At 42.2% G+C, this 132,482-nt stretch overlaps 2 protein-coding genes and 1 pseudogene across 12 annotated transcripts; 2 read left to right on the top strand and 1 right to left on the bottom strand.

Annotated features, from left to right (window-relative positions):
• Positions 1-54,877: 54,877 nt before the first annotated feature.
• On the top strand, positions 54,878-116,043 carry AMN1 (antagonist of mitotic exit network 1 homolog). 7 transcript variants are annotated; one of them, XR_007717931.1, is made up of 8 exons: positions 54,878-56,578; positions 76,233-76,365; positions 83,650-83,794; positions 87,964-88,181; positions 88,504-88,560; positions 97,141-97,252; positions 113,423-113,615; positions 114,799-114,847. XR_007717931.1 is itself a non-coding variant. In XM_050750319.1 (8 exons), the coding sequence occupies exons 3-8, from the start codon at positions 76,249-76,251 to the stop codon at positions 114,870-114,872; spliced, it is 723 nt and encodes a 240-aa protein (XP_050606276.1). In that variant the 5' UTR covers positions 66,101-66,307; positions 71,136-71,202; positions 76,233-76,248; the 3' UTR covers positions 114,873-116,043. The 7 variants fall into 7 exon arrangements, 6 of the variants coding, with proteins under 6 accessions (XP_050606273.1, XP_050606275.1, XP_050606274.1 ...); XM_050750319.1 differs by lacking the exons at positions 54,878-56,578; positions 113,423-113,615 and adding exons at positions 66,101-66,307; positions 71,136-71,202 and having other exon boundaries at positions 114,799-116,043; XM_050750316.1 differs by lacking the exon at positions 113,423-113,615 and having other exon boundaries at positions 114,799-116,043.
• On the top strand, positions 67,010-71,116 carry LOC126931808 (stathmin-like; annotated as a pseudogene).
• Positions 114,075-131,577, bottom strand: ETFBKMT (electron transfer flavoprotein subunit beta lysine methyltransferase). Of its 5 annotated transcripts, none has more exons than XM_050750334.1 (4): positions 130,993-131,577; positions 128,485-128,913; positions 120,621-120,751; positions 114,075-119,518 (listed from the first exon to the last, which is right to left on the bottom strand). In XM_050750334.1, the coding sequence occupies exons 2-4, from the start codon at positions 128,796-128,798 to the stop codon at positions 119,175-119,177; spliced, it is 789 nt and encodes a 262-aa protein (XP_050606291.1). In that variant the 5' UTR covers positions 128,799-128,913; positions 130,993-131,577; the 3' UTR covers positions 114,075-119,174. The 5 variants fall into 5 exon arrangements, with proteins under 5 accessions (XP_050606291.1, XP_050606290.1, XP_050606292.1 ...); XM_050750333.1 differs by having other exon boundaries at positions 131,423-131,577; XM_050750335.1 differs by having other exon boundaries at positions 131,479-131,577.
• Between the last annotated feature and the right edge of the window lie 905 nt (positions 131,578-132,482).

Below are 132,482 nucleotides of genomic sequence, written 5' to 3'. Positions count from 1 at the left end.
CCTTGGAAAAATATGTGGAAACAAGAGGGACAAAACAAAAGGGGAGGTTAATGAACCAGTATGTAAAAAACAAAACCAAAGCATTTCAAAGGCCTTAGTAGTAGAAATGAATAGATTGATTATTTAGGACATAGCTGCCTGTGTATTGCTTAATACCTTTGGATCACTCCACCCCAGAGTCCAATTCCAGAGAGAGGAGATGGTGCGGAGACACTGTCTGCCTTAGTCAGAGTCATATTCTTATTTGAGGAGCTGCCTGCAGGACTGGAATACAGCATTGTGCACATTAAGATGGTTTTGCCAAAGAAAGGAGGCTGGATAATAGTGAGCAAAAGTCCACTGCAGATCAAATAGCAGAATCTATATTTGTCAGATGTGAAACCTAACGTTATATGCGTTTAGCTAGGTCTGTTGTCGTCTGGATGATTATAGCACAAGTGAAACAGAAGAATAAGAGATTTGAAGGCGTTAATGCCGGAAATAGTGATGGATAATCACTATGCTTCTGAGCTAGGGAAGAAAATGAAGCCTGAAGATAATTTGGAAACCAGGAGAACTGAGACAAGGTGGGTTTAAATCAAGTTTAGCCTAAAGCTGCCTTCTCACATATTTAAGTTTGGCCTAAAGGTTTTTCTGTACGTCATGAACCGTAAAAAGTGGAGGTGTAAACCGACCCTAGCCCACACCTGTGCCAGTCACTGAGTTTTGGCCAATCAGACTTAGGCAAATGTTCAAACCGTGTTCAAATAAGGCAAGTGCCAAGCTGTAACCAATCCAGTTGTTTCTGTACTTCACTTCTGTTTTCTGTATATCACTTTCATTTTGCTGTCCATAAATCTTCCACCACGTAGCTGAGCTGGATTTGCTATGAATCTGCTGTGATTCTAGGGGTTGCCCTGTTCACAAATTGTTCATTGCTCAGTTAAGCTCCTTTACATTTAATTCTACTGAAGTTTTTTATTTTATTTTATTTTAACAGTGGTAAGAAATTTCTAAGAATCTTCTGAGATTTTCTTTTCTTTTCTTTTTCTTTTTTTCTTTTTTTTTTTGATACAGAGTCTCCCTCTTTTTGAGACATCATTTCACCATGTTGGCCAGGCTGGACTAGAACTCCTGACCTCAAGTGATTTGCCTGCCTTGGCCTCCCAAAGTGCTGGGATTACAGGAGTGAGCCATTACAGCCAGCCAAATCTTCTGAGATTATGCCAGAAATTATTATTATTTTTTGAGATGGAGTTTCACCCTTTTGCCTAGGCTGGAGTAAAGTGGTGCAATCTCGGCTCACTGCAACCTCCGGGCCTGGGTTCAAGCAATTCTCCTGCCTCAGCTTCCCAAGTAGCTGGGCTTACAGGTGCCCACCACCATGCCTGGCTAATTTTTGTATTTTAGTAGAGTTGGGGTTTCACCATATTGGCCAGGCTGGTCTCGAACTCCTGACCTCAGGTGATCCACCCACCTCAGCCTCCCAAAATGCTAGGATTACAGGTGTGAGCCACCATGCCTGGCCTATTATGCCAGAAATTCTATGATGTAAACCAAGCAAGAGGCATGCCATGAGAAACTGAGGTGCTATGAAAGGTCATCAAAGAGCAAATAAAGTTCCAATTGTATTTTCATTTCATTTATTTATTTATTTAAAATAGAGCCAGACACAGTGGCTCACTCCTATAATCCCAGCACTTTGGGAAGCTAAGGCTTGAGCCCAGGAGTTTGAGACCAGCCTGGGAAATATAGCGAGACCCTGTCTCTATAAAAAATTTTTTAAATTAAATTAGCCAGACATGGTGGCACATGCCTATAGTTCCAGCTAGTCTAGAGGCTGAGATAGGAGGATCACTTGCACCCATGAGATTGAGGCTGCAGTGAGCTATGTTCACGCCACTGCACTCCAATCTGGGCAACAGAGCAAGACCCTGTCTCAAATGAATAGAATAGAATAGAATAGAATAGAATAGAATAGAATAGAATAGAATAGAATAGAATAGAATAGAATAGAATAGAATAGAATAGAATAGAATAGAATAGAATAATCATACTGTCATTTATTTCCATTTACTAGGGGAAAAGAGGGAGAAGCAGAATCATCACTATCCAGCTCCCCAAGTAATATGAGATCCAAAGCTGGCTGCTGTGGTGTATGCCTATAATCCCAGCTACTCAGGAGACTGAGTTGGAAGGATCTCTTGAGCCCAGGAATTTAAGACCAGCCTGGGCAACATAGCAAGACCCTGTCTCAAACAAACAAATAATATGAGATCCTTTGAGGTAAGCTTTACAGTAAACATACATTTCTAACATTCTATTCTTACCCAGTGAAAATCTACAAAATAAATCTAAAATTACCCACAAACCTGTTGTTTTCTTTAGTTTTTTTGTTTGTTTTATTATATATGTGTGTGTGTATGTGTGTGTGTATTTTTTAAATACAGATGGGAGCATGGTGGCTCATGCCTGTAATCCCAACACTTTGGAAAGCCAAGGCAGAAAGGTCCCCTGAGGTCAGGAGTTCAAGACCAGCCTGGCCAACATGGTGATACACCATCTTTACTAAAAATACAAAAATTAGCTGGGAGTGGTGGTATACACCTGTAGTCCCAGCCCCTCGGGAGGCTGAGGCAGGAGAATCACTTGAACTTACGAGTCAAAGATTGCAGTGAGCCGAGATCCCATCACTGCACTCCAGCCTGGGTGACAAGGCAAGATTCTGTCTCCAAAACAAACAAACAGACAGACAGACGGAGTCTCACTATGTTAGCCACGCAGGTCTCTAACTACTGGCCTTAAGCAATCCTCTTGCCTTAGTCTCTCAAAGTGCTAGGATTACAGGCATAAGCCACTATGCCCACCCATTTTTATGAGACAGGGTCTGACTTTGTTGGCCTGGCTAGAGTGCAGTGACAAAATCTAAGCTCACTGTAATGTCTGCCTTTTGGGCTCAAACCATCCTTCCACCTCAGCCTCCTGAATAGCTGGGACTACAGCTGTGCACCACCACGCCCAGCTAATTTTTTTTGTGTGTGTATTTTTGGTAGAGATGGGGTTTTGCCATGTTGCCCAGGCTGGTCTCAAACTCCTGGCCTTAAGTGATCCTCTCGCCTTGGCCTCCCATAGGCCAAGGATTACAGGCACGCCTGGGATTACACTGTCCAACCACTGGCTCAAGAGAAGCAGAAAGTCTTCTCAATGGTTCAAAATTCATTTTATGTTCAAACACAGGCCTTCTGCAAATTTAGACTCTGAGTTCTTTAGGGTAGTGACTATAATTCTTCCTAGACACACAAGGCCAACAAGGTGATTGTCACAACAGCACTGAGCAAAAGCCATTACATATTAGTAGCCATTAAGAAACAAGATTCAGGACCCTATAGAGGAGAGCACTCTCATATGTGGCAAGCAGAGTGGTGGAAGGGGCGTTTGGGTGCATGCTCATCCATTACAGCCAGTCGGCGGCTCTGAAGTCTAAATAAGATGAACACACACTGCTGTACTGGTAGGCACCTAGGCAGTAAGTAACAATTCACCAGATAAAATTTTAGGTGGAACTACAGATTTGAAAAGTTCCAGGATGCAATACAATGTCTATAGGAGCATGACTATTAACATGAGAAGTCAGTATCTTGGAAACAAGTAGGGTCCCTTTCCCTGGAATATTGAAGAGATCTGAAGACCACATCTTCAAGTACCTGAGGGGAGACCTAATACAATGAGTTCTGTGGCTTTTTGCCAGACCCAGTGCAGGGAATCCATGAACTCATCAGGCCTTCTGCTCTGCTTGGGGACTCATGGCCAGAAAATGTGTTTTAGGTTCTAATACAGTCAGAAGTACATTAATTATTTGGTTTACTGAAAACTCAGGCCAGGTGCAGTGGCTTACATCTGTAATCCCAACGCTTTGGGAAGCTGAGGCTGGAGGATTGCTTGAGCCCAGGAGTTGAAGACTAGCCTGGGCAACATAGTGAGACTTCGTCTCTATAAAAAGTAAAAAATTAGCCAGGCATGGTGGTGTGCACCTGTAATTCCAGCTACTCGGGAAGCTGAGGTGGGAGCATCCCTTGAGCCCAGGAGGTTGAGGCTGCAGTCAGCTGTAATCACACCACTGCACTCCAACCTGGGTTGGAGACTCTGGGAAAAAAATAATAAAAAGAGAGAGAGAAAGAAAGAAAGAGGAAAGAAAGATAGTTTAAAAAAAGAAAGAAAGAAAACTTAAGCAAGAGAGAGACAGCTCATTACCATAGCCTTTTTTTTTTTTTTTTTTTTTTTTTTTTTTTTTTTTTTTTTTTTTTTGAGGCAGAGTCTCCCTCTGTTGCCCAGGCTGGAGTGCAGTGCCTCAATCTTGGCTCACTGCAAGCTCCCTCTCCTGGATTCAGCAATTCTCCTGCCTCAGCCTCCTGAGTAGCTGGGACTACAGGCGCCCTCCACCATGACCGGCTTATTTTTTTGTATTTTTAATAGAGACGAGGTTTCATTGTGTTGGCCAGGATGGTCTCGATCTCCTGACCTCGTGATCCGCCCGCCTCGGCCTCCCAAACTTCTGGGATTACAGGCATGAACCACCGTGCCTGGCCAATTTATTTTACTTGAAGTAAGAACAAACATAGTGTTTAATTATAACCATTATTATTTTTACTATTAATTTATTTGGATTCCAGTAGATCAATGCCAAGTGGCTATTTAAACCGGAAGAACTATGTATTTTCTCTCTTTTTTTTTCTTGAGACGGAGTCTCGCTCTGTCGCCCAGGCTGGAGTGCAGTGGTGCGATCTCAGCTCACTGCAAGCTCCGCCTCCCAGGTTCACGCCATTCTAACACCTCAGCCTCCCAAGTAAGTGGGACTACAGATGCCTGCCATAACGTTCATTTAATTTTGTTTTTGTAGTTTTAGTAGAGACGGGGTTTCACCGTGTTAGCCAGGATGGTCTCGATCTTCTGACCTTGTGATCTGCCCGCTTTGGCCTCCCAAAGTGCTGGGATTACAGGCGTGAGCCACGGCACCAGGCCTTTTTTTTTTTTTTTTTTTTTTTTTTTTTAAAATCTGGGACAGAGTATCACTCCGACTCCCAGGCTGGAGTGCAGTGACATGATCTCAGCTCACTGCAACCTTTGCCTCCCGGGTTCAAGCAATTCTCCTGCCACAGACTCCCAAGTAGCTGTGATGTCTTGCTCTGTCGCCCAGGCTGGAGTGCAAAGGCAAGATCTCAGTTCATTGCAACCTCCGCCTTCCGAGTTCAAGCAGTTCTCCTGCCTCAGCTTCCCAAGTAGTTGGGATGACAGGCATGCAACACCAAACCTGGCTAATTTTTGTATTTTTAGTAGAGACACGGTTTCACCATGTTGGCCAGGCTGGTCTCGAACTCCTGACCTCAGGCGATCCACCCACCTCAGCCTCCCAAAGTGCTGGGATTATAGGCGTCAGCCACTGTGCGTGGCCTCTGCCATAACTATTTTTTTTAAAAAAAAAACAGCCACTAAAGATACATGATAGGTTTTTGTTGAGCAAAGAAAAAATGAAAACTCTATGGATTATGGCAATTATAAATAAGAATGTCTGAAGATTATTTTACGAACTGACATTATTTTTTCTACCCATCCCTTTCTTCCCAAGGAACTGCCCTTCACGACTCCAGGGAATGCTCTCAAACAACAGCGCTAGCAAGAACCTAGAGGCAAACTCTCTAAGAGAGTTCCAAAAGATAGCCTGACTGCTAAAAGAAATTGAAAACAGGTGTTTTCATTTGCTTTGTATTAAAAGAATTCAAAGGCCGGGCGCCATAGCTCATGCCTGTAATCCCAGCACTTTGGGAGGTTGAGGTGGGCAGATCACAAGTTCAGGAGATCAAGACCATCCTGGCTAACACGGTGAAACCCCTTCTCTACTAAAAATACAAAAAATTAGCCAGGCCTAGTGGCGGGCACCTGTAGTCCCAGCTACTTGGGAGGCTGAGGCAGGAGACTGCTTGAACCCAGGAGGCGGAGGTTGCAGTGAGCCGAGATCCTGCCATTGCACTCCAGCCTGGGCGACAGAATGAGACTCCATCTCAAAAAAAAGTAAAATAAAAATAAAAAAAGGAAAGTATCTCAGAGGAAATCTGCCATTTATGAGAAAAGCAGAGCATAGTTAAAATGAATAGTCCAAGTTATGGGGAAGAACAGTATCTCCATCCCTTATGTTTCCAGATGCAGCAACTTCAGGTAGGTGAGTGGCTTTCTACCTCACTACACATTGATTCCCTGGGTGGCTTTGAACTGTGAGATTGGCTGAGAATCACTGAGTATCTCCCTGATCCTCATTCACCCCTCCCCAGGGAAATAGGAGTGAGCAGTGAGACATGTGAGTTGGGAAGAATAGACTGAGCTCAGCCCTTCCTCCACCTTTCTAGACCTGTATGTTACAGGGAGTGGATCTGCTTCCTATGACCCTGCCTTTGCTGAGAAGCCTGTGTTGTTCAGCTGTGCCAGCAACCAGGTGGGGAAGTCTGGGGAAAGTGTGAGCCTGCACACTTGGCCACATCTTCCAGTTGACTTCATAAAGCTGATATTTTGATGCTCACCTATCTGACTCCTGTATTTCTCTCAATTGATTCTGAATTCAAGAGGAAGAAAGATACTGTTAGCCCACCAAGGAAGGAATTTTTGGCTGGTATAAACTCTTGCCCTAGACCCAGGGACCCTGGCGATATGACCTTAGATTTACCTTCAAGCCACTCTGCTCACCAGAATGTATTGATACAAGATAAACTTGGAATGTTAGCAGGTCAGACTGCCCCTGGCTTACAGAAGCATTCATTGTGAAACCCCTGATTGATGAGTTGCAGCTGCCCTGTTAGGCATGTGATTTAGCACTTTCTCCCAGAGGCTATGCAACAAGCATGGACTACGCATAAGTAGAGGATAGAAAGGGTGGCTGCCCAGAGGTCAAATCTTCTGCACGTGCTTCAGCCTCACCTCTTGCAACTGAGCATGCTGTGTGGTGGAGGGGCATGGAAGCTGCACCCAGCATTGCCAGACATCAGAAGGTCTCTGCTGTTTAGCGGTGTGCATTATTTACAGTGTACCTTTTAAGGCTAAGTAAACTGGTATAGGGAACATACTGTGACTTGTGAGACTTTTTTAAAAAATCAATTTTGATCTTAGGACCAACAGATATTGAGTAACACATGTAGCAAATAGTCCACTAAATTCCTACACCTGAAAGAAATCAGGCATATTCCTCCATATATCTCTCTCAACTTCCTGAGCCCAGCACAAACACATTCCTCCATATATCTCTCTCACCTTCCTGAGCCCAGCACAAACACATTCCTCCATATACCTCCCAACTTCCTGAGCCCAGCACAAACACATTCCTCCATATACCTCCCAACTTCCTGAGCCCAGCACAAACACATTCCTCCATATACCTCCCAACTTCCTTAGCCCAGCACAAACACAACCCACCATATATCTCTCTCAACTTCCTGAGCCCAGCACAAACACATTCCTCCATATTTCTCTCGACTTTAGAAAAACACCACCTGGGAAATCTCCGATAAGGACACAGCGGGAACCAATAAAAAAATGCTAAATGTATAATGTTAACCAATTGTAATGCTGTAACCAAAAGAATTCCCTTGTTCCCCTGTAACTTTACGTATCCTATTTACATCGGGCTATAAAAGGCAAGCATTCGCATTGTTCGGGGCCCTCTTGTATGCTGTGGAATGGAGGGACCAAGTTCGAACTTGCAGTAAAAGATCCTTGCCGCTTGGCTTTGACTCTGGACTCTGGTGGTCTTCTTTGGGGAACAAACGGTCTGGGCATTACACACCTGAGTCCTGCCCTTCAATAATTGGATTATTAAAGTTGTTTGCTCAGTCACTTACTTGTAGTCAATTCTGTAGGTTAGCTCACCTATCACTCATTCAAACTCTTATTTCAATTTTCCTTTCTTCTTTAGAGAAGGAGGAAAGCCAAAAACTTCCCTTCTCAGATTTCCTTGTAGCTAGGGGTGGTCCCATGACTCAATTCTGGCTAACAAAATGTCAGCTGAATTTTGCTGGTACTGCCGCTTCCATTTCTTTTTTCCTGCCTGGAACCTGTGAGGATGCTTGAGGCTCAGTAGTCATTGCTAAGCATGGTAGTGAGCAGGACACTAGGGGTCAGTTTCCTTGATGGCATTGTTGAGGCCATCACAATCAGCCTTGGGCTTCCCATTCCCAGATATCCTGCTATAGGAGACAAAGAGATCCCTTACTTGTTTAAGCAGTCAAGTGCAATTCTAACGGATATATTTATAAATTCAATTTCCACGTGTGGTAGGCAGAATAAAGTTCCCCTAAAGATGTTCGTGTCCTAATCCTTGTGACCTGCAAATATGTTACCTTACATGGCAAGAGGGACTTTGCAGGTGTGACTAAATTAAGTCCCTCAAGGTAGGGAGAGTATCCTTGATCCTCCAGGCAGGCTCAAGGTAATTGTAAAGGTCCTTAACAACTGAAAGAGGGAGGACGAAGGGGTTGTCAGAGAAAGAGATGTGACAACAGAAGTAGGGTCAGAGAAACATATGTTGTTCGCTTTGAAGAAGGAGAAAAGGGGCTGCGAGCCAAGGAATGTGGGTAACCTCTGGAAGCTGGAAAAAGAAAGGAAACGGATTCTTCCCTAGAGCCTCAAGAAGGAATTCAGCTCTTCCAGTGTCTTGGTTTTTAGCTTAGTGAGACCTGTGTCAGATTTCTAATCTACTGAACCATAAGATGATAAATTTGTATTGTGTTAAATGACTAAATTTGTGGTAATATGTTATAGCAGGAAGAGAAAATTAATACACTATATTATAACCTTTTAATATAAAATTATGATAGGTCAAAAGAAATTACATTTTTTCAGTGCCAGATTCCTCTAGTTTTTAAAATCAAGACCAAGCAAAAAAGGACATAACTCTTTTTTAGAATAAAAAACAAATCCCCACAAACTTAGAAAAAGACTGATTTTTTTTTTTTTTTTTTTTTTTTTTTTTAAGACGGAGTCTCATTCTGTCACCCAGGCTGGAGTATATTGGCATGATCTGGGCTCACTAAAACGTCCGCCCCTTGGGTTCAAGCGATTCTCCTGCTTCAGCCTCCCAAGTAGCTGGGACTACAGGCATGCACCACCATGCCCAGGTAATTTTTGTATTTTTGGTAGAGACGAGGTTTCACCATGTTGGCCGGGCTGGTTTTGAACTCCTGTCCTCAGGTGATCCACCCGCCATGGCCTCCCAAAGTACTGGGATTACAGGCGTGAGCCACTGTGCCCAGCCGAGACTGAAATTTTTATAGCATAGTAACAACTAAACACCAGTGCTGGTTTTAAACCTATTATAATTGATCAGTGATAGCGCCTTCAGCAAACACATCAAGGTAACAGAAAATGAATTTCTGTAACCCATGCTTTTGTGACTGATTTTCCAAACTACTCCTACCTCAATAACCAATACTTCCCAAAAACAAACCCTTCCCATAAAGCCTGTATTATTATTTTTTTTTTTTTAGATGGAGTCTCACTTTGTCACCTAGGCTGAAATGCAGTGGTGCAATCTCGGCTCACTGCAAGCTCCGCCTCCTGGGTTCACGCCATTCTCCTGCCTCAGTCTCCACAGCAGTTGGGACTACAGGCACCCGCCACCATGCCCAGTTAATTTTTTTTTGTATTTTTAGTAGAGACGGGGTTTCACCATGTTACCCAGGATGGTCTCAATCTCCTGACCTCGTGATCTGTCAGCCTCAGCCTCCCAAAGTGCTGGGATTACAGGCGTGAGCCACCGCGCCTGGCCAAAGTGTATATTTTCTGTTTTTTTTTTGTTTTTTTTTTTTTTTTTTTTTTTTTTGAGGCGGAGTCTCGCTCTGTCGCCCAGGCTGGAGTGCAATGGCCAGATCTCAGCTCACTGCAAGCTCCGCCTCCTGGGTTTACGCCATTCTCCTGCCTCAGCCTCCCGAGTAGCTGGGACTACAGGCGCCCGCCACCTCGCCCGGCTAGTTTTTTGTATTTTTAGTAGAGACGGGGTTTCACCGTGTTAGCCAGGATGGTCTTGATCTCCTGACCTCGTGATCCGCCCGTCTCGGCCTCCCAAAGTGCTGGGATTACAGGCTTGAGCCACCGCGCCCGGCCCATATTTTCTGTTTTCAACAAGACTGATCAGCATAGCTTTGGGGTGGTGATCTCATCCTTTGATATACTGTACATTTTTCCTAAACAAAGGGAGACTTCATTTAACAAGGGTCAAGTCTAATACAGAATATCTAGTAGATAAAAGCAGAGTGTACCAAGTTTTGTACTATTCAATGAAGGGAGGTAGGAAAGTGGTATATGATAATTTGTTTTGATTATGTGAAGAAATAACTTTATGTATTGTTTTGAAACTCTTGATTTTTTCCTATGTTTTTATTTGAAAAAAATGCTAAAAATGAATAAAATCCTTCATGATCCCACCATCTTCATATTTGAAATATTTAAAAAAGTAAAAGTCTTCCCCTTGTCTCCTTTCTGGCAATCCCATCCAACAGATGTAATTGCTATTAACAATTCTAGCCAGCTGTAGTGGCGCACACCTGTAGTCCCAGCTACTCAGGAGGCTGAGGCAGGAGAACTGCTTAAACCCAGAAGGTGGAGGCTGCAGGGAGCTGAGATTGCACCACTGCACTCCAGTCTGGTCGACAGAGTGAGACCCTGTCTCACCTCTCTTTCTCTTTCTCATCTAGGACTTTCTTTCTTTCTTTTTCTTTCTTTCTTTCTTTCTTTTTTTCTTTCTTTCTTTCTTTCTTTCTTTCTTTCTTTCTTTCTTTCTTTCTTTCTTTCTTTCTTTCTTTCTTTCTTTCTTCCTTCCTTCCTTCCTTCCTTCCTTCCTTCCTCCCTCCCTCCCTCCCTCCCTTCCTTCCTTCCTTCCTCCCTTCCTTCCTTCCTTCTTCCTCCTTCCCTCCCTCCCTTCCTCCCTTCCTCCCTCTCTCCCTCCCTCCCTCCTTCCTTCCTTCCCTCTCAAAAAATTTTTTTAAAAACTTGTGTATCCTTTCAGATGTATACTTAGGCACAGGATGGTATAATAAACCTATTTTAACCAACTGCCATAGTGTTGCTGGAGCCTTTAGAATCTATTTTATATAATTGGATATAGTTTAGTAACCAGCATGCTTGTGAGCATCTCGAGAACAGCAGCCAGGATACATTAATCTCTGTATAACAGATAATATTAAATAATAGGTTTCCAGCAAATACTAACTAATTGAATTAAGAATTAGGAGTTTCTCTAATAAGATCCCACTTAATCTCTGGTATAAGAATATAATTTGTGGTCCTAAAGAGATGTGAATTCAGATACTGGATCCAACTGTAGTAGCCTCTCTGGCATCTGAATGTTTAAAGTTCTGGGACAGCCTTGCTCAAAGAATAGTCAGCTGGTGGTCTATCAAGTAGTCAAGAGAGTTGGGCCATTTCAGAGGAAAAGAATAAATTTAAGTATAATAATTTTGTTCAAATACATTTTACAATGTATTTGTGAGATTAAGATTAAGAATTATTTTTGGCTGGGCGTGGTGGCTCACGCCTGTAATCCCAGCACTTTTGGAGGCTGAGGCGGGCAGATCACGAGGTCAAGAGATCGAGACCATCCTGGCTAACATGGTGAAACCCTGTCTCTACTAAAAATACAAAAAATTAGCCAGGCGTGGTGAAGGGCACCTGTAGTCCCAGCTACTTGGGAGACTGAGGCAGGAGAATGCCATGAACCCGGGAGGCGGAGCTTGCAGTGAGCTAAGGTCATGCCACTGCACTCCAGCCTGGGTGACAGAGTGAGACTCCATTTCAAAAAAAAAAAAAAATTATTTTTACAGAAATTCTGCTATATTGTCAGTGTATTATTTATTTTTATTTTTTTGAGACAGCTCTCACTCTTGTCCAGGCTGGAGTACAGTGGTGAGATCATGGTTCACTGCAGCCTTGACCTCCCAGGTTCACTCAATCCTCCCACCTCAGCCTCCTGAGTACCTGGAACCTCAGGAGTGTGCCACCATGCCCCGCTAATTTTAAAATTATTTGTAGAGATAGGATCTCACCATGTTGTCCAGGGTTGCCTTGAACTCCTGGGCTAGAGCAATCCTCCCCTCTTGGCCTCCCAAAGTGTGGGATTACAAGCATGAGCCACTGCACCCGATCCATTATTTATTTTTAAATCAGATATGACTTTCATAAGACTCAAAACTCTAACCACATCCCCTAAGCCAGTATTGATCAGCATGTGTATCCCCTTATAGAGATATTTTACAATATACAAGAAAACACACACACATACACAAATACACATTTTGCCCCTTTTTACACAAGCAATATAAGCTATACACTTTTCTGCACCTTACTTGTTCCATGAAACAGTATATCCAGGACAATGGTCTCCTACCTTTTTGACACTAGGGACTGGTTTTGTGGAAGACAACTTTTCCATGGACCAGGGTGGAGAGGGATGGTTTCAGGATGATTTAAATGCATTACATTTATTGTGTACTTTATTTCTATCACCATTATATTGTAATATATAATGAAACAATTATACAACTCGCCATAATGTGGAATCAGTGGGAGCCCTGAGCTTGTTTTCCTGCAACAAGATGGTTCCATCTGGGGGTGATAGGAGACAGTGACAGATCATCAGGCATTAGATTCTCATAAGGACACACAACCTAGATCCCTGAATGCTCTGGTCATGATAGGGTCCATGCTCCTACGACAATCTAGTGCCACCGCTGATCTGACAGAAGGTGGAGCTCAGGTGGTAATGTGAGTGATGGGGAGCAGCTGTAAATACAGATGAAGCTCTGCTTGCTTGCTCACTGCTCACCATCTGCTGTGGGGCCCACTGCCTGACAAGCCATGGACCAGTAGGGTTGGGGACCCCTGGTCTAGGACTCTCCTCCCTCCCTCCATTCCGTCCCTTCTCTCTTCCTCTCTCTCGCTCATCGAGGACCCTTTCCTTTCCTTTCCTTTTTCTCACTTTCGCTGTCTCTCATCTAGGAATCTTTCTTTCCTTTCTTTTTAATTTTCTTCCTTCCTTCCTCCCTCCCTCCCTTCTCCCTTCTCCCTTCCTGCTTCCTCCTTCCTCCTCCCTCCTCCTTCCTTCCTTCCTTCTTTCCTTCCTTCCTTCCCTCTCTCTCTTTCTTTTTCTCTCTTTCTCTTTCTTATCTAGGACTCTCTCTCTCTCCCCCCCCCCCCTTTTTTTTTCATTAAGACAGAGTCTTGCTGTTGCTCAGCCTGGAGTGCAATGGTGTGATCTCAGCTCACTGCAACCTCCGCCTCCTGGGTTCAAGTGATTCTCCAGCCTCAGCCTCCCAAGTAGCTGGGATTACAGGCAAGCACCAGCACGCCTGGCTAATTTATTTTTTAATTTTTAAATTTTTTTATCTTTAGTAGAGATGGAGTTTCACCATGTTGGCCAGGCTGGTCTCAAATTCCTGACCTCAAGTGATCTGCCCGCCTTGGCCTCCTAAAGTGCTGGGATTACAGGTATAAGCCACTGCACCTGGCCTCTTTCTCTCCCTCCCCTCCCTTTTCTTTTAATTTTTAGTAGAGGTGGGGTTTTACCATGTTGGCCAAGCTTATCTTGAATTTCCGGACTCCCAAAGTGCTGGGATTACAGGCATGAACCACCACGCCTGGCCTAGGACAATTTCTATATCAGTAGACAAAGACCAGCTTCAATCTTTTTCATAGGTGCAGAGAATTCTTGAATGGATACAAAGATTGTTTTCTTAATTACGAAGAAGATTTTAGTAAATAACTTTGGGCCAGGCACGGCTCAAAGACTTGCATTTTTGCTTTGGCACCACAAGAGATACTTTGATTCCTAGAACTCTACTGATTTTTGGATAATTTTGCTCCTAGTGACTTTTGTTTATTAAATAGTATAAATATTTTACATATGCAGCAGGTTTTTGGAATCCCACAGTATAATCCCTAGCTACTTTAAACAAATACAACTGATTTTTGTGTATTGATCTTGCATCCTTGCATCATTCTGAGCTTGTTTATTAGCCCTAATGGATTTTTTTGTGGATTGTTTAGGGATTTTTATCTCATCTGCAAAAAGAGATAGTTGTCCTTCCTCTTTTCCAATCTAGATGCCTTTTATTTTATTTTCTTGCCTGACTGCATTGGCTAGAACTTCCAGTTCAATTTTGAATGCAAGTGGTGACAGCAGGCATTGTTGTCTTGTTTCCAATAACTTTTAACTTCTAATTTTCCCCAAAATATAAAGACAACTACATTAGAAAAATATTACTGATAATGGTAGTCATCATTATTTAAAATCTTTTGCTAATGGGAATGCTTCTAACATTTTCCTTTGAACATAAGCTGTCTTGAGGTTAAAATGGATTCATATTAAAGAAATGTCTTCTATTCTTATTCTTTTTTATTTTTCAAATTTAATTTTAAAATGTATTTTTTATTTACTCATTCTTGCTGTCATCTTATATTCTTATTCTTTTATGATCATTTTTGATTGAAAAGTAGATGGGCCAGCCTTGGTGGCTCACATCTGTAATCCCAGCATTTTGGGAGGCCAAGGCAGATGGATCATTTGAGGTCAGGAGTTTGAGGCCAGCCTGGCCAATATGGTGAAACCCCATCTCCATTAAAAACACAAAAATTAGCCAGGAATAGTGATGCACACCTGTAATCCCAGATACTTGGGAGGCTGAGGCAGGAGGATCACTTGAACCCAGGAGGCGGAGGTTGCAGTGAGCTGAGATTGCACCACTGCACTCTAGCCTGGGTAACAAAGCGAGACTCTGTCTCAAAAAAACGAAAAAAAAAAAAAAAGTAGATGTTAAAAGCTTTTAATCAAATTATTTTTCAAAGTCTGTTGAGTTGATTGTCCTTGGGTCTATTTATAAAACAGATTTCCTAATACTTTATTATCTTTGTATTTCTGAAATAATCCCATTTTTGTCCTTTTATTTTTTTAGGGTTTTACAGGATTCTTTTTCCTAGTACCTAGTATTATTTCATCAATATGTATAAATGAGATTAGTGCTCACGTTTTTTCCTACACTTCTTGTTAGAGTTAGTGTCAAACTATTCTTGCTTCATAGAAGTATTTTAGATGGTTTCTTTCTTTTTTATGTATTAGAAAAGTTCAAGTAGCTTTGGAATTGTTTCCTTAAAGGTGGAATATAACCACCTATGAAAATATCTAGACCTGATACTCCTTTTCTGGAATAGCTCTTTGTACTTCTTTTATGGTAATTATTCAGATTTTCTGGTTTTTTTTTTTTTTGAGATCCGTTTTAGAAATCATACTTTCTTTAAAAAAATTCATTTTATCTAGGATTTCCAAATTATTACATCAAGTATATTTTAGCTGTTTTTTGTAATTAACTTAGCTGAAAGCCTATCTTTTTTATTTTTCAAGCAACGAGCTCTTGGATTATATATTTAATTCTACTTTTTTCTAATTAAGTAGTTTCTATTTTTAGTTTTTCAATCTCTTTGCTTTCTTAGCTTTGTTTTGCTTATCTTTAACTTCATTCATTTGGATGCCTTGTTTCTTTCCTTTCTTTTCTTTCTTTCTTGATGGAGTCTCGCTCTGCAGTGCAGTGGTATGATCTCGCCTCACAGCAATCTCCCTCTCCCAGGTTCAAGCGATTTTCCTGCCTCAGACTTGTAACTGGGATTACAGGCACCCGCCACGTGACCAGCTTTTTTTGTTGCTGTTGTTTTTGAGACGGAGTCTCGCTCTGTTGCCCAGGCTGGAGTGCAGTGGCACGATCTCAGCTCACTGCAAGCTCCGCCTCCCGGGTTCAAGCGATTCTCCTGCCTCAGCCTCCCGAGTAGCTGGGATTACAGGCATGTGCCATCATGCCCAGCTAATTTTTTTTTTTCTTCTTATTTTGAGATGGAAGTCTCGCTCTTTTGCCCAGGCCGGACTGCAGTGGCTCTATCTCGGCTCACTGCAAGCTCCGCCTCCCAGGTTCATGCCATTCTCCTGCCTCAGCCTCCCGAGTAGCTGGGAGTACAGGTGCCCACCACCGGGCCTGGCTAATTTTTTGTATTTTTAGTAGAGACAGGGTTTCACCGTGTGAGCCAGGATGGTCTCCATCTCCTGACCTCGTGATCCGCCCACCTCAGCCTCCCAAAGTGCTGGGATACGTGAGCCACCATACCCGGCCCCCACTATTTTTTTTAGTAGAAACAAGATTTCACCATGTTGGCCAGGCTGATATTGAGCTCCTGACCTCAAGTGATCCACCCATCTTGGCCTCCCAAAGTGCCGGGATTATAGGAGTGAGCCACCGTACCTGGCCTATTCTCTTATTAACTAATACAGTGAAGTTTCCAGCTGCCTTATGATTTGTTCACCTGTGGATGTGACCTACTTTGAATATTTGTAGAGCCAAATTCTAAGATGTTTGTGTCAACATGACTTGGAATATATGCAATTTATATCTGCTTAAAAACCAAAATCATTTAGGTGTGCACTGATAGCCCTTAACAAGGATAGTTAAACTTAGTGCTTCATGTCAACTTCAGTCTGCTTTGACAAGGACAGCTAGGCCCTAAACTTTTCTCTTTCCACAGCTGCCTTTGCCACAGTTTCCGCTCACATACCCTTTCCCTGGGATGTTTCTAGCTTAGTCTTTGAGTGTCTTCCTATTGTCATAGCCTCCTTTGATAAAGTCTTGCCTTGCTAAGGTCTAGACTTGCATTTTTGCTTTGGCACCACAAGAGATACTTTGATTCCTAGAACTCTACTGATGTTTGGATAATTTTGCTCCTAGTGACTTTTGCTTATTAAATAGTATAAATATTTTACATATGCGGCAGGTTTTTGGAATCCCACAGTACAATCCCTAGTGAAGGGGTGGCTTGCCCCTCCACACCTGTGGGTGTTTCTCGTTAGGTGGAACGAGAGACTTGAGAAAAGAAATAAGACACAGAGACAAAGTATAGAGAAAGAAAAGCGGGGGCCCAGAGGACCGGTGCTCAGCCTACAGAGGACCCACGCCGGCACGTCTCTGAGTTCCCTTAGTATTTATAGATAATTATCTTTATCATCTTAAAGATAAGGGAGTGGCAGGACAATAGGATCATTTTTAGGGAGGAAATTAGCAGTAAGACATAAGAACAAGGATCTCTGTGACATGAATAAGTTTAAAGGAAAATCCTGTGCCTAGAGATAAACCTTTTAGTGGCATTGTTTCATCCTATCACATGGGGATAAACCTTGGACAATACCTAGCTTTTCTAGGAACAAAGACACACCCTGCACAACCAAAATCCATTAAACCTTGAGTTACCACAGCACATGTCTCTTGCAAGTGAAAGGAGCTGGGCACATTCCTCAGCCCCGGGCTAAAAACTCCCTGAGCCCAGTACAAACACATCCCATCCTCCCATCCCACCACATATCACCATATATCTCTCAAACTCCCTGAGCCCAGTACAAACACCACCTGGAAAGTCTCCGATAAGGAGACGGCCGTTCAAGGTTTTACTGAAAGCGCGGGAACCAAAAGAATTCCTTTGTTCCCCTGTAACTCTCGGGCTATAAAAAGCAAACGCTCGCATTGTTCGGGGCCCTCTTGTATACTGTGGAATGGAGGGACCAGGTTCGAACTTGTAGTAAAGATCCTTGCCACTTGGCTTTGACACTGGACTCTGGTGGTCTTCTTTGGGGAACGAACGGTCTGGGCATAACACAAGGACAAGGTTGGGGGTAGGGTCACAGATTAACAGCATCTCAAATACAGAACAAAATGGAGTCTCTTATATCTACTTCTTTCTATATAGACACAGTAACAGGCTGATCTCTTTCTTTTCCCCACACCTAGCTACTTTAAACAAATCCAGGTCAACATACCTGTCATTATGGCATATTATTAAAGTATTTATTGTTAAATTTTTTGTTTTGTTTCTTCCTTTTTTTTGGAGACAGGGTCTTGCTCTGTCACCTAAACTGGAGTGCGGTAGTGCAATCATGGCTCACTGCAGCCTCGACTTCCCAGGCTTATGTGATTCTCCCACTTTAGCTTTCTCAGTAGCTGGTTCTACCTGCGGTCACCACCATGCCAGGCTAATTTTTTTTATTTTTTTTTGTAGAGATAGAGTTTCACCATGTTGCCCAGGTTGCTCTCAAACTCCTGGGCTCAAGCAATTTACCACCCTCAGCTTCCCAAAATGCTGGAATTATAGGCATGCGCCACCATGCCCAGCCAAATTTTTTGCTTTGTTTCTTAATATTATTATATATAAAGTTTCAGTGCCGCAAAAGAAATACCACTCAAATATAAAATTTTCTTTTTAATTCTCAACAAGGCAAGGTACTTCTATAGAAGGGTGTGCCCTTACAGATGGAGCAATGGTGAGTGCACACTTGGACAAGGGAGGGAAAGGGGTTCTCAGCCCTGAGGCACGTGGCCCCCTGCTTCTGTGTCGTTCCCCTATTGGCTAGGGTTAGACTGCACAGGCTAAACTAATTCCTATTGACTAATTTAAACAGAGTGATGGGGTGAGTGGTTTGGTGGGAAAAACGGTTATGACAGAGCAGGTAATCGGAATGAGTCAGGGTGGAGCAAGTGATTGAAATGAGTCAGGGTGGAGCAGGTAATCGAAAAAAGGTTGCTTTATGAGGAAGTTACGTTTAAAAATAGAAGGTAAAGAATTAGACATACTGACATAATGATTCTTGAAAAGAAATTTAGAACTCATGTCTAACAACCCCTCCCCTTGTATTTCCTTATAGCTTTCTTTTCAAACTTTTTTTTAACATGTCTTGGCTTAGTTGTTTTGCTTGATTTTCTAAAAGAAGAAACTTCTCTGGATAAGGTGGAGGATAGTTAAGGGCAGTTTTAGTAAGTGCCATGTTTATGAGCTTCTGCATCAACCTATGGATGCATGATATGACACAGCACCTGACAAGAATAAGTACGCCCATTATAGCTGCAAGAAAAGTAATAACTGAGGCTATTATTCCTTCCCATTTACCAAATCACTTTTCTAGTCAACCTGTAAAGGGGTCATTTACCTCTGAGTTGCTGGCTAACTCATTGGACAGAGCAGTCAGACCTTGCAGTGCCTTTGTTATACTTCCATTAGGGGTGGTGTTGTTTGGGATGAAGGTGCAACGTTGAGTTTTAATCATGATGTAAACCTCTCCTCTTTCTGCTAATTATCATGTGTAAGGCTATCCTATTTTCCCAACCCATCTGGTTAGTAGCCCCTAATTGTTCAGCTATTCCTTTAACAGTATCTCTAGTGTAGTTAATAAATCACTGTTGGTTGTAGTAGATGTAGTTTATCCAATCTACATTTTTATTAATTGTCACCTACCAAAATATTGACTTAAATTCTGCAGCTATTTGATTTTGGGTTTGGTATTTCCTATGGGACTCCAGTTGCATCTAAATAGATGTGAGAGTCAAAAGACTCATAAGGGGATTCTCTCACTTTACAATGTCTTATTTTTCCTTCCTCTGGTTGATGAAATGCCAGGGTGAAATGGATAGCCAATTGGACTAAAGTACAAGTGCCACTCCAGTTATTCAGCAGAGTGTCCAGTAAAGGTGTACCACAATACCACCACATATCCACTCAGGGATGAACAAGGGCTGACTGATTGATAAGCTCTTGAAAATTCTTAAGCTCACTGCATCCCTTCAGGTCTCCAAGGAATGCTAAGTTTCCTACCTGTCGTGAGAGATATGAAGTGAACTTAGGGTTGGGAGACAGAAGCTGGATGGCCCTCGGGGGCTGACCCGCAGGGTGCTGGACTTTGAGATATAACACAGAGAGAGTTTGGCATGACTTATTACTCCAGGCTGTAGAATCCTGGAAAAGAGCTACCATGCACCCCATGCCTGGTTGACTGGAGAATCACCTTAGCGGAAAGGGGACAATCTGGGTCTCTGACCTGCTGTGTGCACAAGTATAACAATTGCTTTTAATGTGCAGATGGAATATTTGATCCATTCCAACCAGGCATTTGCATCTTGATATCCTGTTTTAATTGCCAAAGCTTAAGTCTTTAACTTCTACAACCCTCTAGTAAAATGAATTTATGGTTTTAGGAAATTACAAAAACTGGGACAGTCCATCCTTGCTCTTTAGTGGTCCACAGAACATTGGACCAACTATGGCATAAAAGCTCTACATCAGGGGGCAAGACTCCTGGTTGACACTGGGGTCTTTATCGAAATCTCCTCAGGTTAAATGGTCCCAATTAACTGAGGCCCAGTCTGAGGAGAGTCAGGAGGGACAGAGGTACTTTTCTGAAGTAGAGAGCTGTCTTTGACTTGGCAAGTCCCCACAGGGTGTAACAAGGCAAGCATCAAATGCAATAGTTTGAGGAAGATTGACTTGGTTATGTTATCACTAGATGGTCAGCAATAGAGTGAGGAAAGAAGAAAGAATAATAGAATGGATGAAAGAGAGTTAAATTTTTCTTAGCTTTAGTTTGGTAGGGTTTTCTCTCGGGACCATGGTCCATAACTCTGGAGGGGACCGCGCTTTCTTGTCTCAGGTGTGATAAGTCCACTCCCTTTCTGCTGTACGAACATCAGTCTCAGTGGTTAGCAGCACAGGTAGGGTCCTTCCCAGGCTAGCTCAAGTTTTCTTTCTTTCCACCCTTTGATGAGAATGTAATCCTCAGGCTAGTGCTGGTTTACCGGAAGTTCTAGGAGTGGTACCTGTGCTAAAAGACTTTTAGTTTTGAGGGAAAGGAAAGTGGAAGATAAACCAAGTATATAGTTTCTAAGAAATTGATCTTTTGTTTTAAATGTGGGGACATCAGCAGTGGACTTTATCATCCTTGGTGTCTTCCTACTGAGAAATTTCCTTTAGCAACTATTTTTATTAGTTTTTTTGTTTTGTTTTGTTTTTTGTTTGTTTATTTTTTGAGACGAAGTCTCGCTCTTGTCTCCCAGGCTGGAGTGCAATGGTGCGATCTCGGCTTACTGCAACCCCCGTCTCCTGAGTTCAAGCGATTCTCCTGCCTCAGCCTCCCCAGTAGCTGGGATTTCAGGTGCCTGCCACCATGCCCAGCTAATTTTTATATTTTTAGCAGAGATATTTTTATTAGTTTTTAGACCAAAGAAAGCCAAACACTATTTTGTATTTGACAGTCCTTCCTGTATGATTTTTATATCAGATAATATACTACACTTTTATATTAGTGTGTTATTAATGTTAAACTCAATTTTAATAAAACCTTGTAAACATATTTATCTAATTTTAACATCTGACCATAAGGTAAGATTTTTATTGACTCTTTTTAACCTTTTATAATTTTTGTTAAAGAGCAGGTTAGTGCTTTAAGAAAAACCCATTGTGCTTTTATTTTAATATCCAGTTCACAGAAAAACTGGATGATACCCTTTTAACTTTAGCCAATATGTTTACACACATAATTTCCTTTACAATTAACGTTTTAAAACTTGCTTAAACCTTCAAAACAAAATTTTTTTAACCTTTTAATGTAGGTAAAAATCCACATTCTTATGCCTCCTTATAGTTACTTTTAAATTATACAACATTTCTTGCATAAATTCCATTTTATAACACACATTTTGTTTTTCATGGCTTTCGCAGATAATTCTTCAACATGCCTCAACTTTCTGACTTGTTGTAAACATCCCTTTCTTTGAACAACCAGTTAATTTATTTTAGGACAAGAATTTACCATATAACATTCTTTTTACATAAATTCTCCCCCTCCTTTTTTTTTTCGAAGATGATAACCATTCTTTTCCAAAGTGAACTTCCTTCAAGTCTGTGGACTAGACTGCCTAACGCCACAAGATTAGAAGTTAGGATAATACATGTTACACTGTTAACTTTTAGCAAACATTACTTTTGTTGAAAACCTTTCAAGTTTGGGATTTCAATTATCCTTTGCTATTAATAAGACCTTGTTCAGTCCAAATTAACTTAGAATTGGTATAGATGGTTCCTTCCTGGTTCTGTAAGTACTTTAAGGCTTGGATGAGTGCAAACAGCTCCACGTTTGAGCAGACCAATTATTAGGCAATTTTCCTAACTCTGCTTTTACAAGAGTTTCCTTATCAATTACTGAATACCCATTGTGTCTTTTTCTCTCAATCACCCAGGAGGAACTATCTATTGTCCTGTCCTGAAGGAAGTTCCTCCTAGATCTGGTCAGACCTTTGTATGGTAATTAATTAAGATTTAGATCCTCTGTTAGGAAACCTGCTGAGTTAAGGGAATTATCAGTGGTTAATGCTAAATCATCTTTTTCTAACGGAATAGCCCCATATTATAAGATTTTTCAGTTAGTAAGCTACCGTTTCGCTTTTTTTTCTTTTTGACTTAGGATAGTTCTGAACTGGTGAGGTGTGCTCACAATGAGGATTCCTTTAAAAGTTATTTTTCTATTTTCTTTTGCTAGCAAAGCAGTTGCTGCTACAGATTCAATGCATTTGGGCAATCTGTGGGTTATTGGATTAAGGATTTTTGATAGGAAGACTACAGATTGTCAGTGGCCTCAGTGCTTTTGGCCTACGCCCTTGTTTACACTGACAACAAGGTGGTATTTGAGTGTTATAGTGTCACAGAGAAGAGCTTCAATTATCGATTATAGGTTTTAAATTTACCCTGGCTTTTAAAGGAATAGGGTACATTGTTTTCTCTTTACTACTTCTGTCTCTTTGTCTCTCTCTTTGACTCCCTCTTTGTCTCTCTGTCTCTTCCTCTGTCTCTCTGTCTTTTTCTCTTTTTCCTCTCTCTCTTTCCCCTCTTTCTTCCCCACCTTCTCTTCCCCCTGCTTTCTCCTCTAACACTCTTTCCTCTCTGCTGGTCTTTCCCTGCCTCTGCCAGCCGGATACGCTGCTGTTCTCCCCTCTCCTTCCCCTTTTACCCCGGAGACTAAAAGTTCCTCTGAGGAGGAGACAACATTAGATGGGGGGAAACAAACAGAGGAGTGAGCAGACTCTGAATCAACTAAAAAGGTGACAAGCTCATGTTTAGGTCCCACTGTAGCAGGATGAGCCGCAGACAAAACTCCTCAGACACCAAGTTAAAGAAGGAAGGGGTTTATTTGTCCGGGGGCATCAGCAAGACTTCTGTCTCAAGAGCCAAGCCCCCGAGTGAGCAATTCCTATTCCTTTTAAGGGCTCACAACTCTAAGGGGGTGTGTGTGAGAGGGTCATGATTGGTTGAGCAAGTAGGGGGTATGTGACTGGGGGCTGCATGTGCCGTTAATTAGATTGGAACAAAACAAGATAGGGATTTTCATGGTGCATTTCTATACAATGTCTGTAATCTATAGATAACATAACTGATTAGGTCAGGGGTTGATCTTTAACTACCAGGCCTAGGTTATGGCGCTGGGCTCTCTGCTTGTGGATTTCATTTCTGCTTTTTAGTTTTTACTTCTTCTTTCTTTGGAGGCATAAGTTGGGCATAAGACGATATGAGGGGTGGTTTCCTTCCTTACCACCTCCAAATTTATCAAGGGTTCCTGGTGGGACCCAAGATAAAAGAGACAGAGCCCCTGATCCCCCTATTCTTCCTCGAAAGTCATGAATGGAAGGGCTTCTTTCTCCTTTCTTGGTTCAGGACATCCTCTCTTGAAGTGGCCTGTTCTTCCAAATCTATATTACCTATCTTGTCTTTCTTCCCTCTTAGTTCTGGGATTCTTTAACCCTGCTCCCCCATACTCTTTAGGGGGCCTGGTAGACAAGGACCTTGGTCCTCCAGATGGAGGCTGGATCCTTTAAAAGAGGGTTTGGACCCTTTATAGTTTCTAGCTCTTTGGAAACTCTGTCTAGAAGTACCTGGGTTTGGAGCCATCGGTTGGAAGGTGGAAAACATAAGTTTTGTCTTTTGTTTCTGTTTTTCTTCATCCCTTTTCATGTATACTTTCTGAGCTTCCCTGAGAAGCTCACTTAGGGGGTGGTCATCCTAATTGTCTATCTTTTGTAACTTTTTGAAATGTCTGGCCAACTTTTAGTGACAAATTGGAGTTTCAACATTCCTTGCCCAGGGGGATCATCTAAATCGAGGCCTGCATATTGCCTCATTTGCTCCCTCAGTGTGTCTATGAATCTCATAGGCCCTTCATCCTTTTCCTATTGTATATCAAATGCTTTAGAAAGATTTCTGGTTCACGGTATTGATTCCCAAATTCCTTTTACTATCTCCCTTAGTGTGTCCCATCTGGGTCGCCAAAATGTGTCCAGAATTAGTTCCTTCTGGTGGGTTCTTGGTCTTGTTGACTTCAAGAATGAAGCCGCGGACCCTCACAGTGAGTGTTACAGTTCTTAAAGATGGTGTGTCCAGAGTTTTTTCCTTCAGATGTTCAGATGTGTCCAGAGTTTCTTCCTTCCAGTGGGTTCATGGTCTCACTGACTTCAGGAGTGAAGCCACAGACCTTCACAGTGAGTGTTACAGCTTATAAAGATGGTGCATCTGGAGTTGTTTGTTCCTCCCGGTGGGTTCATGGTCTCGCTGACTTCAGGAGTGAAGCTGCAGATCTTCGCAGTCAGTGTTACAGCTCTTAAAGGTGGTGTGGACCCAAAGAGTGAGCAGCAGCAAGATTTATTTTGAAGAGTGAAAGAACAAAGCTTCCACAGCATGGAAGGGGACCCGAGTGGGTTGCCACCGCTGGCTTGGGTGGCCAGCTTTTATTCCCTTATTTGGCACCCCCCTACATCCTGCTGATTGGTTCATTTTACAGAGTGCTGATTGGTCTGTTTTTACAGAGTGCTGATTGGTGATTTACAAACCTTTAGCTAGACACAGACCGCTGATTGGTGCATTTTCACAGAGTGCTGACTGGTGCATTTACAAACCTTTAGCTAGACACAGAAAAGTTCTCTAAGTCCCCACTTGACCCAGGAAATCCAGCTGGCTTCACCTCTCAATCCCCCCTCTAAACAGGACACTCCAACTGCTGTTCAGAATTGGGCGATGACTGCTCTGGCTACTTCCTGCTGGATGGGGTGAAGAATGGGCCCTGCAGTTGAAGTGTCCTCCGGAGGGGAACTCTTTAGGGCAGTGAAAGGGCCAGTGGGTTGGTCCAGATGTCCTTGGTAGAAGTTGTTAGTTGACTTCATTTGGGGTTCCATTTTGTAAGACCATCTGTAACTTTATGGCCTCAATCTTAGAGGAAACAAATTTGACAAGGAAGTTAAAAATACAGGGCCCAAAGGCGAGTAATAGTAAGATGGCTGTCACAGGACCTAGAAAGGGGAGAAGCCATGTTGCCCAACTCAGAGGTTGGTATAAGAGTTTGAAAGGTGTTGTCTGCTTTCAAAAGCCTTTCCCTGTAAATGCTGGGCAGTGTCTTGCACTATCCCTAACTGGTTAGTGTAAAAGCAACATTAGGTCCTGCATATTTTCCTCATGATCTGTGGTGTTATTGACCCACCAGGGGGTCTTGGGCAGGAAATTTCTGGTCCATAGTAGGAATGTTTTCACTGGGAGGGTGCTCACATTCCCAAACTACCATAGCAGCCCTATGAATCATACTCCTTTCTTTCCCTGAAAAGAGGTTGCCGAAGATGGACATTAACTTGACCCAAGTGTATAACTGAGGTCCTAAGAATTGTTCAGTTTGGTCTGCCACTCTGTAAGGGTTATCTAGTAGCGATTTAAGCTCCTTTTTAAGATTCCAGACTTCTGAACTGGTTAAGGGAGCATTAACAAAGCCAACGCCCCCTCCCCACCTTGTGGTACCTCTTTCAAAGGGAACAGGGTCAGGGCTGACCTCTTAGGTATGGAAGGAAATGGGAAATTTTGAATATCTTTTTTACATTGTTCTACCTCACACTGGAGTCCTTTTAGAGAGGGGTCTCTAGGTTGGGAGGGAACAGGCTGGTGGCACGGTAATTCCCAAGAGTCAGGGTTATAAGGAGGAGGGATAGCATGAGTAGAGGGGGAATTTGGAATGGGATCTGAGGTGGCAGTGGTTGTCTGAGGGGAATGATTGGGGACACTGAATGGGGGAAGATAGTCTAGGGGATCCCATGCACTGGAGTCTTTAGGCATGAGAGCTGGCTCCTCTGACTTTTCATTTTGAGGTGCTATATTGGGTTCTTCCCTATTTGTTTTTAAGGGAAAAAGGAGGGAAGATCCTTGCCTCCAACAAAGGGCATACCCTAGTTCTTCTTGAGACACTGGACTTTTATCATTAACATATCAGATTAGAAGCCAACACATTAAATCCTCATTTGACCCAAACTTTGGCCAGAAGATTGAGGTTTTGAGGATGGATCCCTGAGTCCAAATAAAACAGCAATATTTTATCATTTGTTGCTTTTTCCTATGTTTAGTCCTTTCATTATCCTGCTAGTGTTTTAGCATGAGACCTAAGGGGCTATCTGGGGGAATATCTTTGTTACCATCTTTATCCCCTTTGCTTCCTGTCTTGCTTGGGGTATTTCCCATCTTGATGGTTTTAGGGTAAGTTTCAAGGTTAAATTTCCCTTACTGGAAATTTCTCACCTTTTGGGGTAAGGCTCAATATCCCCCACTGGAAATTTCTTGCCTTTTGGGATAAGGCTCAATTTCCTCACTGGAAATTTCTTGCCTTTTGGGGTGAGGCTCAATTTTGCCCACTGGCAATTTCTTGCCTTTTGGGGTGAGACTCAGTTTCCCCACTGGAAATTTCTTGCCTTTTGGGGTGAGGCTCAGTTTCCTCGCTGGAAATTTCTTGCTTTTTGGGGTGAGCCTCAATTTCCCCACTGGAAATTTCTTGCCTTTTGGGGTGAGACTCAATTTCCCCCACTGGAAATTTCTCACCTTTTCTACTACTGGAGGTTTGTGTGAGGTTCAATCGACCCAAGTGGGGATGTCTCACCTCTTTTTAACCTCTATGCCACCCCATCCAAGGAGTACGTCATTGCCCTGCCCCCCGTGGCTTTCTTACCTTGGTCCTGACCACGAAGGAAATACTTTACCAGCTCCCACGGCTTCTCCTTGCTTGGTCTGAGCACAGAGTCATTGCCACAGTATGTGAGAATGCTTTAAGCTACGTTGCTGGCCAGTTTTTTTTTTTTTTTTTTTTTTTTTTTTTTTTTTTTTTTTTTTTTTTTTTGCTTGCATTGCTGAAAGCTCGGGTTATTCCTTGCACTGGGTGGGTTCTGATTTCTCACCCCTGAGGCTGCCACAAGGGGCAGGGGCACATGCCTCCTCACAAGAGAAAACCAGAGACCATCCCTGGAGGGGCATGTAATCACGAATGAGCCCCCAAATTGTTATATATAAAGTTTCGGTGCCACAAAAGAAATAGCACTTGAATATAAAATTTTCTTCTTAATTCTCAGCAAGGCAAGGTACTTCTATAGAAGGGTGCACCCTTACAGATGGAGCAATGGTGAGCACACACTTGGACAAAGGAGGGGAAGGGGTTCTTATCTCTGGTGCACGTGGCCCTGCTGCTGTGTCATTCCCCTATTGGCTAGGGTTACACCACACAGGCTAAACTAATTCTGATTGGCTAATTTAAAGACAGTGATGGGGTGAGTGGTTTGGCAGGAAAAATGGTTATGACAGAGCAGGTAATCAGAATGAGTCAGGGTGGAGCAGGTAATTGAAAAAAGTTGCTTTATGAGGAAGTTAAGTTTAAAAGTAGAAGGTAAAGAATTGAACATACTGACATACTGATTCTTTGAAAAGAAATTTAGAACTCATATCTAACAATATGACTTTTTTTTTTTTTTTGAGATGGAGTCTTGCTCTGTCGCCCAGGCTGGAGTGCAGTGGCGTGATCTCGTCTCACTGCAAGCTCCACCTCCTGGGTTCACGCCATTCTCCTGCCTCAGCCTCCTGAGTAGCTGGGACCACAGGCACCCACCACCATGCCCGGCTAATTTTTTTGTACTTTTAGTAGAGATGGGGTTTCACCATGTTAGCCAGGATGGTCTCGATCTCCTGACCTTGTGATCCATCCACCTCAGCCTCCCAAAGTGCTGGGATTACAGGCGTGAGCCACCACACCCAGCCCCCAATATGACTTTTAGTATTACTAAGTTCTGCTTTGTAATGAAGCTGCCCCTGCAAAATTATGACAGTAAAAGAAATTTGATGTAGTTAACCATCCTGCTTCTTACCTCCAAGCTGTTCTTGGTCATACCTGGGCACAGACCAAGCTAACTTTGGGAGAAATATAGTTGTCAGTAGTTTAACTTCGGGCCAGGTGTGGTGGCTCATGCCTGTAATCCCAGCACTTTGGGAGGCCGAGACAGGCGGATCACCTGAGGTCAGAAGTTTGAGACCAGCCTGACCAAGATGGTGAAACCCAATCTCTACAAAAAATACAAAAAATGAGCCAGGTACAGTGGTGCAAACCTGTAATCCCAGCTACTTGGGAGGCTGAGGCAGGAGAATTGCTTGAACTCGGGAGGCAGAGGTTGCAGTGAGCCAAGATTGCACAACTGCACTCCAGGTAGGGGGAAACAGAGCGAGACTGTCTCAAAAAAAAAAAAAAAAAAAAAGTAGTTTAGCTTTGAAGCAAAGATGATAATAATCCTTCCCTAAAATGAATTCCCTCCCTGTTCAGGGGCTGAAACTGCCTTTGTAAAATTAATGAAAGGCCATAAGATTAGGGTTATGGGAGGGGCCTGAGTTCTGCTAAAATGTAGGCACAGTTTGTATAATCCCTTATTGCTCAAGAGTCCTGTGGTCAGAGGTTACAAGATTTGTGACTTCCCCAATTGCTCCTATAGATAACACCACTATTGTAGAACCTGAGATTTCATTTTTTTGAGATTTTTTCAGACTGACTCCACCTGGACTCATGACTCATGACTCAGCTGGTCCTGTGGCTCCACCAGAAGTGGACTAAGCACACAAGGACTGTTTCCCACACCCCTGTGATTTCATCCCTGACCACTCAACAGCACGTATTCCCTAGCTCCCTGCCCACCAAATTGTCCATTAAAAACCCTAACCTCCGAGCCTTCAAGGAAACTGACTTGAGGAGTAACGCCATCTTCTGTATGCCTGGCCTTGTGTCAAACTTTTTCTCTACTGCAATGCTGAGGTCTCAGGACATTGATTTTTGTCTGTGCAATGGGCTGGAAGAAACCGACAGGTGATTACAGTAATTTGATATAATATTCTTTAAGATAAGTTTAGAAAAGAATTTCAGAAATTTATTTCATTGTTCATAATTTGTAATAAAGTTATTTAACATACAATGTTTTCTCTGAATACTGCTTCAGCAGTATTATACGGAGTCTAATATGCAATACTTTTATTATCAATACTTTTTTGATAGTCTGCAATTTCATTTGGATTTTCCTCTTGGGTCCGAGAGCTATTTAAACCAAGCTATTTTATTTCCAAATATGTAGGGGATTTGGTTTCCTCCTTATATTATTGTCTTCTAATTTTATTGCCTTGGTACCGGATCAGGTTGTCTGTACTGTTTTATCTTTTTTTTTCTCTCTCTCTTTTTGAGATGGAGTCTGTCTCTGTCACCCGGACTGGAGTGCAGTGGCGCTATCTCGGCTCCCTGCAACCTCCACCTCCCAGGTTCAAACGATTCTCCTGCCTTAGCCTCCTGAGTAGCTGGGATTACAGGCACCTCCTTGCCTGGCTAATTTTTGTATTCTTAGTAGAGACAGGTTTTCATCATGTTGGCCAGGCTGGTCTTGAATTGCTGACCTCAGGTGATCCACCTGCCTTGGCCTCCAAAAGTGCTGGGATTACAGGCTTGAGCCACTGTGCCCGGCTGTACTGTTTTATCTTTTTGAAATTTACTGACATTTCTTTTTTTCTTGGAAATATAAAAATGTGTATTTTCCATTTTCAGAAGCACAGAATTTGACATACATCTGCTTTATTAATAATAAGTTCACTACACTCTTGTTTGGCATTTTACATACGTTTGAGAAGAGTTAAAGTATCCCACCACTAATATATTTCTCTGTACTTTTCTGTTGTAGACCTTGAAGGAAATTAAACTATTTTATCCCCAAATATATTTCTTTGACATATTTTGAAATGGCTGCCCCTTGGTCAGAAAACAGAAGTGGCCTAGCAAAGTTGTCCTTTATGGGGAAAATTTGCATCTGTAGAGAATCTCTACTAATGCAGCCATGCCTTCTTTTTCTATAGATCCAGGAGAGATTGAGAGTCTGGTACCTTTAAAATTGTGGAAATAAACATTTACCACGTATTCCCTCTGAGGGAGCCCTCTCTATAAAACAAGGCCACCTTTGCTAGCAAAGCCTCTTCCTTTCTTACTCCCATAACCTGCCTTGCCACTAAAACCTGTTTTTGAACATACTCTGAGTCCGCATTGTTTCAGAAATTTCAATATGGTATATAAACTTCTGTTACTTATTGGGAAACTGGGTCCACATTCTGAAGCCTCCAGTGTATACATGTTAAATAAATTTGTACGCTTTTTCTTCTACTCATCAATCTGCTTCATGTCGGTGATTTTTTAGCAAACCTTTAGGGGGTCAACAGCCCATGGCCTCCACCACCTTAACTTTTGCTTTAAGGGCTATGCTTATATCAATGCCATGTTATTTGTAAATAGACATTCATAACTGTTATTTTTGTGAATTTCAACCTTTAGCGTATAAAGTGTCCTTGTCTCATTTAGCGCTTTTTTCCCCCAAACTCAGTTATATTTGAAATTAAGATAACAATTACTTTTGTTTGCATTAGCCTAATACAGGTTTGCCCATTTATCTTTTTTTCTCTTCAGTTCCTATCCTTCTGAAACCATTAGTTTTAGATTTGTCTTTGTTTTTACGATATTGAATTTTTTTTTTTTTTTTTTTTTTTTTTTTTTTGAGACTGAGTCTTGCTCTGTTGCCCAGGCTGGAGTGCAGTGGTAATCCAGGCTCACTGCAAGCTCTGCCTCCCAGGTTCACGCCATTCTCCTCCTCAGCCTCCCGAGTAGCTGGGACTACAGGCACCCGCCACCATGCCTGGCTAATTTTTTTGTATTTTTAGTAGAGACAGGGTTTCACCGTGTTATCCAGGATGGTCTGGATCTCCTGACCTCGTGATCCACCCACCTCGGCCTCCCAAAGTGCTGGGATTACAGGCGTGAGCCACCGTGCACTGCCGTTATTGAATTATTTTTGATTTGTGGTTCTATCTGACTTTCTCCCCTTTTACTAGATGAATTAAACTCATTTACAATTATTACAATTTTTAAAAATTTTTGATATGAAAGATATGTTTGGGCATGATTATATCACGTTATTTCATGTTATGATTCATGGTTTCAAGGTTAAAAATATTTTCGTTGTAATCCCAGCACTTTGGGAGGCCGAGGCGGGTGGATCACGAGGTCAAGAGATCGAGACCATACTGGCTAACAGGGTGAAACCCCGTCTCTACTAAAAATACAAAAAAATTAGCCAGGCGTGGTGGTGGGCACCTGTAGTCCCAGTTACTCAGGAGCTGAGGCAGGAGAATGGCCTGAACCTGGGAGACGGAGCTTGCAGTGAGCCGAGATCGTGCCACTGCACTCCAGCCTGGGTGACAGAGCAAGACTCTGTCTCAAAAAACAAAACAAAACAGAAAAAAAACAACACATTTTTGTATGTGAGATGTTTTTGTTGTATGTCCATTTCTTCTGATAATTATGAATGTTTGTATTTTATCAAATGTCTGATCTTCTTTCTTTTTTTTGTTTTTTTCTTTTGAGATGGAATCTCGCTCTGTCACCCAGGCTGGAGTGCAGTGCACTTGGCTCACTGCAAGCTCCGCCTCCCGGGTTCAAGCGATTCTCCTGCCTCACGCTCCTGAGTAGCTGGGATTACAGGCGCCCGCCACCACGCCCAGCTAATTTTTGTATTTTTAATAGAGATGGGGTTTCACCATGTTGGCCAGAATGGTCTCCATCTCCTAACGTTGTGATCTGCCCGCCTCAGCATCCCAAAGTGCTGGGATTACAGGCGTGAGCCACTGTGCCCGGCCCTGATCTTCTTTCTTTAACCACTGTTATCAATGCCCTATTCTGATAATTGCTAATAATTAAATAAGTAGTCCCAGTTACTCGGGAGGGACTTTTACCTCTTGTACCTCCTTTTTCTCTCTACAACTTCTCAATTTTTGTTAATTATATTATGTTTCTTAATGTTTATATTTGTTCTGTTTAATAACAACAATCCCACATTTGTTTTAGTTTTAAGCCAACTTACCAGCAGTGCTTATGCTATCTACTCAGTGCTTTCTAGTTATCTCTGGTTTAACATTTGTCCATTGGTGGATTCTTCATGTGAGTTAATAGAAACAATACCCTTAAGATGTTGTGTTTTCAAAACTCTTTGGTTTTATATACATACATACACACAAATACATGTGTGTGTGTGTGCTTTATTTTGTTTGGAGACAGGGTCTCACTCCCACCCAGGCTGGAGTGCAGTGGTGCAACCACAGCTCACTACAGCCTCAATCTCCTGCACTCAAGTGATCCTCCCGCCTCAGCCTCCCAGGTAGTTGAAACTATAGGCATGCATCATCATGCCTGGCTAAATTTTTTTTAATTTTATTTTTAGTAGGGACAAGGTCTCACCATGTTGCCCAGGATGGTCTTGAACTCCTGGGATCAAGGAATCCTCCTGCCTCAGCCTCCCAAAGTGCTAGAATTACAGACGTGAGTCACCACACCACCTACCTTTATATTTAAGCAACAGTTTGACTGCATGCAAAATTCCTGGGTCATAGCTCTTTGCTGGAGGATTTTATTGGTATGTATATATGTCTTCTAAGAACAAATGCTGTGGAGAAATCTGAAATTGGCCTGTCTTTCTCACCATAAGTGATTTATTCTCTGGCTTTTAAATAATTCTTTATTTTTGAAATCTAATAATTTTACCAGGACATAGATTGTTCTTGACTACTTGGAATCTTTTTCAGTAATATGCCATTTTACATTTTTAGACTCAAGTTTCCTTTTTCTCTGCAATTTTTAAAAAATTATATTTTAAATTTGTTTCCCTGTTTCCTTATTTTTTTTCTTCTTTGCCTTCAAGATCTGTGGGTATATGCTTTTCACCAGTTCTGGGAAATTCACAGCCATTATCTCTTTATATATTGCCTCTCCTCTTTTCTCAGTATCTTTCTAAGTGAAACTAAGTGTATGTTAAATCTTCCTGATGCAGAACTGCTGGGCTCCAGGCTAAACTTCACCCTCAAACCTGGAACCTCAGTCCTAAGTGAAAGCAGCTAACCCCATTTTTCCACCCAAATAATTGCTTTTTTGGCCCGCCTGCCCCATCCCCCTGTTCTATGCCTATAAATACCAGACCAGCTAGCAGAAAAAAAGGAAGAAATAGAGCAATCCCAGCAGCTGATGCAAGTGGTCGGGGATATAAGCTGCTGAGCATCAGGAATATATGCAGCTGAGCATTGGAAACTACAGCTAGACACAGTGGTGCAGCTTCAGAGAAAGATCACTTTCCTCCCATGCCATCCGCTTTCCCATTCCCCATCCTGCTGAGAGCCATTTTTATCACCCAATCAAATCCTCCATATATACTACCCTTCAAAAAGTTCATGTGAACTGATTCTTCCCAGACACTGAACAAGAATTCAGGTGTCAAGAAGGGCAGGTGCAGAAGGCTGTTAGCCTGGGCTCTTAACACTTAGCCATCCACGAACTGCAGGCTGAGTGAAATGAGCTACTCCAGTTCCTGCCCATGAAGGGGGTCAAGGTCAAGGGAACTATCCTGTTTCATTCTCATCCTATCTTACATATCTTTTAACCTTTTTTTCATATTTTCCATTTCCTTGTTTCTCCTTGTGCATTCTGGATCAGTTATTTAGATATATTTTCTGGTTCACAAATTCTCACTTGGGTTATCTAATCTGCTAGTTCATCCCCCCACTGAGTTCTTACCACTACTTTCCCGTCCTCCCCAACCTCATTTTTTTTTTGAGACGAAGTCTTTGCTCTGTGGCCCAGGCTGGAGTGCAGTGGTGTGATCTCAGCTTACTGCAACCTCCGCCTTTTGGGTTCAAGTGATTCTCCTGCCTCAGCCTCCCGAGCGGCTGGGATTATAAGGTGCACACTGCCATACCTGACTAATTTTTGTCTTTTTGGTAGAGATGGGGTTTCACCATGTTGGCGAGGCTGGTCTTGAACTCCAGACCTCAAATGATCCACCCTTCGGACTCCCGAAGTGGTGGGATTACAGGCATGTGCCATCATGCCTGGCTAATTTTTATATTTTTAGTAGAGATGGGGTTTCGCCATATTGACTGGGCTGGTCTCAAACTCCTGACTTCAAAGGATCCACACGCCTTGGCCTCCGAAAGTGCTGGGATTACAGGTGTGAGTCACCCCATTATACTTTCAATTCCTGGTTCTTTTTGGATTGCTTCCAAAATGTTTCTGTTCATTCCTGTTTCTAGTTGAAGGCTCACTTTTTAAATTATATACTTCTTTAAACACTTCATACATAGCTGTTTTATGTCTTATATATGTAATTATAATTCTAATACTTGAAATATTTGAGAAATCTAAATCAGATGTTTCTGCTGACTTTTACAGTGATTGCCTTCTTGTGTGTTTGTTAATCCTGTTTGTGAGTTGATGGCTTCATCATAATCTGTGGGAGTCCTCTGTACCAAACTTGAAAAATTCTCTTCCAGACAAAGTTGACTTTCATTCATGTCTGTAATGTTGAGGCTCAGAAACCAATACCCCAAAATATGGCATTTTTACATCCTGAACTAAGAAGCCTCAAGGTCTCTCTGATCTACCCACCCCTCACCAGCTCTCCCAAAGAAGCTCAAGTTCTTTTACCTGCCTAAGATCCAGACCCTCCAAGAAGAACAATTGTTTTCTTCCCTTCCCTGGGCAACCTGCCCAATTGTCCTGTAGAACTGATATTTAGGGTTCCTTTGAATAAACATAGAAATTTATCCTCCTGGTCTTAAAACTTGAGAAAATTACATGTCTTATCTGAGTTGCTTTCTCAGGAAAGAAACCATCAGTGCTTCCAGACACTATCAAGGAGCTGAAACTTACCAGATCATCACATCTGGACAAGGAGAGCCAGACTCCTCACCAATCGTGACTGCCTGCTTCCTGTTGACCACTTTCTCTTCCTTACCTCTCCCTAAAATTCCCGTTTTTTCACACATAGTTACATTTCTTCCCTGCTATATAAATCCCAAAATTTAGTCACTCAGGGGGATGGATTTGGGACTGATCTCCCATCTCCTCTGCTGCAGCCCTGGATTAAAGCCTTCTTCCCTGGCGATACCCGTTGTCTTAATGATTGGCTTTCTGTGAGGGGAGCAACAGGACCTAGATTGAATCCCGAGTGTTTTTGGTAACATCTGTAAGATCAAAAATGTAACCACACCTGAACAGACCCTTTTTCAAGATAATGACTGACTCTCTCCAAGGATCATTTAAATTCCAAAGAGTTTCTACAACTCTTTGTAATTCCTACAGGTTAATTTCTGTTCCCTGATCCAGTCATTCTCCCTAATAATCATTTATTGCCCCCTCATCTAATCTAATCCCAAACCCTAAATCTAATAAAATATTTCTAAAATCTGCACCCCAATGCCCTCCCACACTCAACCATTCCACTTACTTTGTAATTTAGAGAGGGCTAATTTTGTTAAAATAGAGGCACAGCTAATCATAAGATGTTCGTTACAGTTACTTTCTTTCCCTTTGACATTTTCATCTACCAGGCATGATGACTTGCACGTAGTCTTTTTTTTTTTTTTTTTTTTTTTTTTTTTTTTTTTTTTTGCAATGAAGTCTTGCTCTGTCGCCAGGCTGGAGTACAGTGGCGCGATCTCGGCTTGCTGCAGCCTCTGCCTCCCGGGTTCAAGCAATTCTTCTGCTTCAGCCTCCCAAGTAGCTGGGATTGCAGGCACGTGCCACCATGCCTGGCCAATTTTTTGTATAGTAGAGGCGCAGTTTCACCGTGTTGGCCAGGCTGGTCTCGAACTCCTGACCTCAGGTGATCTGCCAGTGTCGGCCTCCCAAAGTGCTGGGATTACAGGTGTGAGCCACCACCTGGCCAACACAGTGAAACCCCACCTCTACTAAAAATACAAAACTTAGCCAGGTGTGGTGGCACACGCCTGTAATCCCAGCTACTTGGGAGGCTGAGGCAGGAGAATCACTTGAACCCGGGAGACAGAGGTTGCAGTGAGCCGAGATTGTGCCATTGCACTCCAGCCTGGGCGACAGAGCGAGACTCCATCTCAAAAAAAAAAAAAAGAAAAATAAACAATGATCCTTAAGTCATGCAGACCACCTTTGTATTTTCCAGAAGTTGGATCAACTGAGGAGTGCAAGCAGTTTCAATCACTGGGGAGCTCACCTCTCACATTCTTTTCTGTTAAGCTGTAGGTGTAGTTGAATGATAGCCCATCATTGTTCTCTAGTTTGCTTTTCTATGATTGCTTATTGTTCAGGAGTTATGTAACGGGCAGTCACAAACACTATTGTGAAACCTGAGACTGATCTCTGAGGTATTTTTCAGACTTTGCCTTCACGTGAATCAACTGACAGCAGCTTGAACAGTGACCTGTGACTGCAACAAAGGAACTGACTCAACCGGTCCTCTGACCACTCCCCTGCAGGAAATGACTCAGCACATGAAGACAGTTTCAAGACTCCTATGATTTCATCCCCTAACCAATCCACAACATCCGTTTCCTAATGCCCTGCCTGCCAAATCATCCTTAAAAACCTTAGCCTCTGAATTCTCGGTGAGGTGGATCTGGGAAGTATATCCCGTCCTCCTCACTCTATTGCCTTGCAATAATTAAACTCTTTCTCTGCTGCAGCTCCTGCTGGCTCAGTGTTTTGGTTTTATCTGTGCAGTGGGCAAGAACCAGTCAGGTGGTAACAATTCTGCTTGTTACTTTTGGGTGATTTCCGCACAAAAAAGAAAAATACTAACTTTGAACTACCATATTCAACTCTTAAGGCCTTCAATATTCTTAGTGATAATGTCGTTTTTGAAGATAACATATTTCAAAGTACAGTAGCTTTGAAGTGTATTTGTATTTTGAAGATACATGTACTTGAAAAATTGAGTTTGGCAATGTGTTTCCACTAACATTAATTTACCAGGTAAGGCCAGGCATGGTGGTTCATGCCTGTAATCCTAGTACTTTGGGAGGCTCAGGAGGGCGGATCACAAGGTCTAGGAGTTAGAAACCAGCCTGGCCAATATGGTGATACCCTGTCTCTACTAAAAATACAAAAATTAGCTGGGCATGGTGGCTCACGCCTGTAGTCCCAGCTACTCGGGAGGCTGAGGCAGAAGAATCGCTTGAACCTGGAAGGGGGAGGTTGCAGTGAGCTGAGATGGTGCCACCGCACTCCAGCCTGGGTGACCGAGCAAGACTCAGTCTCAAAAAAAAAAAAAAAAAAAAAAAAAAAAAAAATTACCAGTTAAAAGTCATCTTGGTTTAAAATATTTTCGCAACATTTAATTTTTCATGTTATTACCAGTGTGGCCTTATATCTCCAATGTTTAAAAAAATGTTATCAAGGACTTTGAAAGTGTTTCACTAAACCAAAACATAGTGATGAAAATAGTAATGTGAATATTATAAAGTTCAGAATGTCACAGATACCAAAAATTAACAAGAGCCCCATTTTAGTTGAGGAAATAGGTGAATGTGATAATTTTATAGAAACAAGAAAAGAAAAATATGAATAACAGCATGAAAGTGGATATCTGAAAATGAGCAATCCAGCTACTCTTTTTTTCACACCATGTTTATCTTTTAAGTAAGTCTGTCAAGTTTTGGCATGAAGTTAATGACGCTTTCGTTTTGATTTCTAACAAAACACTGAGCTCTGGTAAACCAATTATATTTTTCATTTCTAAAACAAAACAGCTTAGTAAAAAATTAAATAATTCTCTTGCTAACGTCAGAAAGAGGCCAAAACTACAGATATCCATTCAGATTTGCACTTCCTATATCCTAAAACAGACAGTTCTCACTGCTGTCAAAAGGTTTGTAAAAACCTGATGTGAAATTATTGAAAATGTGCTCAGAGAGAAAGCAAAACACACTGCTACTGGCAAATTACATTGTCGAGTGACTCATCTGGCATTGTGTAACATTAATAGCATTCATTATGAAAGAGGAATGACTGTCTTGTGTGCATGCTAGCAAGTATCCTGTTCAGAATTGGATGAAGCCACCCGCACTTGCCATCTGCCACAAAACATCCCCTATCAAGCTTGCCAACCATCTTTATCTTGCCAAATCTAATGATTTGTTCTCTGCCCAAATCACAGTTAATTTCTCAGTAGTAGTTGACCATTATTTTCTTTCTGAACACTTTCTTCTTGAAGTTTTCCTGAAGCCACACTGTTTCCCCTCTTTATCACTGGCTGCTCCTTCTCAATCTCCTTGCTAGTACCTGCCTCTTTTTTCTACTCATCTTCTAAATATTGGGACTCTCTAGAGCTGGGTTCTTGATGCTCTTCTGTTTTTTGTGTACATTCTTTCCCTATTTAATCTCAGTCAGTCCCATAGCTTTATGACAGGCATGTTACAGATTCCCAAATGAATACCTAGAGTCCTGTTTTCTTCCCTGAACTCCGAATTCATATATCATTTGCTTTATTATTATTAGTATTATTATTATTACTATTATAGATGAGGTCTCACTACATTGTCCAGGTTGGAGTGCAGTGGCTATTCACAGGTGTGATTGTAGCACACTGCAGCCTGGAACTCCTGGACTCCAGTGATCCTCCTGCCTCAGCCTCCTAAGAATAGCTGTGACTACAGGTGCATGCCACCACATCTGGCTAACTTTTAAATTTTTGTTGAGATGGGGTCTCACTATTTTGCCCAGGCTGGTCTAGAACTCCTGAGCTCAAGCAATCCTCCTACCTCAGCCTGAGTAACTGGGACTACGTCCATGTTCCACCACACTAGGCTCCAATTGCATTTTGACTTCTCCACTTGGATGTTTAAAATGCTTCTCAAATTTAACATATCCTAAAGATAATTTGTGTCTCCCCACAAAACTTGCTCTTTTTGCATTCATTGCCGTCTTAGTTAATGGCACCACCATCCATACTGTTACTTTAGACAGAAACCTTTGGAACATCCCAATTGGTCTTTCTGATTTTCTCTTTGTTTCACAACTTATTCTCCACAGACAGGATAATCCAAACAGTACCCAAAGCCATCGTCTCTTATACTTTTCAATCTATAAAATATATGTACATAAGAGTATATAAAATATATTGTAAATATCCATGTATCCAAACACACACGTTTAGAACTGGAACACAATATGCAAAAGAATAATGTTGGACCCCCTACCTCATGCCATCTACAAAAGTTAACTCAAAATATACCAAAGATATAAATGTAAGAGCTGAAACTATGAAACACTTCAAAGAAATCATAGGTATAAATCTTTGTGTCCATGGATTTAGCAAGGATTTCTTAAATATGACATCCAAAGCACAAGCAATCAAAGAAAAAAAAATAGGTTGGACTTCAACAAAATTAAAAATTTTCATGCTTCATAGAAACAGAACACTTTCAGGACATCATAAGACCTCTTCCTGCTCACATTTCCTCCCTTTCTGCAAAGATAGATGCAGTTATTTGTGTGTATGTATTTGTGTGTGTGTGATGATCATTCTCTTGCTTTAGTTTTATCTCGTACTTACATCCATAAGCAATATCACAACCTAAACAATATAGTTTAGGTTTTACCCATCTTTAAGTTATATAAATGGAATCTCACTGTATTTTTTTTTCTGTGACTTGCTTCTTTTTGGCTCAATATAATGTTTGTGAGCTTTATCTGTCCTTATGCATATGGCTGTAGCTCTGTGTAGAATTTCATATATCGTAATTAATATCATAATTTATTATACTCTTTAATGGACTTTTGGGTGTTTTCAGTTATTATTAGTGCTACAATAAATACTTTAATACATGCTTCCAGGCACTTACATGCAAGAGTTTCTCTAAGATATATATCTAGGAGAATGTAGATATCAGACTGTTGAATAAACTTGAAGATGCACATCCTTTCTTTTCCAAAATGGTGATAACCAGTTTAACACTCTACCAAAGGGTGAGTTTCCATTCGTATTGTCAAAGTTCCTTGAGAGTGTCAGATTGTTTTTCCTACTTTTACCATAACTAGTGGCTTGTACAGTTTTTTGGGGGGACTTTTTTGGAGATGGAGTCTTGCTATGTTCCCCAAGCTGCAGTGCAGTGGCTATTCACAGGCACAATCATATTGCACCACAGCCTTGTTAGATATGAGTTCTAAATGCCTTTTCAAAGAATTAATATGTCACTATGTTCAATTATTTGCCTTCTACTTTTAAACTTAACTTCCTCATAAAGCAACCTTTTTCGATTGCCTGCTCCACCCTGACTCATTCCAATTACCTGCTCCACCCTGACTCATTCTGATCACTTGCTATACCCTAACTAATTCCGATTACCTGCTACCTGCTCTGCCCTGACTCCCGCCAAAGCACTCACTCTGTCATTCTCTTTAAATTAGCCAATCGGAATTAGTTTAGCCGGTGCGGTCTAACCCTAGCCAACAGGGGAACAACACAGCAGCAGGGGCCACGTGCGCCACCGATAAGAACCCCTTCCCCTCCCTTGTCCAAGGGTGCACTTGCCATTGCTCCATCTGTAAGGGTGCACCCTTCTATTGAAGTACCTTGCCTTGCTGAGAATTAAAAAGAAAATTTTATATCGGAGTGCTATTTCTTTTGTGGCATGGAAACTTTATATATAACAGCCTCAAACTTCTGGGCTTAAGAGATCCTCCTGCCTCAGCCTCTAGGTAGTTGGGACTACAGGTGCCTGTTACTGCCCCTGGTTTTTGTACAAGTTTTTGTTGCTGTTGTTGTTTGTTTGTTTTAGACAGAGTCTTGCTCTGTCGCCAGGCTGGACTACAGTGGCGCAATCTTGGCTCACTGCAAGCTCCGCCTCCCGGGTTCAAGCAATTCCCCTGCCTCAGCCTCCTGAGTAGCCGGTACTGCAGGTGCGCGCCACCACTCCCAGCTAATATTTTGTATTTTAGTAGAGATGGGATTTCACCATGTTGGCCAGGATGATCTCAATCTTCTGACCTCGTGATGTGTCATTCTAGGCCTTCCAAAGTGCTGGGATTACTGGCGTGAGCCACTGCGCCCGGCCTTGTACAAGTTTTAACATGTGGAAGTTCGTTTTTTGTTTCATTTTTTTTGAGGCAGTCTCGCTCTGTTGCCAGGCTGGAGTGCAGTGGCGCGATCTGGGCTCACTGCAACCTCCACCTCCCAAGTTAAAGTGATTCTCCTGCCTCAGTCTCCCAAGTGGCTGGGACTACAGGCACGTGTCACCATGCCTGGCTAATTTTTGTACTTTTAGTAGAGACGGGTTTCACCATGTTGGCCAAGATGGTCTCAATCTCAACCTCATGACCCTCTCACCTGGGCCTCCCAAAGTGCTGGGATTACAGGCATGAGCCACTGCACCTGGCCAACATGTGGAAGTTCAAACATATATTTCCCTGGTTGATTAACAAGACAGAACATTTTTCATATGTCTAATGACCATTTAGATTTCCTCTGTGGGGATGTGCCTGCTTAAGTATTTTGCTGATTTTCCAATTATGTTGTGTGTCTGTGTGTGTTTTATCATATTGATTTCTAGTACCTTTTAAAATCTAGATATACATCCTCTTCAGTTACTTGTGTTACATATATTTTCCCCAAAATTAATCTATTAAAAATGCATATCAGATCCTGTCATGTCCTTGTTCAGAGCAACCCTCCGACATACTCCCAACTGCACTTAGCTGTAACTAAATCTCTATGATTCTCAAGGCCCTATGTGATCTACTCCCTGCCTACCTCTCTGTCTTTATCTCCTTCCCTAAGCTTCAGCAACACTGGCCTTCTTTTCCTTCCTCAATTATGTGTGTGAGACAGACTTGCACTCCCTCTTTCGCACAGCTTTGGACAAGTGTCGGTTCTTAGTGAACGCTCAGTTGCACCTCTGCACTTCTGCAGGAAGTTGAAAGGCCCACCTGCAATGTGCATAACCTAGCTCTGATAAAATGTTTTCTTGCAGTTGTGCAAAACCAGGAAAAAGAAAAAAACCACAACAAAAATAACCTCACCCATAAAAGGGGAAGAAAAAATTAGGTAATATCTATCACTAAGGCTTATATCCAATGGAAAATCACCAGTGTAAGTAGTAGACCAGATATCACACATTAGAAGAATTATTAAGTATAGAAGAAGTTCTATAAGGTGGATGTGGTGGCTCACACTTGCAATCCCAACACTTTGGGAGGCTGAGGCAGGAGAATCACTTGAAGCCAGGATTTCAAGACCAACCAGGGCAATATAGTGAGATCCTATCTCTACAAAAAATTACAACAAATAAAATAAGAAGAAGCCCTTCAGATGAGGCAAAGTCCCATCTAATCCTGGCGGCAGGTCTATTGAAGGCCACATATTCTGAGCAGCTTGAAGCCTAGGAAAACTGCATTCCGTGGAAAGAAACACCAATAGGAAATATCCCATCTGAAAATATAGGGTATTTCTCTATCTCCCATTAGAAGTTCAGTACTTAAATTCCATACCCTTTGTTAACAGATTAACAATAATTAAAAGTCTACTATGAAAAATTTTCACTGAATCTGACCTAGAGAAACCATTCTTTTTGTTTTTGTTTTTGAGTCAGAGTCTTGCTCTGTCGCCCAGGCTAGAGTGCAGTGGCGCAATGTGCAAGCTCCGCCTCCCAGGTTCAGGCCATTCTCCTGCCTCAGCCTACTGAGTAGCTGGGACTACAGGCGCCCGCCACCACGCCTGACTAATTTTTTATATTTTTAGTAGAGATGGAGTTTCACTGTGTTAGCCAGGATGGTCTCGATCTCCTGACCTCGTGATCTGCCCACCTCGGCCTCCCAAAGTGCTGGGATTACAGGCGTGAGCCACTGTGCCCGGCCCAAACCATTCTTATAATTCATATCAAGCTTGTCTTGTCTCAAGGTATTGCATTACTATTCTTTTTTTAAATAGCAGCTTTATTGAGATATGATTCATATACCATACAATTCACCCATTTAAAGTATATATTTTTAGTATATTCACAGAATTCTGCAATTATCACTACGATCAATTTTAGAACATTTCCATCACCCCAGAAAGAAACTTTGTATCCCTAAGCAGCATATTTGCTCTTCTTTAACCCCCTGGAATGCTAGTCTGCAGATTTCACAAGTCTGACAACTTCTAGGCAAATCTCAAGTAAAACATTGCCTCTCTAGAGAGGCCATCTTACTACCCCTTTTAAATTCTTCCCTGACTCTGTGGAGGACGGTGCTTGTTGTTTACAGTTATTCCTTTTCCTTTCCTCTTCTTTTTTAACAGAACCATGATTTTGTTCGGGTATCAGATGGTCATGTGCTATAGGGGTATTTAGGCCCATGCCCATCCTGAGGGATTAATTATGATTTATCTAAGTCATATCTCATTTCCCTTGGTAATGATTGGTTTAATTAGCAAGTGCCATAATACTGAGGATGCTGCTGTGAGTTCTTCTAGGCAAAGATTTTGTGTTCTTACCAAGAGAGATGTGAGAAAAATACAAGTACATGTTACCGGCCTCCAGAAACTTTAGTGTTATCCCACCCTACCCTACAGTGTTACATTTCATTCAACAAATAACTGAGTGCTTAGTATGTGACAATGCATTGTTTATTTTTTAAACAGTGGCAACAACAAATGCTTGAGAATCAGAAATATACTCAATTTTACTTTCTGTCTAACATATCTAATGCCAGTTCCAGCTGTCACATGCGTATCTCACACGTAAAATGGAGTAAGTCAAATAACAGGCTCAAAGTGAAGCAACAAACTTGAATTTTCCTAACTTGCATCCTTAGTGCAAGGATGTATTGCTTGGACCTGTAGAGCCATCTTGAAAGCATGAGAGAAAAACTCAAGGGAATCACAGAGGTTCTGAGCGGGAATTATAACGTCATTAAGCCACTGAACAACCAACCCTGGAACTAGCCTATTCTGACCTCCCTCCCTCCCTCCCTTCCTCCCTTCCTTCTCCTTCTTTCCTTCCTTCTCTCTCTCTCTCTTTTTTTAAGACAGTGTCTCACTCTGTTGTCCACTGGAGTGCAGTGGCACAATCTTGGCTCACTGGAGCTTTGACCCCCACCAGGCTCAAGTGATCCTCTTGAGAGGTGAAGCTGGCTGGCCTCCTGGGTCGGGTGGAGACTTGGAGAACTTTTCTGTCTAGCTAAAGGATTGTAAATGCACCAATCAGCTCTCTGTGTCTAGCTAATGGGGTAGGGGACAAGGAGAACTTTTCTGTTTAGCAAAAGGATTTAAATGCACCAATCAGTGCTTTGGGTTTAGCTAAATGCACCAATCAGCACTCTGTAAAAACAGACCAATCAGCACTCTGTAAAGCGGACCAATCAGCTCTCTGTAAAATGGACCAATCAGCAGGATGTGGGTGGGGCCAAATAAGGGAATAAAAGCAGGCCTCCTGTGCCCCCAGCGGCCACCCAGTGGGGTCTCTTGTCCGACAGTGGTCGTCTTGTTCTTTCTCTCTTCCAATAAATCTTGGTGCTGCTGTCTCTTTGCATCTGTACGGCCTTTATGAGCTGTAACACTCACTGCGAAAATCTGCGGCTTCACTTCTGAAGTCAGCAAGACCACGAACCTACTGGGAGGAACAAACAACTCTGGGCACGTTGCCTTTAAGAACGGTAATGCTCACCATGAAGGTCTGCAGCTTCACTCCTGAAGTCAGCGAGACCACAAATCCACCGGGAGCAATGAACAATTCTGGACGCGCTGCTTTTAGGAACTGTGACACTCACTGTGAAGGTCTGCAGCTTCACTCCTGAAGTCAGCGAGACCAGGAACCCACCGGGAGGAATGAACAACTCCGGATGCGCCGCCCTTAAAACTGTAACACTCGCTGCGAAGGTCTGTGGCTTCCCTCCTGAAGTCAACAAGACCACGAACCCACCAGATGGAAGAAACTCCGGACACATCCAAACATCTGAAGCAACAAACTCCGGACACGCCATCTTTAAGAACTGTAACACTCAACTGTGAGGGTTCACGGTGTCGTTCTTCAAGTCAGTGAGACTAAGAACCCACTGGAAGGAACCAATTCCGGACACACTCTCACCTCAGCCTCCTAAGTAGCTGGGACCACAGGCATGTACCACCACAGCTGAATAATTTTGGGGGGGGGAGAGATGGGGTTTTCCCATATTGCCCAGGCTGGCATTCTGAGTTTTCATGTGAGATAAAAACGTTATTTTTTTTCTAGGACATAATCGAACACAATATTTCTGCAGTGGAAGGCTTTGTGGCTTGTGGTGGAAAGACTCTTAGTTGCCTCCCCTCCTCCCCTTATGTGATCCTTTCCCCTTAGTGTGGGCAGGATCTGTGGCTTGCTTCTAACTGAAAAAAAACAGTAAAGACAATGGGATGTATGTGATTTTGTGTACATGATTGGGGTCATGTTACATAAGATGGTAGCACCCGCCTTTGTCCCCCTCCCCCAGTTTAGCTTTGAGGGTGCAGATGGCCATGTTAGAGGACACTGCATGGCAAGAAATATGGGCAACCTCTCAGAGCTGAGGGCAGCCTCCAGCCAACAGCCAATAAAACCTGAAGCTCTTAGTCCTACAACCTCAAGGAACTGAATTCTGCCATTAACATGAGTGAACTTGGAAGTGAGCCCTTCCCCATCTGAACTCAGGGGACACTGCAGTCCTTGGTGACAGCTTGATTGTAGCCTCATGAGACTGTTAGCAGAGGACTCAGTCAAGCTAGACTTGACTCAGACTCCTGCCCCATGGTAAATGTGTATTGTCACAAAACGATAAAATGCTAATAAAGGTATGGCTATTCACGTCTTTTCCCCCTACTTTTTAAAACTTATCAATAAAAAATTATTATTAAAAAATGTAAATAGGCTGGGTGTGGTGGCTCACGCCTGTAATCCCTGCACTTTGGGAGGCCAGGGCCGGCGGATCACCTGAGATCACGAATTCGAGACCAGCCTGGCCAACATGGTGAAACCCCGTCTCTACTAAAAATACAGAAATTACCTGGGCATGGGGTGGGTGCCTGTAATCCCAGCTAATGAGGAGGCTGAGGCAGGAGAATCACCTGAACCCGGGAGGTGGAGGTTGCAGTGAGCCAAGATTGCACCATTGCACTACCACCTGGGTGACAGAACAAGACTCCATCTCAAAAGAAAAACCAACAAACCAACCAAAAAATACATAATTTAAATAGCTTCACTCTCCTGTTCACCTGTTAAACTCCTCACTCCTCTTCCAATTCATTAATTGATTCCACATTTATCCACTCTTCACAGAGAAGAGTCTGGGCAGCAAATAACAGGAAAAGTCTTTTGGCTTCAAGAGTTTTTTGGGCTTCAAATTGCAGATAAGGGATTGTGGGCTTTCAGTATACAGCCATAGAGAGTCGCTGGAGGATGGAACAAGACAGTATCTGTAAAGGCTTGGAACAAGATTCAGCACACAGGAAGGGCTCAATAAATAATAGCTGTCATGGTTATTAGAATTAGAACTCCTGGGGCAGATCTCTCTGACTACTCTGTTATTCCTCTGTTATTCCTTGCAAGTCACTTCCTTTCTCTGGGCCTCAGTTTCCCCATTTTTAATAGGAGGGCCCCTCAGAGAAGCTCTCAAAAAGAGGGTTGAGCTCCTGTTCCAGAGGTGGCTCTGGACTGGGTGCTCAGTGAGCTACAATACGAATTGCTTCTGAGTGAGTGGGGCACCGTCTGTTTGCGGCCTTAGTCCTGAAGAGGTGCGCAACGCTGGGGAAATGGCTTCTCCTTGCCTAATCTCAGGTTCTCCACTGTCAAATGGGGCCAGAAGGTCACTCCCACCTAAACACATGAGAAAAGAGGAAGGACAAGGTGCACTCACTCTGGAATGGGCTTGTTTGTTTTTTAAAAAATCATTTGAGGGGAGTGACTCCTTGTCTCCAGCCTAGTCTTCTGTGCAATTGAAGTGAGGGCCGCAGGTCTTCACCTGTCCAGACCACCACACCCACCTCTGCATTCCCCATTTCTTTTTTTTTCCTTTTTATTTATTTATTTATTTATTTTTGAGACATGGTCTCATTCTATCTCCCAGGCTGGAGTGCAATGGCATGATCTCGGCTCACTGCAACCTCCACCTCCAGGATTCCAGCAATTCTCCTGCCTCAGCCTCCCAAGTAGCTGGGATTACAGGTGCACACCACCACACCCGGCTAATTTTTGTATTTTTAGTAGAGATGGGGTTTCTCCATGTTGGCCAGGCTGGTCTGGAACTTCTGACCTCAAATGATTTGCTCCCCCTAGGCCTCCCAAAGTGCTGGGATTACAGTGAGTCACTGCTTCCCCATATCTTATGCAGTAATGATCTCTATCAGTGTTCCTGTCCCACCTCCCCCACCAGACTGTGAGTTCACTCCTAGCACCCTGCGTGCACATCTTTAAATGTGGAATCAATTAACAAATGGGAAGAGGAGTGAGGAGTTTACCCAGGTGAACAGGAGGGTTAGACAACACTTTCAGCCTGGGCATACTCTCAGTTGATAGCCCCAGACATGTTCAGCAGTGGTCAAATTTGAGTACATTTTGAAGACTGAGACCAGAAACTCATTGAAAGATTAGAAGCAAGGAGGTAGAGATTGGAAAGAGACACATCAGAGCTTTGTTCATTCATTCATTCTCAATTAGTAATTATTGGTTACTGACTAGGTATCAGGTACTGTTTAAAGTGTTTCAGGCACAGTAGCAAGCAAAAGAAAGATCCCTGATTTCAAGGAACTTACATTCTAATTGATGGAGACAAGCAACAAACAAACAAGATATTAATGAGTGTTACCTGCTAAGAGAAAGGTAAAAGAGGGTTATGTAATAGAGTTTTAGATAGAATACATGTGACTGAAAACCCAACTCAAAATGGGGTGTCTCATAATATCTGGTCATATGTACCATGATAGCTTTCTAAAATCTTGAACATTTTTAATTCTGAGAATTGCCTGTCCTCATGTGCTTTGGATAAGGCATTGTATTACTATCCCCATATTACAGGTGAAAAAATACAATTACTAAGGAGTCAAGTGACTCATTTTAGGCCAAAATAAGGATTCAGAAGCTGTAGTCAGAGACCAAGCTCTTAGTGACATGCAGGCTCCATGGTTCAAGAGCCTGTGATACTAAGACATCAAGTGCTATCACTGTCATCACAGCAACGCAAGATTGAAGGCAACAGGACCAGGCCCAAAGGTCCTGCAGATGCAATGCTGTTTGCCACCACCATCACCTCCTTCTCGGTCCCTGAAGGGCTTCCCACCTTGTGAGGAAGCTAAAGATTCTAGAGGGGGCTAAGGAGAGGCATAGCCTTCGGGGAAGCCACCAACAGGCTCTAACCTGTTCAAAACATGCTGTGATTCGCTCCCCAAAGCCCCCTCCATTCTTCACACTGCAGCCCAAATGGTATTGAGGTAGGAAGCAGGACTCAACTCCGAACAGATTGAAAGACTGGCTGAAACAGAGAAGCATGGAAAGCACTTCTTCATAAGACATTCCTACCAGTGACACAACAGTTTACCATTGCTGTGGCAACCCCTAGAAGTTAGCACCACTTTCCATGGCAGTGACCTGGAAATTACCACCCCTTTTCTAGAAATTTCTGAATTACCTGCCCCTTGATTTGCATGTAATTAGGAGTGGGTATAAATATGATTAGAAAACTGCCTCTGAGTTGCTGCTCTCAATACACTGCCTATGGGTAGCTCCGCTCTGCAGGAGCAGCCACAGAGCTGTCACACTGCCACATCAGAAAAGCTGTTTTCTGGCTGGGCACGGTGGCTCACACCTGTAATCCCAGCACTTTGGGAGGCCAAGATGGGCAGATCACCTGAGGTCAGGAGTTCGAGAACAGCCTGGACAACATGGTGAAACCCAGTCTCTACTAAAAATACAAAAAATAGATGGGCGTGGTGGTGGGTGCCTGTAATCCCAGCTACCTGGGAGGCTGAGGCACAAGAATTTCTTGAACCCGGGAGGTGGAGGCTGCAGTGAGCTGAGATTGCGCTACTGTACTCCAGCCTCGGTGACAGAGCGAGACCATGTCTCAAAAAAAAAAAAAAAAAAAACCTGTTTTCTACTATCAGCTCACCCTTGAATTCTTTCCTGGGCAAAGCTAAGGACTTCCCCAGGCTATGCCCCAATTTTGGGGCTCACCTGTCCTGCACAGGTATCATTCCCCTTTTTTAAACCTTCAATGCTGTCATTTCATTTTGAATAAGATTCAAAGTCAGGTGTACGTGTGTGTCTATGTGTGTGTATGTGTGTGTGTTGCTTCTTTACAGCCCTCATGCATCAAAGTCAGTTTGGTTTTTTGTTGATGTTAATTTTTTTAGAGATAAGGTCTTTCTCTGCTCTGCCAAAGGCTTCAGGAAGATAAAAAGAAAAAGAGGGTCTCACTCACTCTCTTGCCTAGGCTACAGTGCAGTGGCATGATCATAGTTCACAGCAGCCTCAAACTCCTGGGCTCCAGGGATCCTCCCACCTCAGCTATGACTACAAGCATGAGCCACCATGCCTGAATCAAACACAGTTTGTTTGGGTTTTATTTATTTATTTATTTTTGAGACAAAGTCTCACTCTGTTGCCCAGGCTAGAGTACAGTGGCATGATCTTGGCTCACTGTAACCTCCGCATCCCAGGTTCAAGCAATTCTCCTGCCTCAGTCTCCCAAGTAGCAGGGACTACAGGCACGCCCCCCTACACCCGGCTAAGTTTTGTATTTTTAGTAGAGATGGGGTTTCACCCTGTTGGTCAGGCTGGTCTCGAACTCCTGACCTCAAGTGATCTGCCTCGGCCTCCCAAAGTGCTGGGATTACAGGCATGAGCCACCAGGCCTGGCCCAAAGACAGTTTTTTGATCTTCAAGATTTTACCTGATTTGGCCCCAGGCTCAGCCAATCCCATTTCCTCCTACTCCCTGCTCCATTCAGCCACACTGACCTCCTTCTGTCCTTCAAATGATATCAAGCACATTTTTACTTCAGTGTCTTTCTTTTCTCTCTGTCTCTAAATCTCTGCATAGCTGCCTCCTTTTTAATCCTCAGATCTCAGCAAAAGTGTCACAGCCTCAGAGAAGCCTTCCCTGACCACCTGAGCAAAAGTAAATCTCTCTCTCTCTCTCTCAATCCATCCTTCCTATCTTGTTCTTTATAGTTCATATCTCCGTATACTGTTTTGTTTGTGTGCTTTTCTCTCTCTCGCACTAGAATGTAAGCTCCTAGAGGACATATTCATGTACTGATACATTCCACCTGGTACATAACAGGTATTAAATATTTGTTTGAATGAATGTAAGTAATGGGGTTTGAAAGTCTGATTATCTGATAGAAATACCAGGCATTTGATTCCATTGCAATGACCAGTAATTGTGAGTTAGAAATTATATAACTTTCTAAAAATAAAAATATCGAGTGAAGTTAATCAAAAAAAGACAGTGGTTTAAGCTGTCATTGCACTGGCTCCCAGCATCTGAGTGAAAGACCACAATTGTCATCCCTCTCACTGTTACGAAACTGTAATAGGCTAGGCACGGTGGCTCACGCCTGTAATCCCAGCACTTTGGGAGGCTGAGACAGGAGAATCACCTGAGATCAGGAGTTTGAGACCAGCCTGGCCAACGTGGTGAAACCCCATCTCTACTAAAAATAAAAAAAAAATTAACTGGGTATGGTGATGGGCTCCTGTAATCCCAGCTACTTGGGAGGTTGAGGCAGGAGAATCACTTGAACCCAGGAGGCGGAGATTGCAGTAAGCCAAGATTGCACCACTGCACTCCAGCCTGGACAACAGTGTGAGACTCTGTCTCAAAAAAATAAAAAAAGAAAAGAAACTATAATAATTACTATTTTGGCTCAGATGAAGCTATTCTTATTAATTTTCAAAATGTTTTTGATATTTAATTGCTTTATCAAAAAAATCAGTAATCTGTTGATGAGTTACATATTTTCCAATTTCTCTTCTTCTCTACACTGGGCTCTGAGAAGCTGACTTTTATCAACCGTATAAACGGGGATGCTTGAGCTCTAACTTCTGGTTGGCTGAAGCAATGACAGCCAACAGCAAGACATCAAAAAGGGGATGAAGAATGGAGCTTGAAGAGTATTCCTGTAGCCCCTCCCTGGCTGGATCACAACAGGCTGGCTAGGTTGCCTTATCAAACTGAAACTGCCTTTGCAAAATTATCACTGAGACAGTGAAAGAGATTTGACTTAACCGACTCCATCTTGCTTCTAACCTCCTTGTTCATTCCTGGGCACAGGCTGAACTAACTTTGGGAGAAACTTACAGTTTAAAACAAAGATGATAACAGCCCTTTCCCAAAGCAGACCTCCTTCTTGCCTGGGAACTAGATTCTCTTTGTAGGACTAACATTAGCTAGAAGATTAGAAATTATGGTTTAAGAGTCATGCAACTGGAGGCTTCAAGATTTTCTTCAGATATCTCAGTGCTCGAGATATTTTGCAGACCCTGCACTTGCCGGATCAGCTGGCACTCAGATCGATTAACTGGCTAATATGATCTTGTGGCTTCCACCCAAGAACTGACTCAGCACAAGAATACAGCTTCAACTCCCTATGATTTCATTTCTGACCTGACCAATCAGCACTCCCGGGTCACTGGCTTCCCCTAACCCACTAATTTGTCCTTAAAAATTCTGCTCCTGGCCGGGTGCAGTGGCTCACGCCTATAATCCCAGCACTTTGGGAAGCTGACGTGGATCACCCGAGGTCAGGAGTTTAAGACCAGCCTGACCAACATAGTGAAACCCTGTCTCTATTAAAAATACAAAATTAGCCAGGCATGGTGGCACATGCCTGTAATCTCAGCTACTTGGGAGGCTGAGGCAGGAGAATCACTTGAACCCAGGGGGCAGAGGTTGCAGTGAGCCAAGATAGCATAACTGCACTCCAGCCTGGGTGACAGAGCAAGACTGAAAACAAACACAAACAAAAAAATCTCTGCTCCCCAAATGGTTGGGGAGACTGGTGTGAGTGATAATAAAACTGTCTCCCACACAGCTGGCCCTGTGTGAATTACTCTTTCTCTATTGCAGTTCCCCTGTGTTGATGAATCAGTTCTTTCTAGGCAGGGGGCAAGGTGAACCCCTTGGGCGGTTACAAATTCAAAGGCCACAGTTCCTTTCAGGTGGCTTCACCTGTGGTCACTCTCGCAAGGTTTTGGTTTTGCCCTCCAGGACTAGAAGAGGTAAGGGCTTCCTGCTATTGTAGCGCTACAGTGTTGAACTACCCTTACCCTTGCTCTGCCCTAACTCTGTCCACATCTTTGGGAACAGCTCCTTTATTAACTTCTCCTTGCTTCTCCTGTTTGAACTTGCCCAACTCTTAACCTGCTTGGATCCTGAGTCATGCATTGTATGCCTCAGACTCCTGAGAATTTGAAAGTCACAGGTCTATAACCTAGAAACAAATTAAAGCAAGTGTTTCTAGCCAATGGGAAATTTTAACAATGTATAACAATCCATGAGTATGGGCACTGTTATTTCCAATTTGGAGTGTGATATTATAAAACAAGCTATGAAAAGAAACTAAATAAAAAGAGCACGTGTTATTTTCTCAAAGAACACGTTGACAGTTAAGAGCAATCCTATTTGAAAATAACCTACACATGATAGGATAATAAAGTAGGGGCTCACCTGGCTTAGCTCCGTTCTGTTCCTGCGAAAGCCACACATTCATATAAATAAGATATACTTGTTTTATATATATTTATTATATTTTAAAACATGGGTCTACATACAGCTCATATGTTACATTATGAATTAACAGCATGATTTAAGAAAAGTAATTTTGTTAATTATTTTTATAAAACCAACCCAGAGCAACAATCTATGATAACTTTTACTTTGTATGGTAGCTATGGCAGGAAGTGGAGGAGATTCTGAGCTAGAGGAAACTATATTAAAGTGGGCACAGCAAACAGAGAGGAGAGAGGGAAAAATATCTTGCCCTTAGCCTAGCCCTGCCTACAAATCACTTAAAAAAGACTTTCATTCCCAATAACCTTGCATTCAAAGATAAACCATGAATAGCGGGAACCTCCTAAAAGCCTTGACTAAGGGGAAATCCTGAAAGCTGCCTCCAGAGATAAGCCACAAAAACAAGAACATCCTGTTTTCCTTACCAAAAAAACAGGAACATCTTGTTCTTATCCAATCGGAATGAACTGCCATATCTGAGCTATAAATATCTGCAATTTCATCTGAGCTATAAATTCCTCTCATTCTATTTAGCGAGCCACTCTCTAAAGGTCTGATTTTCTTGAACTGCAAGTAAAAATGTCTCTCTGTGCTCCTATTTATCTTTGAATTTTATTTTGACAAAGGGTTCCTGAACTGATTTTTGCCGGGGAGTCCTGAAGTTGGATGCACCCAGTGCTGGCTTCATGGGTGGGTAAAACGTGCAGTCACACGGGCCCCACCCTGGGTTTAGTGCTCTGCTATCACCATCTTAAAATTCGTAATTTTTTTTTTTTTTTTTTTTTTTTTTTTTGAGGCAGAGTCTCACTCTTGTTGCCCAGGCTTGAGTACAGTGGTGCGATCTCGGTTCACTGCAACCTCCGCCTCCTGGGTTCAAGCAATTCTCCTGCCTCAGCCTCCTGAGTAGCTGGGATTACAGGCACCTGCCACCACGCCCAGCTAATTTGTTTGTACTTTTAGTAGAGACGGAGTTCCGCCATGTTGCCCAGGCTGGTCTGGAACTCCTAACCTCAGGTAATCCGCCCACCTCGGCCTCCCAGAGTGCTGGGATTACAGAGGTGAGACATGTGCATTTTAGCTTTCTAGATCAGGTGAGGACACAGGGGCAAATGGCTCAAGGGTCAAATCCAGTCCAATGCCTGTTTCTGAACAGCTTGCAACTTAAGGATGGCTTTTACATTTTTTAATGGCTGAAAAAGATCAAAAGATGAGTATTTCATGACAGTTGAAAATTACATAAAATTCAAACTTCAGTGTTTAGGATAAGGTTTTATTGGAACACAGCCCCACCCATTCATACTGTCTATAGCTAATTTTAAGCTACAAGTTGAATAGCTGTGACCAAGCCAGCATGGCCCACAAAACCTAAATAGTTCTTGTTTGGCTCTGGGAAGCTAAAAGACAACAGAGAAAGATTTCTCCAAAGATACTGAGTTTCTCTGGGAATGAGCAAAAACAATTATAATCCAAGATGTACAGCTATGGCAAGCCACAGGTCTGGAGAAGGGAAGAGCAGGGGGAAGATTTTACTGGTAAAGTAGAGAAGTTCACATAAACGTCTTGGAAACAAAGTTGATTGGTTCCTGAGACTCAAATCAAGAAGTGTAGTTCGTTCATTATTGGAGGTGCTGCTGCTGGGCCAAACATCCTTTCGACAGTATCTTATCTGAACTGCTGCAGTTTTAAAAAATGTTTAGCAGGCCGGGCGCGGTGGCTCAAGCCTGTAATCCCAGCACTTTGGGAGGCCGAGACGGGCGGATCACGAGGTCAGGAGATCGAGACCATCCTGGCTAACACGGTGAAACCCCGTCTCTACTAAAAAATACAAAAAAATAGCCGGGCGAGGTGGCGGGCGCCTGTAGTCCCAGCTACTCGGGAGGCTGAGGCAGGAGAATGGCGCAAACCCGGGAGGCGGAGCTTGCAGTGAGCTGAGATCCAGCCACTGCACTCCAGCCTGGGCGACAGAGCCAGACTCCGTCTCAAAAAAAAAAAAAAAAAAAAAAAAATGTTTAGCAATAAATCTTGTCATAGAAATGTGTGCATATTTGCAAAACGAGCAAGTTGTGCAAAACATTAAATGCATGAAAGATGTGAAGAAATTGTGGGTTTTTTCGTTTATTTTTTAAAGTCCTTGCAGTTCTTCCTCTTTTTTTTTTTTTGAGACGGAGTCTTGCTGTCGCCCAGGCTGGAGTGCAGTGGCGCAATCTCGGTTCACTACAACCTCCGCCCCCCGGGTTCAAGCGATTCTCCTGCCTCAGCCTCCTCAGTAGCTGGGATTACAGGCGCCTGCCACCACATCCGGCTTTTTGTTTTTCTGTATTTTTAGGTAGAGGCGGGGGTTTCACCACATTGGCCAGGCTGGTCTCAAAACTCCCGACCTCGTGATCTGCTCACCTCGGCCTCCGAAAGTACTGAGATTACAGGTGTGAGCCACCGCGTCCGGCCTTGAGACAGTTCTTATCTGAGACATACGAGCATGAGTTCCCTTCCTTTATGGTCTCTGGACTCCAATTTGTCTGGGTCTGACAGTAGTTACTTCTCCTGGAATCTGCAACTTTCACAGCACTTTATTGAAAAAGTCGGCCAACCCCTGCCCTACACTCACTCTTGATCACTCTCCAGTGTTGCCATCCCAAACTATTTGCAGACCACCCTTTTCTCTCTGATCTGTATCCCACCCCCCCCCAACCATGGGTGCTTCCATAGAACTAACCCCATCTAAGCATTTAACAGTTATTCTAATTACCCTTTTACTTGTCTGACCCAAGTGTTCACCACTCAATGCTTAGCACCCAGCACGATCCCTGGCCCTCGTTCAGCGCTTAATAAATACATGTTGATAGAATGTGCAGCATCCTGAACAGGCGAACAGCAGTGGGTTCCAACTTTCAAGGAGCTTAAAAAAGGAACCCGGCATATAAACAACAGATTAATCTACAAGGAAGAATGGCGGGGCGGGTGCGGGAAGCACTAAAAAGCAGCACATACTCTGCAGCAGAACCAAAGAGAAAATTCCACCTACAGGTGCCCTTTCTTCAGGAACCTTCCTAATGTGAATACAGGTTCCCTTCTCCTCCATGACGAAATTCTTAGTGCGGTTACTTGTTGGTACGCAGTGTCCTCATCTGTAAAATAAGACTAATGACGATTTCACAGGATTATAATGAATACAGTTAAGTATTGAACTAAGGCATAGAAAGCACGTAGCTCAGTGCACGCTTCCTAAAAGTGCTCAGTAAACTCCGATCCTCTAAAACGCTCCGTTTGATGTTAATGGAGTCCGTATCCGAGCGGGTCTCCAGTGTGCATCGCCAAGGCTATGGCCCAGCATGCAACGTATCCTTTTAGTAAGAGCAGCGACTTCTCAGCTCTCCCTTCGCCACAGGAGAGTTCTCGGCTCGCGGCGTCGCAGCGGGGCTGAGCGCTGGGCTGAACTCCCGAGAAACCTCCTGCAGCTGCACTGGAGCAGACGCCGGACAGGTGAAAGAACTACAACTCCCGTCAGATTGCACCTGAACTTAGGGCCTCTTTATATTTTGTCACACCCAGCCTCCTCCGCGCAGCCCTCAGTGGCTCCGCCCCAAGGGGAGATCTCTTCTTTCCTTGTGGAGTCCGAAGCGTGGCCACGCCCCGGTCACCGGAAAAATCCGTGTGACGTCACAAAAACCTACGCGTCGCGCGGTGGGCGGGAGTTGGCGGACGGTCCCTGGCTGCGTTCTGGAGGCCCTGGGACCGCGGAAGAGGCTTCAGACGCTGCAGCGATGCCTCGCCCACGGCGGGTCAGTCAGCTCCTGGATCTGTGAGTCTACCCTGTTCCGGCTCCCTTCGCGCCGCCCCAGCACCTCCTCCAAACGGCCAGGCCCTGCCCTGATCTTCCTCCCCGCCCCTTTCCCACCCCCCCGACCTCTGAAGAGGCCCCGCGTGTGTTTCTGTCCCTGGGTTCCTGATCTATCGTTTCCTGGCTGAGGACAGTTGTGCAAAGTGGGTCTCTTGGCGGGCTTGCCCCTCCGAGACTCCGCTGCGCGTTCAGTGTCCATTCCTCAGTCAGCCTTGACAGCTCGGCGTCCCGGCTCTTCTGGCAGTGGCCTCTCTCTTAGCAGCTAAAAACCTTGGTAGAAAAAAACACAACACTAGATGAGGTTCTCAAAAGCTTCTAGCAGAATTCCACCCCTGTAACTGGAATAAACATTGATACACCCTGGGATAAACGTAGCACAGTGATTAAGAGCACAGATCCCTGGCTGAGATTGCTGGGTTCAGCCCCCGGCTCTGCCATTCACCAGCCACGTGACCATGGACGGGTAACGTAACCTCTCCCTGTGCCTAAGTTCTTTATCTATAAAATTTTTGTGATAATAGCACCCTTCTGACGGAGTTGTTCTGAGGGATAAATTTAACACATGTAAAACCCTTATAAGGATGCCCAGCAAATAATAAACACCATTAAATGTTATTATTATTTCCTGCCAGAAATTGTACAGAAATTACAAGGGCAATTGCGTCTCTCCAGGAGCTTTCAGTCCTGTTAATATTGCCATGTAAAAAATAGACATCTTAAGGATAAGGAAAACAAGCTCCTTAATCTACTGAAGGCTTTCTAAAACAATGGCATCTGAGATTTTACATTAAACTCAGGAGGCCGAGGTAGGATAATTGCTCGAGCTCAGGAGTTCGAGACCAGCTTGGGCAATGTGGCAAAACCCCGCCTCTACTGAAGATAAAAAAACCTATCTGGGCACGGTGGTTCACGACTGTAATCCCAGCACTTTGGGAGGCCGAGGCACTTGAAATCAGGAGAGTTGGAGACCAGCCTAGCCAACATGGCAAAACCGCGGCGTCTACTAAAAATACAAAAATTAGCCAGGAGTAGTGGTGGCGCCGGTAGTCCCAGCTATTCCGGAGGCTGAGGCAGGAGAATTGCCTGAACCCGGGAGGCAGAGGTTGCAGTGAGCTGAGATCGCGCCATTGCACTGCAGCCTGGGCGACAGAGCAAGACTGTCTCAAAAAAATAAAATAAGTAACTATCATATATGTAGAATAATATCACAAGCGGGAGAGTAACAAACTTGATATTTCTAATAAGGAAAAGAATAGAAGAAAGCTTTGTAAAGAGGGTTATTATTTTGAAGATCTGACAGTTGCAAAACAAATAGGAGGAAGTGCATCTAAGAGAGTGAAATAAAGAGTAAAGGTTTGACAGGCAGGAAAGGAAGAAATATGAGAGAAGACCAGAAAGTAGCGCTCCAATGTTAATGGAAGATACAATATGAATAGCATAGCAGTGAGACATAAAGCCAAGTCATTGGGAATAGAATCTTAGGGACCAGGATGAAATAAAAGCATTTCCTGTTTTAGTCATGGGGAGCTATCAAAGGTTTTAGAACTGTGCTGTGAGCAGAGATTTGAATTAGGCAGAAGTTGGAAACAGGGAGACACTTAGGAGACTTACAAAATCTTAAGAAGTGGAGAGCCCAAACCAGGAGACGTGAAGATGTTCTTTGCAGAATTGTTTCTGGTGGCATGGAGGTGGAATGGGAGAGGTACCACGGAATATTATGCAGCTGTTAGAAAAGCAGAGGGTAGGCCAGGCATGGTGGCTCACACCTGTAATCCCAACACTTTGGGAGGCTGAGGAGGGTGGATTGCTTGAGACCAGGAGATCGAGACCAGCCTAGGTAACATGGCAAAACCATGTCTCTACCAAAAGTAAAAAGCCAATCTCATAACCTGGTCTCAAAATAAATAAATAAAAATTAAATTTAAAAAATGAAAGAAAAGCAAAGGGTAGATTCACATGGATGGTACTTTAAAACACAGTGCTTAGTGAAAAAAGAGGAAACAGACTAACAATGTTAATAAAAATTCTTCGGAACTTGGAGGTAAGACAAAGGATGAGCACGTGATCTTCATTGTCATGTTAGAGTGTGGTCCCTGTGTAAAGGTCCACATTTGCCCCTAGAACCTAATTTTGTACCCTTCTGGGACAAGGTACAATCTGAGACTGGCAGTTGATCAGCAAGCTATTTCTGGTTTGTAACAAAGAAGCTTGAGCCAGACTAGTAATTAACTGTGTCACTAAGCACACTATTTAGTCCAGCTGATGAGGCTTTCTCCATGAAGGAGCCGGGGCTTGGTTTATGTTCTTACATAAACTCCTTGTCTCCTCACTGACCAGCACTTTAACACTGCCTTAGAGAATCCTTTGGATCTGAGACATGAATAGTTTTGAATAGAGGGACCATTCAACTCTTAGCTGGGCGCGGTGGCTCACGCCTGTAATCCCAGCACTTTGGGAGGCCAAGGCAGGTGGATCATCTGAGGTCGTGAGTTCGAGACCAGCCCGACCAACATGGAGAAACCCTGTCTCTACTAAAAATACAAAATTAGCTGGGCGTGGTGGTGCATGCCTGTAATCCCAGCTCCTCCGGAGACTGAGGCGGGAGAATCACTTGAACCCCGGAGGCAGAGGTTGTGGTGAGCCGAGATTGCGCCACTGCACTCCAGTTTGGGCAACAAGAGCCAAACTCTGTCTCAAAAAAAAAAAAAAAAAAAAAAAAAAAAAAAATTACTCTGTTAGTTTTTAGCTTCATTGACAGGTAGAGTGGTGATTAGACTATTACGGAGAAAGAAGTGTCTTATGGGGAAAATGAATCAGAATATCCAGTAGAAATATCAAGCAGGCAGTTAGAATATAATTTTGAATCTGAAAGAGAGATCAAGGATTAGGCTGGGCGCAGTGGCTCATGCCTGTAATCCCAGCACTTTGGGAGGCCAAGGCAGGCAAATCACTTGAGCTCAGGAGTTCGAGACCAGCCTGGCCAACATGGTGAAACCCTGTCTCTACCAAAAATGCAAAAAAAAATTAACCAGGCATGGCAGTGCACACCTGTATTCCCAGTTACTTGGGAGGCTGAGGCAGGAGACTTGCTTGAAACCGGGAGGCAGAGGCTGCAGTGAGCCAAGATGGTGCTACTGCACTCCAGCCTGGGCAACAGAGTGAGACTGTCTCTAAATAAATAAATAAAATGAAGAGAGGTCAAGGATTGTAACTAAGATTGGGGATAAAACTTTGTAGATGATAGGAAGCCATGGTTAAGTTTAAGAGAGGGGCTATAGAGAGAAAAAAAGAAAGTCAAGGACAAAATTTTATGTAACACTTAACATTAGAACCAGCCCATGTTGCCAAAACTCTTTTATTTGTTAGATCAAGTCGCCATATGATGAATTGACCAAATAGTAATAGGTTGTTTCTTTTAAGTATAAAATGTGGAGCAACTAATATTGTATGGGATATCTGCCCGTCTCCCTAATTGTTTTACAGCTTTTAAAGATTTTAAGTTTTAGCTGACTTCTTTTCATTTTGTCTTGAGAAATGAGACTGCCTGTGCCAACTGTTGGGCCTGAGAATCAACAACACTTATGTCAACATAACTTTCTGCTCTAGGAAATTTTTGCAAATCAGTTTATCTAAATAAACAGCTATCAGGACAGACATTTTGATTTTTAGGACAAACAGTATGTTTATCTGTACAGATTGCTCAAGGCTGGCTTCTTGTGTCCATCAGTTTTAAACTACTAAGTCACAAACTTTGCCTAATCCTTACCCATTCGGGGGAGAAACACCCACTTAAACTGGTGGAGTTTGTATCCCAGAACCCTATGTATACTCCTGCCTAACTTTCCCCTGTTGAAATGCTACCCAAACCCTGTCAAGGTGATCTCCATTGCTGTAGTAAATTTGGTATATGATTTGACGAATTTAATAAATCTGTTTGACCAGCAGGGTTTCTGGATGGGCTTTATGGCCATTTAATAGTCCTCCCAGAATTTTAAAATCTATTTGATTTGTTTCTGTCCCAACTCCCTGCTATTGCAGCTGGAGGGAACTGGAGCAGAAAGAGGAAACCATTTACTTTGGGAAACACATGGTACAGCCTCTGCACTGCTGAGCTCCAAGAAGAGCATACTAAAGGGCTAAGATGAAAAAGACTGAGAGGAAAAAGGTGGTGGTGGAGGGCAGAGAGCTATGTTGTGGGAAAAAGGTAATATATTGAAATATACCTGAAATCTGCATAAAGCAAAATATAGTAGTCTCTCCTTATCTGCTGTTTTGTTTCAGCAGTTTCAGGTACCATGAAACTGCCAACCATGGTAAAAAATATATATATGTTAAATGGAAAATTCTGGAAAGAAACAATTCATAAATTTTAAATTGTGCACCATTCTGAATAGCAAGATGAAATCTCACACCATCCTGCCCTGTCTGCGAGGATGTGAATTCTGCCTTTGTTCAGTATATCCATGCTGTCCATGCTGTTCATTTAGTAGCCTTCTTGGTTATCAGAGCTATTGTCGCAGGGCTATTGCATTCACATAACCCTGATATTACTTAATAATTGCACCAGAGCACAAGAGTACTGATGTACATGTATTTTTTTATTTTTCCACCCAATCCCTATAGATACTGTTATAACTCTTCTATTTTATTATTGTTGTTGTTCATCTCTTACTGTGCCTAATTTATATATTAAACTTTACCATAGGTATGTATGCATAGTAAATGCAGGGTGTGTATAGGATTTAGGATTCAGTACTATCCATGATTTCAGGTGTCCACTGGGAGTCTTAGAATATATTTCCCATGGATAAGGGGGATCTGCTATATAACAGGAGTGATTGTCAGTCACTTCAAATGCTTTGCTTTTCTCTAATCCTCTACTCAGAGAGGTCACATGCAAGAGGAACAAGAGCATTTTTACAAAGTTTATACGGACTTACCTTATTTCCCCCCTTGACTGGCGTGGGTCACTGTAGGGGTACTTGGTGAGCAGTGTCCTCAACCAAGTGGTAGTTATCTTTATTACCTAGGGCAGGAGTTGGTAAACTTTCTGTGAAGAGCCAGATCGTAATATTTTTAGCTTTGTGGGCTACACATCCTCTGACACAGTTATTCAGCTCTGCCATTGTAGAACACAAGCAGCCACAGACAACACATAAAGAAATGGCAGCAGCCTGAGGATGATAAGTGGTGTGAAATATCTGTTGAATACCTTGACTATCGGCTCATTGTCGAGCAACCTTTGCAGTAAAAGACCTATCATTGTCAGAGTGAAAGTGGTCTTCTTTGGGAGGCCAAGGCGGGTGGATCACGAGGTCAGGAGATCGAGACCATCCTGGCTAACATGGTGAAACCCCGTTTCTACTAAAAATACAAAAAATTAGCCAGGCGTAGTGGCGGGCGCCTGTAGTCCCAGCTCCTTGGGAGGCTGAGGCAGGAGAATGGCGTGAACCCAGGAGGCAGAGCTTTCAGTGAGCTGAGATCGCAGTGATCTGGAAAACCAAAAACATAACACACTTTGATCAGTGTGCCTGGAGTTGGTTGATCGGACTGAAACAATGAAACCATAACCTGAAAAAAATGTCAACAACTGTAACACATTAACAATAGCCCCAGAGGTGGGGTGTGTGTGTGTGTGTGTGTGAGAGAGAGAAAGGCTGTGTTCCAGTAAAAGTTGATTTCTTTTTTTTTTTTTTTTTTTGAGATGGGGTCTCACTTTGTTGCCCAGGCTGGAGTGCAGTGGCTCGATCTCAGCTCACTGCAACTTCCGCCTCCCAGGTTCAAGTGATTCTCCTGCCTCAACCTCCCAAGTAGCTGGGATTACAGGCATGCACCACCATGCCTGGCTAACTTTTTGTATTTTTAGTAGAGACAGGCTCTCACCAGCTTGGCCGGCCTGGTCTCGAGCTCCTGAATTCCGGTGATCTGCCCGCTTCAGTCTCCCAAAGTGCTGGGATTACAGGCATGAGCCACCATGCCAGGCATAAAACTTGATTTCTAAAAATCAGCAACTAGCCAGGTTTGTCCCACAAGTCATAGTTTGCTGACCCCTTATCCAGGTTTCAGTACAACAAGAGAATCCAGGTGGCTGAACCAGAATTAAGTTTGAATTTCCTAAGTTCCCTTTTGCCAGACTGCCACCCAGAGAGTATACCAACCAGGCTGGCTTGGAGTCGTTGTTCGGAGAAAGAAAGCTGCATATCATGCCCAGGAATTGTCAGAGTGGAATCCCAGAATTTCAGACTAAGTCTAGCAAACCTTCCCCTTTTCATCCTGATCATTATATAGGAGGTGGCTAAGAGACTATGAACCCTTGTGGGGTACATTTTTTGTGACCAAACTACCTTACTAAGATGCATGGACCAGGAGAGTGTGAAGAAGGTAGAGTCAGAAATTTCTTTCAGTGGATTTTTTAAAAGTCCGTTTTACTTCTTGTTGGAGCCAATAGCCTGAGGATGATAAGGGGCGTGAAATATCCGTTGAATACCTTGACTATTGGCTCATTTTTGAGCAACCTCTGCGCAGTAAAAGACGTATCATTGTCAGAGTGAAAGTGGTCTGGAAAACCAAAAGCATAACACATTTTGATCAGTGTGACTGGAGTTGGTTGAACAGACTGGAACAATGAAACCATAACTCGAAAAAATGTCAACAACTGTAACACATTAACATTAGCCCCGTGTGTGTGTGTGTGTGTGTGTGTGTGTGTGTGCGCGCGCGCGCGTGTGTGTGTGTGTCAAAGGCCTGATATAGTCAACTTGCCAGAAGTAAGAGGGACCACACCCCATGCAATATGGCTTACTTCACTGAGACAAAACAGGCTGACTTTTGAAAGGAAGCACAAGACCAGCATGCAATAGTAGTGTCAGACACATGTAATCTTTACTTTGTTCCCAGGCCATGATGGCAGATGTTGCTATGTGCAGTGTGTTGTTGCAGTGTGCAGACTGCTGATCCTGACAGCAGTGGCAGCAGTCTGGATGGTGTATACTTGATTAGCAGTGTCACTACAGTCCATTCCATTAGAGAGTGAGCCACTGCCACAGACATCTGTCTGATTCTCAGCTGTGATTTGTTTTCACAGTTCACAGTCCTAAAGAGGAGTGTCTGTAATCAGCTAGTTTGTTTTCTTCCAAGTGGCAGACCAGGTAACATTGTCAACAGCCCAAGAGTCAGTAAAAATATAATATGCCTTGACCAAGGGGGTGTTGTTTGTTGACTAAGACAGATATTGGCGAACTTCGTAGGCTCCACCCACAGTGTCACTTTAGCCTCTCTTCCCCACTGAGGACTTTACCCAGACCCCATCAGTTGCATTTGGTTGCCTTTTTCCCCTAAGGGATCAGAGACCAAGGAGCTTACTGTGTGCCCAAGTTACGAATTATAGCAACAGCCAACAGGAGACTGCTGTTCACCAACTGAAAGTGTGGGGAATGCAGAATGGCGGGGAGGCTGGCTCACAGGGAATGCTGAGGGCGGTGAGGATGATATTTCCCTCTTGCTGTCCACTCTTGTATTGATGTCACCCCACTATTGATGCCTGAGCATCAGATACCCAGCTTCCTCCCTTGGGTACCTCCCACTGAGCATCCAAGCCCAGAAGTCCTTCTCTTTCTGCCCCAGTGGAAACCACTACATTTTACTCCACAGTCCTTGATAATTTTGGCCACCCATATGCCCAGCACCCCATCAACCTCATCAATCAAATCAGACTGTGACAGAAGCCAGATATATAAGCAGCTGGCTTTGCACTGTTAGGCAAGGCTCTGCATTCACTTTTGTTTTGAGAGACCGCTCACCTGTGGCTCAACCAAATAAACAAGGCTGGTCTCAAACTCCTGGACTCAAGAGATATTCCCACTTTGGCTTACAAAGTGTTGGGATTATAGATGTGAGCCACTACACTTGGCCCACAATTCTGCTACAATTTGACTTCTAAGTATATACTCAATTGAATTGAAACTGGGTACTCAAATACTTGTACATAAATGTTCATAGCAGCATTATTCACATTAGCCAAAAGGTGGGAAAACCCAGACAGATGTCCATCAGTTGATGAATCAATAAACAAAATGTGGTATATTTGCATAGTTGAATGTTATTCAGCTGTAAAAAGGAATGAAATACTGATACATACTACAGTGTGGATGAACCTTGAAAACATGATATTAATTGGAGGAAGCCAGACACAGAGGCCACATACTGTATAAATCCAGATAAATCAATAGTGACAGGAAGCAAATTGGTAGTTCTGAGGTATTACAAAAAGGAAGAATGGGGATTGACTTTTTTTTTTTTGAGACAGAGTTTCACTCTTGTTGTGCAGGCTGGTGTGCAGTGGCACGATCTCAGCTTACTGAAACCTCCTCCTCCATGGTTCAAGTGATTTTCCTGCCTCAGCCTCCCAAGTAGCTGGGATTACAGATGCCCGCCACTGCACCTGGCTAATTTTGTATTTTTAGTAGAGATGGGGTTACACCATGTTGGTCAGGCTGGTCTCGAACTCCTGACCTCAGATGATCCACCCTCCTCAGCCTCCCAAAGTACTGGGATTACAGGTGGGAGCCACCACACCCGGTTGGGACTGACTTCTTTTTTTTTTTTTTTTTTTTTTTTTTTTTTTTTTTGAGACGGAGTCTCGCTGTGGGGACTGACTTCTTAATAGAGATAAGTTTTCTTTTGGGCTGGTGAAAATGTTTTAGAACTAGATACAGGTGGTAGTTGCACAACATTGTAAATGTACAAAATGCCACTGAAGTGCACACTATAAAATGATTAATTTCATATTATCTGACCTTCATCTCAACTTTTTAAAAGAAAGAAGTAAAGCAATGTATGTTGACAATGTCAAATGACAACAGACTGGAAAAATTAAATATAGTATATTCACACAATGAAATACATGTATACACACATACATGTATCATCTATATATTATAGCATATATTGAGAACCAAATGAACCGTGGCCACATGCAACCACTTGAATAAATTGCACAAACATAAGGTTCCATTGTATAACTATATTGTAATTCATTCTATTTACTATGGATGGTAATTTGAGTTGTTTTTAGTTTTCTGTGTTACAAACAGTGCTGCTGTGAGTTTTGTTGTCTACATCTTCTGACTCAAAAGTGCAAGGTTTTCTAGGGTTGATACCTACAACCAGAATTGCTAGATCTTAGGATCTATACATCTTTAGCTTTACTAGATAAGGCCAAACAGTTTTCCAAGATGCTTGTACCAAATTACATGCCTACTCTCAATGTTTGAGAGTTCCTGTTGACTGCCATCTTGACCAACATTTGATGTTCTCCATACCTTTCTGAAGTCTTTGAAGTCTCTAAAGAGATAAGGAGGCTTGATAAAATGCTACATAAGTTCTTACAATCACTAGATCTACAGTGAGCAATACAAATAACATTTTATGTTACACAACAAATATAATAATTTTATATGTATATAATTGTATATATTTTTACTTACCTAACAAATGTCCAACCTTTTCTCTACATTTTTGGAATTTCTGAAAAATTTGCTTTTCTGATCCTACTGATGCTTAGGAAAGATTTTATATCATTAAAAAGAAATTGGGAGGTCACTTCCAAGATGGCTAAATAGGAACAGCTCAGTCTACAGCTCCCAGCAGGATCGACGCAGAAGATGGGCAATTTCTGCATTTCCAACTGAGGTATCTGGTTCATCTCATTGGGACTGGTTGAATAGTGGGTGCAGCCCACGGAGGGCAAGTTGAAGCAGGGTGGGGCATCGCCTCACCTGGGTGCAAGAGGTCAGGGGATTTCCCTTTCCTAGCCAAGGGAAGCTGTGAGTGACTGTACCTGGAGGAACGGTACACTGCTGCCCAAATACTGCACTTTTCCCATGTTCTTCCCAATCGGCAGACCAGGAGAGTGCCTCCTGTGCCTGACTCAGCAGGTCCCATGCCCACGGAGCCTTGCTCACTGCTAGCGCAGCAGTTTGAGATCAACCTGGGATATGGGAGATTGGTGCAAGGAGGGGTGTCTGCCATTGCTGAGGCTTGTATAGGCCGTTCTGTGCTCACAGTGTAAACAAAGTGGCAGGGGCTGGGCGCGGTGGCTCACGCCTGTAATCCCAGCACTTTGGGAGGCCGAGACGGGCGGATCACGAGGTCAGGAGATCGAGACCATCCTGGCTAGCACAGTGAAACCCCGTCTCTACTAAAAAATACAAAAAAATTAGCCGGACGAGGTGGCGGGCGCCTGTAGTCCCAGCTACTCGGGAGGCTGAGGCAGGAGAATGGCGTGAACCTGGGAGGCGGAGCTTGCAGTGAGCTGAGATCCGGCCACTGTACTCCAGCCTGGGCGACAGAGCGAGACTCCGTCTCAAAAAAAAAAAAAAAAAAAAAAAACAAAGTGGCAGGGAAGCTCAAACTGGGCGGAGCCCACCACAACTCAGCAAGGCCTACTGCCTCTCTAGATTCCACCTCTGGGGGCAGGGCATATCTAAACAAAAGGCAGCAGACAGCTTCTATAGACTGAAAGGTCCCTGCCTGACAGCTCTAAAGAGAGCAGTGGTTCTCCCAGCACAGCGTTTGAGCTCCGATAACAGACAGACTGCCTCCTCAAGTGGGTCCCTGACCCCCATGTAGCCTGACTGGGAGACACCTCCCAGTAGGGGCCGACAGACAGCTCATACAGGCAGGTGCCCCTCTGGGATGAAGCTTCCAGAGGAAGGACCCGGCAGCAATATTTGCTGTTCTGCAGCCTCCGCTGGTGATACCCAGGCAAACAGGGTCTGCAGTGGACCTCCAGCAAACTCCAACAGACCTGCAACTGAGGGGCCTGTCTGTTAGAAGGAAAACTAACAAACAGAAAGGAATAGCATCAACATCAGCAAAAAGGACATCCACACCAAAACCCCCATCCGTAGGTCACCAACATCAAAGACCAAAGATAGATAAAACCACAAAGATGGGGAGAAACCAGAGCAGAAAGCCTGAAAATTCCAAAAATCAGGACGCCTCTTCTCCAAAGGAACACAACTCCCTGCCAGCAAAGGAACAAAACTGGATGGAGAATGAGTTTGACGAGTTGACAGAAGTAGACTTCAGAAGGTCAGTAATAACAAACTTCTCCAAGCTAAAGAAGCATGTTCTAACCCAGTGCAAGGAAGCTAAGAACCTTGATAAAAGGTTACAGGAAGTGCTAACTAGAATAACCAGTTTAGAGAAGAACATAAATGACCTGATGGAGCTGAAAAACACAGCATGAGAACTTCACGAAGCATATACAATATCAATAGCCAAATTGATCAAGCAGAAGAAAGGATAGCAGAGATTGAAGATCAACTTACTGAAATAAGGTGCGGAGACAAGATTAGAGAAAAAATAATGGAAATGAACAAAGCCTCCAAGAAATATGGGACTATGAAAAGATCAAACCTACAATTGATTGTGTACCTGAAAGTGATGAAGAGAATGGAGCCACGTTGGAAAACACACTTCAGGATATGATCCAGGAGAACTTCCCCAACCTAGCAAGACAGGCCAGCATTCGAATTCAGGTTGAACAATGAGAATGCATGCACACAGGGAGGGGAACATCACACACCGGAGCCTGTCATGGGGTTGGGGGCAAGGGGAGGGAGAGCATGAGGACAAATACCCAATACATGCAGGGCTTAAAACCTAGATGACAGGTTGATAGGGGCAGCAAGCCACCATGGCACATGTATACCTGTGTAACAAACCTGAACATTCTGTACATGTATCTCAGAACTTAAAGTAAAATAAAATTAAAAAAAAGTTAACTATAAATCTTAGTTACCAGGAAATCCCAGTTTCTGATACTGCCTCTTGTGAGTTAAATTAGACAGTCTGTAGACAGATTAGAAGGTACCACAGTAGTCTTGAATTAAAACAAGTTTAAAGTAGCTTGACACTAGAGAAGAATTTATTTAATCTTTCTTCATAAAGAATGTGTTCATCCAGGAATACTATTTGACCCAGCAATCCCATTACTGGGTATATCCCAAAGGAATATAAATGCTTCTATTACAATGAATGTTTGTTTATTCCATACATACGTTTATTGCAGCACCGTTCACAATAGCAAAGACATGGAACCAACTCAAATGCTCATCAACGATAGACTGGATAAAGAAAATGTGGTACATATACACCATGGAATACTATGCAGCCATAAAAATAAATGAAATCATGTCCTTTGCAGGGACATAGATGAAGCTGGAAGACATCATCCTCAGCAAACTAACACAGGAACAGAAAACCAAACACCGCATGTCATAAGTGGGAGCTGAATGATGAGAACACATGGACACAGGGAGGGGAACAACACACACCAGGGCCTGTAGTGGTGGGGAGCAAGGGAGGGATCACATCAGGACAAATAGATAACGCATGTGGGGCTTTAATACCTAGGTGAATATCCCGGAACTTAAAATAAAAATGTAGAAAAAAAAAATCAATTCCTGGTGGTTTGTAAGTCAAAAAGTAAAAGTGAGACAATAAACTTAGTGAATTCTTCTAGAAGAAAACATCAGAGAATATCTTCATGAACTTAGGACAGGGAAAGTTTATAAACAGGACAAAAAAATCACCTGCTGTAATGGAAAATACTGATAAATTTGACTATAAAATGTACTTCTCTTCAGCAAAAGACATGATTAAGAAGGTAGAAAGGCAGTCCACAGAATGGGGGAATATATTTGCAACATATATAACAAACAGAAGGTTCATATCCACCATATAACAGGAATTCCTATATATCAGTAAGAAACATAGTTAACCCAAAATGAAAGAGGGCAAAATACTTGAGTAGATACTCCACAAAAGAGGATATCCAACCAGACAATAAAAAGATGAATGTGTTCCCATATTAATCAGAGATTGCAATTTAAAGCTACATTGCATTGCTATTATATACTCACTAAAATGACTAAAATTTAAAAGATTAACAATGCCAAGTGTTGGCAAGGATATGGACCACAAGCATGCTCATTCACCAATGGTAGGATTGTGACTGGGTACAACCACTTTGAAAAACTGGCATTAAGCTAAACATATGACTACCCTATGGCCAGCAGTTCCACTACTAGCTATATATACTCAGTTGAAACACAGATACGTGTGTACCAAAAGACATGTCTAAGAATATTCATAACAGTAAAGAGTTACAAACAACCCAACTGTATATTCACTGTAGAATAAATTGGTCAAACAACAGAATATTATACATTAGTGAAAATGGACATGAACAATGTGAAAATGGAAATGAATAATCCATAGCTACATGCAACAATGCAGATAAATTTTGCAAACATAATGTTAAGCAAAAGAAACTAAGGAAACATGATGGAGCAATACTGAAATCAAACAGAATAGTCTCTAAAGTGAAAAACATGAATACAGATAAAGAGAGACATTACTTAATGATAAAAGGAATATTCCACAAGAAAATATCATGAATTTGCAACTAACACCAGTCTTACACAAAGGAAACCTGTCGTGTAGTTTAGTCAAATTTAGTCACATTAGGAAACTTAACAAACTTAATATACTACTCTTACATTTTATAAATATAGAAAACAGCTCAGAGTGTAGTCAGGTGGCTCCGACCGAGCAGGGTTTTCCTTATCCCAGTGGATTTTGTAGAATACACTGCCAGTCTCTTGTCTTTTATTCATCATGGCTTCTGATATCCAAGTGAAAGCACTAGAGAAGCATGCCTCAGGCCAGGCTTTTGAGCTAATTCTCAGACCCCATCAAAAGAATCCATCCCAAAGTTCCTCATTTCCCCTCCAAAGAAGAAAGATCTTTCCCTGGAGGAAATTCAGAATAAATCAGAAGCTTCAGAAGAAAGACACAAGCCTTGTGAAGCTGAGGTCTTGAAGCAGCTTGCTGAAAAATGAGAGCAGGAGAAAGAAGTGCTTCAGAAATCAGTAGAAGAACAGCTTCATTAAAACAGCAGAAGAGAAACTGACCCACAAAATGGAAGCTAACAAAAAGAACAGGAAGGCGCAAATGACTAACACACTGGAGTGTTTGCAGAGAAAGATAAGCACATTGAAGAAATGCGGAAGAGCAAAGAATCCAGAGATCCTGGTGATGAGGCTGAAGCTGAGTAATTTGTTCTGAGAACTGACTTTCTTCCCGCTTGTCTTCCTAAATATCCATACTACACTGGCCAGGGTCATTTTATTTTTGCTCCTGACAAATATTCTAGAAGCTGATATAGGGCTAGATAGGTAGATCCAGACTGTGCGATGTTGTTTTAGGAGCTAAAGGGAAGAAACTGGAAGAGTTTTACTCTTTTTCTAAAATGTTGGTCTTTCTAACATAGCTATTTTTCTTGTTGCATCTTTACTACTTCAGTACCCTTGGTGTACTGGGTTAATGGCTAGTACTGTACTGGCTTTGTGAAACATATTTGTGAAAAGAGTATGTAGTGGCTTCTTTGAATGTTTGATACTGAATATTTGTTCATTTTTTAATCCCAATTCTGTCCTAATTTTACCAGATGCTACTGGACTTGAATGGTTAATAAAATTGCACAATGTTGGTGGCAGTGACTTCTTTCTACTCAGGTAATAAGTTAACAAGATCCTCCTAGTTTATATGTGTTCCAGGTAGAGCTTTTAGGTCAATGGAAATAACCAGCACACACATTACTGCAAAGTCTCTGCTTTTGAGTTTCTTGCTCCAGAGTTGTTTATATTGTCTTCTTCTACAATCATTGCTCTGTTTCACTGCCTGGACTCTGATCAGCTGTTGCTATATTCTTTCAGATGTTTATTTGCAAACAATCTTTTTTGTTCTGTGTTCCTATTTAAAAAGCAGATTAAGGCTGAGCGCAGGGCTCATGCACATAGCTGTTTGGGAGGCCAAGGCAGGAGGCTCACTTCAGCCCTGGAGTTCAAGACCAGCCTGGGCAATATATTGAGACCCCATCTCTACAAGAAATACAGAAAATTAGCTGATTGTGGTAGTGCATGCCTGTAGTCCCAACTACTTGGGAGGCTGAGGTAAGAGGATCACTTGAGCCTTGGGGGTTGAGGCTGCAGTGAGCTGTGATCGTGCCACTGCACTCCAGCCTGGGCAACAGAGTGAGACCTTGTCTCAAGATATATAAATAAAAATTTTAAAGGCAGATTAAAGGCACAAATGGTATTTCTAGAGAACAGTTTAGAGGGAATCTTAAGATCCTAGTTGGAGGTATCTGGTGGTTTGCTTGCTTTATGTTACAGGTGGAGGTGTATTCTAATACTTTCCTGCCATAGAAGCTATAATTTGAGAATTGGATATTTTTTTTGGCCTTTTTTCTTTACCCCTGACTCATAGTACAGCTTTGAGAGAATCATAATATTAAAAAAGCTTTCTGTGCTGCTGTAGCAACTCCTGTGAAATGATTTAAGGGAACTTTATTTATATTTTAAAAACCAATTATTTATAGATATATATAAGTATTAAAAGTATAATTAAATAATGGACAGGAACTATTTTTAAAACTTTATGGTAGTAATTGTCTCTACAAAGAGAGATACATAGAGTAAACCAGGCAAGTATGCAAAAGGGGCTTTAATTTTATCTGAATTTTTTTTTTTCTTTTTTTGAGACAAGGTCTAGCTCTCTCACCCAGGCTGGAGTGCAGTGGCAGAATCATAGCTTACTGCAGCCTTACCTCCTGGGCTCAATCCTCCCACCTCAGCACCCCCTGACCCCAGGTAGCTGGGACTACAAGTGAACGCCGCTACACCCAGCTAATTTTTGTGTTATTTGTAGAGACAAGGTTTTGCCATGTTGCCCAGGTTGGTCTTGAATTCCTGGGCTCAAGTGAGCCTCCTGCCTCATTCTCCCAAAGTGCTGGGATTATAGACATAAGCCACCATGCTCAACCTTAATCAGAAATGTTTTATGTCTTGAGATATCTGACACAAATATGATAAAAGAGTAACAAAATTCTAGGTTTGGGGTACATAGATGTATATCATCCTGTTTTGTATTTCTGTATTTTTGAAATTTTTTATTATAAAACAACAAGGAAAAACTTGCAGAAGTGAAAGGAAAACTTGATTTTAAATTACAAATATAAACTGGAAATTCCACATATTTAGTAGAAAAATGAGAATATAGTAGAATTAGATAATACTATAAATATATATACATTAAACATATTTATGTGCAAACATATATACATACATGGAGAGAGATACTTATACACACACATATATATATAACAGACAGAGAGAACATTACATCTCTCATGTAGATAATATACATCCTCTGAATATGTAGAGCATGTATTTGGCCACAACAAAGAGCTCCTACAAATTTGTCAAAAAGTAAGAAAATGGTCCTCAAAAAACTAAAAATGGAACTACTGTATGACTCAGCAATTTCACCACTAGGTAAATATCCAAAATAAAATAAATAAATATATAAAGGAGATATCTGCATTCTCATGTTTATTGCAGCACTATTTGTAATAACCAAGATATGGGCCGGGCATGGTGGCTCACGCCTGTAATCCCAGCACTTTGGGAGGCCGAGGCAGGCGGATCACGAGGTCAGGAGTTCGAGACCATCCTGGCCAACATGGTGAAACCCCGTCTCTACTAAGGACACAAAAATTAGCCAGGCATGGTGGCACGTGCCTGTAATCCCAGCTATTCAGGAGGCCGAGGCAGGAGAATTGCTTGAACCTGGGTAGCAGAGGTTGCAGTGAGCCAAGATCGCACCACTGTACTCCAGCCTGGCAACAGAGCAAGACTCCGTCTTGAAAAATAAAATAAAATAAAATAATAATTAAATCGTAGTAAAATGTGGTAAGCATGCCTCTAGAAGCTGAGGCAGGAGGATCTCTTGAGCCCAGGAGGTTAAGGCTGCAGTGAGCTGTGATTGCACCATTGCACCCCAACCTAGGCAACAGAGCAAGACCCTGTCTCAGGAGAGAGGGAGGGAGGGAGGAGAGAGGGAAGAAGGAAGGGAGGGAGGGAGGGAAGGAGGGAGGGAGAAAATGAATGAATTCTGTCATATGCAGCAACATGGGTGGAATTGGAGGTCATTTTGTTAAGTAAGCCAGACACAGAAAGACAAATGTCACATGTTCTCATTCATGTATGGGAGCTAAAAAAAAAAGTGGATATCATGAAGATAGAGAGTAGATGGGTGGCTAACAGAGGTTGGGAAGGGTAGGAGATGGGGGCATAGAGAGAGGTTGATTAATGGGTATAAATACACAGATAAAATAAATAGTAGTGTTCAATAGATCAGTAGGGTGACTATAGTTAACAATAATCTATTATACACTTCAAAATGGTTAGAAGAGAATAATTTGAATGTTCCTAGCATAAACAAAAGATAAATATTTAAGATGATGGATAACACAATTACCCTGATTTGATCTTTACACGTTATATGAATGTATCAAATTATCACATGTACCCTGAAAATATGTACATCTATTATGTATCAATTTTTAAAAATAACAAACCAGGCAAAGGATATGTATAGATTGTTTATAGAAAAGCATATCCAGATAGCCAGCAAGCTCATGCAAGGATGTTAAGTTTACTGGTAATTAGAGAAATACAAGTTAAAGTAATAGTGAGACATCATTTTCACCTGTTAGGCCTTCCAACATTTAAGAGTAGGTGATCTTGAAAACATAGTGCTGAGTGAAAAACTAAACAAATCTATGACAAGTCCCATGTTTATAAATTAGAAATGCATGCATACAACAAACACATTAAAAGAAAATATACAATGAAAGGATACACATTAAACATGAGAATGGTTTCCTAAGTGGGTGGGGAATGGGAGTGGGAAATGGAGATAACAAAGAAATGGAAAGAATAAATTAAAATAAATTAAATATAAAATAAATAAATAGGGCCAGGCGCAGTGGCTTACGCCTGTAATCCCAAGTCAGGAGTTTGAGACCATCCTGGCCAATATGGTGAAACCCTGTCTCTATTAAAAATACAAAAATTAGCCAGGTGTAGTGTGGCACACCCCTATAGTCCCAGCTGCTTGGGAGGCTAAGGCAGAAGAATTGCTTGAACCCGGGAGGCAGAGGTTGCAGTGAGCCGAGATCATGCCACTGTACTCCAGCCTGGGCAACAGAGCAAGACTCTGTCTCAAAAAGTAAATAAACTAGCCATAATATCTACTGCTGGAAGGATGTAAAGGGAAAGGAGCTTTCTGACACTACTAATAGAAATATGAAATGTATTCCAGACTTTCTGAAAAATAATCTGACAACATATCCTAGAAATAGTGGTAATGCTTGTCAGCATGCAAGTCACTAAATAGATCATCTGTACCGTGAAGTATGATGTGGCCATTAAAGGAGAATCAGTACTGTGTTTGATACCTTGAAGGGATTTCATAAGATACTGAATGAAAGACGGTGTAGAAAAGTAAGTGCACTGTGGTGCCATTTTAGGAGACAATGACCCCTCCCCCACACAAGCCTTTAAATATGTGTGTATGTGTGTGTATGTGTGTGTGTGTGTGTGTGTACAAGAACAGAGAAAAATAAGAAAGAGTATATGCTACATTGGTGTGGAGAGCTAAACTAATGGAGGGGGAAGGACAAGAGAGGAAACTGTGTAGGCAACCAAAAGAGGAAAAAGAAAACATTAAAATTGCGCTAAAAAATTAATCACGGTTATATGATCACATTCACTCATGAATGTAAAATTTTATATATGTGAATTAATAAGATTTATATTTGTTTAAAGTATGAGTTTTTCAGATGGTTGGAATTTCAGTCCACAGATAAAGTATGTTGGTCATAAGATTCTTGGTTGTTGCCTGATAATTCTGCTTTCTGCCTGTACAAACCTGGCACTAAGTTTGATATCTCTGTGATTTGTAATATTTGCTGAATCTTTGTGATTATGGTTCTTTCTCTAGTGATTTCATTGTCCACTACTCAAGAAAAATAGTGAAAACAAGTTTGCTGGATTGACAGATAAAACTTCAATTAGTGGGTCCCAGTATAATGCTTATTTAGGAGTATGTGTCTTAGAAATGAGACACTTAGGAAAAACACTTTTGTTGGTCATTTAAAATGCATTTTGGTAAATGAGGTATGCATAGAAAAAAATTGTAGAGGAAGAGCATTTTGTCCGTAATTTAACACAGACTAGGTTTTTGAAGCTTACAGAGCTAAAGTTGTAAATATAGTATTAATATAAAATGTATACACTTTTTTTTTGAGACAGGATCTTGTTCTGTTGCCCAGGCTGGAGTGCAGTGGCACAATCACAACTCCCTTCTGTCTCGACCTTCTGGGCCCAAGCAATCCTCCCACCTCAGCCTCCCAAGTAGCTGGGACTACAGGCCTACACCACCATGCTCAGCTATTTTTTTTTTTTTTTTTGTAGAGATGGTTTCACCATGTTGCTCAGGCTGGTCTCAAACTACTGAGCTCAAGCCATCCTCCTGCCTGGCCCTCCCAAGGTGTTGGGATTACAGGAGTGAGCCACCACACCCAGCCAAAATGTACACACTTTTATGAAAGGGCTAAGTGCTAACAAATAGCATTAAGACAAGTGTTAGGAATCAGTACAGGCCCAGTGTGATTTACTGTATTGTATTTGTATTTCAGATGCCTTTGGTGCTTCATGAAGAATATTTCCAGATATCTCACAGACATTAAGCCTTTGCCTCCCAACATAAAAGACAGACTGATTAAAATAATGAGCATGCAGGGACGGATAACAGATTCAAATATAAGTGAGGTAAGAATATGAATAACTGTAAAGCAAGCATATTATATTTTCTGTTTAGATATGGTTTTAGATTTTTGGAACAATGGTATATGGTAAGACTGGTCATCGTTTTTAATTTTTTTTTTTTTTTCTTTTTGATACAGGGTCATGCTCCGTTGCCCAGGCTGGAGTACAGTGGTGCAATCTCAGCTCACTGCAACCTCCGCTGCCTGGACTTAGGTGATCCCTCTTCAGCCTCCTGAGTAGATGGGACTATAGGTGTGCACCACCATGCCTGGCTAATTTTTGCATTTTTTTGTAGAGACAGGGTTTCACCATGTTGCCCAGGCTGGTCTCAAACTCCTGAGCTCAAGTGATCCATCCGCCTTAGCCTCCCAAAGTGCTGGGATTACAGGTGTAAGCCACCACGCCTGGCCTGCACTTTAGAATATTATAAAGTATAAGGGTTTTTTTTTTCCTTCCAGATAACCAAAATGTCCATATGTAATTATCAGGGGAACCCATCCCCAATATTTCAACATAGGTTCTTTCTATTTTCCCTAAGTGTCGACCAGTCTGAGAAATAAAGAGAAAGAGTACAAAGAGAGGAATTTTACAGCTGAGCCACTGGGGGCGACATCACATATCGGTAGGACCGTGATACCCACCTGAGCCGCAAAACCAAGTTTTTATTAAGGATTTCAAAAGGGGAGGAGGTGTACGAACAGGGAGTAGGTCACATATGTTAAGGGGCAAAAAGCAGAGGAAAGGTCACATGCTTCTGAGGAAACAAGGCAAGGACAAAATCAGAACTCCTGATAAGGGTCTATGTTCAGCAGTACACATATTATCTTGATAAACATCTTAACAGAAAACAGGGTTTGAGAGCAGAGAACTGGTCTGACCTCAAATTTACCAGGGCTGGGGTTTCCCAATCCTAGTAAGCCTGAGGGTACTGCAGGAGACCAGAGCATAGCTCAGCCCTTATCTCAACCACATAGGACAGACACTCCCAGAGCGGCCGTTTATAGACCTCCCCCCAGGAATGCAATTCTTCTCCTAGGGTCTTAATATTAATATTCCTTGCTAGGAAAAAGAATTTTAGCGATATCTCTCCTACTTGCACGTCCGTTTATGGGCTCTCTGCAAGAAGAAAACTATGGCTCTTTTTGCCTGACCCCACAGGCAGTCAGACCTTATAGTTGTCCTCCCTGTTCCCTAAAATCGCTGTTATTCTGTTCTTTTTCAAGATGCACTGACTTCATGTTGTTCAAACACATGTTTTACAATCAATTTGTATAGTTAATGCAATCATCTCAGTGGTCCTGAGGTGACGTACATCCTCAGCTCATGAAGATAACAGGATTAATAGATTAAAATAAAGACAGGTATAAGAAATTATGAAAGTATTATTTGGGAAGTGATAAATGTCCATGAAATCTTCACAATTTATGTTCCTCTGCCATGGCTCCAGCTGGTCCCTCTGTTTGGGGTCCCTGACTTCCTGCAACATGTAATAGTTCCTAAAAAATCTTCTACCATTGTCTCAGTTACTTCTCTTGTGTCAACCAGAGTCATGGAGACTGAAAATCCAAGCAAAAAGGTTTATTGGTGGTTTTAGAATTGAATTCAAGGAACACAGATTCCAGAGGCATCTGAAATCATGTCCTAACTGTTTAATTCATATGTCTTAAGAGATATATGAGGTCTTTTAAAGAGAAAGGTGGGAGAGGGTTATCAAACAATTCATTAGTTAGAATAAGGGTTTCTAGGCAGAAATCCTTGATTCAGGAGTTTGGAAAAAGTTCAGTCATCAGCATAGCATAGTCTTTTCACAGGTGGCAGCAATTTCATCTGCAGCATCAGCAAGGACATTCTACAGTCAAGCAGTTGCAGAATGACATTCAGGAACAAAATGGTGTTGCTCTGGCCAGCTCCCATTAGCCTTCCATACACACTTGTCTTCATGGTACCTGTACCCTTGACCTCCATGTTTTCAAAAGGTTTAAAACTTTTTGGTCAAGACTCACAATAAGAAATATATGTTACATTGTGACTCTAGTACACAAACCACACTTAGGTGTAACAATATAATGTGTAGTACATTTTGGTCTTTTTTATTTAATTGTATTCTATTTAGTCTTATTTTATTGAAAAAATATTGATCACAGTCTGCTAAACTGATTTTGTCATCCATTCATGGATAATGACCAGTAGTTAAAAATCACTGTTCTCATCTATACTCTTCTTTTTTCAACTGCTATATTTTCATATTTAATATTTCCGATTCACCTTTTTATGGTTTCCTATTGTTTTATCTTATTAATCTTTTGTTATTTCTTTTAGCGTAATATTATGCTTATTAACATCTTTGGCCTCTCTGTTTTAATTCCTCTGCTCCTGATGGAATCAGTAATCTTTGTTTTTCTTTTGAAATAGTGGTGCTCTCTAGGTGTCTTGTTTTGGCCTGTGAGCATATCTCTGTATACTCTCTGGTAGTGGTAAGAGTAAAGGAGGCAAGACCCAAGTCTGTTTCAGCCCTATTGAGCTGACATAGGAGGTGGAGGCCTGGAGAGGGTCTGGAGTGATGAGCTGCAAGGCAGAGAGCCCCAAGCACCAGAAAAAGATAGTTAATCACTCTTCCTTCTGCTAAACAGCCCCTCAGATTAGGGCTTAACCTTCAGCCCCTGATTTTTAAAGGTTATTAAATAGCAGAGTAGATAATTTCCTTCAATACTACTCCTGTGTTATCTTTTGTATTTTTGCTATTTGTGTTTCAAAAATTGAAAATGATAGTAGTTTCTACACTACTTACATTTAAATATTGTCTTTGGATTTGCAGCCATCACCACTCTGCAGCCATCACCATCTAGTCTGCAGAGACTAGAACTGCCAATTGCTGTTGAGGGTGAGCGGTAACTATCCGGGCTGGTGGGATGGTGGCAAAATAATTTACCAAGACAGTTGTTGGTAAAGAAAGGCAGATTTATTAGATAATATGTGAAAATACATTGCAAGGGAGCAACGGGCAGAACCAGCAAGAGAGGACCCAACTGCCAGGAGACAAAGGCTTGTTGGAGATTTTATAGAATGGAACTTGGGCTGATTGACAGTTCCAAGGTAGCAGGGAGCTAACTTGCATCCTTCTGTCAGCCGAGGTGTTTGATGATAAATCGAAGTGTTTGGTGGTAAGCAGGAAGTTTGTGAGTTATGTACGTTGTCTGTGCAGGAAGGCTATATGTTCTGGACCATAAAGAAAGGCAGACCCATAGCTTATCTGCTTCCTTTTTTTTTCTTTTTTCTTTTTTTTTAAGACATAGTCTCGCTCTGTCACCCAGGTTGGAGTGCAGTGGCGCAATCTCTGCTCACTGCAAGCTCCGCCTCCCAGGTTCACGCCATTCTCCTCCCTCAGCCTCCTGAGTAGCTGGGACTGCAGGTGCCCGCCACCCTGCCCGGCTAATTTTTTTTTTTTTTTTTTTTTGTATTTTCAGTAGAGACAGGGTTTCATTGTGTTAGCCAGGATGATCTTGATCTCCTGACCTTGTGATCCACCCACCTCGGCCTCCCAAAGTGTTGGGATTACAGGCATGAGCCATCGCGCCCAGCCTCTCTTTTTGTTTATATGTTCTGGACCATGAAGAAAGGCAGACCTATAGTTTATTTGTTTTCCCCTGGTCCTGCCAGCCTGACTCCCTTTCCCTAATTAGGACTCCACAATAGCTCTGACTTCACTTCACCTTCTGCCTAAAGCCTGTAATCAAAAGGAAGCAAGCTGTGATGATAGCACTCCAGCATGTATTTTTCTGTGGTTTTTGTTTGTTTGTTTTTTGAGACAGGGTCTCACTCTGTCACCCAGGGTAGAGTGCAGTAGCATAATCATGTCTCACCACAGCCTCAACCTCCTGGGCTCAGGTGACCCTCCCACCTCAGCCTCCTGAGTAGCTAGGACTACAGGCACCCGCTCCCACACCCAGCTAATTTTTGTGTTTTTTGTAGAGACAGGGTTTTACCATGTTGCCTAGGCTGGTCTTGAACCTCTGGGCTCAAGCAATCCGCCCACCTTGGCCTCCCAAAGATCTAGGATTATAAGTGTGAGCCACTGTGCCCAGCCTGCATGCTAGAGCATGTGACCAACCCTGTGACTTCACATTGGAATTGCACTTCAACGTGTCTTTAACGTTTCTTCTGCATTAACCTGATATACCTTTATTATAATGATTTATTTTCTTCATGTTAGCTTGCATTTGAACATAGATATCTTAGTAGTGTAGTTTGCTTGGCTCTGTGGAAGTAGAATAATATCTCCGGGTTCTTATTGTTGATGGTTCTGTTAAAGTATGTAATGTTATATGTGACTCGTAGATGAACCATTATGACACTGTGGAAAAATGGTGGTTTTCTTCACTTTTCCACCATCCACATTTCTTTGTGTCCCTTTAGCTTATACATCAGTGACAGGTTTTTGTTTGATGGCAATCCTTACTATTTTTTAAACCTAATTTTAGCTGAATTAAAAAGGAGGGGTGAAGAGGGTGAATGAAATAGAAAAATAAGACATGATTTTTCTGGGTACTCTCCCTCTAGACTCCATTCTTAACAAGAGTCCTGCTTATGACATTATTCAAAAAGCCAGATACAGCATCTGTTACAAAGTTACGCACATCTTTGGATGGCTGTTTTTGAAGTATTTTGTAAATCTTTTTGTACTCTCTGGATGCAGAAGGCCTTTTTAAACATGATACCAAAGTTGGAAACCAAGAAAAAAAAGATGGATGGGTTTGATTACTTAAAAATACAGACTTCCTTATGGCAAGAAGGAAAAAAAAAGAAACGAAGTCAAAAACTTGGAAAAATATTTACAATATGTATGAAAATCTAGGGGCTTTTTTATCTTGACAATATAAAGAATCCCTCCAAACCAATAAGAAAAAAACAAAACAACCAAATAAAAAACCAGAAGAATCAGGAACTACTCAGAGGAAAAAATACAAATCTCCAATAACATATCAAAGGATATTTAACCTTACTAGTCATCAAAGTGACAGTTTGCCTTTCAGTTTGGCAGAGACTTGAAAAAAATCCCCAAACCCAATGTTAGCAATAGTGTGGAGAAACTGTCACTTTTATCTCCTGCTAGTGAGAGTGTAAATTGATTTAAAAAAACCTTTTAGAAGGACAGTTTGGCATTAACTATTAAAAATTCTAAACATTTGCTTATTATTAACTCAACAATTTACTTCCTGTAGAAATCTCAGGGAGATAATAGAAGAGTACACAGGTATATTCATTATAATATAATTTATGATAATAAGCATAGTTATGTATAGCATATATTATAAGCAAGACACCTTTATTTCTCACAACATACCCTGTTATAATAATAAGGCTAGTAAAGCACAGAGAGAAAACTGAGCTTGATCGCAATCATAGGGTTCCAACTTGGACAGTCTGCCTGCAAAGCACATGTTCTTAATCATGGCACAACATTGCCTACCTAAAACCACCTAAATGTTCAGCTCAAGTGTTTGCCAGTGTAGGATGCATTTAATAAGTTATGGTACTTGCAGAAAATGGAATAATATACAACTACAATCTATTGATTTTATAAAAAGTGCTCATCTTACATGTGATCTGATCCTGTTGTTCTTCAAAGGGTTTTTTAAACTCAAAAAACATCAAAATGAATATATACAGCCATAAAACCATGTCCTTTACAGCAGCATGGATACAGCTGGAGGCCATTATCCTAAGTGAATTAATGCAGACACAGAAAACCAAATACCGCATGTTCTCACTTATAAGTGGGAGCTAATCATTGGGTGCACACAGACATAAAGATGGGAAAAATACACACTGGGGACTTCAAAAGGGAGGAAGGAGGAAGGGAAGCAAGGGTTGAAAAACTACCTGTCAAGTACTGTGTTTACTATTTGGGTGATGGGTTCAGTTGAAGCCTAAACTTCAGCATCACACAGTATATCCCTGTAACAAACCTGCATGTGTACCCCCAATCTAACATTTTTTAAAAACTAATATAATTTTATCTCTGGGTATTGGTATTATGGGTAATTTTAGTTATAGAGGTCAAAAGTTTAGGCTTTGGAATTAAAAGGACCTGGGTTCCAATCCCAGCTCTGCTCCTTTGGCTATGTTCTTTATGTTGGCTGCTTAAGCTCTCAGGGTCTTAATTCCCATTGGTAAAATGGCAATGACCAATCCCTTGCAGGGGCGGGGGGCGGGGGGGCGAGGGTTGAGAGAGAGAGAGAGAGAATATTAAATAACATAATGTAGGCCAGGCACTGTGGCTCACGCCTGTAATCCCAGCATTTTGGGAGGCCGAGGTGGGTGGATCACCTGAAGTCAGGAGTTCGAGACCAGCCTGACCAAGATGGAGAAACCCCATCTCTACTAAAAAATACAAAATTAGCCGGGTGTGGTGGTGCATGCCTGTAATCCCAGCTACTGGGAGGCTGAGGCAGGAGAATCGCTTGAACCCAGGAGGCGGAGGTTGCAGTGAGCCGAGATCGTGCCATTGCACTCCAGCCTGGGCAACAAGAGTAAAACTCCATCTCAAAAAATAAATAAAATAAAATAAAAAATAACATAATGTATATGACAGTACCTTTCCTGGTAAGCATCTAATAAACAGAAATCATTATTCTTATAATTTATTATAATTTTTCTAAATTGAATGCTTTACAATAATAATACATTATTTTATTTTCAGAAAGGTAAAGCCATTTCTATTTTGGAAAAAAAGAACAGAAAAATACTCCCAGGAAAGAGCTCAGAATGCTTAGGAATTAATCTATTATTTGTCAACCTCAAGAAAACACCCAGTAATACTGGGGTATTGTATTAGCTCCCAAAAATAATGATACAGAAGGTAAATGTTCTAGATAAGCAATACTAGTGCTCTGTAAGCACTTGGTTTACAAGTGATTAAAGACTCAGACTTCCTAAGCACAGAGGCACATAGGGAGAGTCTCTAATGCTAGCAACTACCAGAAGATTATTACTCACTGCCACATTGGTTAAGCTTCTCAGGTCTACGGATCCTTTCCCTGAATTAGCCATCTCAACAGTACTTTGTGTCCCAAGAAGGACTTTGCCGGCACTGAAAGCTGCACCTCCCGCTGGAAGTAGATGTGGTTTCCCCTGCTTGATGTGTCTGTCTCCACATGGATATGCTTCTGTATTCTTTGCTGTATTTTACATCAGCCACTTGTCTGTTATGACCACCAAAACACTGAATATGGAACATTTATATTTATAGAAAGAAATAATTTTTTCAAAATCACTTATTTGTTACAGATTTTACATCCTGAAGTCCAAACTCTAGACCTACGGAGCTGCGATATATCAGATGCTGCTCTCCTGCACTTGTCTAACTGTAGAAAACTGAAGAAATTAAATTTAAATTCTTCAAAAGGAAACCGAGTTTCTGTAACTTCAGAAGGTATATTTATTAACACTGTGTAGATTACTATTCACTATCTGGTAAAACTGTGGAGTAAGGGAGAAAATACGTCAAAAGAGAGTATGAAGAAGTCAAAGAAATACAAATTATGTTTATCAGTAAAAACATTCAGACTAAGAAAATAATCCAAGTTAGAATTCTTGCTTATAAGCAGTGCTCAAAGTTAAGAAAGACAGTGGGTAAGTCACTACCTTGTATTTTAAACATATTTAAAATAAACATGGGCCAGGCTAGGTGGCTTATGCCAGTAATCCCAGCACTTTTTTAGCTGGGAGGCCGGCAGACTGCTTGAGCCGAGGAGTTTGATATCAGCCTGGCCAGCATGGTGAACTGTCCCCCACCCCCACCTCGTCTCTACAAAAAATACAAAAGTTAGCCAGGCATGGTGGTGCACCCTGTAGTCCCAGCTACTTAGGAGGCTGAGGCAGGAGAATCCCTTGAGCCTGGGAGGTAGAGGTTGCAATGAGCCGAGATTGCATCACTACTCCAGCCTAGGTGACACGGAGACTCTGTCTCAAAGAAATAAAAAATAGGCTGGGCGTGTTGGCTCACGCCTGTAATCACAGCAATTTGGGAGGCTGAGGTGGGCAGATCACGAGGTGAGGTGGAGACCATTCTGGCTAACACAGTGAAACCCCATCTCTACTAAAAAATACAAAAAATTAGCCAGGCATGGTGACATGTGCCTGTAGTCCCAGCTACTTGGTAGGCTGAGGCAGGAGAATTGCTTGAACCTGGGAGGTGGAGGTTGCAGTGAGCCGAGATTGTGCCACTGCACTCCAGCCTGGGCAACAGAGCAAGACTCCGTCTCAAAAAAAATAAAATTAAAATTAAAACTAAAAAAAAAAAAAGGATACGTATGTCTATATTTTAAATATTTTGCCTGGTATAGTGGAACAAGAAATGACCAGTTCATATTTTGTTAAGGCTTTTTTGATGCCATATTACAAAAGAATTAATCATCAGAGTAAAGTTACCAGGTATTCTCCTATCAGTTTGTGTAATGCATAGTTTTTAATAGCTAGACAAACTGCATTGTTCAGTGTCACTATTACATGAATTAGTAAATCTTTACCTTTTTTCCCCCATAGATCTCTTTTTTTCAATATTTGGTTTGCATTAATATTTATTTTTATTTATTTATTTATTTATTTAAGACAGTGTCTTGCTCTGTCACCCAAGCTGGAATGCAGTGGCACAATCTTGGCTCACTGTAGCCTCAACCTCCCAGGCTCAAGCGATCCTCCCACCTCAGCCTCCCAAGTAGCTGGGACCGCAGGTGTGCACCACCATCCCCTGCTAATTTTTTATTTTTAGTAGAGTCGAGGACTCACTATGTTGTCCAGGCTTCTCTTTTTTTTTTCAATATAAGAAAGGAGGACTTTTTTGGCCTACTTAGGTTTCTAGAAAATTCTGTGGGTAGTTGAGTATATTTTGCAGTCATCTTGGTTAGCAAGTTAGGATATTCATAATATTGCAAACAAGCATAAGTTTTAAAATGTTTACATAAATAATAACTCACTAAAAAGAACTTCTTCAATAAAACCACATTTCTCTACACTCACACCACACTTCTGACAGCAAATGTGTGGGGTTTTTTCACACCAAACAATTCTCCAACTCTCTGGACACCATCTGGGTGCCCTACAATTTAATTCAATTCTGACACTACCTGGAGTTAGCATCAGATCCCACAAGTTAAGGGCTCAGTCCCACAAGACTATCCCCACTTCAGATGCCAATTGCAAGACCAGGCCTCTGGTACACATGACTGACCAACTATAAATGGAGGGTTTCCATCACCTCCTCCATTCGATAATTTGTCAGAATGGCTCACAAAACTCAGGGAATCACTTTTGTTACATTTACCAGTTTATTCTAAAAGATTATAAAGGACACTGATGAACAGCAAGATGAAGAGTACATAAGGTGAGGTCTGGAAGCGCAGGAGCCTCTGTCCCCGTGGACTTGGAATACATTGCCCTCCCAGCATGTGGATGCATTCACCAACACAGAAGCTCATCAAGTCTCCTTGTTCAAGAGGTTTTTTGTTTTTACTTCTTCCTTTTCTTTTCTTTTCTTTTTCTTTCTTTTTTTTTTTGAGACAGAGTCTCACTCTATCGCCCAGGCTTGAGTGTAGCCATCTCAGCTCACTGCATCCTCCACCTCTGGGTTCAAGAGATTCTCCTGCCTCAGCCTCTGGAGTAGCTGGGATTACAGGCGTGTAACACCACGCCCAGCTAATTTTTGTATTTTTAGTAGAGACGGGGTTTCACCGTGTTGGCCAGGCTGCTCTCAAACTCCTGAGCTCAAGTAATCTGCCCGCCTCGGCCTCCCAAAGTGTTGGGATTACAGGCATGAGCCACTGCCCTTGGCCAAGAATTTTTTTTTTCTTTTCTTTTTTTTTTTTTTGAGGGAGTCTTACTCTGTTGCCCAGGCTGGAGTGCAGTGGTGCAATCTCGGCTCACTGCAACCTCCACCTCCCGGGTTCAAGCGATTCTCCTGTCTCAGCCTCCTGAGTAGCTGGGATTACAGGCACGTACCACCATGCCCAGCTAATTTTTGTATTTTTAGTAGGGACAGGGTTTCACCATGTTGATCAGGCTGGTCTTGAACTCCTGACGTTGTGATCTGCCTGCCTCAGCCTCCCAAAGTGCTGGGATTACAGGCGTGAACCACCACATCCATCCCAAGAGTTTTTATAGAGCTTAATCCCCATCCCCTATTCCCTGCTGTCCCTGACCCCCACCTCGCCAAAGGTCTGTGGACTGAGCTGAATATTCTAACCTTCTAATCACTTGATTTTTCTGGAGACAGGCCCCAACCTTAGGCTGTCTAAGGGTCCTGTGCTGTCACCTCATTAGCCTAAACTTAGGTGTGATCAAAAGGGGCTTATTATGACTAACAAAAGGTACTCCTATCACTCAGGAAATTCCAAGGCTTTTTGGAGCTCTATGTCAGGGACTGAGAACAAAGGTCAAATATAGTTCTTATTGTATCACAACTTCCATGCTGGACACTGGTAAATAAAATAACTGGTCTTAAGGAAAAAAAAAAGTTCGTTCTTAAGATATGGAAAACAGTAGGAATGACCTGCTCATGAATTTACCATATTCCCTTCTGTGTGTTTTGCCCACAAAGGTATCCCTTTTTTTTTTTTTTTGAGACGGAGTCTCGCTCTGTCGCCCAGGCTGGAGTGCAGTGGCCCGATCTCGGGTCAACCGCCTCCCGGGTTGACGCCATTCTCCTGCCTCAGCCTCCCGAGTAGCTGGGATTACAGGCGCCCGCCACCTCATCCGGCTAATTTTTTTGTATTTTCAGTAGAGACGGGGTTTTACCGTGTTAGCCAGGATGGTCTCGATCTCCTGACCTTGTGATCCACCTGCCTCAGCCTCCCAAAGTGCTGGGATTACAGGCATGAGCCACCATGCTCAGCCCCATAAAGGTATCTTTTGACAGTGCTACCATGTTTGTTTATGACCAAAGGGCCCAGGATCCCCAAAGTACTCTTTTATTTATGTGCACGCATCTCCAGTGTACACTTGTATCAGTTTGACTGGATTTAAAAAGACTTCTCTTTTTTGACCATCAGAAAAATGTAAGATTGGTCCAGGCTAACAGAAGGAGCATGGTGGTAGAAAATAAATTCACTTTTGAGAACAGAGTCAAAGTGGAGGGAGAGAGAATACATAGGCATAGCTATAAATTTCTAACCGTAAGCATGAAGACCATGACTGAAACCATTTGTGCAGTTTAACTTTTGGTTTCCCTCCAAAGTCCACAAGAAAATTAACTTGATTACTTGAAAATTTTTGTTTTAACCAAAAGGAGAATCGCCTACTATTTAACTATCTAATTGGGTTCTGAATGACTTTTGGCTATTTCCTAAAAGCAATTCAACCTGTGGACAATAAAGCCTTGCCATTAATTGCTGATACTACAGACTGTGTAGAAAATTCCCGAAACATTCCAAGAGAGTTCTGAATAATGACAGCATCACTGGAAAAATCAGTATATCCTCACAGGTGGACTACTTTGAAAAGGGCTAACACTGAATTGGTGATTGCTAAAATGAAAATCAGTCACATTTCTCATGTCTACATATACATACATATAGCTTATTGATACATAATTATATTTTCTCCCAGGAATAAAAGCTGTGGCTTCATCTTGTTCATACCTACATGAAGCTTCTTTGAAAAGATGCTGCAATCTCACTGATGAAGGAGTCGTTGCTCTTGCACTCAATTGCCAGCTGCTAAAGATCATCGATTTAGGTGGCTGCTTAAGTATTACTGATGTGTCCTTACATGCATTAGGAAAAAACTGCCCATTTTTGCAGTGTGTTGACTTTTCAGCTACTCAGGTAAATGACATGTAGGCTTCAAACATATGGACTATGTGTTTACCAAATGTGTTTTCATGACTAATGAGAACATATAACAGTTAGTTCATTTTGTTTTTGTTGAAACTATTGACCACTTCATGCTTTTAGTGGTTAAGTAATTGCGATATATTTTGGCATATTCCTCTCAATTAAGTAACAAGGGTGGAAGTTATATATGGCTAAAACACATGTTTGATGAATGGGAGGCAATAAGACTATATCTAAATAATGAATACATTTTAGAAAATTCTACTTCCATTGTCTGGATTCATGGACTGTGTTTCTTTTTCCCTTTGCTTAGGTATCTGACAGTGGTGTGATTGCACTTGTTAGTGGACCTTGTGCCAAGAAATTAGAGGTAATTTAAAAATAATTATAAAGATGGTGGTGATTAAATGTTTATATTCTCAGAAATTATTTTTAAAACCTAGCAGAGAACCAGTGCTTTATCAATTAAATATTTAAGGGACTTTGTTGGTGGGGTTTGTATCTCTTTATTGCCAGAGTAAATAAAAATTAAGTTAGGAAATAAAATAAAGGTGCTTTAAAATAAAAACTCATTTTACTTCCAATAAAAGGCTTTATTTCCCAGAAGTTTTAGCTGCTAACAGATTTAAGAATCAGCTTATTATGGATGAAGATTATGAATGTTTATCAGTGTAAAGTCATATTATTTATAATAGGATTTCAGGTCTTAATGATATTTCTACCAGGAGTACTAATTCTCTTGACATCCTGTCATCCTATTTTTCTTGATAGCCACATTGTATGATCATTTAAAAAAAAATTTTTTTTTTTTTTTTTTGAGATAGAGTCTCGCATTGTTGCCCAGGCTGGAGTGCAGTGGCATGGTCTCAGCTCACTGCAACCTCTATCTCCCAGGTTCAAGCAGTTCTTGTGCCTCAGCCCCTCAAGCAGCTGGGATTACAGACGTGTGCCACCAGCTAATTTTTGTATTTTTAGTAGAGATGGGGTTTTACCATGTTGGCCAGGCTGGTCTCAAACTCCAGACCTCAGGTGATCAGACCGCCTTGGCCACCCAAAGTGCTGGGATTACAGGAGTGAGCCACCGCACCCAGCCTAAAAAAGCTCTTAAACTTGTGTTCATCCTTTGAATTGAATCACTAATACACTTGTTTGGTTTTTTTTTTGAGACAGAGTCTCGCTCTGTCGCCCAGGCTGGAGTGCAGTGGCCGGATCTCAGCTCACTGCAAGCTCTGCCTCCTGGGTTTATGCCATTCTCCTGCCTCAGCCTACCGAGTAGCTGGGACTATAGGCGCCCGCCACCTCGCCCAGCTAGTTTTTTTGTATTTTTTTTTTTAGTAGAGATGGGGTTTCACCACGTTAGCCAGGATGGTCTCTATCTCCTGACCTCGTGATCCGCCCGTCTTGGCCTCCCAAAGGGCTGGGATTACAGGCTTGAGCCACCGCGCCTGGCCCACTAATACACTTGTAACCTATTTCTAAATATATTAAGAAGCCTTTTATTCCAGGATTTTGGTTTTCGCCTTCCCCAGTTGACAAGTGGTATAACAGTTTATACCACTTGTATAACAGTGCAGTTTAACAGTAAGCTACATCAAATCCTTTTTGGAAGTAAGCAGCTATAAATGAATTATAAAAATGTTAGTAAAAATAACTATTTTAATACGGTACAGTGGTGCATGCCTGTAGTCCCAGCTACTCAGGGAGGCTGAGGCAGGAGGATCTCTTGAACCCAAGAGTTGGAGTCCAGCCTGGCAACATAGTGAGACCTTGTATCTTAAATAAATTAATTAAATACTTTTTTCATTTTAATATTTATTTATTTATTTAGAGATGGAGTCTTGCTCTGTCGCCCAGGCTGGAGTGCAGTGGTGTGATCTCAGCTCACTGTAATCTCCATGTCCCAAGTTCAAGCGATTCTCCAGCCTCTGTCTCCTAAGTTGCTGGGACTACAGGCATGTGCTAACCACATCCAGCTAATTTTTATATTTTTTTATTAGAGACAGGGTTTTGCCATGTTGGCCAGGCTGGCCTCAGACTTCTAACCTCAGGTGATACACCCCCCTCGGCCTCCCAAAGTGCTAGGATTATAGGTGTGAGCCACCATGCCCGACCATAAATACATTTGTTTAAAAAGCCAACTATTGTAATGGAATGACAATGCATGTTTTTGCCAAAATATTTATCCTTGAGTTATTGCCCAAAGAGATTCTTTTTTGTGATCTGATATATCTGGGTCTTGGTAGCATATATATTTTTTAAATATTTTATTAAGAACCATGTTAGGCTGGGCATGGTGACTTATGCCTATAATCCCAGCACTTTGGGAGGCCGAGACAGGTGGATCACCTGAAGTCAGGCGTTCAAGACCAGCCTGGCCAACATGGAAAAACCCCATCTCTACTAAAAATACAAAAATCAGCTGGGCATGATGGCAAGTACCTGTAATCCCAGCTACTTGGGAGGCTGAGGCAGGAGAATCGCTTGAACCTGGGAGGTGGGAGGTTTCAGTGAGCCGAGATTGCACCATTGCACTCCAGCCTGGGCAACAGGAATGAAACTCCATCTTGAAAAAAAAAAGAAAGAAAGAAAGAAATTACCATATTATTATTATACCAAGTTTTAAATTCCAAGTTGCATCCTAAATGCAGGAGCAGTAATTTTTGGTATTTCAAGTGCAAACATTTGTCGAGCACTTACTGTTATGCCAGGCTGTATACTAACTGCATTATATTCACTAGGTTATGTAATGCTTACAACATTATCCTGTAATTACTATAATCTTAAATAAAGTTCTCAGTTTACTTAATCACCTTCAAATAAAACCACCAAGAAATTAGTTGTTATGCATGATAGTAAACATACTAACATATTTACCTCAGCATTATAAAATTAAGAGCCCCAACCTAAGCAGAATGAGAACAAAATGCAATAACCAGTAAGTGTTGGTGACTGTAGTGCCATATCATTACATTTTTTATTTTTTGTTTTCTAAAGATTATTCCAAAGTGCCAAAACATTTTAATGGAAATTTATTAGAAATTTATTAGAACTTAATGCCTTCCTTAAACAAAGTAGAGTGAATATACTTTTAAAAAAATTGTTTTGTTTTGTTGAGACAGGGTCTTGTTATGTTGCCCATGCTGGTCTCAAACTCCTGGCCTCAGTGATCCCCCTGTCCTGACCTCCTAAAGTGCTGGATCACTACAGGTGTGAGCCACATGCTTGGCCTGAGTGAATATACTTTAACCTTTGGTTTATAGCATCCTCTGACTCAAACTGAAGGACAAACTTAAATTTTGTTTTTTGAGACAGGGTCTTGTTCTGTCACCCAGGGTGGAGTACACGGGCCCGATCATGGCTTACGGCAGCCTTGACTGCCCTGGCTCAAGCAGTCCTCCCACCTCAGCTGCCTGAATAGCTGGGGCTACATGTATGTGCCACCACTCCTGGCTACTTTTTTATTTTTTGTAGAGCCGGGTCTTGCCATGTTGCCCAGGATGATCTCGAACTCCTGGACTCAAGCAATTCTGCCTTGACTTCCCAAAGTGCTGGAATTACAGGTATAAGCCACCATGTCTGGCTTAAATTTTTTTTCTTTTTTTTTTTTTGAGACAGAGTTTCGCTTTTGTGGCCCAGGCTAGAGTGCAATGGTGCAATCTCAGCTCACTGCAACCTCTGCCTTCCGGGTTCAAGCAATTCTCCTGCCTCAGCCTCCCAAGTAGCTAGGATTACAGGCAGCTGCCACCACGTCCAGCTAATTTTTGTATTTTTAGTAGAGCCAGGGTTTCACCATGTTGGCCAGGCTGGTCTCAAACACCTGATTTCAGGTGATCCACCCTCCTTGGCCTCCCAAAGTGCTGGGATTACAGGTGTGAGCCATTGCACCCAGCCCTAACTATTTTTTTTTTTTAACTGACTACTCTCATAGGTAATGCAGAGGCCTACCTTTCATCACATTTTAATCTGTTGCTTTTAATTTGTTCTATTCTGGGAAATTAAATTATTAATGTTGCTAAATTATTTATAATTTGGAAATCAATTTGATTAAAGGTCTAAGGACCTTTACTAAAGATTGACAAGAAGCCAAATGCGGTAGCTCACTTCTGTAATTTCAGCACTTTGGGAGGCCAAGGCAAGTGGATCCCTTGAGCCCAGGAGTTCGAGAACAGCCTGGGCAACATAGTGAAACCTTGTCCTTATGAAAAATACAGGCTGGGCACGGTGGCTCATGCCTGTATTCCCAGCACTTTGGGAGGCCAAGGCGGGTGGATCACCTGAGGTTGGGAGTTTGAGACCAGCCTGACTAACATGAAGAAACCCTGTCTCTACTAAAAATACAAAATTAGCCAGGTGTGGTGGCTCATGCCTGTAATCCCAACTACTCAGGAGGCTGAGGCAGGAGAATCGCTTGAACCCAGGAGGCAGAGGTTGTGGTGAGCTGAGATCACACCATTGCACTTCAGCCTGGGCAACAAGAGCAAAACTCCATCTAAAAAAAAAAAGGAAAAATACAAAAATTGGCCAGACATGGTGGCTCACGCCTGTAATCCCAGCCCTTTGGGAGGCCGAGGCAGGTGGATCACGTGAGGTCGGAGTTCGGAGACGAGCCTGACCAACATGGAGAAACCCTGTCTCTACTGAAAATACAAAATTAGCTGGGTGTGGCAGTACATGCTACTCAGGAGGCTAAGGCTTGAACCTGGGAGGTAGAGGTTGCAGTGAGCTGAGATCATGCCATTGCACTCAGTCTGGGCAACAAAAGCGAAACTCCATCTAAAAAAAAAAAAAAATTAGCCAGAGGTGGTGGTGCATGCCCGTACTCCCAGCCACTCGGGAAGCTGGGGTGGGGAGATCAATTGAACTTGGGAGGTTGAGGCTACAGTGAACTGTGTTTGCACCACTGCACTCCAGCTTGGGGAACAGAGTGAGACGTTGTCTCAAAAAAATTAAAAAATTATAACATTAAAGAAAAAAAAGATCGACAAGCACTCAGTACAAACTTATGTTACAACATTTAGCAAATATCATGATCGTTTCTGAAATCTCTGTTGATCATTGTGTTCATCATCTTGTTCATTTTATCCTCAGCTTTTAATACAATTCCAGATACATGGTAGTACCTCAATAAATGTTTTCACATTCTTGGCCTTATATTACAGTCATTTCATAAGTTTCTACAAAAATCCTTATAATTAAAATTTAATTTGCAGTATAAAATTTCATTTATTAATAAATATTAAGCATTTACTGTTCTAGATCCCGGCATATCAGAGAACAGACTGTCCATATGATGTAACATACTTTACTTATTTTTTATTGTTGGTAATTCAGATTGTTTCTGGTTTTTAACTATTAGAAATAATTATATATTGGGACAATCACTTTTCCTTCCGTTGCTATAATGAACTCCCCAAAATGGAACAAATGGATTAATAGGTATGAATACTTTTTTAACAGTCCTAAATTGTTTTCCATAAAAGTTATGCTATGAGTATGCAATTTCAGTAAGACCCTAATCTGCCAGAATTTTCTTTTTAATGCCTTCATTTAATTTGGTTTTTGTTGTTGTTGTTGTTTTTGAGAAGAGTTACACTTTGTCACTCAGGCTGGTATGCAGTGATCTCGGCTCACTGCAACCTCCACCTCCCAGGTTCAAGCGAGTCTTCTGCCTCAGCTTCCCAAGTAGCTGGGACTACAGGTGCACACCACCACACCCAGCCAATTTTTGTATTTTTAGTAGAGATGGGGTTTCACTGTGTTGGCCATGCTGGTCTTGAACTCCTGATCTCAGGTGATCTGCCTGCCTTGGCCTCCCAAAGTGCTGGATTTGTTCTTTTTCTAAAATAATGTTACAGCTGGGTGCAGTAGCTCACGCCTGTAATCCCAACACTTTGAGAGGCGAGGCCGGTGGATCACTTGAGGTCAGAGTTTGAGGCCAGCCTGACCAACGTGGTGAAATCCTGTCTCTACTACAAATACAAAAATTAGCCAGGCGTGGTCGCACACGCCTGTAATCCCAGCTACTCGGGAGGCTGAGGCAGAAGAATCACTTGAACCCTGGAATGGAGGTTGCAATGAGCCGAGACTGCTCCATTGCACTCCAGCCTGGGCAACAAGAATGAAACTCTGTCTCAAAAAAACATAAAGTAAAATAAAATAAAATAATGTTACATCTAAAGCCACGCTCAATTATTCTCCCTTTCTGCCTTCAGAGGTAACCACTATCCTAAATATGATTATGTATCTCTCCTTACATGTTTGGATACCTTTTCTTTTTTTCCTTCCTGTGGACCCTGCTCAGACAGAAATGGATACTTTTTCTATTATGTATAAATCCATAAATATGACATAGCCTTGTTTTATATGTTTTCAAATTTTACATAATAGCTTCATAATATATGTCCCTTTACAATTTGTGTTATTCAAAATTATTTTCTGAAATTTTTCAGGTGTAATTGAGGTATAATTTACATACAAGAAAATTCATTCATTTTATGTGCATAGTTGGACAAATTTTGGTAATTGTTATACAGCCATATAACCACCACCACAATTGATACATAAACATTTTTATCACCCTAAAAAGTTGTCTGTTTTCTCTGTGGTTTTATTTTGTTTTTTTGTCTCTAGTCCTTTGTAGTTGATCCCCTTCTGTGACCCTCTCTTAGGCAACCACTGATTTACTTTGTCATTGTTTTGGCTTTTCTATAGTTGTATATAAATTCAACTTTATATAAATATAATTTGATGTAAATGGAATTCTGCAGAATATAATATAGTATTTTGGGTATTATTTCTTTATTTTACTTCCTTCACTTAGCATAGTGTTTGCGAGATTGATCCATGTTGTTGCATATGTTAATATTTCATTTCTTTTTTTTTTTTTTTTTCCCCGAGATAGAGTCTCACTCTGTTGCCCAGGCTGGAGTGCAGTGACACAATCTCAGCTCACTGCAACCTCCATCTCCCAGGTTCAAATGATTCTCCTGCCTCAGCCTCCCGAGTAGCTGGGAATACAGGCACATGCCACCACACCCAGCTATTTTTTTTGTATTTTTATTAGAGATGAGGGGTTTCACCATGTTAGCCAGGATGGTCTCGATCTCCTGACTTCGTGATCCACCCACCTCGGCCTCCCAAAGTGCTAGGAGTACAGGTGTGTGCCACCGCGCTCAGCCCCTTCTTATTGCTAAGTAGTATTCTATAGTATGGATAGGCCATAATTTATTTATAATTTTACCATGTGATGCAAAGATAAATAGCTGGGATTTAATTAAACTTAAAAGAGCTTTTGCACAGCAAAAGGAACAGTCAGCAGAGTAAACAGATAACCCACAGAGTGGGAGAAAAATCTTCACAATCTATACATCTGACAAAGGACTAATATCCAGAATCTAGAACAAACTCAAATTAGCAAGAAAAAAAGCAAACAGTCCCATCAAACAGTGGGCTAAGAACATGAATAGACAATCCTCAAAAGAAGATATACAAATGGCCAACAAACATAAAAAAATGCTCAGCATCACTAATGATTGGGGAAATGCAAATCAAAACCACAATGCGATACCACCTCCTGTAAGAATGGCCATAATCAAAAAAATCAAAAAATAATAGATGTTGGTGTGGATGCAGTGAACAGGGAACACTTCTACACTGCTGGTGGGAATGTAAACTAGCACAACCACTATCGAAAACAGTGTGGAGATTCCTTAAATAACTAAAAGTAGAAGTACCATTTGATCCAGCAATCCCACTACTGGGTGTCTACCCAGAGAAACGGAAGTCATTATACGAAAAAGATACTTGCACACACATGTTTATAGCAGTACAATTTGCAATTGCAAAAATGTGCAACCAACCCAAATGCCCATCAATCAACGAGTGGATACAGAAACGGTGGTAAATGTATACAATGGAATACTACTCAGCCATAAAAATGAATGAATTAATGGCATTCACAGCAACCTGGATGGGACTGGAGACTATTCTTCTAAGTGAATTAACTCAGGAATGGAAAAGCAAACATCATATGTTCTCACTCATAAGTAGGAGACAAACTGTGAGGATGCAAAGGCATAAGAATGACACAATGGACTTTGGGGACTCGGGGAAAGGGTGGGAAGGAGGTGAGGGGTAAAAGACTAAAAATCGGGTTCTGTGTATACTGTTTGGTTGATGCGTGCACCAAAATCTCACAAATGACCATTAAAGAACTTACGTAACCAAATACCATCTGTTCCCCCAAAAACCTATGGAAATTTCTTAAAAATTAAAAAATAATTTTATCATTTGATGGACATTTGGGTTGTTGCCAGTTTTGGACTGTTAGGAATACTGCTACAGACATTTGCATACAAACCTCTGTGGAGACATATGTTTTCATTTTTCTTGGGTAAATGCCTATGAGTGAAATTGCTGGGTCATATAGCAAATACATGTTTTTTTAAATACAGTATTTTTATAAGATACTACCATACTGTTTGCCAGAGGGTCTGAACTAACATGTTTGAGATTTATGTCTATTAATACAAGTAGATATTTTTCATTTTAGCTGTTTTCCCTTATTCTATTCATAAAGCATTGATTTTCCCATTCTCCACTTTTTTTACTATTACAAGTAATACTACAAAAGGCGTATTTATAAATTGTTTCCTTGTGCACACGTAGAAGAGATTCTCTATAATATATATCAACGATTGGAATTGCTGGGTTCTGGGGCATACTCGTCTTCAGCTTTAATAGATATTACACATTACTTTATAAAATGGTTGAGCATTTAACTTTTTAAGCTGCTCCATCCAAATTACTTCAGACTTACATTGGTCTTTTCTATATACTTTTTCTTGCAAGTAGATACCTGGTTCTTTCTGTATCAGAATGTTTCTCAAAATTGTTCGTACTGTTATTATAGATCTTTGTCTTCATTTGACTTTATTTTATTTTTGCATAGGAGATTCATATGGGACATTGTGTAAATCTGACTGATGGGGCTGTAGAAGCTGTCCTTACTTACTGTCCTCAGATACGTATATTACTCTTCCATGGATGCCCCTTGATAACAGGTGAGTGCGTTAGACTGCTTGGGTTCAAATCCTGGCTTCATCTTTTACTAACTGTGTGACCTTGAGTACATTACTTAACCCATTTCATTATTCAGTTTCCTCATCTGTAAAACAGGCATAATGAGAGTACCTACCTCATAAATACTATGTCATGATTATCTGACAATTCTTTTTTTTGTTTGTTTTTTATTTTTTATTTTTTGGGAAAAAGAGTCTCGCTCTGTCACCCAAGCTGGAGTGCAGTGGCGCAATCTCAGCTCACTGCAACCTCCACCTCCTGGGTTCAAGCAATTCTCCTGCCTCAGCCTCCTAAGTAGCTGGGACTACAGGCACAGGCCACCACGCCAGGCTAATTTTTTTTGTGTTTTAGCAGAGACGGGATTTCCCCGTGTTGCCCACACTGGTCTCGAACTCCTGAGCTCAGGCAATCCACCTGTCTCGGCCTCCCAGAGTGCTAGGATTATAGACATGAGCTGCTGTGCCCAGCCTCTGACAATTCTTTATATGATGGCCTTGCACATAGTAAGAGCTCAATAAATGTTAGTCATGATAACGATAAATGAAGGTGGTGGCCAGTGCTCAATAAATGTTAGCTATGAAGAGGATTATGATGGCAGCAGTGATTGTGTTCATGATATTGAACATGATGCTTTATGTAAACAATAAGAAAATTTCAAGTTTATATTACATCTATCAAATACACTAAATGACTCGTTAACTATTATCAAACTGCAGACATTAGGATCAGAATAGCCGGGCACGGTGGCTCATGCCTATAACCCCAGTACTTTGGGAGGCCAAGGCGGGTGGATCACCTGAGGCCGGGAGTTTGAGACTAGCCTGACCAACATGAAGTTTGAGACAGTCTTGCTCTGTTGCCCAGGCTGGAGTGCAGTGGTGCAATCTTGGCTCACTGCAGCCTCTGCCTTCCAGGTTCAAGTGATTCTCCTGCCTCAGCCTCTCAAGTAGCTAGGACTACAGGCGCATGTCACCACATCTAAGTAATTTTTGTATTTTTAGTAGAGATGGGGTTTCACCATATTGGCCAGGCCAGGCTCCTGACCTCATGATCCACCCACTTCAGCCTCCCAAAGTGCTGGGATCACAGGCGTGAGCCACCAGTCTAAACAATTATTCTGTAGGTTAAGTTATCCTGGAAGTTCCTTTGACAACTTCTCTTTTATTTTTAGGAAGTCCCTTTGACAACTTCTTACTTTTATTTTTAGGTTTCCAGCCTTAACCAAGGCTGTAACCATAGATTGTATCTGGGTATCAGTGACATCTGTAGTGAAGATTAGATCTTACTTTATGCAAAGACATTTCTTACGAAACTGGAGCCAGCAAGGACACTGGTGGCTGGGTGCGGTGGCTTATAACTGTAATCCCAGCACTGTGGGAGGCTAAGGCGGGTGGATCACTTGAGCCTGGGATGTCGAGGCTGCAGTGAGTCATGATCACCCCCACTGCACTCCAGTCTGGGTAACAGAGTGAGACCCTGTGTCAAAAAAAGAAATAAAGAAAAAAGAAAACAAGAAACTGTTAACTGGGGTTAGCTCCACAGAAAGTCATAAAGGAACAAGAGTAGGAAAAAAATGTCATTGTATACCCTTTTATATCTTTTGAATTTTATATCATGTGGATTATTTTTAAGCTATTAAAAATTAATTGGTTGGGCATGGTGGCGGTCACCACACAGATGATCCCTGACTTAAAATGATCAATTTGCAGTTTTTTGACTTTACAATGGTGCAGAAGCCATATGCATTTAGTAGAAGCCATACTTCAAGAATCTAGGCAACCATTTTTTTCACTTTCAGTATAATATTCAATAGATTACATGAGATAGTCAACACTTTATTAAAAACTAGGCTTTGTGTCAGATAATTGTGCCCACCTGTAGGCTAATTTAAGTGTTCTGAGCATGTAGGCTAGGCTAAGGTATACTGTTCAGTAATTTAGGTATATTGAACGCATTTTCGACTTTGTGTATTTTCGACTTATAATGAGTTTATCAGGGTGTAACCCCATCATAAATTGAGAAGCATCTGTAGAGAGAAGCAACAAATACCAATTTTCTTTTTTCTTTTTTTGAGGCAGAATCTCACTCTGTCACCCAGGCTGGAGTGCAGTGGCACGATCTTGGCTCACTGCAACCTCCACCTCCTGGGTTCAAGTGCTTCTCCTGCCTCAGCCTCCCAAGTAGCTGGGATTACAGGCTTGCACCACCCTGCCCAGCTAATTTTTGTATTTTTAATAGAGACAGGGTTTCACCATGTTGGCCAGGCTGGTCTTGAACTCCTGACCTCAGGTGATCCACCTGCCTCAGTCTCCCAAAGTGCTGGGATTACAGGCGTGAATCACCATCCCCGGCCTAAATACCAGTTTTCAAGTCTGGAAAACATACTGGAGTGGTTAATCAGATTTTCAAACCAAGGAGTCTTTTGAGATAAATTATGTCATTATAGAGATCACTAGTAACCAAAGATATGTTAACAGATCATGGATTTAAGATAAATGCCGAGGCCGGGCGCGGTGGCTCACGCCTGTAATCCCAGCACTTTGGGAGGCCGAGGCGGGCGGATCACAAGGTCAGGAGATCGAGACCACGGTAAAACCCCGTCTCTACTAAAAATACAAAAAAATTAGCCGGGCGCGGTTGTGGGCGCCTGTAGTCCCAGCTACTCGGGAGGCTGAGGCAGGAGAATGGCGTGAACCCGGGAGGCGGAGCTTGCAGTGAGCCGAGATCGCGCCACTGCACTTCAGCCTGGGCGACAGAGCGAGACTCCGTCTCAAAAAAAAAAAAAAAAAAAAAAAAAAAAAAAAAGATAAATGCCGAGTTGGTTTGATTCCGGACAGACACCAGGAAAGCTTAATCACACTAAATGATTAATGAGTGCAATGAGCTTAATCACACTAAATGATTGCAATAAGCTGAGATCGAGTCATTGCACTCCAGCATGGGCAACAAGAGTGAAACTCCGTTTCCAAAAACAAAAAACAGAAAACAAATGTGGTTGAGCATCCTTTTTTTTTCTTTCTTTTTTTTTTTTTTTTTTTTTTGAGACTGAGTCTTGCTCTGTTTCCCAGGCTGGAGTGCAGTGGTGCAATCTCAACTCACTGCAACCTCTGCCTCCCAGGTTCAAGTGATTCTTCTGCCTCAGCCCCCCAAGTAGCTGGGATTACAGATGCCCACCATGCTAATTTTTGTATTTTTAGTAGAAATCATGTTTCACCATGTTGGCCAGGCTGTTCTTGAACTCCTGACCTCAGGTGATCCGCCCACCTTGGTCTCCCAAAGTGCTGGGATTACAAGCGTGAGTCACCGTGCCCAGCTGGTTAAGCATGCTATAGTGGAAATAACTTGAAGTCATGGTATTAACTAAATTTTCATTAAAGAGCAGGGGAAGAATGATCCTTCAATGGATAGCTTTGGAGGGACCAAGGGAGACAAAAGTAGAGTTGCTGTTGATGTTGTACCTTAAGAGCAATCCTTGTTCAACATACAAATTAAAATACCATTATAGGCCAGGCACAGTGGCTCACCCCTGTAATCCCAACATTTGGGAGGCTGAGGTGGGCGGATCACTTGAGGTCAGGAGTTCAAGACCAGCTTGGCCAACATGGTGAAACCCCGTGTCTACTAAAAATACAAAAATTAGCTGGGTGTGATGCTGGATGCATGTAATCCCAGCTACTTGGGAGGCTGAGGCAGGAGAATTGCTTGAACCTGGAAGGCAGAGGTTGCAGTGAGCCAAGATCATCTTACTGCACTCCAGCCTGGCAACAGAGTGGGACTCCATCTCAAAAATACATATAGAGAGAGAAAACAAAATTTATAAAAATCTAAAAGATACATGATATAAATGTAACTCACTAAAGAAGCATCTTAGATTTTGTATTCCCTGTATATTTCAGAGCAATTCTATTGGTTTTACCTTCATATTTTTATGTTGGTGATGAGAAAACACTTTACCATTTGTAGGTTTCAGTAATTGAAATAATACTTTCTGGTAGTATTTTTCAAATATACCCCAGGACCCATTTACGTTCTTAAAACTTATTGAGGGTCCCAGGCGGGGTGCAGTGGCTCATGCCTGTAATCCCAGCACTTTGGGAGGCCGAGGCGGGCGGATCACGAGGTCAGGAGATCGAGACCATCCTGGCTAACTGGTGAAACCCCGTCTCTACTAAAAATACAAAAAAATTAGCCGGGCATGGTAGCGGGCATCTGTAGTCCCAGCTACTCGGGAGGCTGAAGCAGGAGAATGGTGTGAACTTGGGAGGCGGAGCTTGCAGTGAGCTGAGATCACGCCACTGCACTCCAGCCTGGGCGACAGAGGGAGACTCTGTTTCAAAAAAAAAAAATCATTGAGGATCCCAAAGAGTTTTTGTTTATGTATATTTGTTCAATTAAAATTTGTGTTAAAACAGATAAATTTTTAATAGACATTCATTTTTTTAAAATCATAAATCTGTTATCTAGAAAAGAGATATATTTTCATTCAGATCATCACTTTTCAGATCATTGTGGATACTCTTCTTTGATACCCCAAAACTCAGCAAGTGGTAATTTCTTATGGGTTGTTGCAATGTGGAAGTTGAAAACATATCAATGAACTTTTCATACATTTGTGTTTATGATCCACTAATCTGTTTTGAATTTTAAGTTGATCTTTACCAATGCATGATTTTGTAACATCATGCACTGGCAGTCTGGAAGATATTGGTTCTCCGAGTTATACAGATCTTTTAAATATTGACACATTTTATTATCCAAAACAAAAATCAATTGTTAATATCATGACTGATGTCATTAGAACCTTTCAATTAGAAAGGTCCTGGATAGCTTTCAAGATCACAGTGGCAGCTATGAGGCTTCCAAAATTCACTTGAAAGCCAAAGCTTTATCACTGACAACAATTTCTGTCATTTGTTTTCTTTGAAATGACAGCCTTGGCCGGGCGTGGTGGCTCACGCCTGTAATCCCAGCACTTTGGGAAGCCGAGGAGGGTGGATCATGAGGTCAGGAGATCAAGATCAAGATCAAGACCATCCTGGCTAACACAGTGAAACCCCCGTCTCTACTGAAAATATAAAAAAGTTAGCTGGGTGTGGTGGTGGGCGCCTGTTGTCCCAGCTACTCAGGAGGCTGAGGCAGGAGAATAGTGTGAACCCAGGAGGCGGAGCTAGGAGTGAGCCAAGATTGAGCCACTGCACTCCAGCCTGGGCAACGGAGCGAGACTCCATCTCAAAAAAAAAAAAAAAAAAAAAAAAAAAGAAATGACAGCCTCATTTCTTCTATTTTCATGAAATAGTCTGTCAAGTACTCAAATAAGAATAACCTTACACTGTAGTCATTGTATCAGTCCATTTTCTCACTGCTGATACAGACATACCCAAGACTGGGTAACTTATAAAGAAAAAGAGGTTGAATGGTCTCACAGTTCCATGTGGCTGGGGAAGCCTCACAATCATGGCTAAAGGCGAAAGGCACATCTTACATGGCGGCAGACAAGAGAGAATGAAAGCCAAGAGAAACAGGTTTCCCCTTTTAAAACCGTCAGATCTCATGAGACTTATTATCATAAGAACAGCACAGGAAAGACTTGCCCCCATGATTCAATTACCTCCCACTGGGTCCCTCTCACAACACATGGGAATTGTGGGAGCTACAATTCAAGATGAGATTTGGGTGGTGACACAGCAAACCATATCAGTCATTCTTTTAAAAAGTGAAAATGGTGTTCCATGAAAAAAGTAACTAGTTCAGTTCACAACCCTGAAAGGGCCTCAGACTATAGAATATGCAGACTACACTTTGGGAACCACTGCTTTATGGTAAAGAAAAATTATCAGTCACCTTCAGCATTTGCAACAAGAATAGCATATCATTTTCTGGCTAGGTGCGGTAGCTCATGCCTGTAGTCCCACACTTTGGGAGGCCAAGGCAGGCAGATCACTTGAGATTAGGAATTTGAGACCAGCCTGGCCAATATGGTGAAACCCTGTCTCTACTAAAAATACAGAAATTAGCTGGGCATGGTGGCGCATGCCTGTAATCCTAGCTACTCTGGTGGCTAAGGCAGGAGGATCACTTGAGCCTGGGAGGCAGAGGTTGCAGTTAGCCAAGATTGTGCCACTGCACTCCAGCCTGAGTGACAGGGTGAGACTTTGTCTCAAAAAAAAAAAAAAAAAAAAAAGAATAGCATACCCCTTTCAAATCACTTCTTATATTTTTGTGTGGTTGCCAGAAGTGGTAGAAGTAGACATTGAAATGGCAGTTCAAAATATTTGGAATAAAAATATTTTTGATCTGGAAGATCACAGTTGGCAAATGCTGGACTAGGTGATACTGTTACATAAATGATCTAAAAATGACCTTTGGGGCCCCATGTTGTTTACTTCTTCACAGCAACCAGAACTGTTAGCTCAAAAGCCCATCAGCACCAAATCAAATTTTTACACATCCAATTGTTTAAGTATAGCCTACATAACCAAATTATTAGCCATCTAGAGCCCACCTGCTTTACATACCCTGCAAACTACACTCAACATCTACTATCCATAGATAAAAACCCCGGGCTATAAAAGACCCCAACCCACTGCTGCCCTTTGGAGCTCTCTAACCTAGAGAACCCCCAGTCTTGCTGCTAAACAACATCATGACACATACACCCTCTCTAGTTCTCCAGGAATGCTCTTACCCTGCTCCTTCTGGGTAGTGGCCACCCTACACTGTTGTTGCCTTTGGAAGCTCTCATGCTGTGAGGGACTTCCTGGCATACAAACCTGTCAAAGCGCTGTCCAAAAAGAGCTTGTTGTGTCCCACTGCCACCTTGTGGTCACATCTTTTTCCTTGTTCTGCCCTGAAATCCTTCAGATTCACTACAGTTACATGGTATGCCATAACATAAAACAAAAAGTGTTTATATGTCCAAAAAGTCTGTGAAGTGCAGCATGCCACTATTATGAGTGTTAATTTGTCAAAGACTCTGAGAAATACTATACCTAAGAAACTGTTTAACTTTATTTGTCCAAGCATTTCCAAATTTCTAGCACAGAACACTTTTTTGATTAACCTAGCCAACCTATTGTTATTTTTCTGATCCCTGACTTCACAGAATAGGAAAGTGAGATATTGAAATGTTATTTGTGGCAGGGTGCGGTGGCTCATGCCTGTAATCCCAGCACTTTGGGAGGCCAGGGTGGGTGGATCACTTGAATGCAGGAGTTTGACACCAGCCTGGGCAACATAGCCAAACCCTGCTTCTATAAAAATTTTTATTTAATTAGCTGGGCATGGTGGTGCACACCTATAATCCCAGCTACTCGGGAGGCTGAGGTGGGAGGCTCACTTGAGGCCCCAGGAGTTTGAAACCAGCCTGCGCAACATTAACTGAGACTCGCTGTCTAATAAAATAATAATAGTGCTAAGACTAGAACCAAAATCTTAAGATATAGTAAAACGAGCACTGATCCCATCCCCACCATCTCTCCAGAACATCGAATAATCACTTAACTCTTAAGGATCTCGACTTTGCCTTGTGCATAATGGCCAATTATCATAACATTGAGAGATCTAATATTAGTAATAATGCAAGAGGCCGGGTGCAGTGGCTCACGCCTGTAATCCCAGAACTTTGCGAGGCCGAGGCAGGTGGATCACCTGAGGTCAGGACTATGATACCAGCCTGACCAACATGGTGAAACCCTGTCTCCACCGAAAATACAAAAATTAGCCAGGCGTGATGGTGTATGCCTGTAATTCCAGCTACTTGGGAGGGTGAGACAGGAGAATTGCTTGAATGCGGGAAGCAGAGGTTGCAGTAAGCCAAGATCACGCCACTATACTGCAGCCTGAGCAACAAGAGCAAAACTCCATCTCAAATAAAATAAAATAAAATAAAAATAATAATGCAAGACTTCATACAATGTATTCAACCTTGAGTCATCACATCCAAAAAAAATTTTTTTAATAGTTCATATAAAATGGCTTTTATTAATAAACTTTCTTTAAAGAGAAAAAAGTTGAAGAAATTTTAACTACCCAGATCATTTCTAGTCTTCCCACTTAACCATCAGTACCCCTAAATCTTCTATAATGATATATTTTTGCTAACATCATTGAATGGAAGTAAAGTGGGCTAACATGTTCACCTTATATTTGATTTTTAATTTCTTCTTTTTCCAAGGAAGATAAATGCTGGTTGTGTTTGTGGGGGTTTTTTGTTTGATACATGGAAGCCCTTTCTTCTTTCATGGCACCTTATATAACATGATTCCTCTTATATATGCATATGAGTATTTAAGACAATAAAATTTATATTCTATAGAAAGTACTTACTATACTTGCATATGCATGTGCAATTATCTTGTTACCCTCAAAGCAACGTGACTCCCAAATTAGCACTGCTCACTGTAATTTCCCATCCGATCTCCTGAATTAACCTGTTTTCTCAACTATGTTTCTAAGTATTTATAAAATTTCTTAACCTTGGTCAGACTAAAACATAACTTCACATTATGAATTAGGACTTGAAACTGTTATAAGTACTCTGAGTCGGTTTCTGCTGAAGAGATAAAAACTAAGCTGCTATTAGAAATATGAAAATTATGGCTTTGGCTGGGTGCAGTGGCTCATGCCTGTAATCCCAGCACTGTGGGGGGGCCGAGGCACGTGGATCACCTGAGTTCAGGAGTTTGAGACCAGCCTGGCCAACATGGTGAAACCCCATCTCTACTAAAAATACAGAAATTAGCCGGGCGTGGTGACGGGCGCCTGTAATCCCAGCTACTCGGGAGGCTGAGACAGAAGAATCACTTGAACCCGGGAGGTGGAGGTTGCAGTGAGCCAAGATCGTGCCACTACACTCCAGCCTGGGCAACAAAGAGCAAAACTCCATCTCAAAAAAAAAAAAAAGAAAAATATAGTTTTATAGTTGTTATAACAGCGTGAAAATAATTTTTAATACTAAATATTTTTTTTTTTTTTTTTGAGAGGAGTTTCGCTCTTTGTTGCCCAGGCTGGAGTGCAGTGGCGTGATCTTGGCTCACTGCAACCTCCGCCTCCCGGGTTCAAGCAATTCTCCTGTCTCAGTCTCTCGAGTTGGGATCACAAGCGGGTGCCACCATGCCTGGCCAATTTTTTGTATTTTTAGTAGAGACAGGCTTTCATCATTTTGGCCAGCCTAGTCTTGAACTCCTGACCTCAGGTGATCTGCCCACCTCGGCCTCCCAAAGTACTGAGATTACAGGTGTGAGCCACTGCACCCGTCCTAAAACTTACCAAAGCATTTTAATTCCATTAGGTCTTCAATGATTATCAGTAAGTTCAACTTACATACCTTTGCTAATCTCCTGCAACAGACATGCATTGCCTTTTCTCATAATTATCTAAGCATGTTTCACAGTATTCAAAGACATGGAGGATTTTAGAAGAGCAATAAAGGAGTTAGACAGTCCTTATGTTTTACCCTGAGAGGCAGGAGAATCCTATCCCGGCCCGCGGGATAGTCAGAGCAGGCCCTGGAGGAGGGGGTGGGAATTTGGGGAACAAGAGACACGAGAAATGGAGACAAGACAGTGCTCTGATCAAGTCTCGTTTAATGGCGGTAATGCACTGCCTTATATACACTTGGAAGGGAAGGGGTTGGGCTAAGGCGGAAATGATCTCATTGCCAAGGGCGTGGCCAGGTTAGTTTCGGTTTCTCCGGTCGGCAGTCATGTTGCGCTTGCGCTATTAAGTAACAATTTTCCGGGGGCGTGGGAAAAGTGAGTGAAGAAGCAGCAGGAAGAGCGCCATCTTTAATGAGGTATTAGTACAGGGGAAAAAAAAAAGGCAAAGATAGGGAGAAGGTGTGGGGTGGAAATGAATATAGTTCAGGCGTTTAATCCTCAATTATTATTCGCTATGGCCGGGGCGTGCAGCTCTGGACAGAATCCAACAGGAAATCTGCCGCTTTCCATTTAGTTGACTTGAATTTTAATCTTAGGATTTGTTCCAACCTGATTTAAAGGACAGTTCTTTTTTTTTGAGACTGAGTCTCACTCTGTCGCCCAGGCTGGAGTGCAGTGGCACCATCTCAGATTACTGCAACCTCAGCCTCCCAAATAGCTGGGATTAAAGGTGTGCACCACCACGCCTGGCTAATTTTTTTTGTATTTTTTTAGTAGAGATATGGTTGCACCATGTTGGCCAGGCTGGTCTTGAACTCCTGACCTCAGGTTATCCACCTGCCTCGGCCTCCCAAAGTGCTGGGATTACAGGTGTGAGCCACCACACCCAGCCAGCAAGTTCTTTACGTAGATTCTGGATAATATAGATGTCAAGATTAGCCACAAAGAGCCAAAACAGTATTTAAAATTTTTATTATTTATTTATTTATAAATAGAGACAGCGTTTCACCATGTTGGTCAGACTGGTCTCGAATTCTTGGGCTCAAGCGATCCACCCACCTTGGCTCCCAAAGTGCTGGGATTACAGGCGTGAGCTGCCATGCCCAGCCAAAACAGTATTTTAAGACCCAAGTGGTTTGCGTCAGGGTTTCCCTTTAATTAAAGCTGATTCCTTGCTTAAAGGATAACTCATTTTTTTATTTCATATTTTTCTTAATTCTATATTATTCTGTTTCCTTGTTATTCATTCATTTCATTCATTACTAATCCTGCATGACATGTTTATTTTTGCCAGATCACTGTAATGAAACACTAGGACTTTGATCATTATTTGTAAAAATGTGTTCAGCCGTACTTTTTTCACTGTGTGTTCTATAAAAATGTCTAAATTACATTTTCCTTGAACATTTGAAAAAAATACTTTGTTAAAAGTTTGTATTTCTCAGCTGGGCACGGTGGCTCACGCCTGTAATCCCAGCACTTTGGAAGGCCGAGGCAGGCAGATCACAAGGTCAGGAGTTTGAGACCAGCCTGGCCAATATAGTGAAACCCCCGTCTCTCCTAAAAATACAAAAATTGGCCGGGCATGGTGGCGGGCGCCTGTAGTCCCAGCTACTTGGGAGGCTGAGGCAGAAGAATCACTTGAATCTGGGAGATGGAAGTTGCAGTGAGCTGAGATGGCACCATTGCACCCCAGGCTGGGTGACAAAGCGAGAGTCCGTCTCAACAACAACAACAAAAAAGTTTGTATTTCCCATAGTTTCTTCTTCTTCTTGGTGTTCCAAGTGCTCCTACCATGAATCTTTCAAAAAATGCTCTCCATCTATATTGTCATAGATTTTTACAGAGGTGGTCAACAGTTCCTTAGAGGTTGGGAGGCAGAACGCTGTACCTTTCCTCACCCATCATAAGGATCAAGGCTGACAGTCCTATAAGAAAAGTGAGGTTAATAAGAGAAAGGCGTAACAGGTTTATTTGGTCAAAGATTATAGGAGACTTCAGAAATGAAGAGCCAAACACCCAGGGAAAACTGCTTGTTTTTATGCTTATGAAGCATGGCCAGCCATGTAGAGATGTGACTGGAGAAGAGAATGAGCTAACAGTAACAGAGTGGAGAAACCCAGCAAGGCCTGTTTGTTCAGATTCTTCTTGGCCTTTCTGTGTGACATTCCTTTTTCCAGGGTATAGGGCGGGGTCCACTCTGGAATGAGGGCCTTAGGATCTCCTATCCGACAGGGGTACGTCAGAGAATTTCTTTATGGCCAGCTCCTGGGCAGAAAGGCTGGGGAAGTTTAGAGTAAGATTTGTAGGTTTTATGTCTTCCTTTGGGGAAAAGAGTTCTAGTTTCTGTGACCCACCTTGGGGAAGAGGAATCCTGGTTTCTGTGACTCACTTGGGGAGAATGAAGGGTAGGAGATAGGAGGGCAGGAGAAGGTCACAGACCTTGGTTCTGAGGCGGATTCTGAGGCCTTCCAATGTCCTTTAGTTCAAAGTACTCAGCATGCCAAAGTGCCATACTTTGGGGAATCCTTTTCTGAGCCCCAACAAGGTCATCTATACAACTCCTTCATTTTAAAGATAAGGGAACAGAGATACAATTGATTTAAGTGGCTTGCCCCACATCTTAGAAATAGTTGATAGAACTGGAAGTAAAACCTAAGTCATCTGAACCACAATCTATAATTCCTTCCTGAGCCTCTAGTGTAAACTGGCTTAACTGTTACTAGGATAGGGAAACAAATAGGAAGGTGACATCAAGCATCAGTCGTGTGATTAGCATAAATGACCCGTTAGCTCTTTTTCAGTCTGGAGAGTACGTGTTTCTTTTTTCTTTTCTTTTTTTTTTTTTTTTTTTTTTTTTTTTTTGAGACGGAGTCTCAGTCACCTAGGCTGGAGTGCAGTGGTACAATCTCGGCTCACTGCAAGCTCCGCCTCCCAGGTTCACGCCATTCTCCTGCCTCAGCCTCCCGAGTAGCTGGGACTACAGGCGCCCACCACTACGCCCGGCTAATTTTTTTTGTATGTTTAGTAAAGACAGGTTTCACCGTGTTAGCCAGGATGGTCTTGATCTCCTGACCTCGTGATCTGCCCGTCTCGGCCTCCCAAAGTGCTAGGATTACAGGCGTGAGCCACCGCGCCCGGCCAAGAGAGTATGTGTTTCTATAAAATGTTCTGCTAAGGGATTATGAAATACTCAGCGACCCCATAGTTTTTCCCTGCAGCATAATAAAGGCATTGAATATTCTTATTTAAACCCACAGTCCTAAATACTCTATCTTCATAGGAAGAAGCTGCCTAAGGAGACTAATATAATACTGCCATCTAGCATCAAAAATTTTAAATTACATAAAAATGTTCCACGCTTACTATTGGAGGGAAAAGCATCTTCCTATAATGTGCAATAGTGAATTCCCACAGAAGAGTGACAAATGTAGACAGAAGACAAATATTTATATATAACGTTTGATAACTAACATATTCACAACTTGGAAAAATGCCAAAATTATTGTAGCTACAGCAGCTAAAATGAAATTGGGAAGTGTTGGCTGGGTGCGGTGGCTCACACCTGTAATCCCAGCACTTTGGGAGGCCAAGGCGGGCAGATCATGGGGTCAAGAGATCGAAACCATCCTGGCCAACATGGTGAAACTCTGTCTCTAAAAATACAAAAATTAGCTGGGCATGGTGGCACGCACTTGTAGTCCTAGCTACTTGGGAGACTGAGGCAGGAGAATCGCTTGAACCTGGGAGGCGGAGGTTGCAGTGAGCCGAGAACATGCCCACTGCACTCCAGCCTGGCGACAGAGTGAGACTCCATCTCAAAAAAAAAGAAAGAAATTGGGAAGTGTTAAGTCTCTAATTTTGTTCTTTTTCAAAATTCTGTTGACTGTTCTGGGTCCCCCCAATTCTCATACAAATATTAGAATCATCTTATCAATTTCTTTTTGTTGTTGTTGTTGTTGTTGTTGAGACAGGGTCTCTGTCACCCAGGCTGGAGTGCAGTGATGCCATCTCAGCTCATTGCAGCCTTGACCACCAGGGTTCAAGCGATTCTCCCACCTTAGTCCTCCAAGTAGCTAGGACAACAGGTGCGCACTACCACTTCTGGCTAATTTTTGTATTTTTAGTAGAGACGGGGCTTCACCATGTTGCCCAGGCTGGTCTTAAACTCCTGAGCTCAAGGAATCCGCCTGCCTTGGCCTCCCAAAGTGCTGAGATTACAGGTGTTAGCCACCCTGCCAGGCCCCATCTTATTGATTTCTGCAAACGATAAAAAGCCAGCTTGTATTTTGATATGAATTTCACTGAATCTGTAGGTAATTTGGGAAATATTGCTATCTTAATAATATTAAGTCTTTTGGTCTGGATTTTTTTATTTAGATCTTTAATTTCTTTCAATAATGGCCTATAGTTTTCAGAGTGTAAGTTTTTCACTTTCATTCGATTTATTCCTAAGTACTCTATTATTTTTGATGGCAACATAAATGGAATTATTTTCTAGTTCATTTTTGGATTATTCATTGTTGGTATACAGAAATACATTTGATTTTTATATATTGTTCTTGTACCTTGCTGAACTCATTTATTCTATCTTTTTAGTGAATTCCTTGGGATATTGTATACACAATATAACATCATCTACAAATAGTTTTAGTTCTTCCAACCTGAATGCCTTTTCTTTTTCTTGCCTAATTTCCATGACTAGAACCTCTGATACAATGTTGGATAGAAATGGCAAGAGTGGACATCCTGGCGGGGCACGGTGGCTCACGCCTATAATCCCAGCACTTTGGGAGGCCAAGGCAGGTGGATCAGGTCTCAAACTGCTGAGGTCAGGAGTTGAGACCAGCCTGGCCAGCATGGTGAAACCCCATCTCCACTAAAAGTACAAAAAATTAACTGGGCGTGGTTGAGGGCGCCTGTAATCCCAGCTACTCGGAAGGCTGAGGCAGAAGAATCACTTGAACCTGGGAGCCAGAGGTTGCAGTGAACCGAGATCACATTATTGAACTCCAGCCTGGGCAACAAGAGTGAGACTGTCTCAAAAACAAGAGTGGATATCCTTGTCTTGATCCTAGGGAGAAAACATTTAATTTTTCACTATTAGCTATAGGTTTTTCTTGTTTGTTTTTGAGACAGGGTCTTGCTCTGTTGCTCAGGCTGGAGTGCAGTGACATGAACACACTCACTGCAACCTCTGTCTCCCAGGCTCAAGCAGATCCTCCTACCTCAGCCTCCTGAGTAATAGGGACTACAGGCATGTGCCACCACACTCAGCTAATTTTTAAATTTCTTTTGCAGAGACAGGGTCTCACTATATTTCCCAGGCTGGTCTTGAACTCCTGGGCTCAAGTGATCCTCCCGCCTTGGCCTCCCAAAATGCTGGGATTACAGGCATAAGCCACTGCACTCTGCCCGCTATGGGTTTTTCATAGATGCCCTTTATCAGGTTGAGGAAGTCATCTTCTATTCCTAGTTGGTTGAATGAGCATTGGTTTTTGTCATCTGGTGTTTTGTTTTGTTTTGTTTTTTGAGACTGAGTCTTGCTCTGTTGTCCAAGCTGGAGTGCAGTGGCAGCATCTCAGCTCACTGCAACCTCTGCCTCCTGGATTCAAGCAATTCCCCTGCCTCAGCCTCCTGAGTAGCTGGGATTACAGACACCCACCACCATGCCTGGCTAATTTATTTTTTGTATTTTTAGTAGAGACGGGGTTTTCCCATCTTAGCCAGCCTGGTCTTGAACTCCTGGGCTCAGGTGATCAGCCTCCCGAAGTGCTGGGATTCCAGGCGTGAGCCACTGCACCCAGCCAAATGGTGTTTGTCTGTTGAGATGATCATGTGGTTTTAGTTCTTTGTTCTATTAGAATGGTGTAGGTGGTAAGCTGAATAATGCTCTCACCCACCCAATGATATCCATGTTCTAATGCCCAAAATGTATGTTGTGTTACATAAGGTTGCCAATGGAATTAAAGTTGCTAATCAGTTGATTTTTAAGTAGGGAGATCATCCTGGATTATCTATGTAGGCCCAATATAATCATAAGGGTCCTTAAAAGTAGAAGGACAGAGAAGGACCATAGAGATGGCAGCTTGAGAAGGACTATGCCCAATGATGCCCACTTTTTTTTTTTTTTGAGACAGAGTCTCACTCTGTCACCCAGGCTGGAGTACAATGGCGTGGTCTCGGCTCACTGCAACCTCCGCCTCCCTAGTTCAAGTGATTCTCCCACCTCAGCCTCCCGAGTAGCTGGGACTACAGGCGCGTGCCACGATGCTTAGCTAACTTTTTTATTTTTAGTAGAGATAGGGTTTCACTATGTTGGCCAGGCTGGTCTCGAACTCCTGACCTCATGATATGCCTGCCTCAGCCTCCCAAAGTGCTGGGATTGCAGGCATGAGCCACCGCACCCAGCCCAATGTTGTTCACTTTAAGCAGGAAGGAATGCAAGGAATGTGGTAGTTTCTAGAAGCTAGAAAAGTAAAGGAAGTAGATTCTCCTGTACAGCCTCCAAAAAAAAAAGATAAAACTTGCCTCTAAAAAGTAATGCAGACCTGCCCACACCTGATTTTAGCCCAGTGAGACCCATTTTGGAATTCTGACCTTCAAAACTGTACGATAACAAATTTGTTGCTTTAAGCCACTAGGTTTGTGGTAATTTGTTACAGCAGCAATAGGACATTAACATAGTATACTCATTGATTTTCAGATGTTAAACTAACCTTGCATTCCTATGATAAATCTCAGTTGGTCATGGTATGTAATCCTTTCTTCTAGTGGCTGGATTTGGTGTGGCGTTTTGTTGAGCATTTTTTAGTCTACATTAATAAAAGATCCTTGTCTGCAGTTTTCATGTGACGTCTTTGTCTGGCTTTGGTATCAGGGTAACACTGGCCTCACAGAAAGAGTTGGAAAGTGTTTCCCCCCTCTTCTATAGCCACCCAGCTTTGTCATGGTTGCCATTTATATGGTATGTCTTTCCATTCTTTTACTTTCAACATAATTTGAACCTATCTTTGATTTAGATTTCCTCTACAATAACCAATAATATTTTTGTGACCATCAATAAAACTGCATTTATCTTACTAGCTACTTTTTTAAAAAATGGAATTGTAAACCTTTGTTTTCCCAATGATAATAACTTTTCATTTCTATACACTCTCTGGTTCTCTTACTGGTAATAAACCTTGGTATTTTTGCTTAATTTTGTTTAACTTAAAATAAAATTTTGTCACTGTATATGTTGGGCCCATCTTTTTTTTTTTTTTTTTTTCCTACTGGTCTGTGAAATCTGTCTAGGAACCACCAAATTACAGGATTTCCAAGACTGGGTTAGGTTGTATATAAAACATAAGTTGTATATAAAACATAAGTTGTATCTATGGAAACAAGTCTGTTAAACTTATGAGTAATATTTAAACTAACAAAATTTTATCAGTATTTTTGCTTTAATTCAGATTTTTTAAAGACATCCTAAAACTAGGATGGAAACCATATCAAAATCACGACTGTACATTGTGAAAAACTGAAAACATCTAAATGTCCAATAATATAGATCAGTTAAATTACAGTGTATTTATATAATGGTTATCTATTTAAAATCATGTTTTATAATAGTATTATACAGACATGGAAAAATGTTCAACTACAGGTCAACTTGTCACATTCTGGTGACTAGTACCTCCTCTAACCCTTTGGGTGTGTTGCAGCTTCCCAAGGTGGTTTAATTGGCTTTCTTTAATCCTACTTTTTTGGTAAATATTCCCTTAATTAAATGCTGTTCAGTCACTCCACTTTAGTGAATCATCTATTTCCAGCTAAGATCCTGAAAAAAGTTATTAACCATTAACACAGGTTAATGGTGAAATTGCACCATTACTCTGGTTGGTGGAATTATGATGAAATTACACAGAAAACAACAAATGCCTGTTTTTTTTTTTTTTAAACAAGTAATACTGTGATAGGTGCACTACACCTAATAATAGTAAGGGCTACCGTTAATTATTAGCGAGTTAGTTGTATACTGTGCTTTATAGATCACCTCCTTTAATCCTTTAAATAACTGTGTATTAATATCATCTCCAGTTAGACATGAGGAAACATTAAACATTTATTATTGTCAATTAATATATTGTCATTGTTTTCTTTTATAGATCATTCACGAGAAGTGTTGGAGCAATTAGTAGGCCCAAACAAACTAAAGCAAGTGACATGGACTGTTTATTGATGCTTTTTTGAAGATGATCAATGCTAGGAAAGCTTATCAAAACTACTTTCCCAGGAAACCATCTATAGAGATTTGCATTCTATTTAATGTTAACACTACTTTTAATTATTTTATTGTCTTAAGTTATAACTCTCAGAGAATTAGCTGAGTCTTGGTATATACATGTTTGTGCTTTACTCTTAAACATCTTAATAGTGCTATTATTCTATATCTGTTGGATGAGTCATTATTTTTGAAATGATAATCCTAGCATGAACTCTGATCTATGGTGTTGGATTTTGTTTTTAAAATAACTTTAAAATTAACTGTTTTCCCTTGAGATTTCCTTCTCCTATGTAGGTATTTGAGTTATTGTTGTAAGCTTACCTGTAAGTATAAACCTTGGGAGAATCTAAGTAAACATATTTCTAAAAGCATAGTTACCTTCCTATTTTCTGGCTCTTACCTTCCTGGAGTATTTAAATACCCATTTGCCAAAAGCAGACCTGAACATCAAGCCTGTTAATTCTTAAAAGAATTTAGGTATTTGTTTCACTGAAATGAAGTGACTTATTAGCCATTCAGTGTATTAGTATTACAGAGGCTCTTGCCCAGCCTCTTAGTTCATTGAATTTTATGGCTACTCTTCCCAATTACATTTTATTCATCTGTAAGCTTTCCTTCCTTAGCAAAATTGCATTCAAAAATGTGTAAAAATGAGTAAATACAGAATATCACTACAGAGATTTGTATCCTCAGGTTCTACTGATTTCACATTGTGAAATAAACAGCAAAGGTCTTAGTTTTCAAGTGAAAACTTTTTGGTAATCACAAAATTACCTGACACATACCATGCTTAAACCAACTCCCACATTTAGCATATTCATTTTGCCATGAGCCTGTCTTGTTGAGATTTTCTTAAAAGATTTCTTATTTTGCCTCTGATGTAGTGAAAAACGGGGTAAGTATGCTAACTTTCTTGTGTATGTTGGGGGGTACTTATTCAACTCCATTTCTTGTCCTTACTATTGCTTTATAAATGTGGTATGTTTATAGTGTGGCTATATATGTTGCCACTGCAAAGGTGGCACATATGTATATATGTGCAAAAAGGGTAAGGCCTGTTCTATCTATGAAATTTTTCTAAAGACGAATTCAATAAAATTTAATACTGAATATTTAACCAAGTCAATCGTATTTTCCCCTTTTTGCAGAAACCAGTTTTGACTTTTAAGTTGTGAGCTTCTTTGGGTCTTTGAAGGATTTATCTTCCTAAAACAGTTTGCAGTTTTATTTTCCTCCTTTTTTATGTTGCTAGTTGTATTAATTATTTCTCACCACTCTGTTTAAAATATCTGTACCCCATCTAGTACCCAGTATTCCCTATCACCTTTAACTCTTTTTCTCCTTACTACCTATCACCATCTGATGCCTGTTTTACTTTTCATTTGTTCATTATGTCTCCCTACTCTAGAATATAAATTTTGTAAGGACAAAATATTTATCTTTTTTTTTCATTGCTGTATCCCTATATCCCCAGTGCCTAGAACAGTGCCTGGTATATAATAAGCACTCAAATATTCATTGAATAAGTAAATATGGAAAGAAATAAAGGAGGAAAGAAAAAAACACCCAGTAATACCCAGCCTGGCCAATGTAGCAAGACTCCATGTCTACAAAAAATACAAAATAAAAAATCTAGCCAGGCATCATGGTGGTGCATGCCTGCAGTCCTAGCTACTAAGGAGGCTGAAGTGGGAGGATTACCTGAGCCTGGAAAGTTGAGGCTGCAGTGAGCATGGTCACATTGCGGAACTCCAGCCTGGATGAGAGAGCAAGACCCTGTCTAAAAACAAAACAAAACAAAAACCTCAACAACAACAACAACAACAACAAAAATTTCCAGTCTCTAGTCTGATTTATATGTTCTAATATAAAGAGATTGGAAGTCATCATTCCCATCCTCACAATAAGAATAAAGCTGAATAAACTGAAAAATCAACAACACTTAGATCCTAATTTATTTAAGGTTAAAGAGCAAATGCCTCACATATTAGAAATGCAGATACAAAGAACCACAGCTTACAGGGAGCAGAAGCCTTTTGCTGGAGCCAGTACCAGTAGGAACATTTATGCTATAATTCCTGAGTTGCTGGAGGCTCCATGTGGATGGACTTAAAAATCAACAGCTCTAGCCTGGTGCAGTGGCTCACAATGGTAATCCCAGCAATTTGGGAGGCTGAGGCAGATGGATCGCCTCAGGACAGGAGTTTGAGACCAGCCTGGCCAACATGGTGAAGCCCTGTCTTTACTAAAAATACAAAAATTAGCTGGGCATGGTGGTGCATGCCTGTAATCCCAGCTGAGCATGGTGATGCACGCCTCTAATCCCAGCTACTTGGGAGGCTGAGGCAGGAGAATCACTTTAACCCAGGAGGCAGAGGTTGCAGTGAGCCAAGATCGTGCCATTGCACTCCGGCCTGGGTGATAAGAGTGAGACTCTGTCTCAAAAAAAAAAAAAATCAAAAGCTCCAGGAATCTGTCCATAACCGTTATCTCACCAGGTGTAGTAACCCTGCCGTCACTCTGAACCTACACTGCTTCTGGGAGCTGCCTAATTCACAGATTGTTCTTTGCTCAATTAAACTTTGTTAAATTAAAACAAACCAACTCAAGGGGGCCCACTCCTAGGGGAGACACCACACTTTCATAGTTTTACCTCCAGGATACCTACCAGGTTCTCAGGGTGAGGATCAGAGAAAAATCCCTTCTTCTGGTACGAGGATGGGGAAAGTAACCATTTTGAAATATGCCCAAGCATTCAATTCTCCTTAACAAAAGCCAGCTCTCAAGGGAAACTATTTTACTAGAGCCTAGCTGACCTGGGGGAAAGGAAGTACCCAGCTCTAGCCTCCTCTAGCCTTCCTGTCTCACCAAAGGGACAAAAGAAAAGCTGAAAGCACTTGTGAAGGTCACAGCAGGAGCACAGGCTAACTTAACTGACTGAGACTTAATCACAGAACCATAGAACATACCTTCTCCCATACTTTATCACATCAATTAGGCTACTGTATAATAACAGGGAATTACAGGTGAAAAAAACTGCAAGCTTCAGACTCTATATAAGAAGGAATCTCTAGGGAAACTCAAAGATAACAGGGGAGACAATAGCAAGGACACTAGAGGAAAATTTAGCCTGTAATAGCTACACTACAGCAAACAATAGCCCTACCCAGATTTTAAAACCTCATGCTACCTTAGTTTACCTGCTTATTTATCCAATACATCATGTCTAGCTATCAACAAAAAATTACAAGGCATGCTAAAAGACAAAAAAACAGTCTGGAAAGACAAGCATCAGAACCAGACTCAGATATGGTAGACATTTTAGAATTATCAGATCATAAATTTAAAATAACTGATTAACATGCAAAGGGCTCTAATGCGAAAAGCATACAACATGCAAGAATGATGGGTGACATAAGCAGAGAAGCTATAAGAAAAAATCAAAAGGAAGTGATCGAAATAAAAAACACTGTTAGGCTGGTGTGGTGGCTCACACCTGTAATCCTAGCACTTTGGGAGGCCAAGGCGGGTGGATCACCTGAGGTCAGGAGTTTGAGACTGGCCTGGCCAACACGGCAAAACCCAGTCTCTACTAAAAATACAAAAATGAGCCAGGCATGGTGGTGCACACCTAAAATCCCAGCTACTCCAGAGGCTGAGACAGGACAATCACTTGAATGTGGGAGGCGGAGGCTACAGTGAGCTGAGATATGCGCCACTGCACTCCAGCCTGGGCAACGAGCAAGACTCCATCTCAAAAAAAAAAAAAAAAAAGCCCAGAGTTCAAGGTTGCAGTGCTCAATGATTAAGCCTCTGAATAGCCACTGCATTCCAGCCTGGGAGCAGAGACTCTGTCTCTAAAAAAAGAAAAAATATATATATTCTTCTATGTTTTGTTTGTTTAATTAAAAGTTACATCACAGTTGTTCTCAACTACAGAAACAGATCCGGCTACAATGTTTCATTCCTCTGCATTACTTAAATGCTGCCACCATTGAGTATGGCATTGTATAATCATATTTTTTCAGTGGTTAAAATAGAAAAAAATGCAGATAGAGATGTGTATAATTGGCATGCACAGAAATACAGAACCAGTTACATGACAAAAGCAAAACTCTAAACCTTCATATTTTAAAAACAAGATTTGCCGTTTAACAAGAATTACATTCATTAAACTGGAGAGTATCTCCTATAGAGAAAACTCTTAGAGTCAGATCCAAACATTACTATATTCATACCTGGAAGCACTTCGACAACTCAAGGCTGAAAATCCCACACTGTGCTTGTTGTCAGTCCACTGTTTTCCTGCCTAGTAGGCTCCAAAAGTGAATATTCTACCACTTTGTGCAGGTGATGCTGAATGCTGTGTCCACTGAACTGGGGCCGCCCAGGGTCACCAATCAGTACTCGAGTTCTATAGGTCCAGAAGCACTTCTTCAGCCACTGATGAAGACTATCTGCAAGGTTTTCATCATAAAACATATCGCCAAGAACAACAAGGTCCCACTTATCTTGTTCCAAATTCAAAATGTTTTGGATTAAAATAGGAAAAGGATTCAGTCGGTTCAATTCACAATTTAGTGTAATAGCCATTCCTGCAACTTAAAAAAAAAGAAAAAAAAGCACAAAATGAATTGGTATATGCTAGGCTGTTAAAATTCCCTGTTGATTAAATAATTTAAAAGATCTGCTAACAATATATTTTTCTTCCTTTTTGTTGAAAGTTGTTGTTTAAAGAAGTATAAAGGTTATCTCAATATAAGCTATACCACAATTTCCAAATATATGACTGGATATCCTGAAAACAAAACAAACAATTCAAAACACCTAGAAATGCTGGGAGTTTTAGGAATATTTGCTGATTTCATTAACCAAAATATTGTGGTTTTTACTGTGAACAGGAAAACAAGCCTTGGGCTTGATTGAGCATGGCAATAAATTAGAACTGAGACCACTTGGCTGAGCGCAGTGGCTCACGCCTGTAATCCCAGCACTTTGAGAGGCCGAGGCAAGCGGATCACCTGAGGTCAGGAGTTTGAAACCAGCCTGGCCAACATGGTGAAACCCTGTCTCTAATAAAAATACAAAAATTAGCTGGACATGGTGGTGCATGCCTGTGACCCCAGCTACTCGGGAGGCTGAGGCAGGAGAATCACTTGAACCCAGGAGGTGGAGGTCGCAGTGAGCCGAGACCATGCCACTGCACTCCAGCCTGGCCAACAGAGTGAGGCTCTGTATCCAAAAAAAAACAAAAGAACTGAGACTCCTTTATAAAATAAAGGTTTTCAAGGACTATATTCTCAGTGAAAGGGTAGACCAAAAGAAAATCAGATCAAATAAAAACTTACCTGTCTCAGCCTGGGTTCTAATGGAATAAAAATCACCCTCAAAGACAGGCCAACACTCACTTGGGTTTGGGGTCAAATAAACACTATTTACTTATTTCAGGAAATTCCTAACCCATAAATTAACAGAAGTGCTCCCTCCAGGATGTCTGGCAGACACAAATCCTCTTGGGAAAAATGTACCATCTACTCCGACCTCAGGGGATTCCTACAGATAATGTCCCAGTGCACACAGATTCACAATGTCTGATCACAAAATACGTACGACGATAAGCTACCACACTGAGCATGTGTACGTATTTATTCTGGAGAAGAAAAAAAAGATGAGCCTTAAATATTTTAAAATATGAATCCTTACTAGGGTCTATGTCATTGGCCAAGATCCTTGATGCCCCGCTCATCTTAGCAGCAATAGCTGTCGCTCCACAACCACTCCCAAGATCTAATACAGATTTTCCTCTGACAACATCAGGATTATCCAAAAGATACCTAAATTAAAAAGAAAGGAGAAACATGTCTCAGAGAGATGAGGAAAAATAAGTGTTGGGAACAGGCCCCCCAAAATCTGGCCATAAACTGGCCCCAAAACTGGCCATAAACAAAATCTCTGCAGCACTGAGACATGTTCATGATGGCCATAACGCCCACGCTGGAAGGTTGTGGGTTTACTGGAATGAGGGCAAGGAACACCTGGCCCACCCAGGGCAGAAAACCACTTAAAAGCTTTCTTAAACCACAAACAATAGCATGAGTGATCTGTGCCTTAAGGACATGCTCCTGCTGCAGATAGCCCAATCCATCCCTTTATTTCAGACCATCCCTTCATTTCCCATAAGGGATACTTTTAGTTAATCTAATATCTACAGAAACAATGCTAATGACTGGCTTGCTGTTAATAAATACGTGGGTAAATCTCTGTTCGGGGCTCTCAGCTCTGAAGGCTGTGAGACCCCTGATTTCCCACTTCACGCCTCTATATTTCTGTGTGTGTGTCTTTAATTCCTCTAGCACCGCTGGGTTAGGGTCTCCCCAACCCAGCTGGTCTCGGCAAATAAGAGGTATCCAAAAAAAAAAAAGGAAAAGAAAGAAAAGACACGTCCTTAGGTTGACTGGACAAAAGAAATAGTGAAACGTAGCAGAAGAACTTGGTCCAACCTTGGCAAGTTTGGTCTGACTAGAGTGACACAAAAAGTCCATCTCCAGAGCTGGGCAGAGGTGGCAGAAGAAAGGACCTAGTCATTTGGTCTTTCTCTTCAGCAGGTATGAAGCACAGTACCACACAACTGACTAATCATGCTATTCAAGTCAATTTTTTTCAAAAAAAAGTTGTAGGTTGGGCACAGCGGCTCATGCCTGTAATCCCAGCCCTTTGGGAGACCAAGGCAGGCAGATCACTTGAGGCCAGGAATTCGAGAACAACCTGGCCAACATGGCAAAATCTCATCTCTACTAAAAATCCAAAAATTAGCTCGGCATGGTGGTGTGTGCCTATAGTCCCAGCTACTCAGAAGGTTGAGGCAGGAGAATCACTTGAACCCAGGAGGCGGAGGTTGCAGTGAGCCGAGATTATGCCACTGTGCTCCAGCCTGGGCGACAGAGCAAGACTCCATCTCAAAAATTAAAAAAGAAAAAAAATACAAAAATTAGCGAGGGGTGGTGGTGGGTGCCTGTAATCTCAGCTACTCAGGAGGCTGAGGCAGAATTGCTTGAACCAGGGAAGCAGAGGTTGCAGTGAGCCAAGATTGCACCACTGCACCCCAGCCTGGGTGACACAGCGAGACTATTTAAAAAAAAAAAAAAAAAAAGTTGTAAAGGAAAATAAGAAGTCTTGGGCTGGGCACAGTGGCTCACGCCTGTAATCCCAGCACTTCGGGAGACTGAGGCGGGCGGCACAAGGTCAGGAGATTGAGACCATCCTGGCTAACACGGTGAAACCCCGTCTCTACCAAAAATGCAAAATAATTAGCCAGGCATGGTGGCAGGTGCCTGCAGTCCCAGCTACTTGGGAGGCTGAGGCAGGAGAATGGCGTGAACCCAGGAGGCAGAGCTTACAGTGAGCCAAGATGGCACCACTGCACTCCAGCCTGGATGACAGAGCAAAACTCTGTCTCAAAAAAAAAAAAAAAGAAAAAAAAAAAGTCTCTAGACCCGCAAAACTCATTATGTCAAAAGGAAAGTTAAGCCTGGAGGCCAAGTTAGGGAACACTGTCCTTTTCTCAAGAATAGATAGCTGTTACTTCACAATCTTGTGTCAAAGCGCTATACATTAGCCAGACCCCTACAAAAGGAAAAGGTCTCAGGGATCTCCGGATGACTGCCCTCACAAATTGCTCATAAATTCTTTGCAGACCCCTAAACCTTTCGAGATGTATCTCCTCCCATAAACAAAAACATACCAACTCTAACTTTAGTCTACTACCTAAGTCTAACTCCTTGTCCACAAAACTAAAGTGTTAACTTTCATACTAACAATGTCCATTACAAGCTTATCTTCCTGGGTACAGAATAAAAACAGGATAAGGCTAGGTGCAGTGGCTCACACCTGTAATCTCAATACTTTGGGAGGCTGAAGTGGGGAGGATCACTTGAGCCCAAGAGTTTGAGACCAGCCTGAGCAACATAGTGAGACCCCGTCTCTACAAAAAGTACAAAAATTAGTTGCTTATGGTGCCACATGCCTGTGGTCACAACTACTTGGGAGGCTGAGATGGGAGGATCACTTGTGCCCAGGAGGTCAAGGCTGCAGTGAGCAAAGATTGCACCATGGCACTCCAGCATGGGTGACAAAGTGAGACCCTGTCTCAAGAAAAAAAACAGGATGAGAGCAATCATTCCTTCACCTACCCTGAGACATCTACGTAATTAACTCTTCCTTACTCCCTATTTTCGAATGTTCACCTTATGTAGAGCATAGATTTACTGGGCACTGACTAAAATCTCACAAGGATGTAATTATTTGCCTCACTGCCTAGCCCACCGTTTCCTACATGCCTTTTCCTCTTTAAAGAAATGTATAGCCAGGCACAGTGGCTCATGCCTGTAATCCCAGCACTTTGGGAGGCTGAGCAGGTGGATCACCTGAGGTCAGGAGTTTGAGACCAGCCTGGCCAACATGGTGAAATCCCATCTCTACTAAAAATACAAAAACTAGCCAGGTATGGTGGTGGGCGCCTGTAATCCCAGCTACTCAGGAGGCTGAGGCAGGAGGATTGCTTGAACCCAGGAGGCAGAGGTTGCAGTGAGTAGTGACAGAGCGAGACTCCATCTCAAGAAAAAAAAGAAAGAAAAGAAATGTATAAATGTCCGGGCAAGGTGGCTCACACCTGTAATCCCAGCACTTTAGGGGGCCGAGGTGGGTGGATCACCTGAGGTCAGGAGTTTAAAACCAGCCTGGCCAACATGGTGAAACCCCGTCTCTACTAAAAATACAAAATTAGCCAGGTGCGGTGATGCATGCCTGTAATCCCAGCTACTCGGGAGGCTGAGGCAGCAGAATCGTTTGAACCCGGGAGGGGGAAGGCTAGAGTCTGCCGAGATTGTGCCATTGCATTCCAGCCTGGGCAACAAAAGCAAAAACTCCATCTCAAACAAAAGGAAGGAAGGAAGGAAGGAAGGAAGGAAGGAAGGAAGGAAGGAAGGAAGGAGGGGGGGGGGGAGGGGGGGGGGGGGGGGGGGGGGGGAGGGAGGGAGGGAGGGGGGAGGGGGAGGGAGGGAGGGGGAAGGAGGAAGGGGGAGGGATGGAGGGGGGGGGGGGGGGGGGGGGGGAGGGAGGGAGGGGGAGGGAAGGAGGGAGGGAGGAAGGAAGGAAGGAAGGAGGTAGGGAGGGAGGGGGGGGGGGGAGGGGGAAGGGGGGGGGGGGGGGAGGGAGGGGGAAGGGAGGGATGAGGATGGAGGGAGGGGGAGGGATGGGAGGGGGGGGGGGGGGGGGGAGGGAGGGAGGGAAGGAGGGAGGGAGTGGAGGAAGGAAGGAAGGAAGGAAGGAAGGAAGGAAGGAAGGAAGGAAGGAAGGAAGGCAGGAAGGCAGGCAGGCAGGCAGGCAGGCAGGCAGGCAGGCAGGCAGGCTGTGCCTCCTAAAAACCTCTTAGAAGAGCACAGGCCACAAACTTTTCTGTGACTTGTATTTTTCTTGGGCTTAACAAACCTCGGCTGGTTGAGACTCATGCCTCAGTCTCTCATTTGGGCTGACAAAGTATTGAATACTTAGTACATTCCAGAAACTACCAAGCACCAGGAATTAAGACTGACAAAATACTGCTAAAACAAAGACTAAACTTAAGTAAACTCAATCCAAGAGTCACTGTCTCCTCTAGACTAAATCATAGAGTGACTTTCCTGCTGCTTGAATTGTAGTATAATGACCTCTCTGGTAAAACCCAAAGTCCAGTTCAGCCAAGGAATTTGGACTGGGGCTAAACAGTTACCAAACAAGTGAAGATGGATGGGGAAACACTGAAATAACAAATTTCAGCTGACTCTTGATCTTAGGATTGGAGTAATAAGGAACAGTGGGTACTACTGAGGCAGGAGAATGGCAGAGGAAGTCAGGGGTGAAGGGGACCCATTGGACATAGGCTAGCTGAAGCAATACCAAAAGCAAAACATACAAGATAGCAGAAACAGGACATATGAAATAAGAGAGTAAGCACTTATAGATAAGGGAGTAAGCAATGAGTTGGAACATGCAAGATAAGGAAAATAAGTTGAAAGGGCTTGCAGTAGCAATTTGGTTACAAGAAATAAAAGATAAGCAATTTTGTCGGGAAAGATAAAATACTGTTAAGAAAGGATGCACAATTAGCTTATGAGAAATAAAGTGTGGTTTAGGCACAATGAGGGAAAGGCAAGGATGAGCAATTCACTTCTGAAAAATAAAGTAAGGTTAAGCAAGGGAGGAAAAAGAATAAAAAGGCCATGAAATGTAACAAACCAGGGCTGATACCACTCGCGGGTCAGCCTGATCCACTGCTGATCGCATTGTGCATAACAAACTGTTTGCTGCTTTGCTACTTGTATGTGTGTCATGTCCAATACTTTGTTCATGGCACCAAGAACCTGGGACTTGACAACATCTACCAGTAAAACTATGGCAAAGTAGAGGTATACATGTCCTGTCTAAATAGCTGCTACCGCCAGGCAAGGTGGCTCATGCCTGTAATCCCAGCACTTTGGGAGGCCAAGGCCAGCAGATCACTTGAGGTCAGGAGTTCGAGACCAGCCTGGCCAACATGGTGAAACCCTGTCTCTAATAAAAATACAAAATTAGGTCAGGAGCATTGGCTCACGCCTGTAATCCCAACACTTTGGGAGGCCGAGGAGGGTGGATCACGAGGTCAGGAGTTCAAAACCAGCCTGATCAACATGGTGAAACCCTGTCTCTACTAAAAATACAAAAATTAGCCCAGCATGGTGGCACGAGCCTGTAGTCCCAGCTACTTGAGAGGCTGAGGCAGGAGAATCACTTCAACCCGGGAGGCGGAGGTTGCAATGAGCCGAGATCACACCACTGCACTCCAGCCCGGGTAACAGAGCGAGACTCCGTCTAAAAAAAAAAAATACAAAATTATCCAGCGGGTGCCTATAATCTCAGTTACTTGAGAGGCCAAGGCAGGAGGATCACTTGAACCTGGGAGGTGTAGGTTGTAGTAGGCTGAGATTGCACCACTGCACTCCAACCTGGACAACAGAGTGAGACTCCATCTCTAAATAAATAAATAAATAGGCTGGGTGCAGTAGCTCACACTTGTAATCCCAGCACTTTGGGAAGATGAGGTCAGGAATTTGAGATCAGCCTGGCCAACATGGTGAAACCCCGTCTCTACTAAAAATACTAAAAGTAGCCAGGTGTGGTGGAGGGCACCTGTAATCCCAGCTACTCGGGAGATTGAGGCAGAAGAATTGCTTGAACCCGGAGTGGTTCAAGTGGAGGTTGCAGTGAGCTGAGATCACGCCATTGCACTCCAGCCTGGATGACGAGAACAAAACTCCATCTCTAAATAAGTAAATAAATAGCTGCTACCCATCTTCAGCTCACTGTTGCCACACAGAATCCCTGTTTACCAGGTATCCCTGTTTTTCAAAGCAAAGTCAATTTTTACATGAAATCTCACCAGTTTTAAATATCAGCAAATAATTTTTTTGAAGTTTTTAAGTACAGGTCAAACAAAACACACCTATGGGTCACCAATTTATGACATCTAACTCAGTCTCTTAAAGAAGTTGATTTCATTTCAAGTTGATAGTCACTTTAATAGATATCACTTAAGATGTCAGCATTCTAAAACTATGATGTAACTACATAAAGCTTGAAAATCTAGCAACACAACAATCAGAAAGTTGGCACTATTTTGTACCAGCTGGAAAGCTTTCCAGTCCTTGGAATTTCCAACCAAAAGCTCTATGTTTGCATTTACACACTTTACTTAAAACTACATATAACACTAATTACGTAGGCTATACCATTCCTGTGAAACAGAAGTCCTTATCACCTTTTTTGTTTCACAGCTTTAGAACCACAGGGCATAAACAGACGAAATCATTTACCAATCCTACAACAAAGACTAGATCAAAATGCAAAAAGCTCTTGCCTTTATTTCATCAGCTGTGTTTCAATAAGAAGTATAGTGTGGCTATGTGAGAAAATGCCCTAAGACCTCTGCAATATGGAGAGTTAGAAGATGGGGAGGGGGGATTAAAACGCAGATTCAAGTCCTAAATTTTCTTTTTTTTTTTTTTTTTTTTTTTTTTTTTTTTTTTTGAGACGGAGTCTCGCTCTGTCCCCCAGGCTGGAGTGCAGTGGCCGGATCTCAGCTCACTGCAAGCTCCACCTCCCGGGTTCACGCCATTCTCCTGCCTCAGCCTCCCGAGTAGCTGGGACTACAGGCGCCCGCCACCGCTCCCGGCTAATTTTTGTATTTTTTTAGTAGAGACGGGGTTTCACGTGTTAGCCAGGATGGTCTCGATCTCCTGACCTCGTGATCCACCCACCTCGGCCTCCCAAAGTGCTGGGATTACAGGCTTGAGCCACCGCGCCCGGCCTCAAGTCCTAAATTTTCAACAAGCCTCTAGAGAAGAGGGATTTTTTCCTCACTCTATCGCCACATTGGCCAGGCTGGTCTTGAACTCCTGACCTCAAGTGATCCGCCGGCCTCGGCCTCCCAAAGTGCTGGGATTACAGGCATGAGCCACTGAGACTTTTATTCTCTCTTTTAAAAACAGATACAGGGTCTCATTCTATTACCCAGGCTGGAGTGCAATGGTGCAATCACAGCTCACCGTAACCTAGAAATCCTGGGTTCATGTGATCCTCCCACCTCAGCCTCCTGAGTTGCTAAGATTACAGGCACAAGACACCACACCTGGCTAATTAAAAAAAACTTTTTTTTTTTTGTAGAGACAGGGGTATCACTATGTTGCCTAGCTGGCCTCGAACTCTTGACTTCAAGCTGTCCTCCTGCACTGGCTTCCTAAAGCACTGGGATTACAGGCACTGCACCCAATAAAAGAGGGAATCTTTGAGCACCCCACTCACTCACAGCTCCTGTTTTATGGGAAAAGCAGCAACTCTGGAAAGAATGTGAGATTTATGGAGCAACATTCACTGAATTAAAGGAGAGCTGAAGGACTGGGTATTTAGCTTCCATCTAAAAACTCTGCAATGGTCATGCGCTATGAACCATGAACCTCCTAACAGATGAGATTTCTGGATCACTTATAGCTATCCAGGGTCCTGACAGCTGACTCTAGGATTTCTCTTGGGGAGACAGCTACTTGGGAAAATGGCTTGATAAGCTTGGGTTACAAGGGAAAATTATGCAACAAGGCAACCAAAAAATATGGCTAACCTAAGGTCAGGCTCAGAGGCCCACGTCTGTAATACCAGGATTTGGGGAGGTTGAGGAGGCCAGGAGTTTAAGACTAGCCTGGACAACATAGCAAGATCCTATCTCTACCAAAAAAAAAAAAAAAAGAAAGAAGAAAAAAGAAAACAAGAAGACTTTTGAGTTTTGCTGGTTTCTGTTTTGTTTTGTTTTTAAAGACAGGCCAGGCGGGAGTGCAGTGGCAGGATCACAGCTTACTATACAGTCTCAGCCTCCCAAAGTACTGAAACTACAGGCATGAGCCACCACGCCCAGACCTGCTGTGGTTTTTTGTAGAGGCTGGAGTTGGAGGGGACTGAAAGAGCAAAGATCTGTACCGCCTTAAAGGTTTCAATAGGGTAATACCTAGACAGGGCTTGGCCTCCTGGCCAGTAGATTGCCCAGTAAGGATCACTGTGGGGCCACAGGTCAGCTCTCTCCCACCAGAATTTGCATCTGGGGGTCAAAAGCCGCAACTGGATTTCAGGGGTGAGGCTACCACTGCTGGTGACTTCAGTGTTCTCCTCCAGGAAAGCCTTTATCTCAGGATCCAAAAAGCTTCCAGCTCCCCTCCAGGGACACCGGCCACAGGGAAACAAGAGAAGACCACTGCTTCGCATAGCCTGCAAGAGGAGACCACAGCCATTCCTGGGTGCTTTCCAACCTAGACTCAAAGCCATCAGGCCTTTCCCCAAACACAGGTTCTATCAATGTTCTGTTGATAATGGCTGCTTCTCAAGGAGAATGAACAAGGGTGTGTCTCCCAACTTGATCTCAACTGGAACCTCTGAGTCTCTGGGGAAAAAAAAAAAGTAATACTGAGAATTCCAAGGAAGAACAACATTTCCAGATCCCATTACATAATAAGAAAATACTGGCCGGGGGCGGTGGCTCACACCTGTAATCCCAGCACTTTGGGAGGCCGAAGTGGGAGGATCACCTGAGGTCAGGAGTTCAAGACCAGCCTGGTCATCATGGTGAAACCCTGTCTCTACTAAAAATACAAAAAAATTAGCCAGGCATGATGGCGGGTGCCTGTAATTCCACTACTTGAGAATTGCTTGAACCCGTGAGGCAGAGGTTGCACTGAGCTGAGATCGCACCATTATACTTCAGCCTGGGCAACAAGAGCAAAACTCCGTCTCAAAGAAAAAAAAAAAAAAGAAAATATTACAGTGTAAGCTCTGTATCTGATGACTCACATGTGCAAGTTCATTTCAGATGAAAGCTTTGGTGCAACAATTGGGAAAATCCAATCTTTTTAAATGAACTTTTTCACAAGAGAATCCTTTTAGTAATTTAACACAACAAATATACAAGCATTTGATTTTGAAAGAATCCTCAAGAAAATGCCTCTTACAGGAAATCAGGCATACAGTCATCCCTCAGTATCCTCAAGGGATTGGTTCCAGTATCCCCTGCTTCCAGGGTACCACAGACGATACTCAAGTCCCTTATATAAAATGGCATATTTGCATATAAACTAAGCATATGCTGTGGGATACTAGGCATATGCTGTGGTATACTTTAAATCATCTCTGGATGACTCATAATACTTAATACAACGTAAATGCTATGTAAATAGTTGTTACACTGTATTTTTGCATTATTTTTATTGCTGTAATTTTACATTGCTATATTGTTATATTGTGGGCCAACTGTACAACTTCTTTCAGAAATTTAACAAAGTAGGCAAGCTTGGTAACTGAACAAAATAACAGAAGTCTTGTGTCTTCAGGAAGCTTATTATTCTAGTGGTGGGATAAAGTAGTTAACAGGGCAAACACAGTTTTTGCCTTCGTGAAGTCTAGCCAAGAGCTGGGGGGTTAATGAATTTATAATTGTCTGTGGGCAGAGATATATTAATACAAATTATATTGACTACTCTATTTCACTAAAGATTGTCATATCAGAAGACAATGCAATCAAGACTCAGGTTTTTTTCCTTTAAAAATACTGTATGGATTTAATTGTAATAAAAGAACACCAACTCCTAGATCTCTTTCTGTAAAAGCATCTGATGGTTCGATTTTACCAAGCCTAAACTGAAAAGATTTGCTCCAACAGAAAAACAACTGTGCAACTGATCACTAAGACGCTTTATATATATATATATATATACACACACACATACACACACACACACACGCTGATAAGAATAAATGAGAATGAGGAACAACAACTTAAACATAACTTATGCACCCAGTTGTTTGGAGACCTCGGATCTCTTCTGCATAAATGTTTTAAATGGTCTTAAATCCACTAAAGTATTTAGATAAGGGATCAAAAATCCAAATCCCTGTAAGGGGCTGGACATCATAAATGAGTGATGCAGGCTGGCTGTAAAATAACAGAGGGGCTGTGGCAAGCTAAAGACTGTTTTCAAACAGTTCAAAAGGGCCAGGCAGGAACATGCTGCCAGATCCCTCCGATTTCTCAAAATCATCGAAAAAAATCTAGATATTAACATACTAGTTTCCACTTTTTTTTTTTTTTTTTTTTTTTTTTTTTTGAGACAGAGTCTCTGTCGCCCAGGCTGGAGTGCAGTGGTGCGATCTCGACTCACTGCAACCTCCGACTCCCAGGTCCAAGCGATTCTCCTATCTCAGCCTCCCGAGTCCTGGGATTACGGGCGCGTGCCACCACGCCCGGCTAATTTTTGTATTTGTGTGTGTGTGTGTAGAGACGAGGTTTCGCCATGTTGGCCAGACTGGTCTGGAACTCCTGACCTCAAGCGCTCGCCTGCCTCGGCCTCCCAAAGTGCTGGGACTACAGGCGCGAGTCACCACGCCCGGCCAGCTTCCGCTTTTAAACATCAGCAACTCATTCAAATATCAAAACACAGGGCAGCCCAAAATGCATGTCAGGTCATACATAGCCTGTGAACTCAGCGTAGACTTCCAGTGGGTGTTAGTTACCCCACATCAGTGTCCTGGGATCGCAAGGGTCTCTCAGGGCCTGGTCTCCCATTAGACTAATTTTGTTAAGCAGTACTAGGCTGTCACTTGAATCACACAATGCAGCCTAAAGTTTAAAGGTAACGCAGAGCAAATAGAGATTATTTGGGATTTGGACCCCATGTCCTTTAGACCGGCGCTTCCCTCTGCCGTCCCAGCACCGATGAGGCATGGGTTATGACGTATGTGACTGTGGGGGCCACTTGGTATTTCTCTTAATGAGAAGGAGAGCTGACGGAATCAAAAGGGTTACGTTCCAGAAACTGTAGACGACTGCGTCATTTTCCTCCAGAGGCGGGGTGGAGTCGATCTTAAAGGGGCAGGCACCGTCCTCCCGGTCTCCTTACCTAGCTTTGCTGACACCGCCCTCGGAAGTAAAGCACAGGACTCGCCTGTCACTCACCCTGGCGACTCTTCCTGCGCATGCTTTACATTTTCTGGGTCCCGCTACCAAAACCGAGCCAAGCGCGAGCTGCTGGCTGCGGCCGGGACGTGGGCGGGACGGACGGCGGACTTTCGCGGCCCCGCCCTTTTTCCCAGGAGCGCTTTCTTTCTCCTCCACTTTCTTAAAGGGCCAGAAGCGCGAAACCAAAGGGCACCCTGACCTCGCCCGGAAAATAAGAGAACGATAAATCTGTGTGCAATGTTTGTAGAATTTTGGTTTCTAAAATTTCATTCTGAAACTATGTATGCAACACCTACTATGTACTAGTCGCACTTCCAGGCACGGGACATAGAGTGGTGAGCAAAATAGACCCAGTATATTAAAAAAAAAAAAAAAGACACAGTATAAGCCCTTTGTGCTGCCTACATTCAACTGCGATTAAATCATAATGAATGTCCTTTCTTTTCTAATAATTCATAAATTCACTATCAATTTATTTGCAGCCTATATCAGTCGAGTGTGGATCTACATAGATCCACCTTTCAACTGGACCCACATCCCACTGGATCCTCAACTGAACACTCAAAGTTAACTCACCATCTCACCTGACAACAATTAAAACCTGCTCTGGCGTGCTGGGGAAGTGGGGGGGGGAAATGGTCCAAAACTAAGAAACAGGAAAATTGTGTTTCTGCATCTTAGTTTGCAGTTTGAGAAATACACTGGCACCTGCCTGTTCAAAATTAGAATTTGTCGCTGGGGTTCTCTGGTCCTGCCATGGGTGTAACAGCTTTCTGTCTTTCCATGTAAACTGGAATCTTTAGGAACTACTACAAGGAAAGGAAACTTTGTGCTTCCAGTCAACAGCCCCAGATGCAGCCTTATCATTTCCTTCTTAGTTGAATGGCGTACTTGCTATATTCTTGTTGATAAGCTACACACCTTGCATTTCACAGTATTCTGCCATAGATTTCCTATGTAATAACTGATATAATGTGTTTATGACCTGCATTCATCCATTT

This window comes from Macaca thibetana, chromosome 11, assembly GCF_024542745.1.
Source record: "Macaca thibetana thibetana isolate TM-01 chromosome 11, ASM2454274v1, whole genome shotgun sequence".
NCBI classification, from domain to species: Eukaryota; Metazoa; Chordata; class Mammalia; order Primates; family Cercopithecidae; genus Macaca; species Macaca thibetana.
This window is presented reverse-complemented; position numbering and strand designations above follow the sequence as displayed.

Coding starts and splice junctions, on each gene's coding strand:
- AMN1 (XM_050750316.1), top strand. CDS start 56,109: ATGCAACGTATCCTTTTAGTAAGAGCAGCGACTTCTCAGCTCTCCCTT. Junction 76,366..83,649: donor CAGATTCAAATATAAGTGAG/GTAAGAATATGA, acceptor TATTTGTTACAG/ATTTTACATCCTGAAGTCCA. Junction 88,182..88,503: donor TTGACTTTTCAGCTACTCAG/GTAAATGACATG, acceptor CCCTTTGCTTAG/GTATCTGACAGTGGTGTGAT.
- ETFBKMT (XM_050750332.1), bottom strand. CDS start 128,798: ATGGCTTTGAGTCTAGGTTGGAAAGCACCCAGGAATGGCTGTGGTCTC. Junction 120,752..128,484: donor GGAGGCCAAGCCCTGTCTAG/GTATTACCCTAT, acceptor TTTTTAATTTAG/GTATCTTTTGGATAATCCTG. Junction 119,519..120,620: donor GGCCAATGACATAGACCCTA/GTAAGGATTCAT, acceptor TTTTTTTTTAAG/TTGCAGGAATGGCTATTACA.